The 129,302-nt window shown below is 44.7% G+C and overlaps 5 protein-coding genes across 8 annotated transcripts; 2 read left to right on the forward strand and 3 right to left on the reverse strand.

Moving 5' to 3' along the window:
• Positions 1–3,622: 3,622 nt before the first annotated feature.
• Positions 3,623–7,150, reverse strand: LOC146179425 (uncharacterized). 4 transcript variants are annotated; one of them, XM_084579059.1, is made up of 4 exons: positions 6,613–6,933; positions 6,468–6,524; positions 5,126–5,207; positions 3,623–4,731 (listed from the first exon to the last, which is right to left on the reverse strand). In XM_084579059.1, exons 1-4 carry the CDS (start codon positions 6,781–6,783, stop codon positions 4,700–4,702), a joined length of 342 nt encoding a protein of 113 aa, XP_084435185.1. In that variant the 5' UTR covers positions 6,784–6,933; the 3' UTR covers positions 3,623–4,699. The 4 variants fall into 4 exon arrangements, with proteins under 4 accessions (XP_084435185.1, XP_084435187.1, XP_084435189.1 ...); XM_084579061.1 differs by having other exon boundaries at positions 3,624–4,731; positions 6,468–6,497; XM_084579063.1 differs by lacking the exon at positions 6,468–6,524 and having other exon boundaries at positions 3,637–4,731.
• Positions 7,151–19,080: 11,930 nt separating this feature from the next.
• LOC146179426 (serine/threonine-protein kinase haspin-like) lies at positions 19,081–47,257 on the forward strand. The gene is made up of 10 exons (XM_084580191.1): positions 19,081–19,390; positions 19,555–19,688; positions 21,890–22,056; positions 24,901–25,053; positions 32,827–32,892; positions 34,674–34,780; positions 36,450–36,523; positions 38,776–39,007; positions 45,038–45,137; positions 46,791–47,257. Exons 1-10 carry the CDS (start codon positions 19,081–19,083, stop codon positions 47,083–47,085), a joined length of 1,638 nt encoding a protein of 545 aa, XP_084436317.1. The 3' UTR covers positions 47,086–47,257.
• A 2,708-nt stretch (positions 47,258–49,965) lies between these two features.
• Positions 49,966–53,291, reverse strand: LOC146179427 (uncharacterized). The gene is made up of 2 exons (XM_084579064.1): positions 51,206–53,291; positions 49,966–50,326 (listed from the first exon to the last, which is right to left on the reverse strand). The coding sequence occupies exons 1-2, from the start codon at positions 53,244–53,246 to the stop codon at positions 50,151–50,153; spliced, it is 2,217 nt and encodes a 738-aa protein (XP_084435190.1). The 5' UTR covers positions 53,247–53,291; the 3' UTR covers positions 49,966–50,150.
• A 2,942-nt stretch (positions 53,292–56,233) lies between these two features.
• Slob (Slowpoke binding protein) lies at positions 56,234–83,095 on the forward strand. Its single transcript, XM_084579065.1, has 14 exons — positions 56,234–56,607; positions 57,376–57,446; positions 59,732–59,829; positions 60,718–60,795; positions 62,859–63,052; positions 63,159–63,236; positions 63,764–63,945; positions 66,624–66,730; positions 70,277–70,377; positions 71,523–71,576; positions 72,102–72,164; positions 74,092–74,168; positions 75,779–75,850; positions 76,460–83,095. The coding sequence occupies exons 1-14, from the start codon at positions 56,566–56,568 to the stop codon at positions 76,986–76,988; spliced, it is 1,746 nt and encodes a 581-aa protein (XP_084435191.1). The 5' UTR covers positions 56,234–56,565; the 3' UTR covers positions 76,989–83,095.
• Positions 83,096–95,564: 12,469 nt separating this feature from the next.
• LOC146179429 (uncharacterized) lies at positions 95,565–106,962 on the reverse strand. The gene is made up of 7 exons (XM_084579066.1): positions 106,884–106,962; positions 106,314–106,481; positions 105,477–105,607; positions 103,069–103,155; positions 102,049–102,110; positions 100,516–100,642; positions 95,565–96,590 (listed from the first exon to the last, which is right to left on the reverse strand). Exons 1-7 carry the CDS (start codon positions 106,894–106,896, stop codon positions 95,601–95,603), a joined length of 1,578 nt encoding a protein of 525 aa, XP_084435192.1. The 5' UTR covers positions 106,897–106,962; the 3' UTR covers positions 95,565–95,600.
• Between the last annotated feature and the right edge of the window lie 22,340 nt (positions 106,963–129,302).

Consider the following 129,302-nt stretch of genomic DNA (forward strand, 5'->3'; position numbering starts at 1 on the left):
ACTCAGTCGACAGAATTGATGCACGATCTGACAAGCGCACTCTATAAAGGTCAATCCATCGATTGCATCTATTTAGAGTTTAAGAAAGCGTTCGATGTTGTTGCTTATGGGAATTTGATAACTTGCTTTAACAAATTACGTCCCAAATATTATCACTGCGAGAAATACAGTAATTCAAAAGAGATATCACTATAGAAGAGAGCCGTTCAATTATTTCGGCAATTTTTCTGTCCTTTGGGTTTTTTCCTTTACTGTAGTTGGCTATTTCTACATGTTTATATTTTATGCAGCGGTTATCGCAATTAATAATTTGCGAATTGACCTCTGATGTAGAGCAGTAAAAACAAAATATCAACCATATAGTAATGGGGGTTACTATTACCAGTTTTGAAGGACCCTCCAGGAATGCTTGCTTTTGTCCCACTTACAGCAAATCGTCGACTCGTTCGTGAACACAACTCGTTGCCACTGCTCAACTGTCCAACTGCTGTGCGTTCTGGCAAATTTTAGGCGCATAGCCTTGTAGGCTGGAGTGAGACTCAGCCTGGTGTTGCCATTCCAACAAGCCAAGCCAGCCTCTTGAAGCCGGAGTCGTATGACGTTCTCGCTGGCCTTCAAATTGAGCTCTCGCTTGATGTCTGCAGTGCTGAGGAATGGTTCATCAACCAGTGCCGCTACAATCATGAGGTCTTCGAAGTCTGTGGTCACTCGCGCTCGGCCCGAACGAAATGCGTCCCCAATGCGACCTTCTTCACGGTAAGCATGCACAATGCGCAGGGTTGAGGACCTTGTGCAGCCTACGATAGTGGAAATGGCACGATGAGAGTAGCCTTGCAAGTGAAGGCTGATGATCTGTCGTCTCCGTTCTTCACTAATGCGTGCCATGGTTGCCACCAACCACACAGCTATGAGCGATCTCAATGGCCAAGAGCCTCTGGTGGCAAAATGCTTAGCGTCACCGTTACACCCAACTACAGAGAACGGTACGAAGAAATAGTGACTGATGATAATCCATTTATCTGGTTGATAACGCAAGTCTCATTGGAGGTTCGGCTGGTCAAATTAGCATTTCAGGGCTTCTTGGAGTTCCTTTTGCGTGTCTTAACTGGTGCTGCATACTAGTCATGGCATAGGCAACCAGCCACTTGGGTAGCCAGAGCGGAGATTTCACATAGTGAGCCAGTCTGGAAAAACAAAAAATTGAAATCAATATCCACATCAGACGCTGCACAATAAACAAATAGTTTAAAGGCACCTCATAAAAAACATAATGGCAGTTAAACTGCAGTGCTACGTTGCAGTTTTCTTTCCCGCCATGCCATGACTTCAAAACATGCAGTGGTCCACCATCAAAAATCCTCCAGAGCCTTATGTGAAATTTTACATATTTTACTACCAGCAGTCGCTCACAGATAACATGTGCATTTCAGCAAATGAGATTCAACGGTGTGCATTAACGATGACATTCATATTTCCTGTTTCTTGCAAGCCATCTGCAGACACTCTTTAGCTTACGTTCCCTTCGCCGAAGCTTCTCAACAGCCATTCGTCTATCTGTCCGTGCGAGCTACCACATAGCAAATGAAATACAAAAGTCATGCCGAGGATTACGGCACCGGCAGCTCAGCTAGAAGTTCGCACGGAGCGGAGCGATACACAAGAGCGGCAGTTCACTGTCGGGATGTCAACTGCTACACAGCGAGAGCTTTGCAGAAAGCCCTGCCTGCGTTTTGAAAAGGCGTCAGCGGCATTTCAAAAGAAGAAATAGAACGCTGTTAAATACAATTAAAACAATAAAAGACTGTTTTAAACAACCGGTTAAGTGTCAAACTCCTGAAGCGTAGCGTTCGCGTAGTGCTGAAAAATGCATGATACTGTCCTTGGGACGCTTTTAACGCTTCATACATACAAAGTCCTCTGCAACATCTACTGTTGTTAAAGGCAATGTGAGTGAGCTTACTGTCATAAACAAAACCTAAATGTGGATAATTTACCCAGTTGTTACGTGTTCTGCGAGTTGGGTTTCGTAGCGCAGCTTTCATCTTGTCCGAAACAAAAGACTACAAACCTGAAACAGGAGCAAACTGCACCGAAACTACCGAATCTCACCAAACAATGGCGAAGACGACGCACCTGAATCGATAAAAAGTCTTGAAATGAGAAACACAACAAAGACGCTTCGAAAAATGCAACTCTAGACGGTGCTCTAGACAGCGCAGCTGATAAGCAAGAACAAACCCTGGCTGGCTGCCGGGATTACCAACATCCGGTCATATGAACCGAGTCGTTCCGGTTTTTGTGGCGGGCTTTTCGCATGACGGAAGTGAACTTCTTTCAGTGATTGCCCTTTGATATCAGTTATCCCTGGCGCCTCAAAAGTGTTAAGTGCCGAGACGAAGTCAACTTAAAAAAAAAAAAAAAAAAAAAAACACCGCGCGCGCAACACTTTCGCCTTTTTGCCCACAATTTTTTACCTTATGTGATGCAACCATCCAACTTGAAAGTTCATACAAGCTGAACGTAGCGCGCGCATTCGAACGTTGTGAAAATTATATCTGCTATCCTTATCACTCATCTAGTTTCTTTTAGCCCGCTCTCTGTCCCTTTATTTGCACTGGCCGCATCTCAGGTGCTTCATAATTCGATAGCAAATTCTGCGGCTGGCACAAGTCTTTTCCTCCCTTTCTGTGTTGTAAGTCAGGATATGCGAAGCTTAAATTTGCTTTTAGCACATCGTGGTCTGCGCTTGAGGGAGACAAGCATATGTCATTGACGCGGGACCACGACCAGCAAGCCCATAGCATGCCGTATGCATTTTCCGTCACATAGGTGTCACATAGGTGTCACATGCTTGCTCACCTATATACCTTCGCAGCTAGTAGTGTTTTTTCCCCTTAAATATAGACAGAAACTAGTTTCAAAATAACACACAAAACTGCTTCGTAGTGTCTCCAGAGCCTTGGTGAAGTCAAGCCACGCCAGCAGCTTATTCTGACAAGCATTTCGCCCCAGATAATGAATTAAATTGAATTGTGGTCAAATATTTTGACAATATATTCTCTCCCAGATGCGACAAGAAAACCACTGGCCTGGTATACTTGCATTATTACAATAATCTAAATGAACTATACTTACAGCACTGCCACAGCCATGGTACTAACTCTAGAAGGCTAGTACACTTCAAGCATCAATGCTCTGGAATTTACAGTGCAAGCATTTCGACATCACTTAAAGTATCTCTAGGTTGGGTGACCTTAATATGTTTTAGTCAGCTGAACTAAACTTGCAGGGACATGCGACAGGCATCTACAACAAATACCATCCTCGGAAGTTACAGCTGCGCATGCACTCATACCGACGACTCAGATTGAGTGTTACATACAGTGAATCCGTATGTAACACGGGCAATTCTTTTCAATTGTAATTAATTGTTGGAGGCAGCCATGGTTGATATTTTTAAAGCTATAGCTTCAGGCTCCTGTAGTAAAAAGAAAAGACATTTTACAGCAAACAGTAAGACATAACATCCCACCTAGTGGACACACTTTAAATGGCCTTCTCATTTCAGACGCTCTTCATTTTATGACCAAATGTATTTTGTAACCTCGTAAAGCGTAGAAAAAGATACTGCTTTCCCCTGGCTGATGTAGAGGAATGGGTGCCCTCTTGCCTTCGTGCGGAGAAATTTATCCCCAAATGAAACAGTGCAATGTTAATTCGTGCAAAACGAGCTACAGCATTAATGTAGAAACAAAAAGAGCTGGTGGCACATGCAGGTTTTATTTCGTTTTTATTTTCTTGCTTACCAGTTTCAAACGACTAGAGCACATCTTTATATGCTTTTTCATTTTCACCAATAATGGCAGAGTTTGGGCGAGTTGGTTAGTCATGTTAAACCTGGAAAGCGCATAAAAAAACACACGGACAACAGCAAGCTCGCGTGTCTGTCTCTTGCTGTTGTCCGTGTGTTTTTTATGCGCTTTCCAGGTTTAACATTTTCACCAGCCAAAAAGAACAAGACCATCACTAGTTCCATGAGACTACCATCATTCATCCTTGCATATTTCAATAGAATAGGACATAATACTTTCCACCTTCTGTTGTAAGGAAGTATTTTAAAAAAGAAAGGCATATCTGACTAACATTAAGATCATCATTGGGAGTTCTTTACTGCCGCTGGCTGCATACCATGAGGTATTTTATAGGCATAAGATAAAAAGAAGTTGGGCAGGTTTTGAATTAGCTGTTTTGGCTTCTCTCCATGACAGGCTTTAGTAAAAACTGTTGCCAGTAGCTTCTTGAAAGAACAGTGACACACTTAATGCAGCATCTACAGCTGGTGATCAAAATGTATACAATCAAGCCAAGCTCTTCAAATCACACATTTGAACTCTATAACTTCACAAGAGTCGAAAGCAGCAGCACGTAGACATCAGCACTTTAGGTTGAGTTTCCTTTTGAGGACAGTGCCCCCTTGGAATTGTTGTTCCCACTAGAGGCCTTCTTGGATGGTCTGGAAGTTGTACCAATGCGTTCCTCTGCAGCATGTTCCCGGATGATGCGAATCACTGTGGGCCTAGAGCAACCAATGTATTCTGCAATGAGTGCGTTGGAATGACCGTTTTTATGAAGCTTGATGATTTCCTGCTTTTCATCCACCATGAGGCGTGGCTTTTTCGAGCTTCTCCTGTGCTTTTTTTCACTGTTTGAGCCTTGAGCATGGTTCGAGTCCTGAAAAAAAAAGAAAAAAAAAGAAAACATATTGAGAACCTAAAGTATGTCATTTACTTACCATATGTCAGTACCACAAGAAGCTATTATATGTGAAGCTTGTGTAGAAAGCCTCTGTGATCAACACTGTGTGAATTTATGCAATTTCTCTTTCTTTTTTGGTAATATGATAACTGTTTCAAGGTAAACATTTATTTTTCTAAATGAACCTTATTTTTCCATGCCATTCCTTCAGCAACTTTTTTTGTATGCCACGTCTTTCTAGCACTAGTTCTTGGTGTGGCAAATAAAATAAATTCATATGAATTAATGTTGTCAGGCAGCAATATTGACAAGACGCGAGTCATAACTTTTCTATGTTCTTACTCAATTCTAGTTTCATAACATTTCTTACTTGATGAGGGTCGTTCATTGTGGTTCAGTGTGAAATGGGTCTTGCTTTTACAGATCTGCTTCTTGGTGCACCAAGTACAGAGCTGAAAATAAGATTGTTTTGCCATTTCAAAAGAAAATGCATATACTTGAAAAGACTTCAGTGCATACTCTATGCACCTGTCACTAGAGATGGACAAACTCTAACATCCCAGAGAGAGCACGATTGCATACATCAAGTAAAATTTCAAGATAACAAACAGTGACGATCCCAACTTGGCGCTTTCCTTCTGACACACTTTAAGACAGCAACTGCACAAGAGATACTTTCTAAGCACTCTTGTTTCTTCAAGAAAGTGAGATATAAACTAGCTAACTTTCAATAATGACCAGCAATAAGTAGGCTTTATGGAGTGATGAACCTGTACTAAAATGTGGCAGGAGCATAACTAATGCCATGTCTTTTAAAATGAATTCTCTGCTGCAGTTACAAAACTGACTTTACAAATCAGTGCTGCATGAAAAGTATTTACCATTTTAATCCCTATTATTCAGCATACAATTCAATAACATTGGTCTGTACTTTAAGGCAGGTATGCATTTATTAATTGCCATTATAACCCATCCATTGTCAGTGGAAATTAGTGCACCCGTTATTATTGGTGCAATGTTGTGGATGAAAACATTCCTGCATCTAGCCAGAGAGGTTTGGGTAATAGGATTTAATGCCCCAAAGTGACTCAGGCTATGAAAGACACCGCAATGGAGGTTTTCGGAAGTTTGAAACACCTGGTGTTGTTTAACGTGCACCAACATTGCACACTATATGGCCACCTTGCTTTCCGCTTCCATCAAAAAGCATCCGTTGTGGCTGAGATTGAACTTGTGTCCCTGGGATCAACAGTCAAGCGCTCTGTACCACCATAACAGGACTATATGAATAAGTCACAAATTATGCATAGGCCATGAAATATGTTGTCTGCATCTACACACAGCACCCATGGAATGTTCGTATTTTTTCCCACCAGCACTGAAGTGCGCAGTAATGAATATGGACCTTGACTTGAATTCAGCATATACAGAAGCAGTTCATGTGCACAGGCAGAGTAGACGACGGCTATGGCCATGTACTCCTGAAGTGAATCGTACCAATATCAAGTGCGCTGCACGAGGTGCACCTCCTACATGACTGATGACTGATGCAAAGCATTGAAAATCTTCCATGGCTGTGCGACCCCACCATGGGGTGGAAATCAGATGTCACAGCGCAACATGTGCACTTCTTTTCCATATGCAAGTTTTGAGGAATTTCTTATCAACATGATTGCTTAATTAAAACACATGACCCGCTCAGCTACACTCACTCGTGTCTGTCGGAAAGCTTCTTCCGGTGACTGAAAGGCAGCATGAAGAAACAACCTCTAGAAACAGTGCAAAAAAAAAAAAAAAAAAAAGGAAGAACTGAGAAATGGCACGTAGTACTGCATACTTAAGCTTCATAGTGGTTACCTGTATCACGTTGCAAGGGCGAGAGAAAGGTGGGGGACTGGAGGTGAAGAAAGAAAGAGGTGCCGAAGTGAAAGTGGCGAAAGACTCCGTAATAATTTCAACCACCTGGGGCAAGCGCAACGACATCGCAAAGCAGAAGCACGCGCGCACGGCCATACGTTTCGCCTCCATCGAAACGCGGCCGCGGCGCGGCCGGTGGGGTTAGAACCTCGGCGTTAAAGATTCACAGGCGGTCGAAGTTACTTTGAAGACGGCCTTCATCAATTCCATAAAACGCGGTTCACCACCGAGAAGTGACATTGCATCATTGCACCGTCAATGTCGTACCTCTGACGGACTCAATGTTGGATTTCAGCTATGTGAAGCGGCAAAGAACACACAAGGATCCTTTCACCACGGAATACACACGGCGAAACACCGGTACACCGAAGGAACAGTACTCCGCCACTTGCAATCGGCGCTGATTCGGTGGTGCGCGTTCAGCTTTTGGAAGGTGGTCTTTTGGCGGCGTTTTGGGTTTAGCATTTGCCGTGTTGTGTGTTTGCGCTGCTGTGTGGCAGCACGCGTCAAGGCTGAAAAGCGCGAAACTTGAAATTCTAAACATTACGCCCTGACGACCGCATTATATCAATGTTGAATACAACGCTTACCAGGAGGATTTTTCATGCAAGAACTGTTCAAAAACGGCGATTGAAAAACCCGTCGGCGCTTCAAAGGTTCTTTCTTTCCTGTTGTCACTCTTGCAATTTTGGTTTCAGGCGCCCTGAGCTGCTAGCGAAGCAAACCCGGAAATAGGTAAACATGCTCGGAAAAGAATCTGATTTCCATTAACATTACTGAAACACCCATTAACATTCCTGAAACACGTTCCTCCCAAAAATCGGGGAGCGCTTAACCGCCGTAAGATCAATTTTACGTCTATAAGTTAGCTTTCTCCTAGTACTTTGATCGCGGAGTACAGGATTTGCTGAGTTCTCGGTGGCACCTTCCGTGGCGATATACGAAAGATGTCGCTAACACAGTTGAATAACATGTTTTCTATGACACGATACCAGCGAAAATGACGTCATATTAAAGCGGGCAGAGAAAAAAAAATAGAGGACGGGCACCGAAAACTTTCAGAGCGAGACTTTAGATTTTCTGATACACGTGCGCGAGCGAAATGGCCTCTATTTTTAGCACCTGTATACTTACCGCAGTCACTTATTTTATAAACCTGAAAAGTTATTTTTCAAAAAAGGCCTCCTTCAGCCATTATGCTGAAAGAAGCAGCAGCACGTGATGCAAGAATATGCCATTGAAGCGTTTCACATAATCTATAAAAACCTAAGCCTATGAAAAACATTTTTTTTCTCCCAGTCTCTAACCGACAACATGCATATATAGTAGATAGGAGTAGACACAAACGTCTACAGCATATACAGAGGTCACACAAACAGAGATTAACTTTGTTAGATGCGTTATGCAAGCATATCTGCTGAAGCAGTAAACTAACAGGTCAGAAAAAAATTTTCTCCCAAGTTGCATTTGCAGCTGCCTCCAACAAATATGCACAAAAGCTGCAGTGATAAGCACTAGGAGCAAGTTGTCTTGCATTGAGACACAATGAATAAACAAGAGGTCTTTGTTGAAAGAAAATGTCTCATCATTGCTCAATATGGTATGATAGGTAGGGGTTAATGACCCGAAATGGCATATGGGTCATGAAGAATGCCATAGTGAAGGCCTCAAACAAATTTTGGAGCCCTTTATTACAGTGAAAGGTCAAAGCATGCTGGCTGTTATCAGTGCCACAGCCAAGGGGCACCAGTAGCAACAACCTTTGACTTCTCACTGCTGAAATTTGGCAAGAAATTTTTTTAGCCTCTGGGAGAACACTTCTTTTTCAACATTTTTAACCACAAAATAACATGAAGGGCACCTTACCTTTTGAGGTAAGACACTGTGCCTGTTGTACATTATGCAACAGCTGGAAATGCAGGTGAAAAATGTGTAGACTGCTAGTTTACTGCATCAGTAGATATGATGGCAATTACCTTAATTGCTTGTCATAATGAAGAGGTTTCATTCCAATTAAAACAGGTACCCCAACACAGTTCGAAAATGAAAAGTCAAAGCCTGTGGCTACTGTCAATGCTTCTTGTATAGCACAGACTAGAGTTACTGTATATGCTACCAAAGGTAGCAGAGTTGCGCGTAGGTCCACCATCTTGCCTGTTAAGCAACCAAAATCATCTGGCACATGAATATAGGCAAAGATAGTAATCATATACTTTTATCTGCTCCTGCATTGCTTTGTCCCAGATATAAGCAATATGACAGAAGCAGGTTTAGTAAACTAAGTGAAACCACTTCAGTCGTCCTGGGCTGTCGAAATATGCAAGGCACAAATTTGCAAAAACAATATTATGACAACTGCATTTGCCTAGCAAAGAACGCTTTTAATTTTGGAGCCCAGTAAATATGAGACATTTTATAAATGCAGGTACAAGGTGGTGCTGCTTTTGTATAAGCTTCAACAAAAGATTACTTCATATTCAGCATTACTTTAAGCAACTTTCAAAAGAAAGGTGGCTTTCACAAGACAAAGGCATCGCATGCAGACAATAACATAGCAGTTCACCTTGGAAGTAATTATGTTGTCGACTACCATGCATTTTCCGCAGCGTGAGTGAGCCTACCAAACTGCATTCTCACAATGGTAAGACTTCCACTTAAGCAAAAACTGTTCTTAACAGATTACAGGTGACAGCAGTGCACAACAACCTGCCAACCACTTTGAAGGACTAGACAAAAAAAATCTGCCTTGCAGTCTTTCAGGACACCTATCATATCAAACCGAGTCAGTAGAGAACAAGTTTAGAGGAATGAACTAGCTTTGATTCACCCATGTTTGCATTTCACTCACTGACTGCACTGTCACTACTAGCATTTTCCAGTTTGTCTTCCAGTGGGAGGTCCTTCTGTTCCTCTTTGTTCTGGCAGCTTTGCGACTTTCGTGACTGGCCATTGGTGAAGGGTTCACTCGTTAGAAGACTTCCCTTGTTGGCAACGACCTCCCTCATTTTGTCAGGAAGTGATGCCTAGAATGTGGACATTAAGTTTGGCATATCCACTAGTTTGTCCCACTCCTTCTTGATGAGGGCCCACAGGTTGTCGAGGGATCGATCATCAAGCCTCCGACGCCAGAGCCGCGCTTTGAGGAGCGCCCAGGCATTCCGGATAGGGTTGAGGTCCTCAAACTTGGGAGGCCAGGGCATCTGGACAATGCCGTGGGCTTCGAGGTGCCTGCGGATGCGAGATGAAGAGCATGTGGGCGTTGTGTCTTGCTGCAGCAAGAAGTTGCCGTCCCGAAATGGGCTGTTGAGAAGGAATGGCATGAGAACTTGGTCAACAACGTCAACATAGTCACTGTCAGGTGAGAGTGAGCCCTGCTTGACCCTGTGGATGGGGCCAATGCCTTGGTATGTGATGGCAGTCCACACATTGATGAACGGATGGCCGCTGGCCCCAAGCTGCCTCACGTATATTGGATCATTCCTGTGAAGTTTTAGAGGAATAAGCCGAGACATTCAACATGAGCATTTGTGGACACATGGCATAACTACACTGGCATGTGTAACCTAAACCCTTGAAAGTTAAACTGCTCCACTTTAATAAAACGAGTTAAACCCAATGAAAAGGTACCTATGCATATGTGCTACCTTTTGAGAAACTGCTCACACTGCAAGCCCACTCCTATTGGCCTCGAGATCGAGCAGAGTCGCCACCTTGCGGCTCAGCGGCGAAACCTACTCAGTGTGGATGCGTTTTCGCGTCGCGTGCCAGCCCGCAGTGATTTACGCGCGCGCATGCGGCGTGTGCAGGAGTGTTTTTGTTTGTTTCGCAGTTCCTGTGAGCTTTTGCTTACCTACATGCCTCTTCCAAAATAAATATGAACAGTCTATAACCCCACGCTTCATTAAAAAAATATATACTTGTCCGTATCGAGCATGTCATGCTTGGATAAGGACATCATCCATCTCGGTCTTCGGCGCTTGAGATCCTTTGACATGCAATGTCTCAAACGAAGTGGTACTATCGTTACCGCTGTGTCAAAGCAAAACAGGTCGTTGCCGTCAATAAAAGTTAATGCAAACGCTCATAAATCGCATATTCCCGTTTCTGTTTGGAATACCGCAGCTACTAAAACATGCCACCGCAGACTGCTTCATATAGCAGAATGCAGTTCGAACAGACCACTCTATGCCTACTATGCCGTATGTATGCACGATAGAGTTGGGTATTTTTTTTTTTTTTTTTTGCTTTTAAACCTCTGTCGCGGTGTCGCAATATTAAAGGCGCTCGACTGCTGATTTTGAGAACCGGGGATTCAATCACAACCGTTTCGAAAGGCGTTCCCCTGCTGTGGGATTTGACTGCACAGTAAACAATCCCACGTGGTAAATGTCGTATTAATAATGAAAAAAAAAAAAAAAAAAAACTACACTAAAACCAGCCTCTGCAATCATCCGTCACAGCCGATGCCGCTTAAATTTCATGCGTTAAACCGGGGCCAATATGCATTTCTTTTCTTTTTTTTGTTGCTGAAGGCTTCTGTGCATTCGTGTGAGCACATTTTGCTTTAGAGATATGCTCGAATGTTTGGGAAACATATTCCCTGCACCTAATTGTTACCCTAAATATTACATAATACACCTAGATCAATGTAATTTACTGGTAGCCTATTACAATCATTATAATCCCTTTTCGTCCAAGTGCTGTCTTCCGACAAAACTCGTCATTTCTGACAAGGGGAGTAAAACAGCTTCATGCCGGCTTAAATATCAGTGTTTAGTTCAGGAATAAATACATTTTTATAGTCGCATGATAAGATAACCTCCATTTCTTTCGGAATAGTTTTATATCCGGCATCTGTTTTGGAAGCAACCCTAATATTTTACTTCGCATAAGATTTAGTCACTGCTAAAAAATTAGTGATAAAAAAATTTTCAGCCTGTACAATTGCTTCCCAGAACATGAGTGCCTATGCGCAGTTTATAACGATGTCTTCGCAGCGAGTAATTCGTAGCTTGCACTTTAACGTTACTGAAAATTAATCGCTGATCATTGTAAATTCTGTGAAGTGTGTAAAGGTTCTCTCACACGGTGAAATTTACTCGCATTGCAAAACAAAATAATTACACTACTAATTTACCGTTATATATTGACATCACACACATCAGAAAACCCTTACACTTTCCTCGGTTTCAGGAAATCATTTACAGTTAGTGGCGCATGCATTAATACGCTATATCACATTCTATGACAGTGGCCGCCAAAAGCATCTCGGCAAATTCAATCCATTCAGCGCTGTACACGTGAACAATCAGCTTTCCTGTGGGGCGAGGTTTCCTGTATAGTGTCGGCGTGATCTCATTTTTGGGGAATACTTGTGCGTGGTTGTCTGGGTCAGAGTTGATGTGCACTCAGTCTAAAGCAACTCGCCATGCAGTGCGCTGCCAATGCTACATTTAACCTGCTTAATCCTCGAGTCAAGTACAATATAATGAACCAGGATTTCTCGATTCAATCTAAAGTATTGCAGGTATCTGCGTGGGCTTGACACTGAATTCGCCGGTCTCACTCGCATGAGACGCGCGAAAACTGTTTAAAAGTCGATAAGAAAAACAAAGCTGTCATTAGGCAGGCCCAAGCATTAGGCGCGTGAGCGCGGTACAGCGCAAGAAACGTGCAAAGTAAATCTGGAAGTCTGGTGGTTGCGGGCTTTGTTTTCCTAAAATCCCCCTCTTCTGCTGCATTGGTGAAATCCTTGGATCTTTTTCTGCAATATTGCAGAAATACTGCAGAAGACACGTTTCTTTGCCAACAAACCCGCCGTAAACTCGGAAGCAGACCTACGCAGCGTGCGTTTCTGCCAGCGCCGCCGGCTGCCAATCCACACTACCGGAGTGACGGTGGCGCCACCTCTAGGTCGATCTCGCGGCGAATATTACTTTCTGTCATACCTTTTATTGTGCTGTCGCTGCTATATCAATGCAGTAATATGCTGGCTTTAACTCAAGCAAGCTTACAATACTAAAAGCCCACACGTCTGTGGGCTCAGCAGAAGAGAATTTAATTAATTGATTCTGCTCCTGTACGAGTATGGCTGAAAGTTCTGTTCAGTAAATGTCATTGTAACCACAGAGCAGCCATAATGTGCACAAGTAAGTGTGTTTGATCACTAGCACAGAAACACATGGTAGTAATCATTACCAGTTCTGCAGCGGTCGCCATGAATGCTTGCTTTTGTCCCACTTGCAACATATCAAAGACTCATTAGTAGACACCACTCTTTGCCATTGGTCAACAGTCCAGCTGCTGTACTCGCTGGCGAAATTAAGCCGGACATCACGAACCTCTGCCGTCAGTGATCGCCTCGTGTTACCATTGATGCAGCTAAGGCCTGCTTCATGTAACCTGCAATATGAAGCACACAATTGCAAAACACTACAGTAAGCCACAGTTGCAAAGTGAACATTTAAAATGTTTGCAGCATATCTGTGCCAAGCAGACTGACAGTGATTAGCAAATGTGTTTTTTCACAATCAGCTTTCTCCAATTTTTTGCAAGGTACTGCAACACTGAGGTTACACACATTTAAAACTAGCAAAATTAAAACCTGAAGTGCAGGTAATGTACAGAAAACTGAGAAATGGCTTTTTTATAGCAACAATTAAACAACAGTACCATCCTTGAGTTACCTTGAAATCTAAAACACTATGCAAGTCGAAGCGCACTTCAGAAAGAAGAGCGCCATCCATGATCTTACACAGGAAGCAGAATTACAGGTCATGGAAGAAATGATCTCACGGCTATCAATATATATTTAGGGCACAGGGTGTAGTGCACGTTTAGTTTGCTGTCAAACGACGATAACAAGAATTTAATGCGAGTATTGTCGCTCATGTTTTTTTTTTCTTTTAAACAAACAGAACACAGTTTAAATGCCTAAACTGAAGGGTGCAACCCTAGAATTTCACTAGAAGACAGCGGCCTAAAGACGAACCCGACGCAGCACCACTGAGAAACATGAAGTAAGGAGTGTCCGAGGCAAAACCTTGCCTAAGGCGAATCGTGTGCTCGTTTGCCGGAATACCGAGTTCGCGTATGATTTCGCCCGCGCTGAGAAAGGGCTCATCGACCACGGCCGCTATGATCATCAGATCTTCCAACTCGCTGGTTGCACGGGGCCTGGCATTACGCGCCGCATCCCTGATGCGGCCTTCGTCGCGGAACGCGTGGATGACGCGCACAACGGTACTGACGGCGCAGCCGACTTCGGCGGCGATGGCGCGCACGGACTTGCCACTCTTGGACAACGCGACGATTCGGAGGCGATTATCTCGGCTGACGCGCGGTGGCATTTTTGTCTAGGCCACCAGCTGCCGCCTTCCGCACGGCGAGTGCGCTACCGTGGCGTACGAGAGGCCAGCAGCAGCAATTATAAGTTCATCTCCAAGACAAGAAACATACACGGCGCCGGTGGACGAAAACAGCTGGGAACAAGAAGCGGCATAAATCAAACGATGGCTACAAGGTGGATCGAGTCGACTTGATATTAAAATAATTACGCTTTTGCACATGCTTGCCAGTTTTCACCCTTTTTTTATGTTTCAGTGACCACGAGTGATCAAGAGTTGTCAAGAACACGTGATTCTCTTTTTTTTTTTTGAGTGGGATAACCCGCACTATCAAGCACACGTGGCAACGATAAAAAATTAAGCATAATTAAAAAGAAAGCAATCGCTAAAGCGTTTGGTTAATTAATAATAATAACAATAATAGTTGGTTCACAGGAAGAGAGAGACGCCGTATCTGTCACAATTGTTTCTGTGTACACCTGAACCGCGCCGTAATTAATAACTGGTTCACTGGAAGAGGCGCGCTGTAACTGTCTCACTCGTTTTCTGTGGACACCTGAACCGCGCCGTGAGGGAATGGAGGAAAGTGGGATTTAAAGTGGAAAGAGAGAAAGAGGAGCCGTAGTGGAGGGCTACGGAGTAATTTCGACCACCTGGGGATCTTTAACGTGCGCTGACATCGCACAGCACACGGACGCCACTTCGTTTCGCCTCCATCGAAACGCAGCCGCCGAGGTCGGGTTCGAACCCGGGAATTCCGGACTGTGGTCGGGCGTTACCACTGTGCCACCCCGGCGGGGCCGCCGTAAAAGAAGGGAGGGAGGTGAGAGTGAAAGTGGAAAGAGAAAGGGGGAGCCGTATTCTAGATGGCGCTGGCCGTAGCCGTAGTGGAGGGCTACGAAGTAATTTCGATCACCTGGGGACCTTTAGCGTGCGCAGATATCGCACAGACACCTGGCACAGACACCTCTTCGTTCCGCCTCTTTTGCGCCTTCGGAGCCGGGTACTCCATTCAGTAGCCAAGTGTCAACTACTCGCGTCTCCACGGGCGTTTTCATATTTCTGCCCGCCACGGTACATGGGGGGAGGAGGTGGTGAAGGGTGGCTGGTCGTGGACCTGATGGGACTGGGATAGGTAGGTCAGCGCCGCTTGCGGCGGGGCCTATAGCCTGCCACCGAATTTTTATCTGTTGTAAGCCGGCATTGCACCCCCCACCGGTTTGGTGGTGGACGGCGGCTGTTGCGACGCGCGTCTTTCTCTCCCTCTTCCTTTATTCTCTATTTTCGGAGTACCCGGGTTCGAACCCGACCTCGGCGGCTGCGTTTCGATGGAGGCGAAACGAAGAGGTGTCCGTGTGCTGTGCGATGTCAGCGCACGTTAAAGATCCCCAGGTGGTCGAAATTGCTCCGTAGCCCTCCACTACGGCTCCTCTTTCTCTCTTTCCACTTTCACTCCCACCTTCCTCCCTTCCCTTACGGCACGGTTGAGGTGTCCGCAGAAAACAAGTGAGACAGTTACCGCGCCTTTCCCTTCATATCTCTTCTGTCCGCACGAGGCAGAGGAGGTGGCTCAGCTTCAGAACCAGTAACAGGCCCGTGTGTTTTCTTTTCGTTCTGCCTACAACCACAGCCACAGCCACAGCAACAACCACGGTACATGCATCGGGGACAATGGGCGCGTTCAGATATATGTCGCGGCGGGCTGTTTCGCGTAACAAATGACGTATGTAGCCAACTTCTTAAGTCGAGCAATGTAGCCAAAAGACAGGACAGAGCTGAATAAACCCACTTCATGATTGCATCTACTCTCGATTAAGGTGTAATGCTTTTTAACAATAATAATAATTGGTTCACATGAAGGGTAAGGCGCAGTATCTGTAACACTTGTTTCTGTGGGCACCTGAACCACGCTGTAAGATAAGGGAGGAAGATGGGAGGTAAAGTGGAAAGAGAGAAGGAGGAGCCGTGGATGGAGGGCTACTGAATAATTTTCACCGCCTGGGGATCTTTAAAGGCCCACTGTCCACCCTCCGGTCGAAAACATTTTCTTCCCCGGTGACTGTGAGACTTCGCCCCTAGAACGCAAGGCCGCAAAATGTTTTTGAAAAGAGTAACTAATAACGCAGTTACAGCCACCGCAATCACCCGATTCTGTCATGCCTCTCTCCTTCCATTCCCTCGCAAAGGTTTTTCACTCTCCTGCCCGAGGTCGTCTAGCCTCCGCATACAAATTCCCCTTCCTCCTCCGCGTTTGGCGGGAGGTGGGGCGTGGCTCTCCGCGAGCGCGAAAAAAAAAAAGAAACGGTCGAGGGAGCGCGCGCCGCTGGATTCAGCCTGGCCGTGGCGAGGGAAAAGCGCGCTGCGAGCGGTAGACACCCATCCTTCTCCCGTCAGTCAGCGAGACGGACCAATTGACGTCGTTCCCGGTACGTACGTCATTATCGTGGCCCGTCGAGCCAGCGCAGGAAACGGGGAATCTGGCTTCCCGGAGGAGAGCATGAGATAGCTTTGAATTGTATTTTCGATGCTTTGCGGCGCGCGTGTCACTGTAGCATTTTGCACAGACTATCTCCGGTACCTAATCGAAACACTTGGCTCCTTTGCTTAAAAGGGCCTTCCCTGGACAGTGGCCCTTTAATGGCAGGGACGGGAGGTGGTGAAGGAAGGCTGTTCCTGGCCCTACGCGGCTGGGACGTCAGGTCAACGCCGCTTGCGGCGGGGCTAGCCAGCCACTGAATTTTTATCTGTTGTAGGCCGTCATTGCACCCGCCACTGCTTAGGTGGTGGACGATGGCTGTTGCGGCACGCGTCTTTGTCTCCCTCTTCTTTTTCTTTCTTCTCTACTTTCTCTCTTCTGTCCGCACGAGGTAGCGGATGTGGCTCAGCTACAAAGCCAGTAGCAAGCCCGTGCGTTTTCTTTTCCTTCTTCCTACAGCCACAACTACTTTTTTTTCATGCAAATATACTTCAAAAATTTTCTTTGCTACCCAATTCTTGGCTGATCCCCCCCTATGAGTACTATGTGCCATATGTTATTTGGTCAACAACAACATCGCACAGCACATGGAGACGCTTCCGTTTCGCCTCCATCGAAACACAGCCTACGCGGCGGTTGGGATCGAACCCGGGTACTCCGAGTCGGGCACCTTAACCACTGCACCACCACAGCGGGGTTGCGATGCTTTTCTTGATATGATTTTATGCATATTACGCGCCCATCACCGGACGCCTGACGGTGTCCGCCTGACGGACACCGGACGCGCACATTTCGTTCAGCACATTCCGAAAATGAGAATATTTGTGCAAACAGATTAAAGCACAATAAAATCCGCCCTTTCCCCTGCTCCATTTTGAGTTCCTTTCTATATAAGTTGTCTGTGAATCGAATAGAGATTGCTCCAGAGAATGGTTTAGTTTTTGTTTATGGGGTTCAACGCTCCAGAACGACTAAGGCTATGATGGACTGCGTAGGGGGGAGGGGGGATGTGGAAATGTTTAACACCTGGACTTCTTTAACATGCACTAACATCGCACAGCGTATGGGCGCACTGCTTTTCGCCTCCGTCGAAAATCGGCCGCCTTTAGCCAGGATTTGATCCCACATCCTCGAGGTCCGTAGCCCGACAATGCAGGCGATATTCTCTCGGGGGCGACAGCCATGTCTACTGCATACAATGCGGCAAGCTGCATTTTATTCATTTTAACGCGAGGTCGTTAAAAACTCCTGTCTGCAGAAAATCTAGCGTTTGCGTTGTCGGTGTTGTGGGCGAAAAGTACGGACATTGGTTTGAAATTCCAACTGAAAAAAAATTACCTTAATATTATGTTGGTCAAACGTTGACAGATATCCCGCAGATGGCCGACCTTAACCCAAGCTAGGTCAACAAGCTTGGAATTAATGATTGGCCTTACACCGGCTGACGTTCGGCTGCCAACATATGGCCAATGCCGGAGACCATCCTTCCACACACTGTTAATCCAAGGAAAACTTTAAGTCTCGAATTCAGTCCGTAACGAGCTGGAGTTGCTAATAGTGGGTTTTAGAATGGGGGACGCTGTCGCTTAGGGGGACAGGGGAATAGCGGGCTGCGAGTGCGCATGCCCGGAATGAAATCCCCATGCTCCCCTCGCCCTTTCAGCGTAGACTCCGACGCGTGCGCATCGCCCCGCAACAGGTATTAACCGACGTAATTGGTAGCCAACTAGGGTCCATCTTTGGGCCTGCATTGGTTGACCAGGAATACTGGCTGCCGAGCTCTTACCAGACGTTTACCGATGTTTACCGACGGTCTGTTGTAGTAAATTTCAGTTGGGATCGTGTGGTTTGCGACGGTATAGGACCATGTATGACATTTGGTAGACACTGCCAACTCCGGCTTCGCCTTTGAGAAGAGATGGTGAGATAGGAATCCAGCATTCCAGGACCAATCCCAAGTGGGAAGAACTGCCCTACGTCGGGTATACTTTTACAAAATGTTATGGCTTTTGGAGTATATGGGGGTAATACAAACACAAATTGAAAGATAAGTAATTAAGCTGGTAGTAAAGTGCATGTACCCGAAGGGGATCTAATGTATTCGCTCCTCAGAATTCCTAAGCTGTATGTTGTTACTATTTATTAGGCAATAAACATTGCAAAACAATTAAGCTAGCATGCATCATTGTGTGTGCTAGCAAGCAGACGATGAAGAAGAAGAAGCAATCACCGTGTTTTCTGTTAATTTCTCGTTGTTTATTTTTCTGTCCATAGATATTCTCCATGGGAAACTACATAAATTGAAACAACCTCATGACAAACGTATCAAGACTCAGTGTCGCATCACCTGTATCCAGCAGCCCAGGCAATTTCTGACGGTCATGGATGAGGTAAAGCATGCTCAAGATGAGGCGCGTATAGATTGATCTGGCACTCGATCAGCGCCCATAGAAAGTTTTCTGGTTAACCTCAGCCCAAGCGATAGTACTGATAGTGTTATAAATCCTTCACTACACTGACGCCTTATGTGATGCATGCTAGATATAGACTTTGTCCGTGTTGGAGCATAGTCACCACCAACGCATAATGCGGTACAATATTCTGTTCCAGAGTGCCATGCCGCTGCGAGAGTGGCTCAATGCCGACGAAACCATCGGAATCGCTGTCCTCGCATGCGGCTGCTTGGTGGTGTGGCTTCTGTGCAAGCTACTGTTCGCCATCATGTCGTACGCAAAAACGGCTGTGCATGTGCTGGCGACCTCGTTGCTGACGCAGCACTCTATGACTGCCAAAAGGCCGCTTGCTGTTAACTTCAAGAAATCTCTGAGTCTGCTGGGGATAAAGGACGCCAGTGATGAGGACAGTGATGATGGCGACAATGAACACTACGGTGAAGGTATGTGAAAATAGTTCTAAAACCGCTGCACGTGTGGATAACCTTCTTGGCAGGCAGGGATTGGCTTAGACTTAAGGCCTCGTCTTCGGCCTTGGCATACTTCTAACTAGACTGGTAAATTCGCAGATCACGAGAAATCACTGTAATGATCGCTTCTCTCGCAGTAATAAAAAACCTCAACGGCACGACGAAGTCGGGCTGCAGACGAAGCTCGCTAAGCAGGCCGGTGCACAAGGATGACGACAGCGAAGGGAGCGCCGAAGAAAGCATGGGGAGTGACGGCGAAGGGTCTGCATTAGTAAGTGGTTGCTCGTAATGGTCTGCCCAGTAACACGAGCGAGACTGCTTAACCAGGAATATAAGGTCCCCAGTTAGGACGGCGCGATATAACCAATATGACAATTCCGAATTACAATAATCACACTTAAGGAACACTGAGGAAAATCGCAGCCGGCCTATTTATGTTCTTCAAAAAAAAAAAAAAATCGTGGCTGATTCTTGTAATGCGGTTGTTTCGCCGACACCGAAAGAGGTCATTAATCGAGGAGAAATTTTGATTTGAATATTTCACATTTAAATTCTGCTCGCTCGTCATATCAAGACCAAAAATATGACTCTGTGATCAGCGACTGCAAGTAATTCGTGATTTAGCTTAGCATCACAAATTTTTGTGAAACAATCACAGGAGATCAATACGATTTATACGACACAGTATCCGTTAGCACACGTTTCCCCAAGGATGATACAGCTACTCCGATGTGGTGTCCAAACGACGTGCGAGCGGGTCGCGTGATCCAGTACACCAATCTGTGACATGTCTTACTTCCTCTCCTCCCTCCCCATCCCTCAACTACCTCGATACCTAGACTCCGGCTGGTGACTACGTTTTCCCTTTCGCCACACGTCACCTCCCACCCTCTCTTTCTCCATTTCTCTCCTACTTTCCGTTTTCCGCCCTCCTCTCACGTGAAAGTTTCAAGGGGGATTTGATTTGATTTGGTTTGTAGTGTTTAATGTCCCAGAATGATTTAGGCTATGAGATGCCGTAGTGGAGGACTGCGGAAAGTTTGACCGTGAAGCTGTCGTGCACAACGACATTACACACCACACGGGAACCTTGCTTGTCGCCTCCATCGAAAAGCGGCCGCCGCGACCGGGATTCGATCCCGCATCCTTGGGCCAAGCAGTCAAGCGCCCTTACCACTGCACCACCGTGGCTTGGCTAGCGAGGAGGATTTCTGTCTGGGCCGAAGCCGACATAATGGGCACCACACTATTCGCGTCCCGTTAGAGGCAGGAAACGTTCTCCGCGTGTTTTGCACGCTGGTCGACAGAACGGACTTTGCGTACCATTATTCCTCCGCCGCATCGAATTGGAGATGGAAGCGCCGTCATAAATCAAAGTGCTCAATGCTAAATGGCCAGTGGGCCTCACGCGGGCATTCGTCCCTTTGCAGAACAATTTTATTTCGCAAAGAATATATATCAGATACACGTACGGGTTTTTGCTGGAGCTGGCAAGGGGAATGCCCCTTCTTTCGTTATAAGCATTATTTTTTATAAACTGTTTTGTTTTAATGAGGTTAAAATATTTAATTTACTGGCGTTTTCTAGCTTATCAAATATCCGTTTTCAGTGATAGCAGCGCCTTTGTCATTAGAGGGTGGTAATATGTCCATGTGGGATAAGTTATATTTCTCATCAGTGACCATTTCAACCAGGTAGAAATAGTCTTCATTTGATACTGTTCTCTCTAATCTGGCATCAGAGCGCTTTTGAATCCAGCAGCCGTACCACTGCCCTCAGCTACAGATGTTTCATCTCGTTCCAAGCGGTTCCAAGTGAATGCTTTAACCCTGATTACTGAAAATATATAGAATGACAGAGTTCCAGAACTCTACTATACCTGGCTGACCTCTTGTTAGTCCCAAGTACGTTACTTATACTCTCTTCTACTACCGCATCACTATATATTCTACTATTTTGGTGCCAACATCAATGTAGGCTATAGGAAAACAAGCAAAAAAAAAAAAAGAAGAGTGAGAAGCTAGATATATTCCCTGCTAAAATATACACCTTATTTTAGATCCGAGCAAAAGCTGCTGTTACCTTGGTCCTCCTCTTTTTACCATTGTTGCCGATGCAGCTATGAACACTCTTATTTTAGAGCACTCCAACTCAGCACTGTCGCAGAAAAAAAAAACAAAAAGAACAACAACTAGTTTTTAGAGGAGGTACCTGGTTAATCGCAATGCTTCCGCTGCATGGAGCGATGATGCGCAGACGCAAATTCCACTGAACAGCACATCACTCAGCACATCAGCACATCAAGAGCATGCAAGTCTATGCACGCATGTTCGTGACCGTGCACATCATGAGCCCGACATCACTTCACCGTGTAGTAGTCAGCACACTCTGCCGCTTGCAACGTACTAGTGTGGAGTCTCCTGACTCGCGCAAGCTTCTCTTATTTGCATGTATGTGTATCTCTCTTTCGAGGATGCTCTGTCGTGCCTCGTGCGGGATGTTCTGGACACCTTCGCCGAGAACCTGCAGGCGTCCGACGAGGCGCTCGACATGCGAGGCATGTCGGAGCTGTTCGGCCAACTGCTAGATGCCTGCGACCAGAGATCGGCGGTCACGTTTTCCGACGTCATCGCACGCATGTGAGTGACGCGCGCGATGAGGGCAGAGGCAGCGATAGTTATCCAGGCGACTTCGCTGGAGGCAAATGGCGCTAGTATAGTAATATGCATGTCCCGGCCCAAAACACGACCTTTCCTCAATGACAAGGAAAAATTGAGCGCGCCTACAGCATCGCCATCCGTCGCTCGCACTTTCGTTTCAACGTGTTCACAGCAGTGTCATTCAGGATTCGCGCGCAGAAGTAGTTATCTCTCGCGGGTGCGACGGGTCACTCACGACAACCGGTACAAAGCAGCGCCACGTACAACTGCCACGATAGGGCAGAACGAGAGGGAGAAGATGGCTTACCAAGATACTTTGTTGGGCGAGTTGGTACTTAATCATTATTAGTATAAACAGCGCGAACACGAAGACAAAGGACAAGATAAAAGAAAGCCACAGTACAAGCGCTGACTCACAACTATGCCTAAGCCCTTTACTCCAAGGCCCAGAAAAAACAAACATGAAGAAAACGAAACAGTCGCGTGAAACAACCCCTGGGTTCACCTGCTGCACAAAAAATCACTTAAAAAAGACACCTCTTTGCTTGAAAGAGCAAGAGAAGTCTTGCTGACACACATATTGTCCGTTGAAATAAAATGATTCCACTATCTCTCTCGTCATCTCTTTGTAGCGATACAAAATCCTATCACTGTCAAACTTAGGAGTGCACTTCTTCTCCTTCTTCATTATTTCACATGAATGGCAATGTGATACCAGAAACGTTTTGTCCTTTCCACTTTCCAAGTTGTTCCGGTGTTCCTGCAGTCTCTTATTGTGGAGAAGATGGCTATACAGTATGAAAGAGTACTGAGCAAGGTTAAAGGGGGAGTCTGTGTTCGCAAGCCGAGGCAACGTTTCGACAAATGGACTTGCCTTCGTCTGGGCAACGCGATCATCATTGGCCGGGATTTAAATACGCATTTGCTTCCGAAGAAGAAAAGCTAGGAAAGAGGGGAAGGAGGAGGGTGGGGCATAAATAAGCAGGGCCAGGAGTGAAAAAATGTACCTTCGGCATGTATTTCTAAGCCTGGAACCGGTGATCCCCTGCCCTGAAAAAGAATATAAAAAGCGGCATCATTAGGAAAATCTACAATGCGGCGTGAACGATGAGTCAGCACCCACCTAAAGCAGGTTCGGTGCTGACAGAAGCACACGGCATTAATTTGCGAAATGCGCGACGTTATATATGTTGAATCTTTTCACGGGCCTATTCCTGGGGCCTAAGCCCAAGGCAGAAAGTCCGCGATCAGCGCAGGACAGCCACTTCAAGCCTGGCCCCGACCTGGACCTGATATCAATTTGTAGTCAAGAGCACAGGGCGCGAACTATAAGGAGGTTGAAAAATTTCGTATTATGATTGTTCTGATTTGATTGTCTATAGTGTATACTGTATTCTGATTGATTGTTCTGGTTTATAAACACGGGTGAATAGTCGCGTCACGCATGCTCTACCAGGAAAGAAGACAAATTTATAACAGTGAATATGTTGTATTCACCTCCGCGCAATGCAGTCGCTGAATCTCGCTTGCATGAATGAGTGCATGATTCGGCTAATTTTTTCACTGAAAATGAGAAGCAAGACCTAGCGAAAGGAAATTCCATGCGGAAATAAGGAAGACTTTAAAATAAGAATGATCTCACTGCTTTTAAACTGACATCACTTTCAACTAGCTGCAGGATTCTGTCTTTGGACTTATGTACATGAAACCTTATGTACATGAAATAACGGTGGCAGAAGGGAAAGCTGAAGAGAAAGCTCAAGAGGAAGCTTAAGAGAAAGGGGTTTGAAGGTTTAGTAAAATTGTACATGATTTAACGGCTTGGTTCTAGTTTGGTTTGTGGGGTTGAGCGTCCCCAAGCGACTCAGCCTATGAGCGACGCCGTAGTGGAGGGCTCCAGAAGTTTCGGCCACCTGGGGTTCTTTAACGTGCACTCACATCGCGGAGCACCCAGGCGCCTTGCTTTTCGCCTCCACCGAAAAGAGACTGCCAAGGTCAGGATTCTCAAGCGCAGCCTTAAAGGCGATAGCTCCTTTATCCATAGGCCTCTGTAGTGACGCTTTAACTGTCTTTTCATTCAGATATATATTTTAAAATATTTTTGTTTTAGTTGGTTTTGGGGGAAAGGAAAGCACAGTATCTCTCGATTGTAACGCGAAAGTTAGAAGCTCTGGTATATGCGGCGCACACTGGTAAATTTCGCTATCATACGGTGCTACCATAACAGATGGCGCGCAAGTGTTATGATCTTTAACGTCCCTGAATGACTCATCGTTTCTAAAGAAGAAACACGCGTCCGGAAGGCGTGTGCGATTGATGTTCACCTCTTAGCGACCATTAAGGTTTTGTTACCTTGTAACTGCTGATTTACTTTTGCGGGTACATTACTTTGTCAGTGCACGTTAAAGAACCCCAGGTGGTCGAAATTTCCGGAGCCTTCCACTACGGCGTCCTCATAGCCTGAGTTGCTTTGGGACGTTAAACCCCACAAACCAAACTAAACCAAACTTCTTTGGCTTTTCGTAAGGCTTCACTATACCTTGGTTTGTGTAAGCAAAGTTTGTTATGGTTCGGTGTTTTTCGTGAGTAAAATACTAATTAGGCTTGTCATATTACCGCCAGCTCACAGCCTCGCGTTGAGGCTGCACTACTGTACAGGTAAACAAGCAAGCGGACAAATGAATAAACAAGTAACAACGTGGGAGATCGAACGGAAGTGTAGTGGCAGCTCTAAACAACAGAGGGAAAAAGAGTGGTGCACAGTTGGTTTAGTTGGACTGTTTCGCATAGTGCTCTTCCCTCGTCTGCTGTACATTTACGCAGGGGTGCCAGTGCCTATGTGAAGACGGACGAAGGGAAGTACTCGGATGTGTTTCAAGCGAGCACGCCGAGCGGCACCAGCGTGCTCAAAGTAGTCTCCGTCGAGTACATCGCCCATTACACGAACCAACTCTGGAACCACCTCCTCGTTGCCAGGTACGAGTCCTACATATGCAACGTGTTTGCACGACTGCCACAGTTAATATTATAGTTTGGTCGGGTCATGTGGTTTAACGTCCCGAAGCGACTAGGGCTATGATGGACGCCTTAGTGGAGGGCTCCGAAAATTTCGACTGTATTTGGTTCTGGCACAGCTAGATAATCAGTGTTACGCGATAATTGTCCCGAGTCACAAAAATGTCGGCGTTGTCGGGGTGGTCGTGGATCTGCAAGGCATAAAAAGTCTTCCAGACCATCGGAGTTGAACTCGGCTTTATGCACGTCATTTTGTGTAAACGTGGCGGGGGTGGCAAGCAAGACTAAAACCTAGTCATACTAAAACTGCTAAAACCTAGTGACGCGAGCGAAAGCTCTGTTAAGCATGGTAGGACTTTGGTATGGTTTTGCATAGTTAACAAGGCTGTACACCGCATGAAGGTTTGAGTTCTCTATAGGGGGACGCTTAAAATTTATTTCCCTTAACAGTATCGTACACACACACACACATATTTATATACATCTGTGACAGGTATTACGCCTTCCTGTTCCTTTGAACCAATTATTATTATTATTAATGCGAAAGCATTATTTCGCTATGTTAACAGATTTCTGTCCGCAGACTGCGTTAGCAAAATCGCGTCCGCAGCGGTTGTACCAAAGGCTAAAATGGGTAAACAAGAATTGAATTAGGGGGCTTCCTAAATCGGTGGTTGGTACTTTCAAATTGCACGCCAATCCCTTCATGTGCCCTTTTCAACTCTACTTCCGGTTGCGTGACGTCACATCCTCTACGTCACATTACGTTACTTCTAAAAATACCAAAGACTAAAATGGGTAAACAAGAAGTGAATTAATGTGACGTAGATGATGTGACGTCACGCAACCGGAAGTAGAGCCGAAAAGGGCACATGAAGGGATTGGCGCGCAATTTGAAAGTACCAAAGACTAAAATGGGTAAACAAGAATATTGATGATTGATTGATTAAAGCTTTAATTTCTACCTATTTAGGAGGCCCCCTACTCACCGCTCCTGGCACGCAGGCCTGAGGAACAGAGGTTGGAACCTCCGCGACTAAGGACTGGCGAATATACATTGGTTATTCGCGGCCTCAGCCGCCAGGCGGACGGCTTTTTGCGGGTCAGCGGGGACGTACGTCGCTTCGCAGCAGGGTTACCCAAGCTTCTCTACTTTTGCTGTTGTCTCTAGCGCCCGGAGACTTAAGGTCTATTCACACTTGCGACTATAGATGAGGTCGCGCGACTGGTAGTCGCGCGACCAGAGGAGAGGAGCTATGTTCACACTTGCGACTGTCGCCTTCTCGAAAAACGAGTTGGGAGTAGGAAAGCTGCAGGGCGATGACAGCGAACGTCGGTAGCAGCCGCTTGCCAGACACTTCAGCGTTTTCAGGCGAGAACGCCGACGACGAATAGACGGTGTCAATATAAAATGTTGCGCCTGCGTGAAAAACCCATTTCTCAAAAGTTCATAGTACTTACCGGATAGTCCGAATATCTTTCCAATCTCCTCCCAGGCCATATCCTTCTCCCTGCCTTTGAATTTCGGATGTCGTTTGTTGAAAAGGTAGGGGTATCCTTTAATTGCATTGAGAAGGTGCTCGATTCAGTACTCCGGGACCTCGCTGATTGGTGAAATGGTTTGCGACTAGTAGTCGCGCGACTAGAAATTCGAGCAGTGCCCGATCGGCCCTGTTACGTTTGGTGTCGCGTGCTCAGCCCACCGCTGACGCCAGTTGTTACGTTTGAGGGTCGCGAGTGCCGGGTAGCGTACCGCTGCGGCGCGCGGCCTCTCGGTAGCGTTGGCCTGGCGGCTCCGTGGACGGCGGACGGCATCAAAGGTGCCAGCAAAGACGAGGCGTCTTTTAACGAAACAACCTTTACTGTAACATCAGGAAGAAACGGGCAGTGAAGCTGACCCGGAGAGATTACAGACACTCTCACACAGCTGGTGTCTAGCGTCGTACCAACGGCGCGTCAAAGTAGTCTCTCTCCCAGCGGAGTCGGCCGCTGCTTTTTATAGTTTTTCCAGTTCACAGGGAAAGGGTAAACCCTCACAGGAAAGGGAGAGCCAAACATGTTGGTTCACGACGAATGACTCAATCGCAGGTGTTCCGATCTCATCTCCTCCACCTCCTGCAGACAGGAGAGGGCGACGCACTTTCCCTCGATCTCCAGGCTTGGCCAGCTTGTGCACACACACGCACGCACAGGAACACGCTGAGACTTGTCGGCGGGAGGAAGCGTTGCGCGGCCGATGAACGGCGTCGAAATGGCCGATCCGCTCGCGGTTCTGCCTGTTGCTATGCGGTGGCCGCGTCAGCTGTCCCACTTCTCGGTGGAGAAACGTAACAGACTGCCCCGCCGGGGAAGGGAGATCCCGAAGGGCAGGGGACTGCATCCGCTGTCCGGAGGGATCGGGATGTTGCTGCTAGCCGGGGTCGTCCGACTCAGCTTCTCTTGAGCTCAAACGGCCTGAAGAAGTCCTTGGCGAGTCCGGGATTCCAAGGCACTCTGCAACTTTTCTTCAGGAGAGATTTCTGACAACCTACAGCATCACAACCACGTTAAAAACTCAACCGTTCAGCCAGCAAGCACGGCACAAACTTCACTAAGTTTTGCCAGACTATTTCCCTCTTATGCCCCCATCTACATTAAAGGGCAGCTCAGCAGCACTTGGAACGCGTCCACAAATTTGAAAATCGCGCTTTCAAAAACGTCATTCTCAAACAAAAATAATACAATGCAATCTGTTTAAAATCCTAGGCCAGGAAGAAAAACACCAACTAGTGAATAAAGGCTTCTTCTCAAGTTATGGGCTTCGACTTAAGCCATCGGCATTACCGTTGAGATCACCCTTTTCACTAAAGCTTCGGCTGTCCGTTTCACGGAACAACCGTACCTTCCTGTTTCTGTGCAAAGAAACGCATGAGCATAAGTCACTAGCTTTGCTAAACAACCTATCCCTCTCCTTACGCTTGGCGCACCAGTCACGCATTTTCTGGGCACGGGCGCATTTCTGCCTTTGGGATAGTCGCTTTCTCTTTCGCGATAGCTTCAACTTGTTCCATTCTTTCTCGCGCCTGCCTTTCCGCTTTTTTCTGCGGCAGTACTGGAACACACGCTTTCTGCTTTCTTTTTGCAGTCTTTGGAGTTTGCTCTCCTTACGATTGTAGCATTCTTCCTCGCGCCTGCCTTTCCGCGTTTTTCGTCGGCAGCACTGGAATACTAGCCTTCTGCTTTCTTTCTGCAATCGTTTGAGTTTGCTCTCCTTACGATGGCAGCATTCTTTCTCGCGCCTGCCTTTCCGCGTTTTTCGGTGGCAGGACTTGAATACTCTAGTCCTACTTTCTTTCGGCGCGAGCTCTGGCAAGCTAGCGGTAACCGTTCTAGCGGTAACCGGAGCTAGTAGGGTACCGGTGTCGTCTGAGTGGTCAAAGTGCGGCGCCGCGTCTGCATCGCGGCCAGCAGCGCATGACTCACTTTCCGTCAAGTCCGAACGACAACTGCTCACGCCAGCCCTCAAGCTAGGCATTTCCTCTGGCGGCGCCGCGGCTGCATCGCATGACTCACTTTCAGTCAAATCCGAACAACCGCTTATGCCAGCCCTCAAGCTAGGCATTTCCACTGGCTCGCCACTCACGTTACACGGGTCCTCCGATGAGCCGCATCGCTCAGCGTTAACCGGCGCACGATCAAGCTCTTTCGACAGCTGGGGCGCTTCGGATTGCGTGAGGGTCATGTATGCCACGTCCGCGTTCGCACTGGGGTTGCTTTCGCGAATACAACCTAGCGTAGTATCAGGGCACGAACGATTCTGACTCTGCTCTGGTCGCTCGCTGTCGCCTTCGCAAGTCTCGCTCTCTACAGCGGACGCGCACTCCTCGTCGGTCTGCCCTGGGTGATCGCAACTCGCGGGCTGCGCAGTTTCCCTGATCGGCACTTCGTTTTTCGGTGTGCCCTGCTCTACGACACAGCTGATTTCGGAAACCGAAATTGTCTCATTTCCTAGCTGATTTCCATCTCCGCCACGCTCTAGACCAGCTTCTGCATTTAACTCGAGAGGCGGTTCAGCTATTACCAGTTCCCCACACTCATTTGATGGAACTGTATCTCCTACAGCTACTTGGGTCGGCATGCAGTTCACCTCGCTTAACGGCGTCACTTCGGACTTCTCGCCGATTAAGCATGTGCTAACCGTCTCAGCTAGTGGCTCGACCAAGGTAACAGGATACTCTTCTGTTCGAGGCTCGGTCGGCTCGCTACTGCGGTCACATTGCTCGGCCGTTTCCCCAAGCTGTTTCTCACACTCCGGTGCAAGTTCGATTTGCTCCGGAACTTCCGCACTGTCTAGCCATTTGCTTACAGCGGCTTTCAACTGATAGGCCAAATCAAAGTATGCCTCGTTACAATGTTTCTCGCTCTCATATCTCTTCCGAAGATCCTGAGGCGTTATCTGATATCGTATCAGCAATGACTCTTTTAGTTCATCGTAATTTTTCAAGCGGTCGCCAACCAATCGCTTGATTTCTTCCGACGCTTCAGCGGAGAGAAGAGCTACCAACATCTGCGCCCAACTATCTCGCTCGAAACGTTTACTTCTGCAGACATTCTCGAAGTCTGCCAAATACTCGGCCACATCCTCGGCAATGAGGAACGGTGGCGGACCATCTCGCGGTATTGAACCGTTACACTGAATGGCATTGCAAGCTTTAATCCTTTCCACGCTCATTCTATGTGCTGATATCTCCAGCTGCATCAGTTTCCTTACGCGGGCGTCCTCTTTCTCGAAACGTTCCCTACGTTCACGCATCTCTTTCTCGTGACGTTCTCTACGTTCACGCATCTCTTTCTCGTGACGTTCTCTACGTTCACGTTCCTCTTTCTCGTGACGTTCTCTACGTTCACGTTCCTCTTGACGTTCGTCAATGATCTCAAGGCATTCCAAAAGCTCGTCATCTTCAGCTTCCAACTCAAGAATAGCCTTTAACACTTCTAGTTTTCTGAGTTTGTCTGACAAATTCAGACCCAACTCCTCCGCAAGCTCCAGCAATTTCGGTTTGCGCAACGACTTCAAATCCAAATTCATGGCTGTTCCGAGTGCTGCCTTCTCTACTGCCCACTATTGCCTTGCTGCAATTAACCCAGCAACAACGACAACACAATTACCAGCTCTGTTCTCTACTTAACAAAAGCCTGGCAAAACTCAGTAGAAGAAAGTCCCGCACTCACCAAACCTCGCAGCCAAGAATCCAACGCAGTCGTTCCGCTGCAGGCAACCAGTCATCACACAGGGCTCGTTGCACTGCTCCCGCCTTTTCCGCTGAGCTGCTTTGATTCACGAGTCACGCCTCGGACATCTCCGCTCTTCCCACCAGATGTTGCACTTCGGTCAGGCCTGGCTCGTTTCACCGACCACGGTCACTGCTTGGTCGTCCTCGTCTCTCCGCTTTCCGCTGTTCACCAGTTGTTGGACGACGGTATCGCCTGGCTCGTCCCTCCAACCACGGTTACGGTTTGGTCGTCGTCGTCCCACCGCTGTTCACCAGTTGTTGGACGACGGTATCGCCTGGCTCGTCCCTCCAACCACGGTTACGGTTTGGTCGTCGTCGTCCCACCGCTGTTCACCAATTGTTACGTTTGGTGTCGCGTGCTCAGCCCACCGCTGACGCCAGTTGTTACGTTTGAGGGTCGCGAGTGCCGGGTAGCGTACCGCTGCGGCGCGCGGCCTCTCGGTAGCGTTGGCCTGGCGGCTCCGTGGACGGCGGACGGCATCAAAGGTGCCAGCAAAGACGAGGCGTCTTTTAACGAAACAACCTTTACTGTAACATCAGGAAGAAACGGGCAGTGAAGCTGACCCGGAGAGATTACAGACACTCTCACACAGCTGGTGTCTAGCGTCGTACCAACGGCGCGTCAAAGTAGTCTCTCTCCCAGCGGAGTCGGCCGCTGCTTTTTATAGTTTTTCCAGTTCACAGGGAAAGGGTAAACCCTCACAGGAAAGGGAGAGCCAAACATGTTGGTTCACGACGAATGACTCAATCGCAGGTGTTCCGATCTCATCTCCTCCACCTCCTGCAGACAGGAGAGGGCGACGCACTTTCCCTCGATCTCCAGGCTTGGCCAGCTTGTGCACACACACGCACGCACAGGAACACGCTGAGACTTGTCGGCGGGAGGAAGCGTTGCGCGGCCGATGAACGGCGTCGAAATGGCCGATCCGCTCGCGGTTCTGCCTGTTGCTATGCGGTGGCCGCGTCAGCTGTCCCACTTCTCGGTGGAGAAACGTAACAGCCCGCGGCAGTCGCTTTTCGACCGATTCGACCATTTGCGACTGTCGCTTTTCGACCAAAACGGTCGCGCGACCGCTGCTAGTCGCAAGTGTGAACGGGCCTTTAGGGCATTCCCAAAGTATATGGTCGAGGGTCCCCTCGCCTCGCAGGCTTTACATTTATCATTTTTCCTCTCATCTATCTGGGTGTGAAACAACCAGACAGGGTTCGGGAAATTTCCGGCTTGTAATCGCCGCCAGGCTATGGCCTCTTTATTATTTAAGCTAGGATCCGGTGGCGGCATCAGACGTCTTCCTAGTCTATAATTTTCGATTATTTCTTTATAAGTTTGCAAACGTTCGTCCATTGCCTGGCAGTCGGGCGGCTCCGCGTTTGCCCGGAAGTAGTGAATTAATGTGATGTAGAGGATGTGACGTCCCGCACCATGAAGTGGAGCCAAAAATGGGCATTATGAATGAATTGGTGCGCAATTTGAAAGTACCAAAGACTAAAATGGGTAAACAAGAAGTGAATTAGGCAACTAGAAGCAACCAGAAGCAACCAACAGCAGCAGCATCCGTGCTTTCGCATTACTCCAATGCAGATTCTGCAGCACACTTTAATTTTTTATTAAAGACGCTATCGCTTGAGCGTCCTCATAATTTTGTTATCAGCAAGAGTTTATTCTGTGGCTCTTTCTTCGTATAGTACGTTGATTAACCTTGTACGGCCAACGCCCTTTCTATAGAGGGCGTGCTTGCACGGCAGTAGAAGGTGCATGTAGTATACTGGCGAGAAAATTAGATTTAAGAAATTTTCCGCCAGTCTATCAAAACAAAACAAAAAGTTTGCCACTATTACAAAGTGCGTGGCCTCTATAAAATCAATCTAAGTTTTCGGCGAGAGTTTTATCTGCTTGAAGACAATGCCCTGTCGATGAAGCCAGACTCAGTTTGTCAACGATGTTCCTTTATATAGAAAATATCAGAGGGGATGCTGCCATATCAATTTTTGTTTTGTTTAGAGAAGAGCGATTTTCGTACAATTAAGGGTTTTTATGGAGGCAGGATGGCGTTCCAGCAGCAAAGAGCCCATTGATTGCTATTGATATCTTTTTTTTTTTAATATGGATTATTTTTTATAATCCACCACTCGATTCAATCTTAATTATTTCGTATAAGCAATGAAAATTACTCGATTATAACAGTTTGAAGTGAATATCTGTGTAGCCTATATGTAATAAAATATCTGCATAAAAAAATCTACATCGACGTTGCCGCAATGCGCTTGTGAAAACCCCGATGTTGGTAGAGCCTGTAGCCTGTAGCCCTTTATTTTCGCCTTTTTAATATATTACGATCGCTACTTTATTAGTAACTGTAGCCGCGCCTATTAAAACGTGGTAATGCATCGTTACAAGTCAATTTGAATTTGTCTCCGGTCTTAATTTTATTGAAATACTGCCTTTTTCTTCCCCACGCAGAACTCTCGAGCGTCTCGCCGACAAAAGAGCGTCCAATTATACCACAGGATTTATTTTGAACCGAAGGTACGGCCCTATTTTTCCATCTAAATAACAAAGAAAATCACAAGCTTGATATGTCTGGTAGTGTCTAGTAGCGCTTGAAATTCTACAGTCGCAATCAGGGAAAAAAAGTTGAAGAACTTACTCAATTTCCCAATGCTGAGCTGGGTGAGCGACCTTATCAATTAAAAACCGAGCTGATTCCTTTTTCAGTTGAAATATTAAAAATAAATGTACATGACGCAAAGCCTGTGAAAATGGGAAGGCAAAATTAGGATGTTAATTATTTAAGAACGTTGCCCACCGTCTTACGACAGTCCTTACAGATAGGATAATGCAGAAAATTATAATGGCAGAAAACAGCATTATTCACAACGTTAATTATACATCAACATAAAATGATCTGCGCGCGAAATCATCATGGCAGTTTGTTTGAATTCAGACAGATCATTTTGTTCCGCAGAAAACATCGGCAATTGTATTCCATATTTCGGTCAATGGCTTAGGTGAATGAGAAATTACTTGTGAATTACTGATTATAAAGTCGACAATCGTAGGTACGAGCGCTGCAGCGTTTCGGCTTCGGCGAATCTCGCTTGATCTTCGCCAGTGTGTACATACTACTGCCGCAAGGCGATCAGAGAAACGGTAATAGAGTGAAGTCGCCGAATTGCCCCACGACACTGAAAATTTGTTTCCAAGCCCCGCCAGCAGATTTTGACATGTTTAAACAATCTTTATTAAGCTCATTGTTTTGTAGAAAGCTTTAAAGGAACTGCGGATAACTATGGACTCATGTGCTTGGCAGTAGGCAATCTCTATTAAGCTCATTGTTTTTGTAGACAGCTTTAAAGGAACTGCGGATACCTATGGACTAATGTGCTTGGCAGTAGACAATCTCTTTAAAGTTCATTGTTTTTGTAGACAGCTTTAAAGGAACTGCGGATACCTATGGACTAATGTGCTTGGCAGTAGACAATCTCTTTTAAGTTCATTGTTTTTGTAGACAGCTTTAAAGGAACTGCGGATAACTATGGACTAATATGCTTGGCAGACAATCTCTTTTAAGTTCATTGTTTTTGTAGACAGCTTTAAAGGAACTGCGGATATGGACTAATGTGCTTGGCAGTAGACAATCTCTTTTAAGTTCATTGTTTTTGTAGACAGCTTTAAAGGAACTGCGGATAACTATGGACTAATGTGCTTGGCAGTAGCAGAGTACATGGTGGGCCTCGCATGTGCTTCGGTGCTTCTAGACTTTTTTTCTCCTCCTCCTCCTCCTCCTACGTATGTTTTTACTGTGTCTGTAGAGATCAAAAAGATGTAAAACGTTAAAGACCCTCAAAATATGTAGGTATGACGCATTTGGTGTGGTTAGCTGGTCACAGTGGAGCTACAGTGTCAGGGTTAACTGTATAGATGCGGAACAGGCTTTTGGCCCAACAATATCCGTAATCAAGTCGATAATGACGATTATTATTTAAAAACAGGCTGTGTACAGCCTTTTACGAAAGTCGAGAGGCCACGCGCGGTCTGGTTCTATGCCGTGTAGTAGGGCCGCTATTACGTGGTGGACTCCCTAGGTTTCGTAGAACGACAGTTTCTAACACCTTAGAGAAAACTCGTAACTATAGTACATAGTGTGGGAGCGAACACTTGCTTTTGGTGAAGACTATGCTCAACTGCACAGGGCGCAATGCTGTTGAGATGAGCGAATAAGAGAAATATTGGCACTGGATCGCGTAACCCCTTGGTTCTGTGTTAATGTGTTCAGTATTGTGCGTTTCCCGTTTTGACGCGTACAGTGCCACGTGCGTCTGGGACGGGTATCCGCCGGAGCTGAGCTCTGCCTACCACTCATTTGCCGTCGTCCGGCGTGGAACTGACCGAAAAAGCGCCGACATCGCCTGCGGTGAGCTGGACGCGCAAAATCACAATGGCAAGTGGTTTGGCCTGCGCGTAAACAAAGAGAGGGGGGGGGGGGGGGGGGGTCGTACGCGATGGCACGTTGACTGGATCTCGAGGCTCTTCCACAGCCGCTGTGTGATGACTAGTGACCGAAATTTAGGTATTTACCGAAAAGTGACTTTAAATGCGTAAAGGGTAGATGCTGTTTGCACTTATCTGCCTTTCTTCCTACTTTTTTTTTTAGAAAATGCTAACCATTGCACCTGGCTCCATTTTAAACTAGCAAAAATGCACAACATGGAGAAAAGAAAACGAGACGAGAGTCACCCTTTCTCTTCAGCTTCGTTAGCGCTGTCGTGTGCGCATGTGCCCGGCTGTTTTCCCCAAATGGATTCGTTATAGTGCCCAGCACAATGACTTAAATCCCCGTCAAGAACGTATGCTTTCCGCGCTACAGCACCTGACGTTTTGTGTTGCTGCCAAAGCGTGTCTTGATTCTGTGGGGGAAACGGAAAAACACATGCAATATTACGGAAACAGTGAAAACGCCGTAAAAGACTGGACTCAATAAATGGTTCAGTTTAGAAGGTTCAGTGTTCCGAAACTACTCAGGCAACGAGGGACGGCGTAGTAGAGGGCTCCGGAAATATCGACCACCTGTGTTTTTTTTTAACGTGCGACATCGCACAGCACACGGCCGCCTTGATTTTCGCCTCCATCGAAGAGCGGCCGCCGCGGCCGGAATTCGATCCCGCATCCTTCACTCAGTACAGCATTCCAGCACCCTAACCTCTGCGCTACCGCCGCGGGGTCATTAGATGAATCCCTGAACCCAGTTGAAGTACGAGCAGCCTTTTGATGACTGGAAGGAAAGGCTGCTACATCTTCTTCGAAGGCGTAACAACTATTAGAAAAAAAAAAAAAGAGGCCTTAAAACTATTTCCGAATTCAGAGAGCTATACGCGGAAACGATACGGCCACATCACCTAAAGGCCTGAGCTCCTATGAACTCTCATGTTTTAGGTTTGCGCCACTAATATAAAACGTGGAAAGAAGATTTTCCACGTGCAGAGCAACCGAAAGGAGCAAGAGCTTGAAGTCTGACAACTTCAGAATGTGCTTTGTTGTATACGTGCCTTAAGAACTGCGTACGCTTCGCGCTTGGCTGGTCAACCACGTCCTGTTCTTTCGTGCTAAAGACCTAAGCAGGCCGAACGCATCGCATTTTTTTTTATTAATACCCTTTCGTTAGTGGACAGAAATCATGTTTTATTCAAGTTGTGTTGGTAAATAAGTATATTAATCAAAATATCGGTTTTCGCTTTATCGCCTATATCAGTACCTTTATAGCCTGAATGCCTGCCTATATATTTAGAGGTTTTTTTATGCCTAATTTCTGGGCCCTAGTGATGACGCTTAGTGGTGGGCGGCGATTATCAACTGAACAAGAATTTACATTTTATTTACAATCTACTTACAATCTATTTACAATCTATACTCCATCGTCAAAAGGAGGTGTAAGAATTAAATGCACTGCGGGAAATGCGCAGGATGCGCCCTGTCTTATCTAATATTTTGAACTTTCCGGCAAAAACGTCAATGCCGTCAACAAATGCTACTATGTGCGACCAAATCAAAAGCAAGCGCATGTTTACATATAATTTCGTTTCCAGCATTCCGTCAGGTCCCACAGCCTTACCTGGTATTGCAGATGGACTACGCAGGTGTTCCACTGTCATCGATCCTGGTACGTTAATCTGATCGCGAACGGTGCTTTCCCGGTGACCTTTGCCTTCTGGCTGCCCATAACAAAGACTGAGGTCGACGAAATGCGCGCAATAATTTGCATAATAGGCATGTTGACAACTAAACCTTGTTCCTACAGGCATGTACTGAACACGCACCCCTACCTCTGCAAAGCTGAAGAACTGTGTAAGCGCGTAGTTCTTTCTTAACAGTGCATGAGTGCCAGTACGTTACCAAACTGCCACGGGGTAAGCGTAAAGCTAGAAAGGAGCCCTTCTAGTCTTCTCCAACAGTTTGGCAGCTTAATTCACGTTGGTGAGTTTGTGCTTGGCTAAGTCACAGGTCTGTCGCTTAGCGAATTTCCTCTGAGGCATGGGGGGGGGGGGGGGGGGGCTCCCAAATACTGAAGTATCGTGATGCCTGCGTATCTGAGGCAGAGACGGCGTTCCTGGCCTAGGGAAGGAAATGTAGGGCAGTGCTGTGGCTGTGGCTTATTGTGATATTAAAGCGAAAGCCTTTAATGGTTCATGCTGTCGTGGACAAAGTGTGTCCCACTTTTGCGGCATTTTGATTGGCCGAGGCGGGATGCGTCCCCGCCATCTATATACAATGCCACACTTGAACGCGCGCCAAGGAACGCCACGCAACAGGAGCGATGGTGTACCGTCCAAACTCACATTTGCCGGAAAAAGTGTGATAGATACTGTGCCTTACCTTTCCTGTAAACCAATTACTATATGTACCATTGCAACGAATGCCGAAAAGAGGCTAACGATGGGAGGCAAATGATAGGAGAAGAAGGGTAGGCTTTGAGACAGCTAACAGGCCGTCTATTGCGATGGCTGTTTGTTGTACAGGGGTTGTACAGGGAGGAGGAGGAGGTAAACTTTATTTAAAGAAGAGGTCGTAGGCGCGGGGTGGGTTGACGTTCCCGTCCCCGCGGTGGGCTCCTCTTCTAGGCCGGACGCCAGGTGGCTGACCGACGATGTCGTTCGGCAACCTCTTCAGCCCGCTCCGTGACTCGGAGTTGAACCTCCGGGTCGGAGCTGAGCAGCGCGGCCTCCCACTGAGATTGGGTAGAGAGCTGCAGACTCTGTGATGGCTTGTCTTGATTACATGAGTATAGGATGTGTGGTGTGTCTGCCTTTTGATGTCCACAGAGAGAACAGACAGGACTGAACTACTCTGGGAACCATATGGAGTACATGTACGGATTAAAGAAAGTGTCTGTGTTAAGGTGCCGCCAGGTGACTTGTGTTTTACTTAGAGATCGATGTGGTTCTGGGAAGATTTGTCTTTCTTTCTTGAAGTGGGTAGTAATTTCTTTGTAGGTTGTCATCCGCTCCCTGGCCGACCTGAGCTCAGGGCAGCGCACCTCCCGGTTAACTACGAATCCTCGGGCAAATTGGTGCGCTGCCTCGTTCCCAGGATGGTCCGAATGGGCAGGGACCCAGATCAATGTGATAAGGCGGGTATGGGAGATTTTTTGTAAGATTTTGATGGCTGCGGAGTGGTCCCTTCCTTTTGCAAAATTTCGAATTGCGGTTTTAGAGTCGCTAAGGATGTATTTGGCAGTGGTGGAGGTAATGGCTAAAGCTATGGCAGCCTCTTCGGCCTCCTCCGGAAATTTTGTTTTATTGATTGTCGCCGGTGCGAGGGGAGAACCTCGATGATCGACAACTGCCAGGGAGAAGGCATCTCTGTCCGCATGTTCTGCCACGTCCACGTGCGCCGTGTCTTGGGTTATATCGCTTGTCTCGTAATTCAATTTTGCCTCCTTGTTGGCACTGTCACAGCATGCACCTTGTTGTCGTTGTTGTTGTTGTTGCTGTTGTGGCTGTAGGAAGAAGGAAAAGAAAATGCACGGCCTGCTACTGGCTCTGCAGCTTAGCCACTTTCGCTGCCCCGTGCAGACAGCAGAGAAAATAGAAAAGAAAGAAAAGGAAGAGGGATAAAAAAAAGCGCGCCGCAACAGCCGTCGTCCACCACCGAAGCGGTGGCGGGTGCAATGACGGCCTACAACAGATAAAAATTCGGTGGCAGGCAAGCCCCCGCCGCAAGCGGCGGTGACCTACCTGTTCCAGCCCCATCATTTGGCTGCGCACCAAAGTGCTGCGGCAAGTAGAGGCAAGGAGTGTTCATGGTTTTGCAGGATTGGCTCTCGACCATACAAAGCCTATTCCGCCTATTTTTAATCTGCTGTCTTGTGCAAGGAATGCTCTAATCGGTGACTTACCGTTTGCTCTTGTGCAGCCACTCAGTGCCGGGCAAGCATTGAGCGTCTTCAAGCAAGTTATTCTGACGTTGGCTGTGGCCGAGATAGGCATCAAATTCGAGCATCGGCACCTCAACCTCGACAATGTGTTCGTCAAGCGAACGGAAGAGCAAGTCATCGAGTGGAAACTCTCCGGACGAGCGTTCCACATAGAGACCCTCGGAGTCATTACGTATATAGGAAATTTCGGTGCCGCTCGCGCTGATACAGGTATTTCTGGCATCTTTTTTTTTCGTGTTATTTTTCTCGTCCCATTCATTTCTCACCCGACTTCGGTGACTCAGCTGCTTTAGCTTTCGGTTGCTAGGCCCAAGGTCTCGGGACTGAACTGTATAGCAACAGCTGTGCAGGAGATTTTGTGTGATACTGTGGGGGAATTAGCCCTGTGGTGGAGCTTAATCCGAAGCGCTTCACTACAGCGTCTTTCACAAACCGTGGGTAGCATTGGCACGCTAATCCACGCACGCCATGTTCCTTTCCTCTTGTATGCCATGGTTCAGGTAACGCTTCCGATGGTTCTTAGTGCTCGGCTCTTCTTGGGCAGAATATACAGCATTGTATCAATTTAAAATAAATTTCAAGACGATCAAAAGCCTCAAATTTCTTTGTCTCTATAGGTTTGCGTAGTCAGGTACAGAAAAAATTTTTTGAAAGTAAAAAAAAAAACGAAAATTGACTGAACAGGATCCACGTCAAGATTCGAATAACTATCCTTCCATGCCCCAGCCGAGCACGCTAACCAGTACTCTACGCAGACTTCCATAGAACGAGTCGATATTTTTTCTTATCTGGCTTAAGTTTTTCCGTCGTATGATTCCATTCAGTTGTACGTTGTAGCTCTGTCCTGTCCTCTTCTTCCTAGTCCTGTCTTAACGCTACGTTTTTCGTTGAACTAAGTGCGCGGCTTCGCATACTGTATTAAGGCAAGAGACAGATTGTGGCTGTAGGAAGGAGAAGAAAATGCACGGACGTGCTACTGGCTCTGTATCTGAGCCCCCTCCTCTGCCTCGTGCGGACAGATTTTTTGGATTGGAAAACATTTATTTCGTCGCTCAAGCAGGTCGATGGAGAGACGTACTAGATGGCCGCTAGTCCATGGCTGGCGGCGACCTTATTAGCCCGCTCGATGGCCCGTAGTTGAATCTGCGGGTCCGAGCTGACCAGCACGGCTTCCCACTGCTCGGGAGAAGGGAGCTGTATTAATTCCACCGCAGGTGGATCATTTGCGCAGTTCCAGAGAATATGATCGTATGTCGCTCTTTCGCCGCATTTACTGCAGGTTGGATTGTACTGGCCTGGGTACATCAGGGCAAGCACCGCCGGATTTAGGAGAGAGCGTGTTTGTAGTCGGCGCCAGGTAACTTCCTGTGCCTTTGTTAAAGATTTGTGGGGGGGGGGGGGGGATATGTGCGCCTTTCCAGCCTGAAGTGATGGGTAATGTCATGAAAAGAAATTAACCCGTCCTTCGTGAAATTCGGGTCGGAGGGCGCGCTCACTGCCCGGTCGACGAAACCTCGGGCTTGCGCGTGAGCCGCCTCGTTCCTCGGATTAGACGAGTGGGCCGGGACCCAGATTAGTTCAATTTCCCTAACCGGAGTAGGGGTGCTTTGGGGGATGCGGAGGGAGGTAGACGTGATGCGACCCCTCACGAAATTGCGAATGGCTGTTTTAGAATCACTGAATATAATATCGGCGGACGTGTTTGCAATAGCTAAGGCTATGGCCGCTTCCTCCGCCGTCTCGGAGGAGGTGGATGCGATTGATGCGGCCGCCAACGGAGAACCGTTCCCATTCACAGCGGCCAGTGCGAACGCTTGTATCTGGGTGTGCCGATATTCCGCCGCGTCCACGTATGCTGCATTGACGTGTTGGCCGTACTTGGCATGTAGGGCGCGAGCCCTCGCCATACGTCGGCCTTCGTGGTGCGCGGGGTGCATATTCTTGGGCAAGGGTTTAATTAATAGAGCTGTCCTAATGTGTGTAGGTAAGTGTGTTTTCGCGTCCTTCTCTGGAAGTTGTTCGCACATGTGTAGTCTGTACAGGATGGACCTTCCCGCGTTCGTGCGAGTGAGTCGTCCGAGCTGGGAGACAAGGTGTGCCTCGCACAGCTCCGAAAGTGTGTTGTGAACCCCAAGGGCCACTAACCTTTCCGTAGACGTGCTGTGCGGGAGCCCAAGGGCAGCCTTGTAGGCCTGTCGGATTAGGCTCTCGACCTTCATTCTTTCCGCAAATTGCAGTTTCAGGTACGGGAGAGAGTAGACAATTTTTCTCAGTACGAAAGCCTGGACTAATCGACAGAGATCTTTTTCTTTCATTCCTTTTCTTTTGTTGGCGATTCGTCTGATAAGTCGTACAGTCTGATTCATCGTGGCAGTGAGTCTGTTGATTGTTTCGGTGTTTTTGCGATTGTTTTGTATGTACATGCCCAGTATGCGCATGGTTTGAACCTCCCTGACCGGTTGGCCTCTCAAACATACGTTCAGGGCGATCGGGGGTGCCTGGTTTGCATTTCTTCCTCGCGGCTTGGCCCTGAAAACCAGCAGTTCTGATTTTGCGTGCGAGCATTCAAGGCCCGCTCCCGACGCGTAGGTTTCGATTATGTCGACTGCCTGCTGCAGCGTATCCTCTATTTGGCCGTCATTCCCCGTGGTTACCCACAGGGTGATGTCGTCCGCGTAGAGGGTGTGCTGCAGCCCCGGCAGGGCAGCGAGCTTGGGGGGAAGTGTAATGAGTGCAAGATTAAATAAGAAAGGCGAGAGCACCGAGCCTTGTGGTGTGCCCCGGCTTCCCAGAGGAATGGAATCTGATTTAAGGCTACCTAGAGTGAGCTCTGCTGTCCGCTCTGATAGGAATGATCGGACATAATTAAATATCCGTTCACCAGGGTCCAATTGAGAGAGATTCGTGAGGATTGTCTCCTGCGAGACGTTGTTGAAGGCTCTGCTCAGGTCTAGCCCGAGTACCGCCTTCGTCCCAGTTCCACATGGAGGGTCCAGCACATCCTTCTTAAGCTGTAGCATCACGTCCTGCGTGGACAAGTTTGCCCTAAAGCCAATCATTGTTGGAGGAAGTAAGTCGCGGTCTTCCGCGTAATTTTGCAGTCGGTTAAGGATGACATGTTCCATTAGCTTTCCGATGCAAGACGTGAGGGAGATGGGGCGCAAATTTTCGATCGAGAGTTTCTTGCCTGGTTTTGGGATGAAGGTGACCCGCGCGTGCCTCCATTCCTGAGGTATCTCGCCTTCCCTTCAGTAGGTGTTCATTAGTTCCGTCAGGGCCGCGACAGAAGTGTGGTCTAGGTTTCGGAGCGTTTTGTTTGACACCCCGTCAGGTCCAGCCGCGGTGGTGGTACGGAGCTGGCTGAGAGCAAACCAGACCTCGGCATCTGCTATGTCGGCGTCCAGGGTGTCGTTGGGGAGACCCTCATACGCGGGTAGAGGGTCTGTGTTGGATGTGCTCAGGTAGCGTGTTCGCAGTTCGGCAAGTAGCTCAGCGTCCGTACCCTGGTATTGGTGAATTAATTTCGTGAGTCGGTCTCGCTGTGTGCATTTTGTCTGTGTGGGGTCGAGCAAGTGTCGGAGGAAGAACCATGTCTTTTTGTTTCCAAGCTGCCCGTTCATATTATCACAAATTTGGCCTGATTGTTTTTCCTGCAGCTCTACAGTGTACGTTTCGATATGGCGCTCGAGTTGCGCTATACGCTTGCGTAGATTTCTATTGTGTCTCTGTCTCTTCCAACGTTTTAGTAGGCTGGCATGCGCTTCCCACATGTGGAGGAGTTTGGAGTCAGTCGTCTGGTGCGGCTCCTCAGTCGGCGTCTCGACCGTGGTGGTCTTGACGTCCTCTTTAAGTGCAGCAATCCACTCCGTTAGGTTGTTTATCTGACTGGGGGCAGTTTGCTCTCGTAAGCGTCTGAACCTATCCCAATCGGTGATGCGTGTGCGCATGTGGTGTAGTTTGTGAAATGTTGTGTCAAATGTTGTAGCTATTATGTAATGATCGCTCCCTAGTGTGTTTCTGGTGTTGGACCAGCAGGCGTCGCTAATGTTTTTGGTTAGTGTGAGATCGGGCGAGGTATCTGCGCTAATGCTGTTGCCGACCCGCGTGATTTCTTGGGGATCGTTAAGAATTGTGAGGCCCAGGTTCTGGATAGATTGCCACAGCTTTGTACCCTTGGGGTTGTTCTTCCGATAACCCCAAGCCGAATGGTGGGCATTAAAATCGCCCACCACAAGGAGCTGCGTTCCTGCGGCGAGTCGAGTTACTTTACACAGTAGGTCGGGAATTCCTGACCCTCTGTCTTTCGGTGGACTGTATAGGTTGAGTATAAAAAGATTTGCCTCACCCTTTTTTCTGGGCACAATTTCAAGTAGCGTGTACTGTTCGCTAGAACTGTCTATCGTGTGTTGTATAGCAGTAATGTTGCGTTGAACAAATGTCGCTGTGAATGGGATGGTCGCCGTCGTCCCTGCGTTCAAGGGGGGAGTAAACGCTTTATAGCCCGGTAATTTCGCCGGACCGCTAGCTTCTTGAAGGGCTATTACGTCCGGTTGTTTAGGTAAGCTTTGGATGTGAAACAACAGGTTACTCCGTTTGTTGCGGAATCCCCTGCAGTTCCACTGCCATACCTCAATTTGCTGGCGAGGGGCCATTTTGAGACATGGGAGGAATAATTACGGGCACGGTCGCGGATGCCGGCATTACGTTACGGCTTGCCTCCAGGGCCGCGAGACGCTGCACTACTTGCTGAAAAAAAACAGCGATGTTTGAACCCAGCTCAGTTACTTCGCGCGTGAGAACGTTAACTTTTTCCTCGAGACCGCTAAATTTATTCTCGAGTGCGCTCAATTCTGCTCTTAGCTTGTCTGCTGACTTAGATTTGGTAGTGGGTTGCGGGTTGTCATCTTTAGACGCTTCTGCAGCGCGTTTCGATCCGGAACCCTCGTCGGAAGGAGCCGGTCTTTTCAGGTTAATGCGGCTGTCCGTCTCCATTGCATTACTGGTGGAGGGTATGGCGCTTAGCGTGGTGGATGAAGGCGCACGGGGTACTGGCGTAGGTTTTACGGGTGGTTGCAAAGATTGAAATAGACTTTTCATTTCTGTTATTTCCCGTTGCATTTGCGCAATGGTTGCGTCTCTGGACTGTATTTTAGCTAAGAGCTCCTTCTCCCGAGCGGTGTAATTCTGGGAAGCCGTATCCGGCCAGCTCACCTGCTTTGAGCTGCTTCTGCTCCTGCTCGAACGCTGCCGTAAGTAGAGAAAGAAAGGAAAAGAAGAGGCAAAGAAAGACGCGCGCCGCAACAGCCGTCGTCCACCACCTAAGCGGTGGCGGGTGCAATGACGGTCTACAAGAGATGCGAATTCGGTGGCTGGCTAGCCCCCGCCGCAAGCGGCGTTGACCTACCGCCCCAGCCCCGTAGGGCCAAGAACTGCCATCCTTCACCACCACTCCTCCAAGAGACAGATCTGTATTTCAAGGTCACGTCGTGAGGTACAGAAATGGATTGAGCCGGGAAGGAGAAACAGTAGAGCCGGATGAGGGTTCTGAGAAAGGGACGCGGAGCGCAGTCGGAGAGTTGAGAGTGGTTGAGAGACATGTCAGCAGCGAAACGGAAGGGCATTGATGGAAAGGGAAACAGCGGCGCTGCGGAGGAGAGAGACGTCAGCGGTAACATGGCATGTTTCAATACTTGAGGGAAATGTTAACGGCGACGCTTGTAGAAAGTGCTAGAAACGGCAGCAGCACGCTCGCAGCGCACTCGCCTGCTTTGCATACGACCCCTCATGGGCTTAGAGATTCGTTGTACATCGCTATGGGTTACGAGTCTTGCGAAGCACCAGGGCCTATTCGCAGGCGCGGAAGGTCGAGAAAGTGCGCCACGTCAGAAGACTCTAGAGCAGCTCGAAATGCCGCTCATTTTGGCCGCCGTCGGTGTGTGGCTGTAGAAGATACATGCTGTGGTGATTGAAGTGCGTACTCAGAAATTTGGATGTCATAGAGTGCGAACAAAAGATGTAAGAATATTAACAGAACTACCAATTAGGCCTCAAATTCATAGAAAGTCCTAGGCATCGCCCATATTCTTTCTCGTATATTGTCTTCGGTGCCCCTTTAATGTTGCACCTGTCGTTTCCTTTTCATAGCCCGCTATGTGTCAACACCAATCGTGTCAGCGTTTTTGGGGCAGATATGCAATTATTATTCACACTTAATGCGCATGCACTCTCTGGACTGCGCAGATGGTGACGTGCAGTTTGCAGATCCCCGACCGCTATGGGAAGATTGCCAAAAAGACAGCGCCCTGAATGACATTCACAAGAGGATCAGAGAAGAGCTCAAGTAGGTTTTAGCTAGGCGCAATATGCTACGATAGGCATTGCCAAGATTTTTCGACTTGAACTGCTTCGGTTTACTTTCGCGAAAGTAAAAAGTTGTAAGGGACGGCAAAACCCCTTTCCTAACCCCTGGATTTATCTACGTTCAGTGCATGAAGGAAGGAAGCCAACAGTCGGCGAGGCCAAGGAAAGCGTTGGGGATGGTACTTTATGTCTTTTTCTTTTAGTTACACAAACGCCTCGAGAGTATTTGAGGAACAAGATGAGTCATTAACAAATTACTTTGTAATTCAGAAGTGCAATATGCCGGGCTAGTGCTGCATAATGAAATAAAACAGCGCAAGGGACGGGACGAAACGCGAAGGGAAGGAAACATAGACACGGGCGCTGACTAACAACTGAAATTTTATTCCGATGCGGTACACATATATAAGGTACAAAGAGGGGAAGTGTGGCCAAGGCGATCCTGCACAATCACCGAAACAGTCTAGTCACGTCCAAGAGTGGAAAACGATAAAAAGGTGAAAGGCCGAAAAAACTGAAAGCGATAAAAACCATGTTGTAAGAGGCCGGGACGGAAAGTAAAACCGTAAAAACAGATATACACATACCCAAAAAAAAGGCAAGTGAAAGCGTTAAAATATAACGGTAGAAACACGGGACTAAAATCGCGGCACAAAGTGATTAACAAAAGTGGCATTTATGAAAAAGATTAAAAATTTACCCTGCCTATGAAAAATTCCAATTCTTTTTGCGACAAGCACAGGGAGGGTGTACTCACACATTGATCCTTTGCGCTGTGGATTTCGAACGCTTCTGCGATTTCCCTGGATATCCTATCCCGTCCTCTAGCAACAATTGTGCAGCGATTGAAATCTGGGTAACAGGTGCGCGTCTTTCTCTCCCTCTTTCTTTCTTTCTTTCTTTCTTTCTTTCTTTCTTTCTTTCTTTCTTTCTTTCTTTCTTTCTTTCTTTCTTTCTTTCTTTCTTTTCTATTTTCTCTTCTGTCTGCATGAGGCAGCGGAGGTGGCTCAGCTACAGAGCCAGTAGCAGGACCGTGCACTTTCTTTTCCTTCTTCCTACAGCCACAACAACAACAATAGTTACACTGCTTTAATTCCGAAAGCTCACATGTATACTGGTAATGTGTCAGTTTAGCTTTAAATCTCCTTAAGACCAGAATCTACTTGAAGGCTGACCTTGTTCTCCCTGCTATTTATGCTCTCACATACACGTATACCTTCATATTCTTCCATAACATATTCATGTTGTATTCTCTAGACAATTCCATGCTCTCTACGTACACAGAACACGTATTAGTAAGAAACAGGGTTATAATTGAATAAGGTTAACGGAAAGTTAATTTGGAAGGCTTTTGTCCTGTAGTCAGCGTAGTAGGAGTATCATGATAATTATGATAATAATTATGACTCAGGGTATCTCAGCTGATCCCTGATCTGCTGTCGCTGCACTCCTGCAGTCACCGTATTTGAAATATCGTGATGACTATGATGATAATTATGACTCAGGGTATCTCAGCTGATCTCTGATCTCCTGTCGCTGCACTCCTGCAGTCGGCGTATTTGGGATATCGTGATGATTATGATGATAATTATTTCACAAAGCATCTCAGCTGCTCTCTGATCTGTCGTTGCAGCGACGACTGGAGCTCCTACTGTCCGAGAACGAACGTTCTCTTCGCCTACCACGTGGCCCGCGAGCTGGGCCACATCCGCATCGCGCCGGAAGATCCGCGCCGTGCACGGGACTGGGACACGTTCGAGGCGTGGAAGTTCCGGCTTCCCTGGTTCCCCAGCGTCGCCGAGTTCGCGCAGAGCGTCTTCACCGAGATGGATAGCAATGACGTGTCGCGGAAGATCTCTTCAGCTGTCTCAGTGCTAGGAAAGCTCATTTCGAAACCCCTCTCTCCATTCTTGAGCGGCAGCAATTAACGTGCGTTAGAATGCGGCACGAACTGGGCGCAGATTGGAGCAGTTAGACGTAGTGTCCGATTACATATAGTTAAGCGTATCTGGTTCCTGGAAGAATGACTTATGAATAACATATAATTACAATGTGCACGCCACGCCGGTAATGGTCAAATGAAGGGCGAGGTGTTTTTCTAGCCCCATGAATTGTTTCTCATCTCTCTATCGAATTTCTTAACACTGAAATAGCTACTTGAGCTTATGGCAGAGGAAAGTTGCGTAGTGTCCAGGCGTCTGATTTTCTGCGCTCAAGACGCTTGCCGTTTCGAAACTTTTCGGTGCTGTATCGTTTACGGTCATTTGAGAACAATTAAAAATGTCAGACGATTTATATATACTCTCTTGCTTTTATTGTTATGGCTGGAATGCGAACTCACCTCGCGTGTTTTTGGTGCCGATGTCACCCCAGGACTGCCTTCGGCTACGGCCGTCACTACAAATTGGCGGCTGGGTGGCATACATTGCAATGGTGTGCACCAGTGCAGCTCCTCCTTCATGCGCAAAACAAAACGAACGTGCTTCACGAAGGCAGAAGTGGTAATGCCACAAACTGTGAGAAGTGCAGTTTGAGCAAAATAAAAAGTGCTGCTGTCGCATCTCTGTAGGTGATTCCCCCGTGTGGCTGATGTGCGGCTATCTCGTTCAAAGCTGTAGCTATAATAGCATTATTAGGGAGGCTGGCATATGCGGAGCAAACGCTGACATTGTTATCGCGAAGATTTCATTTTCACCTTACCATATTCAATGCCTTCAAAACCTCAGGAAAGTGCGGCTAGCGCAATTAAGGCGATGGTGTAATTGTTGAGCCTCGAGACGGGCCTTTGTCCGACAGGGGACCCAATTAATCCAGCTGATATGAGCAAAAGCGGCAAGAAAGCTCATATCACCAGCAATAAGACAACAAAAAGCCAAAACCATTGACGACATGCTACAGAAAATAAAGTCTTCGCGACGCCTTATTTGAAGTTGGGCGCGTCGGAAAAAGGCAAGGTGGAGGCTACGATTAGGCAGGCGTATAAAGCGGCTCTTGGGTTGCCTCACAATGCGTCTACCGAAAGGCTGCTGGGATTAGGGGTGCACAACACCCTAGAAGAACTACGGGAGGCGCAATTGGTGATGCAGCTCGGTAGGCTTTCAAAAACAAAAGCAGGAAGGGACATATTGGAAAGGATCGGCATTGGAGTTGACGCTCCAGCTGGTGACACTAAAATTCAGATTAGGCGGGAAATGCACAAGGGCTTGTACATAAAACCCTTGCCCAAGAACATGCATCCAATACATCACGAGGACCGCAGGAAGGCAAGAGCCAAAGCTTTACATGCTAAGTACATGCTAACATGCTAATAAGTACATGCTAACGCATTTGCAATTGCGGTGGTGGACGGGCGGGGACGCTTGATCGCCTTCGGATCAGTCAAAACCCGCTCCCCAGAAACTGCAGAGGAAGCGGCGATAGCACTAGCTATTACTAGTAGTAATGCTGACTTCATCTTCAGCGATTCCAGAACAGCCATCCGAAATTTGGCGAGGGGCAGAATATCTGTCACAGCGGCGCGATTGCTGAATCGGGCCACGGGGCGAGGGAATACGGAGGCGGAAATTGTCTGGGTACCAGCACACTCTGGGAATCCTGGGAACGAGACGGTTCACATGAATACTCGAGGTTTCGTCAGCAGAGTAGGTGAGCCGGACGTTCCGGGAAGGCCCACGAGAGATGGGCTGGTATCCTTTCATGACATTACTAATCTTTTCAAACTTGAGCGGAGGATTTACCTACCCCCGGACAAGCAATTGGTGAAGGCGCAGGAATGCGTCTGGCGACGATTGCAGACTAGATGTTTCTTCAACCCATACGTGTTGAGCAAAATCTACCCGGATATTCAGCCGGAGTGCAAATGGTGTCAGGAATTGGAAACCCATGACCACATATTATGGAGCTGCAGCATAGCACCGCCACCGGCGGATATTATGAGTGATCCATCCCTCGAGCAGTGGGAGGCCGTGTTGGCCAGCTCAGACCCGGTCGTCCAGACCAGGGCCGTGGAGTGGGCCACCCAGGTCGCCGTCAGCCATGGGTTGATGGCCATCTAACACGGAATCGTCCACACATGCTCTCTGACGAAAATAAAGTTTTTCCATCCATCCATCGTTCACAAATTGACATTTGCACGTAACAGCCAACAAAACCAGTTCAGCACGGGCACAGACAAATAATGCGCAAGAGATAAAAGAACCCAGGAATTGGCACAAAGGTGATAAGCGCCTCAGAAATATTAAGTTAACTGTGTTCGATATGCGACAAGTCGAACAGCAGTCACCTGTGCCCTTATCAAATTTTGTGCACTATGCGCATAGGTTAACAGTCTAGCAGAAACCAAATCTTAAAATTAGCCGAGGATGATTACGTAGGACAAGAAATGATGCGAGTGGGACGCAACACTAACAACTGGACTTTTATTGAAATGTCCCTCTTGTGCAGTAACTACTATTTAAGGTTAGAGTTCGGTCAATGAGAATTATTCACTAGCGCTATGTTTGATCCATCTTAAACTAGAAGGGATAGCCGCCACCGTCGCTCATATTGGCAAAGTAAGAACTAGCGAATTCTTTCCGTCTACATATATATAGAAAATTACGAAAGCAATTTAATGGAAAATTCGTGCGAGCTCTCAAGGACTTTCGGGCTTAATATTTTTATTCACTTGTGCTACTGAAGCCAAATTTACCGCGTCTGTCTTTGGGCATTACAGTTACTATAGTGAGTGGGAGAATGCACTGCGTTGGTCGAAGTTGAGAGCGGTTGCACTAGCTGGAAAACGAAACGAATACAGCAGACAGAGTATATAGTTAAAACGGTTTAATTCTCTAAACGGGTAAAAAGATCGCGAAAAAAGCGTGCGGGAAAGGGAGCGCAAATGCAATTAGCTGCTTTAACTTAAGATCAGTGCTCAGACGAGACGAGTTCATGTAGACCGGCACACGCTTTTCGAAGAGCTGCGTATGTGTACAGGAGCCACTCGTGTTGTCGTCTAGGGCCGAGGCGTCCAGTGGTGGGACTGAGACACCCCGAGGATGCAGCGGCGGGAGCAGCCGACCAGGCAACAGAGGTGATTGGCGCCGTCACAGTCGGCAGTGTGCCGGCACTGGTCGACTTCATGCTTGAAGGGTGGCATGCAGGGGGCGTTGATCCGGGGACAAGAGAGCTCTGTAGGAAAATCATGCAAACAGCGATACATATAGAACACGTTAATGTGTGCTGGAACAAATTCTACCTACGCCTAACACATCTGCGCACCTGGGCGAAGGTCGCTAGCATATTTTATTGGGCTGTGAAATGTACAGAAACAGGACTGAGTGCAGTTCGGCGAAATTTAAAAGCGCAGTTGCCCCAAGGGACAGGTTGAGACGCATGGGTGAAAACAGATTTTGTCCGCCTTGAGCGAGGCATTTGGCAAATACGTATAGAAGGGTATAACTGTTAAAAAAAAAAAAAAAAAAAACGAAGCGAAAGAAACGAGAAGGTTACGCAGTTCTTACTGAGTCTTACGCACTTTATACCACCAGACCCTTTTCATCTTCGCAATCAACACCATGAAAGATAAGGCTCAGCGACAAGCAAAGGTACGCGCTACAGCCTTTTACAAAGGTTTTTAGCCGGTTCTGGACCTGGACGTCAAGTTGACTGGAAGGGATGCGGTGGAAATTAATATTTAGGAAAAAGAGCGCTAGATCGAGAGTTCCGAGACAAGGCATAGAAGCCCCCCCCCCCCCCTCCACCCCTTTGTTATTTCGCCTCCAGCGCTATTTTTTTAAGGGGGTGGGGTCGCACAGAAAATTGGACGACGCGAAAGACAAATTAAATTACCGCCGATTGTACTAGCGCGCCATGCTGAGAGTTCCTTGAACCACCGTATACCCCTACGTAGCCTTGAACCTGTGCTTAGTCCACCAGCATGGTGGCCGAGGCGTTACGTGCTAGTAATCTACGACGTCCCAAGTTTCTGGCCGCCAATAAATCGGTACGGATGGATGGACATACTGATAAAACGTGTATACCAAACGCGATTATAAGGGGTAGACATACCTGTGTTTTCTGCCTCGCAGCTGTGGTGCAGGAAACACTTCTGGACACAGCTGTGAAGCTTGCGCTGGCACTTTCCACACTGGCCCAAGCGCTGGTTCTCGAACTCCCCCATGTGGCCGGGCAGGTGCACGGTGTAATAGTCTTCGATGTCCTTGTGATCAGGCACGAACTGGTCCGTGCTGTACTGAGTTATCGGCTTGACGTAAGCGTCATGCAAAGTCGTGGGCCTGGCTGTGGAGGTTGGCAGAAGCACAGGACGCGAAGGCGGGCGGGTCTGCTGCAAGAAAATGCTGTTTGTCGAAGAAACGTCAAGAGATGTAGCTGTCCGCTCCCAAGTTTCGGAAAGGGGTTTCTCGTTCAGCCTTAGCGTTGTGCTTCCAGTTACAGCCTGTCGAACCGACTCGGTTGGTACAGAGTTAAGTACTGGACGGGATGAGTTAGCCTCTCTTTGCTTTTCAGTTGCAGTGGGGGTAAGAGGGCTGGCGGTCCTTGTGGGCGTCAAACCCGGAGTGGTGGCTGCGTGGAGAGTTTGTGTGGTAGTCTCGTTTAGGAAAGACCTTTGGGGCACTTCTGAAAACTGCACAGCCGAAGCAGGTCCGAGGTCCGAAGGGAGGGCCGAGGACTGTTTTCCGAATGCAAGCTGCCTGCTTGTTGTCGAATCACTGCTTGCGATTTTAGGGCTAGGTGTTGTGATCTCCGTATGCAGTCTCGAAAGCACAGTCACGGTCGTGAGGTTGGAAGGGTCGGTTCCTGGGGTTGAATTTAGAGGAGCATTTTTTAAAGCCTGCGTAGGCAGCGCGAGGGGATTAGAACTTTCCTCACGTCGAACGGTCACGGATGACTGTATGGAAGGTGTGGGTTTGACGGTACGGTCGGTGTCATTAAATGCAGGCATCGGTCGTCGTGTGGTCAAGCCCCTGGTCTGCCCAGAAGGAACTACTTCAGTTGCATTTTCTTGCAGACCCTGGCGCGGCAGAACCTCGATGGTTGCAATAGGCGGCACACTTGGCGGTAATGTGAAGTTGTTGAATGGGGCGGTTGATGAAGCCGAACCTTGTGTGGAATGGGCCGCTTCCACGCCTTCAGAAGTAGGAGTCGTGGACAAGAGCAGCGTGCTTTTGGAGCCATTCTCAGCCAGAGTAGTGGCGGCCGTTGAAGCAAAGACTTCTGAAGGAATGGTTCGAGGAGCCAGGTTTCTCCCTCGTGGCATGTCAGGCGAACTGGGCGGTATTGGAGGGCTCTTCGAGACTTCTGTACCTATTGTCGCTGCATGAGTAAGAGTGCTAGCTCTTTGACGTAGACCTTCTGTAGTAGCAGTCTGAACCAGGTGGAGATTATCAACAGGGGGTGGGCCTCGGGTACTGGGAGTGGACACAGTGATGTGGTGTACTGTAGCGTCGGTCACTGTCTTTGGTGGCTTCGTGCCGTTTCGCAGAGCTCCTTCCGTAGTGTGTTCGGCAAGCTCTTGTCCAGTAGATGTCGGAAGCCTTAGTTTGTCAGCGAGGGAGGTGTTGCTATCTTCCGAAGGCCCGCTGGTGAAAGAGCCAGTAGCTTTTGTCGTAACACTTACGGAAGGCAAGAAACTTTCTGGAACGTCGTCGGGGCAACCTCCGAAGAACTTGCAGCCGAAGAACGAGTGGGTAGGGTGGAATTGTGTGGGGCGGATGGTGTGTTTGACAGGCTGACTCGATGGCTCACCAAAGGGAGGGTTTGCTAACTGTGCCGCAGCTTCTGCGTGTAATGGTGGATGGTCTTCAGAGTTCGACACAGGATGATTGCTTTTGCCCACCATATCCTCAGCGGGGTAGGCTGGGCGTTGAATGTTGGCCGAACCACCATGATCTCCGGGCGCGTTTGGCGAGCCATACTGAAGGGGCCCCAGGGCTGGGGAGCTTTCAAATTTTTCGACGCTTCCATGGCTCGCTGGAACTTTCACCGCCTCGGCTTCTCCAGGCGCAGCTCCTATGCGTCGAACGCCGTGACCACTGACGGAATCTGAAAGAAGCATAACCAAAATAACACATAAAAGCGGCCCACCCATCGCTATTCCCGCGCCCGCCAACTGTCGACGCGGCAACTTTTGCGATTATAATGAGCGACGTTTCATCTTCGCCGTGTTCATATAAATGGTCTTGAAGGCGAGGGGGAAAGTTTAATGTCGCCTCATTTCTCTCTGCTCGTTTCGCGTGGTTTGCGTGTATGACGTTTACGTGAGCGCAATGTGGTTGTCATTCTGGTAATCCGATTTACACGTGCTCTCTTCGTTTCGGTGCCTTTGCCACGAGATGCAGGATATCAGATGCTCAGACGGGACGCGCACGTAATGTACGCGCTTTTTTTTTTTTTCATTTCTATTTTCCAACTGCCTCTCTCTTTCCCTTGTGTGCTGGAGCATCTACGTATACACTTTTATGTTACTATTTTAATCCAAACACTCTTCTTGCGCCGTGTATAGATTAGTGCAGACAACCTGTAAGTATTAAGATGGTCATCAGAAATAGAAACAGTTCACTGCGATGTTCCAAAATTTTTATGAATGAATGTCACCCGTTAATAATTTTAATTTATTAACGATGCGCCACTATTAGAGCGCACACTCCCGGAGAGTGTTTGGGGGTAGCTTTTCCGGTCTCAATGGAGATGCCCTCGACTTGCGTGGCAAGCTCAGCCGGAAGTCAGCCACCTGTAGTAACAGAAGGGAGTGGCCGTTTGGTGCCCAGCTTTCGCCGGTTCAGGCCAGAGAAAGCGTCGGAGTCAAAATTAATAAACACACAAACTTTATGCACAGCATGAGACGATACAGAGGAATTCACAACACTTAAAACACACGGACAAGCGGTTCACAGAAAGGCAATGCAAGGCATGCAGTTAAAGAGGCTTTCGGTAAACACGGAGGCTTTACAACACAATACACGAGAGAGTCAGAGCAAATAAACGCCAAATTGTTCACCAGGCGCTCTCGCAGACCGATGTCTGGAGAGTCACGATGTAGCCGCTCTTCAAACACTGAACCTCAGCCAGCTCCTTCAGAAGAATATCTTTCTCTTTTAAATATTGTCTTTCTTTCTTTAACATACGTTTGCTCCATTCTCCCTCTTTTTATCTCGTGGTCTGTCTTTCTCTTTCATTCTTTCTCTATTTCTTCTCGTTGTTTCTGTCTCTGCTTGCTTCCTCCACCATTCTCTCTCTCTTTTCGTTGCCTTTTTCTTTCTTCTTTAACCTCTCTTTCTTTCCGGTCCCCCCATTCTTGCAGTTCAGCTTCTTTTAGACCCTTCCTTAGGTCCAACTCAATAATCTCCCTGAGATTCATTCCGATTCTGAACTGCCCAAATGCTAACACATAGCACTGACCGGTAAACCCCGCACAACCGCTTCCACGCGGTACCTCTCGCTATCATTCTGCTCCTATGCAGTTTAAGACCTGTTCGTAAACACTTCCGGCTCGTTCTCTGTGCTTGAGTGCACCCAACATCCTGTCGCAGACGCCAGAATAATTGTCACCCGTTAATAATCATAATTTATTAACGATGCGCCACTATTGGTGCGCACACTCCCAGACGCCTTTAAAACGTGTGGGGCTAGCTGCGCCGATACCATAATAGATGCCCTCTACTTGCGTGGCAAGCACAGCCGGAAGTCAGCTACCGGTAGGGACAGAAGGGGGCGGCCGTTTGGTGCCCAGCTTTCGCCGGTTCAAGCCAGACTAAAGGACGGAGTTGGAATTAACAAGCAAAACAAACTATACAGCAAGAGACGATACAGAGGTATTCACACTAAGATTTAAACTACACAGACGAGACGTTCAGAGAAAGACAATGCAAAATATGGAACTAAAGAGGTTTTAGAGTAACACAGAGGCTTCACATCAATGAAAAATGCACGAGAGTGTCAGAGCAAATAAACCCCAAATTTTCCACCGGACACAGTTGCAGACCGACGTTTGGAGAGTCACGATGTGGCCACCCTGTAGACGTGCGCCGCTCCCTCGGCTATCAGTGGGCTTGCCAACAGCGGGTTGACCTCGGGAGCCGATCAGTAGCCATTGATCCCCATCAACACTCACTGCAACATTGGATTTGACACTGGCTGCTACACTGACTGGTTTGCCGAAGCGACGTGACCTAGATAATTAGGACTCGCCATGTCTGTCTGTTACAACGCGCCAAGGCGGGCGCGCACATACACGTAACTTCCACTGTTCAAGCGTTCTCTCCTCTCCCCATTGCGATGCGCGTACGTCATCACTGGTCAGCTCCGGCCGAAACTTCTGGAGACATCCATTTGCTTACTCCGGCTGGGTGAGTTACCGTCGCCACCAAGTGATGAGGTGGGGGTGACGCTACACGCTCTCCTCGCGCGGAAAAGGAGACAAACCAGAATCGACCCACCTCAAAGGAGAAACCCGCGATTGCAGTACCTGTCATATAGTTTCGTAACGTCGCACAACTCGCCGACCAATCAGTACCCATCCATGTCTCCTGCCAACTACCTCCTGCCAAAGCCGTGTCCGTGATTTTTCGGCCATAATGCCAACACCGACAACGCTACACTTTCTACAAAACAGGGCTTTTGAACACGGTATTAATTGTTCCGCTTCGCGTGAAAATAAAGCCTCGTGACGTGATTTTTTCCTCCGAGCTATTTGCGGTACTCGACAGGACACATCTACCTTCTACTCGGCGGATAAAAACAAATTATAAATGAGTTTTGATTATTGTGTAAGAAATAAAGTTACGCAACGCAGCAGCACGAACACGGATTGAGCAGAGTTACGACAAATGGACTTTTTGTTCATTATCAGATAGTGCGGCGTCAAAAATGCGCGCCCAAAGCTTTTCAAACTCTTTGTGAGAATGTTTATTCCTAAACTTCCTAAAGTTCGACTAAACAAATATAACGTAATTACCTAATTTTCAGTTAAAGTTTTGGGCAAAATTTTGTTACAAACTAACTTTTTTTTTTACTAAAACTAAAATATTTTAAGTTGGTTGTAATAACGCCCAGTAGAGGGACAGAGTCGACGTCATGGAGACGGAGACGCCGCTTTGAAAACAAGTGTGCGCCTGCGAGCGGTGCTTGCGCGATGAGGCGCTTTTCTCTTCAATGCCTAAGTTCTAGATGAAGATGACTTGCGCAATCGTTTCTAGACTCCCGTTATGTTGTGTAGAGCACAAGTTGCCCCGCCCCGGCGCCCGGTAGTTATGGAGGACGGCTAGGGCGGCAGCTCTCCCTCGCTTCCGGACAGACGCTTGAGTTTCGTTTTTGCGTGGCCCGTACCCGAACATCGCTCGATGTGAGGCTGTAGGCATTTTCGCGACGCATCCTTGCAGCGTGTTTGTGAGCTCTCATAAATTTGCGGCATGGCGTTTAAGTGGGACGACTTCGCCAGGGAATACTACTGGGTAAGCTGTCTGATTCTGAAACGAATGGCATCCTCGAATGCATGCGATATCCACTGCACTGCACGAACACACAGCCGAACTGCATGCGTCGCATCACGCTGACCACACTTAGAATCAATGCACAATTGAGAATGTCGCGTTTTAGATTAGCAACAAATTTGCGTTAAGTTGCAGTGAACCGAATGTCCGTAGTAGATTTGGCAATCGGGAAGAAAGGGTCCGCTGCAAATTAATCACGGATAGGATCGACTCTTAGCGTATAGCTGCGTTGTCTCACTGCTGCAATCGTGAAACACAGATGTAGATAATTCTGTCAGACTTATCGAGATTTCATTCGACATCAACAAAGCAGGCAAGTCATGAAAGCGACTCTAATTCTGTCCGTATTCCTTTTTAACGGCCGTTTGCGCGCGTGCTGAACGGCATGCATGCAATACATCGAATGCGGTCGTAACAAGTTAGGCGCAGCGGTCCAGTTCTAGTTCTTTTTTTTTTCTTTTTTTTTCATCTGTTTGATTTCAGATATGTTTATGAAACTTCTCGTGTGTTGTTTTCTGACTATGAAATCTGTGTTAAGAACCAGCTGTGTAAAGAATCTACGCGTTTAGTGTAGCCAGGCTTGCATGTAACCTGTTGCATTCACTGGCGTATACGGAAAATCAACTAAACGAATTTGCATTGTAACAGCTAGATATCAAACCTGTTATTTCTGCTCTTTGCGCAGTGGAGTCATTTGTTTCCCCCCCCCCCCCCCCCCCCTCGGAACAGGTCATTCTGCTTGCAATATTTGCCGTGATGGCCCTCGCTGCCATAGCAATTTGGGCAATTCTGCGATGCAGGTAGGTCAGCTATTGCATCAACACATCAATATACATGTACAGCATAGCAGAACACATATTTATCAAGAACTCTGAAAGTGTACATTCTGGGCTATTAAAATGGCTACCAAAGATGGAGTGGTATTCGTGTGCCGTGCGATGTCAGCGCATGTTGAACAACCCCAGGTAGTCGAAATTTCCAGAGTCCTCTAATACGGCGTCTCTCATAGCCTGAGTCGCTCACGTTATACCCCAAAAACCAACCAACCTTTTCAATCCATTGAGTTGCTAGTTGTGTGCTTTTATGGGGCCGAATGCTTGAATGATTTGTCTAATTTAAACTGGGTGTGTCAAGGGCCTGTGTGCAGGCACAGACTTACTTCGATGCCTCTTTGTGTACCCTGGCAAAACTTAATCTGTTTTTACGGTTTGTAGGCTTTCAGTACTTATTGTGGAGCCAGCCCCGCCTTTGTAACTTTACTTTTGAGAAAAACCAGCATCTAAAAAAACAAAACAACTATATTGCCATTGACATGACGTAGGAATTGCGGAAATAGGTTATTAAACATAGTTTTCAATATTGACCAGGTTCCTGTGATTGGCTTAGGAGGTGCGAGGCTACAGCTACTAAAACTGATGGTCTTTGAATCACTGCTCACAATTTGCTTGAAAAGCATTTTCATTTTCTTTTTCATCCAGATAGTTTGTGTAGGCCTCAAGAAATCCAATAGGTTTGTAACGCAAAAGGTCACTCGTATTGCTATAGGCGTATACAAAAATGTGTACCGAAGCTTACGAAATCTTGAAATTATAGCACTGAAATGTCAGGATCTGACAGATTAGTGCTCGAAGGGTTGGGAGGTCACATATTTTATTTTAAAGGTCCACATGCGAGCAGCGCCACAGAAAAAAAAAAAAAAAAAAAAGAAAACCAATAATATTGTGGGTGGCAAAGGTCTGTCTGCATGGGATGTAGAAGAATGTGCTGCATGGTTCATTGTTGCAAGAAGTATTATTTATTGTGCTAGCAGGAAAACATGGAGAACCACACTGTTGTGGTATGAAGAGTGCTACATTCATCAGAAGAAAGTGATAGCTGCCAGCTGTAGCGCACTTCTAGAAAAGCCACACAAGCTGCAATTTACGCGATTGTGTACTAATTTGCGAAGAACATTAAAGGGCAGAAATTTTTTGAAAATTAGCTTATAAATGCAGAAAATACAAAAAACAAATTAGGACAATTAAGCTCCAGCTTAAGGACATGGCACGGTAGCATTAATGGGTCCCTTTATCAGCCTAGGGTTATCTTTGAATGTTGCTTTGTGGACACAGAAACTGTTCCTTTTTTATTTACCACAGTGCGCAAGGCCTCTTTTTAACAATGTCAAATGAAGTGCCTCAATTGCTTAGGTACAGCTTGTTTGATTGCAGCCCGACAGTCCCGGGTTTAATCCCCATCTCACCTCAATTTTCCTTTCGACACAGTGTAATTTACTTTTCATTCTTAAATGTCATCATCACATTTGAGTCACGTTGCCACCTTGTAATCACAATTTATCTGGTGTTGTAATCACTTTCATTTCTGCGTGATATGGTCACAATTGTGCGTGACCGTAATTCAGACTTTCATGACATGCCACCAACAGCACCAGGCTCTTTGCTGAATCGGAGCCTAAAGCTGTCATGTAAAAATAGTTGTGATAATATTTTTACCATTTAAGTCTTGTCTAATAGATGAATAGGAATAGCATGACTGCTTAGCCATGTCACTTGTATGTAGTTCTTTCATGCTACAATGTCATGATGAGGTGGTTCTGTTTGGTTAGCTGTTTATGACACTTTGAGTGTGCTCAGAGTAAAACCAGAGTAAAACTAGTCATTATGGCATGGAAAGGGTTTCATCAGCTGCTAAGTCTTGAATCGTTCAAAACTGCTTCTCATGGATGTGCCTTCTTTGTGGCTGTGCAGGTATGTGTTAGATGAGGAGAAAGCTTCTCTGGCCGTGAAGCTCGTCATCGTTTCATTGATTAGTTAATTATTTCATTAAGTGGCTAGGGGAAAAAGTATCAAAAATGATTTATTTTCACTTCCTTGGCCTCCTCCTTGTTTTATCTTTGTACCTTGCTTCTTGAGTCTTTCTCTCTCATCACAATTTAACCAGGCCAGAATTTCTTGTCAGTATACGAGCAGCACAGTTTAACGAGACACACGAGAAAGGAGGCACACACACATGGGCGCTGCTGAGATTTAGATGATAATTTAGTGAAAGAATGAGCCAGTTCTCTGACATTGCAGTTGATATGCAGGTATCCTCGGCATGAATATCTGGCGCTCGACAACGAAAGCAGCTTCATCTCGGATAGGCTCGAACTAAGTCGGAAGCTACGGGGTGACATCGATCGCAGTGAGTCTTTGTCACAGAAAACCATGGCTGTGACGTTCTTGTTGTAGTGGAGTGGCGTTCGGTTGTTTCTCACTGGAAGAAATGATTTGACAAAAAGTTTTTTTTGGCGTTAGCACTGTCATAGTATAAACAATTCGGGCCTCCATCTTTTCTTTTCTCAAGCAAATTGAACACACCAAAAATACACTGTATTTATTTAGTGAGTTTTGAGGAATAAAATAGAAAGAGCGAACAGCTTTGTGCAAGAACTTTTCTTGAAGTGCTGAAGTGGTGAAATATAGGCATCGGTGTATTCTATCAAAGTAAAGGGTGGGCAGGAATTATCACTGAAACAGTTTGTATTCTGGTTTTTAAGCACAGCAATCACGCAAGCACTTCATTTTCCTCAATCTCTTCCACTGTTGCACTGCAAACTCCAGCTATAAAGCCCTACTGCCAGTATCCATTTCTCATTACCATTCTGCGGTCGAATTTTTTCTTTTTAAATTTTCATTATCATCAAGTTTTGAGTTGTGCATATGTGTGTGTGCGTGCGTGCATGTGTGTGCGCACGCGCAGGTGTTTTTTTCTACCTTTTTGTTTTTCTTTACTGTGCGTCAAGCCTACCAGGCTATCCTGGCAAACTAACCGCATCTGCTTCCTGTTTTCGGTACAAGATAACTACAGCATCTCTACTAATTTGCCAAATAATTGATTTTCTTTCTGAAATCTAGAGTTACTTGTTTCAAAAGCAACTGCAGTGCAATGTTGTTTGTTTCATTATGCACTTATTTTCTAATGTGACCTAACTGCTTTCCAAGGGTAACCTAACCATCACTCAAATACGCATATGCATTCTGTTTATCAGGCACCTTCCTGAGTGTTTACTCGAGTTTTTCCACTTCGCAGACGAAGCTTTAATCAACTGCCAGTACTACTTGCGGGGCTCAACCAGATACTTCCTTCGTTACCAGCTTTGCAACATAGGTGAGTTGACAGTGCTCCAAGAGACATGGCAAGAGTACAGGTGGAACATAAGTAAACGGAGCACGCTTTTTCATTCAAGTTAAAACCACACTTCCTGCGCTGGTGATACGAAACAGTGCTTGTCCAAGTGAAAGGGCACTGGCATCTACTACCAGTTCACACATACCACGACTGCCACTTTAAATTATGCAACAGGTGAAAAGTTTAGAAGGAAATTGCGTGCTTCGTTTACTTTTGTCTACATCGGTACATGACAGCACAGATATTAATATACACGGCATCTCTTGCTACCTGAACTGAAGGCTTAACTTACTTATATTTTTATTACCCACAGTACCTTTGTAAGGCATTACAATGGGATTACTGAGCCCCGCCGGGGTGGCGCAGTGGTTACGGCGCTCGACTACTGTTCCCAAGGATGCGGGATCGAATTCCGGCCTCGGCGGCATGCTTTTCGATGGAGGCGAAAAGCAAGGCGCCCGTGTGCTGTGCGATGTCAGTGCACGTTAAAGAACCCCTGGTGGTCGAAATTTCCGGAGTCCTCCACTACGGCGTCTCTCATAGCCTTAGTTGCTTTGGGACGTTAAACCCTACAAACCAAACCAAACCAGTCTACTCTTAATAAATTGCAGGTATATTGCATATGAAGCATGCATTAAAAAAAATTACTAGGGTTCAACTTTGCTGAACCAAATATTGAGCGAATTAGCTGTGGTTGACCTAGCGTTTTTCTTCTTCCTCAGCCCACATATAAAGCCCCGCTTTAACCAAGCCGTATGGACGGGCCTTAGTGGCCTATAGGGGTAACGTGAATGCCAGAGTCCTAGCAGGCTGATTCTGACATAACCGTCCCATGTGAAACGAGAGACCCAAGCTGGCAGCTCCTGCCAGCCCGCACCCTAGTGTCACGTGGGGTGTGACGTTTAAAAAGAACCAACACAAGTTGAGAATTTGAGCTGACTTTGCTGAAATCACTGTAGAGCAAGTGGGAGTGTGATTTCATTAATTTTGCTATGTAGCTTAAACTTAGTATATCAAGTTTTTGTTTCAGTGGAAACGTGCAAAAACTTTCAGGTAAAAATACTGAAGAATAGGAAACAACAGGTAGTGTAATTTCTAGAAAAGTAGCCTTATTCTGAATGTTTGCTTCACACTGTCTTAGAAATGTATGAAATGCCAGAGGTAGCCACTTTTACAGTTGATACTGTTACAAAAACTGTATGGTTATAGGTTTCTAAAGAACACTCTGCTACCTCTTGATTGACAGAGCTTTTCCGTGGAACCATGGCAACAAAGAGATTAATTAGCTGTGACTTATTAGTCAGATTAATGTGACAGTAGAAATGATTGGCTTTGCTCATGGTTGTTAGCAGCACTGCAATTTTCTAGTGATGTTCTGGCTTTTTTCTAACCCTTGGTTTATATTAAATGCATTAGACTCGTGGTAGTCCGAGCTCATATGGTACTGAAAACTTTTTAGAATTGTCAAGTTGAAATTAAGGAAGGCTTTTTTTAATTGACTCATAGTTGGTGGGGCCAGCATATCACCTCACAATCAGTATATCATTTTTTTTATTTAGGGATACTATCAGCCTGAACAGGACCCAAACAGAAGTGGTGTCATAGAGCTTAATGGGAGAACAGGACAATTTCAGAGTCACAATGTTCACAGGAAAAATGAATTCTTCAAGAAAATGAAATGCTGTACTTTTTGATATTCCTAGAATATTTTTTACGTTACATGTGACGCAGTTTCATTAACATATTTGGGTTTGTCTACAGATATTTTGGTACTTACAATATTAAACCAGATTTAACTTTCTTATTTTTCTTATTTTTCTTCATGCTTCGTAGAAGGATAGGTCAGCTCTACCTTAAAGGGAGCAAATTTGTGCCAGCCTTTTCAAACTTGAGAGAGAAAAAAATATAAATATGAAATAAAATTTATAAGCATGTGTACATAATTAGGCGCTCTAATATGTAAGCCAGTGGTTTGAGTGAAGTGAGCTGTGATTGGCGATAGTACGCTGCAAAATTCCTGGCATGCACGCGCTCTTTTTTAGGCAGTCGCATGGACCGGCACTGGTTTGTGGTGAGGGACAGTGCAACTCGCACGGAGCGGCTCCTGACAGTGACGGCTCTGCCGGATGCCTGTCCGCTACGCCACTCGCCCTGTCAGGTGCGGCCTGGTTTGCAAGAGATCTTCCTTGACCTCCAGCACCCGTACGTCCACCCGGTGCTCGACATCGACATCAAGGTGCGTCTCCCTCGCGTGCAGCCTTGGCGGCGTTGCATCCATACGCTTCTTACTGAATAGTGTGCATTGCCTCGATTTCGTGTGAAAGTGTTGTTCTGCTTTGCAGGTCTTGGCTGAGCGGCCGCATGTCGTGGTGGTGTCTCCCCTCAATGATGTCGGATCACTCAAAGACCTCATCTACCATGTGAGCCCACTTCCTGCCATTCTTAGTACTTGGGGAGTCTTGTTGGCAAAAATAGTGAATGGGATATTCGTTGCTTAGTTGCAGAGTCATTATATAGGTCCAGTACATAGGCAGTGTGCATGATTGAATTGAAGCAGTGGTCAGGTCCCAGTCAGCTTGTTTTCTCAGTGCAAAAGCTGATTCGAATTGCTAACTGTGCTGATGTTATTCATGTAGTAGTGCCCCGAAAAAGCAGCAGCAGGTTAGGATGCCTAGGAACAGTGTCAGCTATAGCTGTTGTTTTGAACATGCCTTGATTTGCTCAGTTGCTAAATGATTGGTTATGGCAATGTCACTGCTTTTTATTGCGAGTGAGCAGTGCGTGTGTCCGAGCTATGCATTCATGGTAGAGTGGCGCCATCCGCATTGCATCTCAGCAGTCAGCTGACTGCTGCTGTCCTCTTTGTGCATTCGGAGCAAACATCTTTTTTTTTTTTTTTTTTTTTTTGTAACAATTGGTCGGCGCTTGATGCTCTTTCACCGTGCAGAGCAAGTACAACGAGGACTGGCAGGAGAAATACCGGCCGCAGGGTGTGGGCCTGCCCCAGGATCAGGTGCAGCGGCTGGCCAAGCAGATTGTTGAGGGCCTTCTCTTCCTGCACGAGAAGGACTTTCCGGCCTTCTACAACCTCCACCTGGGTAACGTCATTCTCCAGAACGGCGTTGCCAGGTGGGTGCTGCCACCTGTTGGAGAGTATTTGTAGCTGGTTTCGGGCAGTAAGTACAGAAGCGAGACCAGCTGTGGCAAGGCCGTCGCCATGTAATGAATAGGGGGCTTATTCCTTAAATCGTGGTATCTGCATAGTATCACTGTTTATAGGCAAGGGTTTGTTAATGCGGCTTGTAATCAGGCTAAAAATGAGGTGGTGCTTAAATGAGGGTCTTGAAAACAATTTTCATTTTTATTTTTCAACATATCTTGTTGAAACGTGGCATTCAAGTGCAAAATAGATTGCTCATTTCAAATATGCATTTAGATTTTAAATGTCTCATCAGGAAGAGAAGACAAGACAAAACGGGCCATTATGGTAACTTTTTATTAAAATAAACCACCTTTAGGAGCTTCAACACATTTCAAAAGATCCTTCACTCATGCTTAAGTAGGAAATTTCTATAATGTCATTTTCATGATACTAACTAAATAAATAAATACCGAAAATAAAAAAAATGCATGTGGCAGTAATTAGCCAAAATTTATTCTGATTACTAATAAAAAGAAAGCTTTAGGATTTGTGGGGGACCTTTTGAAATGCCTGTATGTTCCTAAAAGAGGTCCTTTTCAACGAGAAATTATATAACGGGCTGTAAGAACCAAACTAATTAGGACAGTTGTTTTGCCATACCTTTTCACAGTCAGACATTTGAAATCTAAATGCATATTTGAATTCAACAATCTATTCTGCACTTACACGCTAAGTTTCAACAAGATATGTTGAAAAATGAAAGACTCGTTTTTAAAACCCTCGTACATTCTAAGAATTTTAACTTTTTCTGCTCAAATCAGTGTAATAACTGAATACAAGTGAAAGCCTATGTAGAAATTGTGCTGTTGTTGGTTAGAGGATTTCAATGTTATAGTGCTTATGCCCAGAAGATTTGCTGCAGCAAATTACTTGAATATTGGTGCTATAGTTGCCTATTGGCAGCATTTCTACAACCTGTAGCTGTCTGAATCTTCAAGTTGGAGTGTGGCCTGAGCTAAGTTTTTCAGCCTGCTAGCAGGGCATTGAGTGAGGGTAGATTCTTGGGTCAAAGCAAATTTGTGGAATGCTGAAGACACCAGATTCGTAAGTATATTGAGTTTATGAGTTTAGTTTCAGAGATGCTCATTGTGTTTTTGTTTATTAGGGGTGCTGACATACAGGACTATATGGATTGGTTGCTTGCAAAATATAGTTTATGCTTACTGGTTTTATTTAATGAAATTCCTGTCGTGATGTACAGTATTCAATCAAGAAACTGCTGTACAAGACATTCTTCAAATTTTGTTTGGTATGAAACTACACGACTGCTTGACTCTATTTACCAGCTGAAAACTTAAGGCCTTGCTATCAGCATGGTTAAATGATACATCAGGAATATTGTTACTTCTTGAGTGCACTCAACAGAACAATATGCCCTCTTTATTTAGAGAAATGACTTGTATTTTAAGTCCATATGAACACATGCTAAAGTTGTTTGGCTTGCATTTAGAGGATAATTTGGATATGTACTCAACTCCGGGTGCTCAAAATGGGGTTTATGAGCCAAACAAGATAAAATGGACTGTGGGAACTATGGATAACAGGGAACTGTTTCCTTAATATTTTGGCAAATATATGTAATTCTTTCTGTATATATCAACTGCAGTTGGGCATAAATGGATGTATAGAATTGCAGAGTGCCTAGCTTTGCCTGCTTGGATGATAACAGACGTTGTCTTATTACATGAATGACTGCTGGGAACATGGAAAGTGTTCATGCAATGGTTCACACTTTATTTTGCACTGGCCAGAGGACCATCTTCAGCTGGCGACGCTGTACAGGGCAGCCAGCTTAACTGCCATTTGATGCTTAGTTTTTCTGCACTCTCCACATTCAACTTGAGTGGCTTCAGAATGGCGCTAAAACTTTGGAAAAGGTCTCTCTTGGTTGCTTTTCTTTTTTCTTTTTTTTTCACTGACCGAACTTTGCTTCGCCTACCCGAGTTTTCAGTGAAATTCTTGGTTACAAATTTAAGCTGTATTGAACTATGTATTTGACGATTTTTTACCTGCTGGCTACCACAAAATTTGAGTACACTGTGCCTTTCTACAAGGTGCTCATGTTTTCGATGTCTATCCTTCGAACTTGCCCCCAGGCAGTCACGTTAGTCTATGCCCTGAGAAACTGGGGTAATTCCATACCGTATGCAAGCAACACAAGCTGGGTACTGAGTTAAATTTTGTACTTCTCTTATATGTTTGTATATTTTATTTAAGTCTTTTGCACCATTGCAGCACCCATATCTTATTGAGGTCTTAGGGTGCCTTTAATGAAGGATAGCTTTTGAGAGCTTCGTTTATGTCCTCAATTAACGTGTCATATAAGATGCCGGAAGTAGCGTTTGCAGTTTTTTGGAGGCGAAATGCAAAAATGTCTGATTTGCTGCGTGATATCGGTAGACGTTAAAGAACCCCATGGGTTGTAATTAATCTAGAGCTGTTCATTGTGGCTTTTTTCATTACCCATGTGAAGCTTTGTGAAGCTGCGCACCTCGTAGCACCTAACGTCTCGTGCATTTTTCTGCGCAGTTTCTTTTGACCGACAACGGTGGTAGTGTACGTAAAGTGATACGGATTTGTTTGGACGTTGCTGTTTGCATTACAGGCTCACAGGCTTGGAAAATGTCCTGCTGGGCTACGTGCCCAGGGTCTCGGCATTCATCCGCAAACGCATTTGCGAAGACAAGGAGGTCGTCGACGCCGTCTGCTTTGGTGAGCATCTCAGTAGGTCCCCCCCCCCCTCTCCCCACCTCGAGATCGGACCAAATCAGTCAACGCGAAGGTCGTTGCAAGAAATATGGTTCATCTCACTGCACAATTGTGCCGAATGATGATGCTTTCTAACAGGGTCAGAAGTTTTGTATTTTCACTTCATTCAGTTTGTGCAGCATCCTTCTTGATTGTTGCAGCCAGCTTTTGTTCTGTAGTCCTTCTTCATATGAAACAGTGGGTGTAGCATTTACTATGTATTTAGCGGGGCTTAAATAGTATAGTAAAGGATGAACATCTTGATTCATCCTGCTGTATTTTACCGTCGCAAAATGCAAAAACACTTGTGCTATAATAAGATCTTTATGTACTATCACTTGGTCCCACCAAGAGGTCGAAATCAACGCGAACCCTATTATGCAGCGTCTCTTAGAGCCATGTGTAGATTAGTGTATAGCAGGTCGTCAATTTTCAAATTATAGTTTTGCGTCATGCTAACCATCGCTTCTTTATTTTGATAAGTAACAAATGCAATTGACTCTTGGTATTTCGGACCTTATTGTGACTGAGAATTTTTGGGATGTGCAAATATTTGGACTTTTCAATGATTTAAATCAGTTAGATTTGTTGAACAACTCATGTAGTGGAGGTTCAGAATGATCTGTTCGTGAGTTCTGAAACAGTTTTCAAGTAGTTGGCACGAATTTCAAATAAGTAGTGTAGTAGCTATCATCAATGTCTGTTCAAGTAAAAAATTGGAAACACTTAAGCTCCGCCTTAAAGGGCATGATGCAACAGCATTAATGATCCCCTCTGTCGCTTCCCTCATGAATCTCTGTTTGGGTACTGGCACTTTGCTATTCGCTTAATCACTAACCTCTTAATTTGTGCCTCTGTTATCTCGCACATATTTATTAGCATACAGTCGTAAGTTATTCAGTTATATGAAAGACCATCTGACATAAATATAAAGCTCTGCTTTAGCCAGGCCGTAAGAATGTGCCTGCGTGACCTAGTTGCAGCATGTCTGACTCGAGATCTTGTCCCGGAAGGTTTGATACCCATCTCACCCTCCCATCTTTTCTCATCTCACCTTTCATTTGACTCTCCTTTCAGTGACTTACTCATTAAGGACCCATGTATGTTCTACAAATATCTTGTTCATTTCTCGAGTAACGTCTGCTGGTCCATTCGCGTGCGTAATGTAAGAGCTAAACCGCATGCCTTAGTGCATCTAAACCATAATGTAAGTTCAGCTATCAAAAATTTTTTTCACCCTCAACTCAAGTACACATCTACCATCAGCCTTGTTTAATGAATTCCCCTGAATTGGTTCAAAACCTTCAGAACTGCAACTGTCACTTGAGTGTAACCAACATCAATAATTATCGCTTTTTCTTTCTACTTTGCTGTCACAGAGATAATCGCTCCAACCTGCTTATTTCACAAGGTAGATTATAGTGCAACCCTGCCTTACTCTAACTCTAACTTGTACAACCCTACCGCACCTCACGTAACAACCCTTTAAGTTTCCAACATGTTTCTGGTAGAACCGTCACATTCAATTCATCCACTCTGCCACTGGCCGTCATTCAGTGGGATGGTCTTCTGGAATATATTGTGAGCATCCATGATCCAGCTCCTTTTAGGGTTCAAGTAATGTCCATTTTTTCTTACTATAGTACTAACACATTAACTATTGTATAATTATTTTCTTACTTTTCATTGACTTATACAAGACCAACGGTCAATAATCTTTGTATATAATCATGTTACTCATGCTCCTGACCTTATCCCTATAAATGTAATCCCCGTCTCACGGAATTCTTCAATTCTTGGAGCCTGTGAGGCGACTGAATAAATGAATAAGCCCGAATTTAGCCATGATATATGATCTCATCGTCATCAGCTGGACTATACCCACTGCAGAGTGAAGGCCTCTTCCATATTACTCCAACTAACCCGGTCCTGTGCTAGCTGCACCTACTTGACCCCTGTGAACTTTACCTCATCCGCCTACCTGTCTTTCTGCCACACCCTGCTACGCGTTCCTTCCTTTGGAACTCAATTTGTTACTCCAACTAACCTTGTCCTGTGCTAGCTGCATCCACTTGACCCCTGCGAACTCCTTTACCTCATCTGCCTACCTGACTTCCTGCCACCCGTGCTGCGTGTTTCTTTCTTTGGAACCCAATTTGTTACTCCAACTAACCCGGTTTTGTGCTAGCTGCATCCACTTGACCCCTGCGAACTTCTTTACCTCATCCGTCTACCTGACTTTCTGTCACCACCTGCTACGCTTTCCTTCCTTTGGAACCCAATTTGTTATCCTAAATGACCATCGGTTGTCCTCTCTTTGCACTACATGTCCTGCCCACACTCATTTTTTTTTCTTGATTAACTCGAGCTATTTCTCTGAACCACTTTGCATGCTTTCCATCTCTTAATGTTACACCCGCCATTTTCCATTTATATTTACATTTCAGTTTGTATGTGATCTCATAAGGTCACACAATCCACCGCATGCTATCGCTATCAGACTATGCAGGATGGAGAATCTAGCACAGCAGTGTGGTTCCTTCTTGTCACAGTGTTCATTATGCACAGAAATGGCCTCTGAGATTGGTAGCAGCATTCAGCCAGATCTACGAAGTCCTGACCTGATGCTAGATCTGCGAGGCCATAGCCTGTATCTTCTTATTAGCCGTTGCTATTTGTACCAAGAGATAATTTCCCTCTGCATATGAGACTATGGTTATCCGGGGTTTCACCTACCTACTTCGTGATGCACCTCTCTAATCAGTGATTTGTATCTGTTAACGAGTATAACTACGGGTATTATATGGGTATAAGGGGTTAACGGGTATAATTATGGGTATTATATGGGTACAACGAGTTAACGGGTATAACGGGTAGCGCGTTGTGCCACATCGTCACCACTATCATTTTGCAAAAACGTTTGTTTTGGCACGCTTGCATCCTGGTTCATGCGAGCTAGCTAATGCATCAAAAGCAGTGGCTTTGCCAATGTGATCCCACTCTTCCATGTAGAGCTACGACTGTTTCAAATTACAACAGCTACATTTGATTTCAGTGAAGTGTTCTTTGAGTGTGTAAAGAATTTTTTTCCAAAGAAATGTATATTTCAGTTTATATTAGTTTTTTTTTTCTTTTTTTTTTTGCCATGGTTAATTGTGCCTTTTTGCAGTATATTTGTGAAATGTTAATTTTCTGCAGCAAAAATGATGATGATGATGATGATGATAACACTGCATAAAAGGCTTATACCCCCTGCTCATATGTCTGTCAAACTGGTCTCTCTTGTAAACGTTTCATTAATTTTGCATAAACGTTTTTCTTTAATAGCTTCAATGCTTTCAGTTAAAGTTTCCTCGTGAGTTTCTGGTTCTTTACTTGACTGCATTATGACAATGCTGGTAAACAAAGGTGTTAAATCCGTAGAGCTGAAATAAAATCTGTTCTAAGCTGGAAAAAAGCTTCTTTTTTTTTAAATACTGATAGCTATACTTATTTTCTGTTTCAACACAGGTCATACTCTGTTTGAAATGGCTGCTGGGTATGAAATGTCCACGACCAAGCCAACGGACAAAAATTATGCCGACGTTGAACACTGCCCCGAAGTGTACCAGGTCTGTGAGACATTTGTTTCTTTTTTTAAAACTTCTTTGCTTTAATTATGCTGGTAAGCTGTGGGGTGGTACAGTTGTGGTGACAGTTTGAGCTTGTTATGCAGAAGCAGCCTGATCACAGAAAAAAGTAGTGATCATCTGTGCGACAGCGGACCTGTTCAGTGCGTATTATGAGGACAAGGCATTCTTCCGAATGCTTCTTAAGCCTTTGACTGTCGAAACTCGCCTCCTGTGTCGAATTTTTTTTAACGCTATGCGTTTAGCACAGTACCCGTACGGCAAAAACGCCGCAGGACGGAATGCGGCTGCAGTACCCGTACGGCAAAAACAGTCAAAGGGTTAATCGTAGCTTCCAGCTGATGTTCATCGCTGAAGCAGTGAGGTGGTTAGTCCTTGTTTTTGTTCAAACCGATGCACAAGAAAACTGTATATTAAAAGGCGTTGAGGTTGTAGCTTATAAATTTTATGAATGCCTCCGATGTGTCGTCCAGGGAATCGTACCTTTCTTAGGAAATTTGAGCTGTAAAATTTTGATGAAAAGTGAGTTTTAAAAAAAAGTTTCTGTGGATTTTAGGAACCGAAGTTTTCTCTCTTTTTCCAAAATGCTAAATATTTCAAGTTTCTGTGGGGGAAAAAGGCCAGGAAGGAGAAATTTCGGGTATAATTTTCGCTCGCAGTATGGAATCTTACTGATGGATGCGAGAATCAACTGTAAGACAGTCATATTTTACTTAGGGCCATGTTATCCTTATAACATGGATTTATATATCATGCTCTAGAGAGTACTGGCCGAATTGGCAACTCAGTTTGTGGTTATTGCATGGCTCTGAAGGCAGTACACGTCTTTGAGGTTACTGTTGCGAGCATGTAACGTAACATTGACTTGTACGCTTTCTCAAAATTGAATTAATCCATTCAGTATTAAACCATGCCCACTTTTATGAGAAATGGTAATTGCGAGAAACAGGTTTCCATGCAGTAGGTGGGAAAGCGTGACTAGTTGTGTTCTTGGCTTCTTGCTGGTTTTTTTTGTTGTGTTTTCTGTCTCTAACTTTGTGCGTCGCATTGATGTGTAGAAATATACATTTTCTCAGACTGCCTTATAGTGTCATGGTGTCTGTTGTCTCACCTTTACCTGAATGCAGGTTCTAAGATTCATCTTTGAAAACGAGAACCACCATTATCCAACTTTAGAAGAGGTGAGTTTCGATTATTTTTAATTGAGAAATTCATTGTTTATATGATCATGTTGTGTTGTAGTATTTACTTTTGTAATAGATTTGCTTTCAAATTAAATAGTCCAATTACTTCGCCTATGAAATAAATATAAAGATGTAAGATTTTACCACACCCTTTCTAACAAACACAGCTTTCAAACTTTCATGATTTTTATTTTTTATGTGTGCCTGGACGAAAGAAGGGTCATTCTGCAAACAAACGTGGAATTTTCAGTCGTGCGTGAATGTTTCTAATGAAAAATTATGTCGCACAATATTTTGGCAGCCATCGAGCAGAGAGTAATACATGGCCAGGAAATTAAGAGTGAAGAATTATGCGCATTCATGAAGCGTTCTCTGAGAGATATAGACCATCAGTATGCCCGTTTGTGATTCACGTCGCGCCTCATGTTTAGACAGAAAACCTGCATCCTGTTTGATCCTGTTCTGCATTGCATCAAAGACGTTGGTTTAGTGTTCGTTCTCTTTCTTTTTTAACCTCTGCAGGTCGCCATGCTGGATTTCTTCCGCAACATCGATTTGCGCGAGCTCACCACACACACCGTGCCTGTGAGTAGTTGGGGTGTTTTTGAGCATTGCCTTCTCGCTTATTTATGCGCTGAACTAAAGTCTGTTGAAGTGCTTGCGGAAGTTAAATTGTTCTTGACTACCAGAAAGAAAAAAAAGAGAGAGGAAACGTCTATTGCTTGGCCTTGATGTGGGATAAATTTGGATGCATTTCAAAGCTGCTCTGCTTACATGAATTGATTGCTATGAATTTATTGATATATGTATAGCCAGATTGATGGTGCGAGGTCCCTTTTTCTGCTTTAAAGCTGGTTTTACGCTGTGTGAAATTTGCATGGCCTAATCCCTTTCTAAAGAGGAGGCCGGCATGAATTGGAATGCAAAAGTTATGGAAAACCTTGGAAACGCACAAGAGAGCAATGTTTGTTTTGTGTATGTTTTGTGAGAAAAAAATACTATGGCTTTCATTCACCCGCTAAGTGCCAGATTTTAATATAACTACCCTTGATTGGGCATTATGCTTAGAGATTGTACTTTTTTAACTTAAATTGAATAGTATCGATTAAAGTACACACTGAATTAAGCTATTGGGTACTGCCTACAGTGGGTCAAAGGAAAATGTTGAGAGAGTGCTGGAACTAGGAACACACTGAGACAAAGGTATCATTGAAAATGAGTACCACGGTTATTCATTGAGACTTCATCCACAAACCCCACTTCCTAGCTAAGGACTGTGAGCTAGCTTATAGCAGCGTGTGCCCTAGCTTATCGCTGGCCTATTGCTGTTACTTGGTTAAGTAGGTTATTTTGGTGGCATTAAAGGACTGGCAACTTTTGGAACCAAAGAAGCGGCTGTCAATGGGGAGTGTTGAATAAAGGGTATGAAATTGCAACGTTATAGCTTCTGCGGCCGTTGAGCGGCAGTTCTATTGCCGCCGTCAAATTATGCTCAGCCAGGATACGGCGACAAATTTTCTGAACGTTTAACATCCACACACATCTCTGTTTCACAGCCCAGTCATTTAACTTCGAAAATTGTACTTTTTGTTACAACTCAACTTCTCTCTGCAAGGATAGCTTATAAATGACAATTTCTCTGTTAATTGCTGAGTTAGCTGAGGATTATAAAAAAAGAGCCAAGAAACACCGTTACCTTTGATCACTCACTGTTTCACTTGAAAAACAAAACAAAAAAAAAACAGTGAAATTTGTATTCTCTAATAAGCATGGAAAAAATCTTCAAGATTTAAAAAGTTATAAAAACCTAAAAGTCTTAATTTCGTTATGCTCATACGAGGAGCACGCCCTCTTAATTTAATTAATTTCAGAATTGCATTTACTCCCAGCAGCTTCGGCTGAATGAGGGTTTCAGGCAATCACGTTTACTTCTTGTGTATATCATGATGTATTTGTCTTTCATGCTGGTTTCAGAAAGCCTGTCGCGTATACAGCCTGAGTAGTTCTTAGAAATTCATTGCTTCCTGTGCTCCAAAATAAATCACCTTTTCAGGAACGTTTTAGGAATAATGTGCTCCGAGTGCTCTTCTAAGTTGGCTACTTTGCCTAAGCCAGCTTTCTGCTGTGAATAGATCACTACTATTAGTAAATAATTGGTCAGTTCTTCATGCGTTTCGCTGTGCTTTGGATACATACATTTATTCTCCTGCGCATGTATACAAGTATGTGTGCATCACGAGACATCAAGGCATGTTTTTAAAATCCTGGACACAGCACAAATCACATATAGATGCCATAGCAAAAGTCCTGTAACATAATCTCTGGCTGAAAAATTTTCTGTCTGCGTTCAGGCTGTTATATACTGAGAATGAAACGAATATGTCTTGACTGACGCTAACAGGTGAAAATTTTGTTCAGGTCCTAAGGGAGTGTAGGCATTTTGATATCTGCACCTCTACAGTCGGTAGTTTAGCTTGGTAGTACAGTAACATTCTTGACGACCGCATTTCAGCCCATCCTGAAGACCAACTTGAGCTCTACTGCCAAACACCTCCTCCGGGATGTTCAGAGGTTCTACCGCAATAAGGGGTAAGTGCTCAGTTGGTACATTGACCACAGTTGGTACACTGCCCACAGTTGGTGCACTGCTCACAGTTGGTGCAAGGTGACTGCAATTGTGGAAAAGTGTTGAGGACAGGAAGCGACGGGGAATGAAGAGCCTGTAGTGGGAAGCCAGTAGAATCTCACCATTCGCAACTTTTATTGCGAATTTTCTTTGATCTCTCAAGCCATGCAAGGGCATGGCTTGAGAGATCAAAGAAAATTACTTGAATGTACCTCTCTGTTGCTTGAGGCTATGAATTGGTGTTGTTTGAGTGCTGCTTCTACGATCTTTGTAGACTATATTGTCTTAGATGTCTACTTCCAGGAGAGCAAGTTAGTTTCTAATGCAATTGTTCTGCTGGCCTAAGGTGGGAGAGCTCTTCACACGCCTAAATTACTGATAAAGCGGAGGGGGGGCACTTTTTCAGAATGGGAGTGAAATTTAATATCACAACAAATATCCCACCCCCCCAGAAAATTGAACTCAGTGCACATCAATTTCAAATTTTATTTATCTCTGATCGTGGCGATCAGGCTGAGAAGTGTGCTGTTTGTCGAGACGTCGGCAAGGTGCTATGCAGAGTGCTCTCGCTGTGCCATCACTGCCGATGCAAACTGATCGGCGCCCACCGCTGACGTCTTTTCTCGGCTTGCTTCTTAAACACGTTAGCAATTGTCTTTTTTCATTTCGTCACCAGCTCCCACCTAGACAGTAGCCATCTGCTTTTTGGCAGCGGCCAGCGGCTGTCTGGGTGAGGTGCATGCCAAGGGTAGGGAATGGGGAGGTGTGGTGTTGAAGAGAAGGGGCGATTTCCCGGAACGGCGCGGAAATGTGAAATTAGCAGTAAAGTTAGGGGGCGTGCTTGCACGAAGGGGGGTGGTCTCTTGCTCAGAATTTTAAGGTATGGGTGGGGTCGATTGCTCAGAATCTTAGGTTATGAAGGGCTGAAATGTGGGGTCTAGAAAAGCCTCTTTGCTATCATTAGTTTTGAAATTAACTACAATGAGTTACTGGGCTGCATTTGCAAGTACAGCTGTGCAGCAGGTAAGAATCATTTCATTGCATTTTCCTTTGTCAAACGGCTCTGCCTGTCGCAGTTGAACGAATGGAAATCGCACAGTTATGAGCGCCCTTTTTCCTGAAGTTCTACTCGGCTGCAAATGTTTACTGCTTCCCTTCCCTAATGCAAAGTAGCAGGAGGTATTCAACTTTCCGGCTGACCTCTCTGCCTTTCCATGCAACAAACTCTATTTGTTGGCTACCGGCTGGTGGACAGTTAAACAGAAGTTTACAGGCCGCAAAACTTTTCCTTGCTAATGGAGGTGATATGCATACACTTCGTGAATTTGTAGAATATATTTTTACATAAGTTTGTGCAAGTTGTATTTTCTTCCAGTTCTGATATTTATCTCTCATTTTGTGCAAATCCAGCCTATGAAGTTTGCGTGACACTTTGAAAACTAAACGACAAGTGAAATGTGGAATAGGCTTGAAACTGAGTAATATTGTGCCTTGTTGAAGTGTGCTACATTCCTGATGCTCTTTCATTATTATGTTGTTGTTCTTTTTTCTTTTTTACTTTTCTCTCCCCTAGAAAACTCAAGACATCACGGTCTATATCAGAATCTTCATGTGATGGCGGAGAGTCTTCTGAAAGTGAAAAAGTGTACGTGTACACTGCTTTCTCTTCCATTCCTCACTTTTACACCATGATCTAAAAAATGTAGTTATTAAACATTTAATTAGTTAGCCTTATTTTGTTCACCTTGACCCGCTGGGAAACTGTTGAGTGAACTATGTCATGCATGCTTTCAGTTGTTCGCCATTTTGGTGTAGTATAGTTCGCTTTGGCAATAAGTGTTAACCTGCCATTGTAATAACACAGGTTTGCATCCCCATTATATCCTTGAAATAGCCTTGTTTCAGAAAAGGAGCACCGAGAGTCGTTTCAAGAGTGCGTAGAGTTTGTCCATGGAGCCCACCATATTAATTTCTAAGCAGTTATGAGCTCAGTTTTATGAGACACCATCATGAACAAAAAGCAAGTGCCTCTTGCACAGTGTTCTGGCGCACTTTCATAATTGCCTGACATACAAATGTATTGATTTTATACATGCACTGCAAAATTCACTTGTGAAGGACTTTATAGTCTCATAGGCGAACGATCCGCTTTGTCATGATAGCACTTGTGTACTCAGATTTTATCTCGAATGACCAAGTGGCCAATTTTTTTTATTTTTATCATCCCTGCATACATTTATTGCATCTGTTGCAGAGGCTTGCTGCCTCGTGGAATCCGTACCAAGCGGCGGCCACCCCTTAGTCCCAGCCAGGCACCGTTGACACTCAAGAAGCCATGCCCGCCGCCGCCGTGTTCCTCTGAGTTGCTGACACCACCCGCCGGCTCGTCCTCCTCTCCACCTCCAGAGTTCTCCTCCTCTCCTCCACAAGCAGAGAGCCCACCTCCGGAAGGCACGTCTACCTGCGCCCACTCGAAAACCTCCGACACATCTCCCACTGACCCCGAAGCCGCGCCCTCGCTCGACACTGCAGCCACCACCATCCCTCTCGAGCCCCTGGTGGCCACCCCCAGTTCGAGCGATGCAGCCAATGATGTCACGGCAGAAGCCACCTTTGTGACGCCACTCATCGAGACCCCACCTCCAAGGGTACCGCCCCGCCCGCCTGTGTGGGTCCAGTCGCAGTCCAGTGTGAGCACCTGCGGCTCGGTCGAATTCTGCACGCCGCCGTCCAGTCCGCGCATCGATGATGCTGAGTTGTGCAGCTCGGACTGCGTCACATGATCCGTTGTGCCGTGGTTATGTACCAGTTACTTCAAGGTACCGCCTGAAATTTCCTTGCGTGTTGAGGCCTTGTCTACGAACAGCAGTTCCTGAGGAAGCTTGTGGACTTTACTGTAGTTGGCAGGGGGCTAGCATAGGAGCTCTTTGATCATACCAGTTGCAAATTCCTGTTTCGAAAGCTGGCTGTTCCCCACGGTCACTTTGCAGTGACTAGCGTAAAGTGGCACCACCTATGAGCATGCTGGCTAAGGTGCTGCTCAAAGTATTTTATCTCAATGGTGTTAAAGACCCCATTTTCTAGAAAATCCGGCATCGGTATTGTGAGCAAAATGTCAAAGGCATGGCTCTTGGCAGGTGGTTGGTAGTTGGCAGGTGACACGGCCATACACTGTCTGGTCGTCAGGCGGTGTGACGTAACGAGGCAACGTGACATGGCCCAATTGGCAGATGCTGCCAAATCTGACTTCGCCTTTGAAATGGAAGGGTGTGATCGGAATCCAGCTTTGTGGGACCCTTCGATCAATAGCTAGACACACTGGCCGCTGTGGACTGTAGGCACGTTCATATGGCGTGGTTTAAGCAGGGCTTTCCATCTTGTAGGGTGGTTTTCGACATGATAGGGTCGTTATGAGCGTATGCTAATAAATGTATGAGGTGTAATTGAGGCACAAATAAAGGACGACTGATCAAGTCGGCAGTAGAGAGAATCGACACAGACAAGGATCTGCAAAGGGAGCTGGCAAATGGAAGCCATAAACGCTGTTGTGTCATAAGGTGGAGCTTAAAAGCCCGTTTACACTTGCTACTCGTTGAGCCACTGTTTTAGTCTAAAAGTGGTCAGATTGGTTGAAAGGCGACAGTCGCAGGGTGTTCGAGCACTGCTTGATTTTCCAGCCTTGCGGCTGCTGATCGCAAACCGGTAACTAATCAGCAGCGCAGTTGTAGTAAACCGAAGTTAGTTTTACATCCTGCTTCTCGTTGCTTGTGAACATTCTAGGTCGACAAGTGTCATTCCAAACGAGACCAATTCAGGAAAGCCGCCCGTGGGTCGTCTTTGCAAGTGAATGTCGATAGAGCTGGATGCAGCCTTTGTGACTCACAGGTGTGAATGGGCCTCAAGTGTACCCCCCCCCCACCTCAATATTTTTCCTTTTTCCACTATGCATATATTGAACAGCTGTGAGCGGTTAGTCTGAAAGTCACCGGGGGTGTGAGAGTCTGTTAACCACAAGAATGTGACACAGTCAGCCTGTCAGGAAGGGAGGTTTTGATACACAAGCTGTGTGAAGACTTTTGCAACTGGTGTGATAAAAGAGCCCTGGGGTAGCATCACATCCAGCAGAATTCAGGGTTGATCCTGATCCCGAATTTTGTTGAGGTTTACACGTGTTAATTCTAGGAATAGATCAGTTGTGACGGCTGAAGACGACCCACGTGGCCGTGCAGTTCGTTCCAGTCAGAGCTGGCATGCACTACCCTCCACGGCTCTCTGCTGCCCGATTTTCGCGGACAGTTTTGCAACGTCACCCTGAGTTGGTGTAGTTGCTTGGGGAATTAGGGAGTGCCTTGAGCGAATGTAAAAGCAGCAATACTGTGTTAAAGAGAAAAAGATGAGGTGTACACTTTGCATCGCACTAGAGTTTTATTTTATTTGTATAAATTTTTCAGGTTAATGTCGGTGCTTAATTGGCAGCCTGTTGATGCTACGGCTCTGTAGGCATATTGCTCAGCTTTTAGTTTTCGGTGCATGTCCATGGGCTTCAAAGGCCAGGGTGCAAACAGGTAGATCAGTGGCAAAGCAAATTTTCTGGGGGCCTTCCCTCATGAAGAATGAAGAATAGACATCTTTTCTTCTTTTCTTATTGTGTTATAACTGTAAATGGTGGCATTAGGGTCTTTACTTCCTTTATCAACACTGGTAGGTGTCGTATGGACTTCCGACTTGTTATTTGCTTTTATGGTCTCTTGTGACTCATTAAGGTTAATTTGTGTAAGCATCCTTTGAGTGGAAGAAAAATTCATCGCAATTCATCGTACCACTATGTGCAGTACACTAATGGTGTAAGCAATATTTTTGTGATTGTGCATGATTGCGAAATAGTTGCAGGCTGCTGGTTTTCTCTGCATGTTTTTTTTTTTTTTTTCAACAGCATTTGAGCAGTATATGGGACATGCAAAGCTATATTATTTGTATACGAAGGAAATCTAATAGGAGGCAGCTGCAGATTTGATGAGCAGATTTTTTTTAACACATACCAAAATCACAGTCGTCTTTTTTTCAATTTTACGTAAGCCTAATCGTGCCCACTGGGCTAGGTGTCAGACGAGCCCCACAGTAATAGCCATAGCCATGGCCATAGCATAGCAGCTGCATCGAGCCTGAGCCAGGAGGATGGGCGGGGCAATTTTCTAAGTATAGAAGCAGGACGACACACAACTAAGAGAGACAGGATAGGGCACGTTGTACAACAATCTTTTGATGTACTACTTACTCCTGTATGGACACTGAAGGCATATTTTTATTACCGTGTTCTACCAGCGAACAGTTTAATGTCATTGAAGAGCGAGCTTTTGTAAGCTGGAGAAAAATTATATAAAAATGAAAAGCAGGCCTTGCTGCTACCGCCTGTTATCACGCGGATATCTGCAGATTGCTAAGGTTGGAACACTGCCATCCGCATACAGCTAGTGATTGCGAATTGCCTATTGCTAGTACCGACATGTTCACATCACCTACAGCTTCGTGAGCTTGAATTGAATGGCAGGAAAAAGGATTTCATTTTCAGTCCTAGAATTTTGAGCAATAAATACGAATGTTAATAAAGCCGCAGCAAGCCAAACACCCGATTTTTGTTCAGACAAAAATTGAATGAAATTGTCCTTGCTACTATCTGATTAGTCAGTGCAACTGCACAATCAGCACATGCAAATTGTTAACGATAACCAGCTAGGAACAAGTACCATTATGCTACTTTGGCACTTGTGAAGCACGTGTAGACAGGACTTATGGTTGTGCACGTCAGGGTTACCTGCACCTCTTCTTCCTAGCGATATTGCAGCCCATGTGGATGACAGTTAATAAAACTAATTGTCGTTTTAGTTTTGCATTCATGTTACATGCCTGAATGAGAGCACTGATACGACAAAGGCTACTTGGTTGTACATGATTGAAAGCGGACTTGTTATTTGGGGAGTGCAGCTTGAAAACAAGGGGAAAACGAAGCGAAATAATGCCAACCCTATGTTCAGAATGCTGCAGGGGACAAATTGAAGTCGGCATGAGTCAATATATTAATGCATTTCTCTGATAGAGAGGCTACTCTCCCCGGAAAAGGTGGTTTTATTGGCTAAAAAGGGTAAAACCGAAGTACTGGTACTACTGTTGCCACTGGTTGTTTTTACGAGCTAGCTGCGATGATGTCAAGACAGTAATGTGGATATATATGAGATCAAGCCCTTAAAAGGACGCTGAGGAAGCCTGTATGGATAGAGTATGGCATTCTAACCATAAAGAGTGTCATCAGTTCTCACCGACAGCAGAGCGTTTGTAAGCTAGAAAAGACCGGTAACTGGAATAATAAGTGGTGCTGTTGGTCGCCAGTAGATATACAAATGGTGCCATCAGTGGCCATCTCGACAAGTAAACTGCATGCATTGACATCATACTTTCTACGCTGATTCCAGAGGCTACGTTGCACTGCTATTCACTTCAGTACGCCAGAAACCTGTTATTCCCAGTATGGACATTGCAAATTGGCAGGAAAATTCGAGTTCACTTTTCTTAGTCATAGATGGGTTTGTCGTTGCTGAAAAATATGTTAAGATACTTGGAAAGGTGCAATTTTTAGTGAGAGGATATACAAAGCTGTCCTCAGTGTCATTTTAAGCTCCCAAATAAAGCTTGCGTCCTTGACTGCTTTGCCTGGAAGAGTTGTTAGCGCAGAGGGTTGCCAATCTGGCAAAGTTTAGCTTATGTATGCACCCACCTTATCTTACAGTGACATGCTTACTCGAGTTCTCACTAGGGAGGCAGCATATAGTTACGTGCCAAAAACAAAGGAAACATTGTGCGAGTTCATTCACTGTTTGCACTGCGAAAGAAACAGGCACGCCGTAATTGAGGGATCCTACCACCGCTTAGCATAAACTCGTAGCATTGCTTAACAGCATGATGCTGCCACATTACTTGTCTGGGCATTTTTAAATATTTGGCTTGTAGTAGCCAACGAAAGTTATTTCTAGACCACGGCACGTGCAATTGCAGTTTCAAAACGCATCATTTCACTCGCTTGCATTTCGTGAAAATCATTAAGGTAACGAATTGCATGGGGCTCAATACTGTGCCCGAACAAAGTTAACACTAAGCCCCAAGAAGGGAGCGGGCAGCAGAAATAAATGGCTGAAGCAGTGCTCCAGTTTGATGGAAGTGCGATGAAGTTTGTGCATTGATTTGATTTTAGTGGAGCTATTCCATTCATGGTGCGGCATAATGAAAAGTGTTTTAAAAGTGAGAATCTGGGTTGAGATGGTAGCACAGACCCAGTGGATTGTTGTGGAACTTTCTGAGTAATGAAGTGCTGGTGATAGTTCAAAAGCATTGACTAATCCTACTTCGACAGCACCCTTTTTGTATGCTCTAAGGGAAACCTAAATAACCAACATGTATGCTTGCAGAAGATACTGAGCATTGCACAGACCAGCACAAAAGCTGTGGACAAGGATGAATGAAATACAGGTGAGGACTGGCAGCGGCACCAGCTGTAGTGGTGACCTGTAGAAAAGATGGTTACAAGTGCGTGGCAGTCTCCCCGGCTGATGCTGATGCTATTGTTTTTTATTTCTTTTAGTTCTTCAAGTGCGACCACTTCATTAGTAACAGTGCTGTTGCACCTGTATACGTTTAGAGTATTGACTGCTTTGTATTTGTCATGAAAATGGTCAGAGTTGTGCATGTTGTGAGGTCACTTAGTATGTTACTCTTAATTGGGTATTGCACAGTGCTGCTCCATAGGGGTCAGCAGAAGCAAAAGCAAGGGAGCGATAGGGAGATGAGGGAGAGGGGAGGGGGTGCATAAATTGCTTGAAACCTTGTAGAGATGAATCTGACAGATAATACATGGTACTTAATATGGCTGCTGCAGTAGTTGATGTTTTTTTTTTTTTTTTTTTGATGTTACTGAATGTTCAGTTATTGTTTGGCCTTTTTTGGCATCGCTTTGGCCTTTTTGCTTTGGACAGGTGACCATTTTGTAGCTTATTCTTGGCAAGGAAATGCCATTGTTGGAAGACTACTCGTCCATGTCTGTTACTTAGTCAGCCTTGTCCTCTGTTTCTGTACTGGTCTTTAGTTGCCATGGCAAGCCGGCTTTAACCAAGCAGCACACTTGGCATGAAAATCCATCTAGACAAAATATGCTGCCTGCAAAAGATTGTGACCCTTAAAGGGCGCAGGGCAAATATGCAACACTTGGCATCATCATCCAACTTCTCGTGTAATCACCTTTCTAAGCTGTTTACTGCATTGTTTCGTTATTTTCACCGTAGTGGGCGAGTACCAGGTTGTTCAGGTGTCAGAATACCCTGGTATGTGATCTCTTTTTCTAAGAAAATTTGGTGCTGAACTTTGAAGCTGAGATTGCCTAAACTGCACTGCCTGAAAAGGGATCTCACATTGAGTTTCAAGAGAATTAAGCAAGCTAGCAGTGTCACCTGTAGTGACGTTGCACTACTTCAGTGCACCAAAGCAGTTTTTAGGCATGTTGAGCTGATGCGGTGGGTAGAACAGGATCAACTAGCTTTGCATCTAAATGAAAAAAAAAATTGATTGGATTATAGGAAAAGAACGACTCGGTACTCGTCACACTTCTTGGCGGACACTTGAACTGTGTCCCAAGGGAAGGGAGGTACATCTTGCTAGTATGACATTGGCAACCACCCCATTTTTGATGAGACTCGAAGCTCATGAAACAAAAGGACGACACAGAGTGCATGTCTTGTCCACTTTGTTTCGTTCTTGTGTTTCAAAAATCCTACAAGTTTCATCGTAAGCAACTAACTTGCGCAAGCAGTTACTACTCCGACCCTGTTTTTTTTTTTTTTTTTTTTTTTTGTACATGCACATAACCTGTAGCATTCTCTCTAAGCACAGATATTTACAACTTCTTTTTTAAAGCTCATTTTATCTCCAAGGGAGAAAAAAGCACCCTTTGCTTCCTCCATAAGCACAGGAAACATTTTATACTCACAAGCAGCAACACCAGAGCCAGTTGGTGAGGGAGGTGATAGAGCTTACCGAGCATTCTTTAGTGTGGGTTCAGTGTTCCTGCCTCCCCCACCACCTGACTTCCTGCTTCACATACATCTCTTCTGTAACCTAAGACCTCGCATTCCCATAAAATGTATTGCTACCACAGTGTTGTAGTGGGCAATTTTACATTGATGACACCTACAGAACATGAAAGCATGCATGGATTAGAGATGCTAGGCATCATTTTGGTTTTCATAGATGAGCAATTTTAAAAATAAAAACAGGCCGGTGCAGATTGCACTCGCCGGTTCCATTCTGCAGAGAAATTCAAGAAAGGGCATAGAGTGAGTACTTTTTCAGCACGTGAACAGCAAAAAACAAAACAAAAAAGATTACTGAGAAAGATTTCATATGCCCTCCGAGCTGCCATTTTGTTATCACAAAGACTCTAGTTGTCTTGCCATCCACAAACGAAAAACATTGGACACTGGGGTCTGACATGAAAAGTAAACGTAAGTTTTCAGCACAGCAAAATGAATGACTTTGGGAGCAACTGATTTGAAATTTTGGTGACCTAGAAAGGAGATCAGTGTGGTGCTGTTCTTGAAAATGTTTGACTTTTTTAGAGCAGAAATCAACAACACTGCTGTCATTGTGTACAGATTGTAGCAGCCTTAGCTGCCTTTTGTGTGGCGCAGGAAAAGATAATCTGTTACAGCGATGGCGTGGTATTTGTGAATACAGTGTGTGAGGAAGAAAGCTTTCATTTTTATAATGTCCACCAATTTAGCAGCTCGTGTTACAGCATTTCAATGCCACAAGTTATGGCTTGACACAAATTTATCCATCAGTTATGCATTGATGTTGCGTTGCATACTGAATGGTGCTTAGAGCACATTCATATCTCATTTATTTGCATTCCATTTTTGTACCAACTTAGTGTCAACTGCTTGTAATTATTGCCGATATACTATGGGATCTGGCATTTACATGTGCAGTGAACGAAGCTCAGCACAGCATTTGCGCTTTTGTATAAGCATTGAGTGTTTGTTCTCTGCAGGTTTTGTTGCAGATTCTCGCAAACATATGTAGCAGTTGTTAGCTGTTCTGATTTTGCTGTGAATACTGAAGCAAAGGTGAGCAGAAGATATTCTATATACAGTCATTTGCTACCAAGGTGCAACTGTTGGCGGAGACAACTGTTGGTCATGGAGCATGAATATATGGGAATATGAACTCCATGCTGTGGTTTTGCCTGATAATGTCACAGGTGGCTTGAAGCCCCTTACACACTGGTGACATCTGGTGGTTGGATAGGCAACCATTCAAGTCTTGTTTTTCCCTCTCAAAAATGCTAATTTTTAGCATAGGGCAGTTAGATACGGCTTTTATTTGATATTGAGGTGTTTTCGAGGGAACCGAGTTACCTGTTTTACACTTAGCAATGCACAGAGCAAGAAGTCTGCATACCGTTCCTCCAGGTGTCACCACTTGTGTGTGCCTCTGCCATTGCTTTGGGTCATGCAGTGCTATCTGATCTTCTGCTCGCGCTCTAGTCAATGGGTTAGTTGTGCAGTCCTGTATGTTTTTGCTCTTTGCTGATAGGGGAGCACATTTGCCTTTTACACAAATGAGCTTTTTTATGCCTTGCAGTAGAATACCATTACATTCCTCATGTTAGGCACTTTACCCTTATGCCTTTTAGTACATTCCGTTGGCTCTCAGTACGGCTGTGATATTGTGACCACTTAACTGAGAAGCTGCACTGCTGATGAAATGGTGTAGAGACTTTTTATCAGTGCTGGACCAACATTAGCAAGGGCCTGTCCTCAGGCATACTTATCGTGCCCACTCCTGCATTAAGGTCCTGCTCTGAAACATTCGTTACATAGCAGTAGTCATAGTCTCGTGTCGGTCTTAATTTTCTTTCAATGGCACTTTGAGAGTGCTCACATTCTTTCAACAGCAGTACAGAGATGCAATGCAATAGAGAAGAAATGTGCTTATAAATGGAAACTCGAGGGTAGTTCACCCAAGAATGGTGGAGCTTATCAACGTTCTACAGGAGTGCACCAGTGTAGATTGAAAGATAGGGGGGAAAAAACATGCCCAAAGTTAACTTTCCGAATGCGAATCCTGTCTCTGAGTTACCTATTATTTTCAGACTATTGCATTAGCTCATATGCACGAAAATTAGAAATGCTCGAGGCCAAAGCTAGTCAAGTCCGCTCACCACATGAAGCACAGCTTTTTTCTTCTCTGAAGTTCGCACTTCTTAACCTGCTTGTACCAACTGATATCGATTACATTTAAGGAAGACAGAAATGTGAGGTTACACCAAAATGAGTGTGTCATTATCATTAAACAATAGTCATCAGTGATCATAAGCTTTTACTTTATGCGATACTTACTGAAATGTGACACTGTATGGTAGTGATACAAAACTATCGATATTACTTTTGCTAGTGTGCTACAATAGCTTTATAAATTCTGTAAAACCAACTGCGCGCACACTTACTGCATTCCAATATGGTGTCCCTCTTAGACTGATTCACTTTTAGACATTAAGCCTTATTAAACCATGATACCGATCAGTTATTGCAAGTGTATTGGCAATATTGCTTGCCTACACAGCATAATTATCAATAGTCTTACTATCGATTGCCGATTTACCAATAGTTTTGCATCAGTGCGGTACACTATTCAACGAAAAAAACTATTTCCACTAAGTGTCCTGTGGCAAAAATCCGCCCATTTTGGTGTAACATTATCCAGACTATAGGTTGCTGTGCCTGTCTGCGTCTCCTCATAGCATCCATACATGCAGTGCTTTCAACGGAGATTGCCCGTCCACGAACCGATGTAACTTGCATTTTATCGAGTTGTTTCCTGTCACTTGGAACAGCAGTACAACACCACTTACAACACCTTATTAGTGTGTTCTCTCTGCAGCCTTTTTGCATTGTACAACCATACTTTTCTTCGCTCTAGAGGCTCACTTTTGCCCAAGTCATGCTAGTCATGTTTTTCCACCTCTTGTACAAGTTCTTTCCTTGTTTTTGGTAATAAAATCTCAACGAATATTTCTACCTGTGTTTGTGCAACTCACTTCAGAAATTGGAAATTTTTGTAAACTATTCTATGCGCATGTGGCAACTCATCCAGATTAAACACTTCAGGAAGTTCCTTCGAAGGCTGAGGACTGTACCTCGGCACCTGTCTGGCTAATTGAAGCCGTCTATAGCATTTGGTATAATGATGGATGACCATTGTGACACACTACTTTTATCCAAAAGTACAGGACAAGGGAAAAGGGAATTTAAAGTGTACATCGGTCTATTTTTTTTAACAGTGACTCTTCTGCAAGTGTGGCAATATATATGTGCATGCATTTTTAGCAAAGGTCATTTTGTGTGTCTGTTTTCAAATTTAAGATGGTTGCCTGATTCAGAATGATGCAGTCTTCTAATAAACGTAACTGCGTGTACTGAAGTGGACTGGAAAACATATTGCTCATACCTCAATGTGACAGTGCATCTATGTTTTCACATTTCAGTCTTTGATACGATGCTGCAGTAACTACAGTAGAAAGAAGAAATCACCAAGCATTAGCCTTTATGGCATTGTGTAGTTCATTGGTGGCTGAGATAGTAACACAAGTTGGAGTAAATATATTTACTGTTCTGCAGCTTTATCGGAACCGTCTTGAAAAATCCTCTCACCTCAATTGGAGGCATGTTTGCGGTGAAACCGCACAGGAAAGTTGTGCTTTATTGATCCTTTTGTTGCGTAGTAAGTCTTACATTGGTGCTTACCTGGTCTGGCTCCGCATGATGAGAAACCAGAACTGTTTGTGATGAGATGGAGCGAAAGACTCGAACGCAAATTTTATGGCAAAGGGCAGTGGTAGCGCCGTCTAGCATCATTAGAAAAAGGTACTACACTTGCCTGGGTACTTTAGAACCAATGTGCTTTCCTCCAGCGACGCCAGATGGCGCTACAGCTGCCGTTTTCTGGAAACTCTGCGTTGGCATTTCTTGTTCCTCAATCTTGTTGTTGACGGTTTTAGTTTTTAATCATGCGTGGCCAAACCAGGTAACCTAGGCAACAAAAGGCTCAGCAACGTGCAAGCATTGCGCATGGTTTCAGTGCAAATGAACTTTTGGTTGAGGCAGGAGAATTTTTTTTAAATGGTTTTGATAAAGTTACAGAACATAGTAGAAACTCTGTTTAGGGATTTAGAATATTGACTAAATTCATGTTGCTACAGATAAGCTCCAGGGAATGGTTTTTTCAGAGTGTGTTGGAGTGTCTGGGTGCAGTAAGCAGTCCTGGGGCATGAAGGGTAGGCATGGCACGATGTGTTGGCTCTCAGGCCTCATCCATAGACAGGTGAGATTATTCCAACCGATTATTGCTGCAGCAGCACCTCGAATCTCTCTACACTTTATTCCCGCCCCTCTTCATGTTATGACATCACATAAACAGGAAGCGTAGTCTTAACAACTGCTGCTGCACTGATGAACAGGTTCGTTGAGCGCACAGAAAATGTGTACTGTGCCCTTCAGTTCATAATCGATAACATAATGGGTAACTGGGGTGCTGTATTGGATGCAGTTACATATGGGTTAGTGAAAAGGAAGTTTGCATGAAGGCACGACAGCAGGCTGTAATTATTTTTGTTTGCTTAAATATAGAACCATATTGAAGGGTCGTAAAGACAGTGTTGAACAGGATATAAAATTGACAAGGGTTATCTCTGTTAAACCAATTATATATATAGTAAGAAAGCATGGGCCTTTTTTTGTCTTACTTCTGTAATTGTTGGATACTTAACCGATACAAACTTTCTGTGTCTATATCCCTAATGTGTTGCTGTTTCAGCTGTACATGTGGCGCCATCTGGGAGCCACTGTGTCAAATGCCAGATGTTTAACCCTACTTAACCTGGTTATAACAAGTGAAAGCACCCGCAGCCGTGGCTCAGTGGTTTAGATGCCTGGCTACTGAACCTGAGTTACCTGGTTTGAATCCACACAAATGCTTTTTGTTTTGTGTGTAAAAGCAAGGCACAAACAAATGAAAGATCGGACAAGATTCTTGGTCAGTGGTAGTGAGTGAGTGCTTTCACATTAATAATGTGATTTTATTGGCACATCATCAGGCACACTGCTGCCCCTGAATCAGTGACCTTGAATGCACATGCCAATGATTTTTCTTCCTGCGCTAGACAGCATGCACAGGGGTGGAAGCAGGCTCGAGCATTTTGGAGCAGCTTTGGGAGCAGAAGTAAAGCCATTTTGGAGCAGCTTCGGAGCAACGAAACAAGAGTTTTGGAGCATTTGAATTATATTTTCGAGCACGTTGAAAATTGCAGTTTTGATGACTGCAGCACAACCTCGATCGTCTTGTCCATTTGTAGATATGGTGGGGGTCTACAAGGATGAAAGCAGGATCGGGCATTTTGGAGCAGCTTTGGGATATAGAGAGATGGCTTTGAGGGGTAGCCTTTCCCATCCTACACCTTACTTCACTGCCTCCTGCCAATAGTTCATCATTCTTTGCTTCAGTAATGCTGGAGCTCATTTTTAATACTTTGGCGATAAACCTCGTATGCCTTTCCAACAATCTTGAGAAGCTTCCCAGTGATTCACAGCTTTGCCGTACCAACCCATAACGCTTTCAAGTATGGCTTTGTCTGCCGTAGGCCTGGCAAGCTTGTCACTGAAGAGGCTCGATGGTGAAGTACCTGCTTGTTTTCACAGCAGAACCATTAGATAACTCATGCAGATTTTGCAACGGGACAAGTTTTCTTCCTAATGGCCCACAGTGGTTGGTGCTATCGCTTCGTTTGCTGCTCTTGCTTCTCTCCACCGGCGATTCAAAAGGCTGAGAGGGGGTGCTACGTCACATGCACAGTGCATTTTTTTTGCAATTATTTCCAATAGCCAGTGGCTCATACTAAATTTACTTGCAAACAAATATTTATTACGCTCTATGCTTCCTTCCCTTGCAAAAATTTCATTTGTATTAAGCCCAGTGCAAGATGCGTTATAGTATTTTTGCCTCCAGTGCTGTGACATTGTTCCTATGTTCGGCTAAATTTGGTGGCAGAACATCAAAACAGCCAGTTTGGAGCAGTATTGGAGCAATATTGCATTTTGGAGCAGGATGAAGCAGGAAAAGTGGTTTGGAGCAGAATGGAGCAATTGGAGCAGCACTTCCACCCCTGCATGCAGTCATTTTTATTTGACACGACTCCAAATAAATTTTCTGGAAATGAATGCTGCATGTCCGTAATGTGCATGTAATGTGTGTCCATTTTATCGACTTGTGCCCTAGTACTAGAGTTAAGTCCTGCAATTTCTGCACTTTTTGTGACCATTACAAAAGCGAAAATTCCACAAATGCTGTATCAATGTATGTTGCATGTTTTTGAGAACTTTGGAATACACAATTTGCTCGTATTACATCCTGCCAATTTCAGAAATCTTTTATTGTGGTTTTGAAGTTGTACCTCCTGAAAACCAGGGAAAAGTTTCCCAATCTTTATCGGGTACAGTGGAAGAAACAATAAAATATAATCGACTCAGCATGTTATGAAAAAAACAAACAATTTTTCTACCCCACTTACCACTCTGTAACAAATTACAAACACAGATTTTAGTGGTAGGTACAGTGGAAGAAACAATAAAATATAATCGACTCAGCATGTTATGAAAAAAAAAAAAACAAAACAATTTTCCTATTCCACTTACCACTCGGTCACAAATTATAGGCACAGCTTTTAGTGGTGGTTGTGGCACAAATGACAGACAGTGTAGTACAATATTTGGGATTTAGAATGTTGAACCTATATATCGGCTACAAGTTGGTTACAAGGTTGGTGAAAATGCGGCGCCTAATGATCCACTGCAGTTTGCGGCAGGAACAAAGTGTGCTGAAGGTAAACAACCGCAGAGCCATAGAAGTTACCAAAATGGTGAAGGATTTTGAGTGATTGAGCAGTACATTGGGCAGCACGATGACCTCTCTCTGTGTAAAGTATTTGTCAACGATCCCGGCGAAAGATTTTACATTGGGGGACTCTTCACATTGCCTTCATCTATAAATATTTTGAATTTTTGCTACAAGCTGTTCTGGTGTTAACAGGAATCACATATGACAATATCACAACCTTACATTCTTCTCATGAGCTAGAAAACTGAATGCTTCAGCTATTCAGCTTGTGCATTAAGAAGTCAGCTAAATCCAGGTGTCTTCACAAAATTCAAATGCTACAGACAACCAACGTGGTCACCCTATGCATTATATCTAGACTACCAGCACATTTGGAAAAAGAGCCGAGCTGCGATTTTGCAATGCACTTTTTAAGAATACATGATGCATAAGAGGACTTAGAGACATGGTTTATATCACTGTATGTTACATTGATACAAATGGCTCAAGCACTACATACAAGCTGGCGTGTATGGTGAGCATATAGTGGGGCATTTAAAACTTGAGCCAAGTGAAGGAATGAGCGCACGTATGTGTGCATTTCAATCCCTAGCTTAATCGCTATCCAGAGTTTTGGTTATAAAGCAGCCAAATAGCCATGCTGTGTTCAACAGACAGTAAGTGAAATCTCACCCAAGAGCACAAGATGATGCTTCATTTAATGTAGAACCCCTGTCAAAAGTGTTCAACCATTGCCAAAAAAGTAGTAAAGTGATGCTAAGCTTTAGGTACAACGTGCAAGACTGTGCACTAAGTTAATCCAGGAATGCTGTATGTTCTGCGGAAAGGACCAAGCAGAGGCTGTAATGTCACACTTCAATATGCTTAGTATAGTTTACGGCAGCATGTTGTATCGGTGTGAAGCATATTGTTTAATTCAGTCATAACCGTTATAGTAAGCAAGGAAGTGCAGTTGCACAGACTGCAGGAATGTTAGAGCACTTGAGTGGAGCACTTGGGCTGTTAGCAATTGCTGTGAAAAGTTCATGACTGCCACTAAAGTAAATGAAACTGCAGACGATAAGATAAAATTGATTCTCAGAGTGTATTTTACCTATTCACCAACAGAGTTCACCACAAGGCTATGCTGAGCATACAGATGGGCATTGACTGGTGTACACTCAAGTGTCCCAGTTGCAATGAAGATGGAACACTGCGGATGGTACAGATAGCTTTGAGAGATGCTACCCAAGCCTGCCACACCAAGGCAGCATTCTAGCATATGAAAGGTCATTCCATTATCATGAGAGTAATTAGAAGCGAAGCTGAAAGTGACAGACTGCCTTGAAAGGAAACTCTGATGTAACAACTCTTTTTATCAATGACAACCACTGGGCGCTCTGAATGTAGTTGGGTTTTACAGCTGCTCAAGTGACTTAAGTAATTGACTTTGTAAAGACATTTAATACATATGTGGCCTTCAGCTCAATCGACATAAGAAAATAGTTTGGTTTGGTTTATGGAGTTTAACGTCCCAAGGCAACTCGGGCTATGAGAGAGGCTGTAATGGAGGGCTCTGGAAATTTCGATCACCCGCGATTCTTTAATGTGCACTGACATCGCGCAGAACATGAGTGCTTTGCTTTTCGCCTCCATCCAAAAGTGGTCACCGTGGCCAGGATTCGATCCCGCATCCTTAAGAACAGCAGCCCTAACCACTGCACTGTGGCGGGAGCATGGAAACATGGTGCTTCAAGCTGAGCAAAGGTGAAGTCACTTCTACTAAAATGCTTCAGATTGGTTACTAGAGGCATATGCTCCCCAAACAACATCATGCTACAATTAAAGGATATGAATTAGGTGATTTTGCTTTGATTACAACAGCAGATCCCCAAAATTTAACGTCTTCACAACCAGGTACAGTTGTAATTTTGTAACCAACAAAATCGTCATAAAGACACTAATTAAGGCAAAAGTTTTGAGTGCAAACTGTTTGAGGAAGCCATGATGAGCTAACGTTTATTGAAAGGGATAGTTTTAAGGCATGGCTGGGAACAGGAGGTACTGCGAGGGTCTTAATAAGGCTGCGGACTTGAGCAGCTTTTACACTATCCCTTCTTGACTGAGTGGAAAAGAGTGAACTCGGTCAATATTAGGTTGCACAAGGCGACGAGCTTTCACTTCAGTTCTCATTATTGCAATTAAATGTCCCCAAATGGTCAAAATTAATCCGCAGCCTTGGGACATTAACTCCTAAATTCCAACACAACGCTTCAAAACGGAGTTACAAACACTGAATACATCTGATTCACTCATTGAAATCTAAATGTTATGTGCCTGGAGTACAAAAATGTCTTTGAAATATAAAATAGCAATAGCAGGGTCTTTTGATAACAAACTTTCTAGTGGTCATGAAACTTTTGTGTCATGTCACGAGTAACATTGTCTGTTTATCGAAAGCAGGACAATGCAGTCATTTCTCTTAATGCAAAAGTATCTTCACAACAAAAAGATAGCTATGTGACATTTGGTAGTTGACCAGTAGATGTTATCAAAGGACCCTGGTCATAGTTCACCAAGGAAAAATTACATACCCTGAAACAAATTTAAACACAGGTCATGTTCTACAATGAAAAAGCCTGTGTAAAAATTTTCAAGTCCCTATTTAACAAAACTAAGCAGACTAAATGGATCAAAAACTTTAGAAGGCTGCGCACTTCCATGCTCACAAAACTTCAGGCATATTTCGGAAAATATTCATGCCCAATTATTTTCTTTGCCATCCGAAGCAGCTTTTTGCACTGAGGAACCAGCTTACAGAGACCTTTAGTAAAACGGAGCGTTTCATGAGTGAAGAAAAATGTTGCAGCACTTTCTTGGTGATGTCTATCTTTATTTCTTGCTTTTCAAGCGCGGCTGTTTTCTAGACACAAAAATGGCCATATCATTCATCCAGAAGGAATTTCCACTGTAGCAGGCATCACTCAAAAACAGCTCTAGGTGTTAAAAAAAAAAATTAAAAAGTTGTAAGCAGAGTCAAGGATGCCGCATTGCAAATAGACGTGTTTACAGGTAGATGCCAATGAATAAATGCTCCCTTATTAAGTGTTCACAGATTTACAGTTTAAGTTTAGTTACACTTTAGTGGCGCTGTAAGAGTCAGCATTAACTGCGCATTAGAGGCATCAATAATGAGTGAAAAATCATGGTTTTATACATGTGACAGCTAACAGCTGTGTATGCTTATGACAGGCACAAATTAAAAATAAATGCAATTAGACAGGCAACAGATTAGCAATTAAGCATTCTGATTCCTAAGATTAGATCAGCAAGGGCTGCCAGCAAAGGGGAGCCTTTAATGCTGTCACATCATACCTTTAAACGTGTACGATGTGAGAGTCGAAATTTCCGGAGCCCTCCATTATGGCGGCCTTCAAAGACTGATTCGCTTTGGAACGTTAAATCCCATAAACCACACAAACTAAACCAGAGCTTAGTTGCTCCGAATTTTGCTTTCTCATCATTCTGAACAACCCAAGAAATACTCAACTTAAAGGAGATATCAGCTTAACAAAGATTATCTTGAAGGAATGATCAGTTTTCCATGAAGTTGACAGCACTTTCATTCCATGATGCTGAAAGGTTAAATGTTGCAACCATGCTTGTTTAAAGACATGAACTCAGAATCGGTTCCCCGGAACCATTTCTGCACTATATCAATAATATAAAATAATATATTATAATATAGTATTATAATATATGTGCAGAAAGGCAAGGAGACAAGATCTCTTCAGTACTATTCACCATCTTCTTAGAGGAAGTATTCTCAGCGAGCTGGATTGCAAAGAGTTAGGGATAACAATCAATAAAAAATACCTCAACAACCTAAGATCCTCTAATGACATTGCCTTGCAGAGTAGCTCAGATTACGAATATCCCACAAAATGATTGCTTATCACAGCAAGAAACTGGTTCATAGCATTTTACAGCCCTTTAGTATTTTACAATTAGTCTAATATCAAATTAAAAGGGCAATATTAATGCAATATCAATTATTGCCTCATGCGTCTTGCGACCTAAGGATGATTAATGGCAGACAGGCAAAAAAGAATGATAGGCCTAAACAATAATGTGCAGAAGACCAAAGTAATGATCACCCTTTGGCTATGGGTCTAAACAGTCTTGGACACATTTTTTATTATGTTTTCAAAGATGAATAACACATTTGAATCAGTCCTGGAAAGGAACAGCAGTTTGCGATAGGCAGCGACATGCTGGAAGTGGTAAGGGAGTAAGTCCAGGACTTTATATCACTAAAGTGAAATTATTACAATAATTTTAAGCTGAACTGCATTCGGCAAGTATTAGTACTATCAGATCATGAATGGCATGTTACCAATATCCCTCAAGAGGAAAGTATACTTAACCGTACCTTACCAGTTATCACCTATGGGGCAGAAACGTGGAGGCTAACAAAGAGAGAACAACTTAAATTAATACATGGAGCTATGGAATAAAAAGTGGTGCTAAAAGAGAAGGGTCAAGCAACAGACGAGAGTTGGTATTCTAGTAGAAATCGAGAAGAAATGGACATGGGCTTGGCACGTAACGCGAAGGCAATATAATTGGTCTCTAAGGGTGACTGACCGGATTCGAAGGGATACCACGGGCTTCATGTGACTGCTGGTACAACATAAAATCAAACATCTACTGAAAATCTGGCTATTATATGTTCACTGCAGGACCACTTCTTGATAAAGACATAACGATCAATAAAATATATTTTGCAAACAAAACCTGTCCAGATGATCCCATCATGAATACAAGAATCATAATGAGCACACACTTTTCTGTTAGACTCCTCTATACTGTGTCCACTTCTGTGTTTCAAGCACAGTCTAGCGCTCCAGATAAATATTCAGTAAAATCAAAGGTCCCATTCAGAACATTACAAAAGGACGATACGAACCTCTCACAGGCTCAATGCATGAAGTTGGGTGAAATCGAATGAACGTTTGCTGGATGAAAGATGGCTTTTTTTTTTCTTGCGTGCAAGAATAGTGGGCACCATTTAAATGAAATCGCGACGCTAGGTACAATCTTAGGCAACGCATAATAAAAATGTCAGAGCCAGCATTGAGACAGAAGCACGGGCACAAATGAGCAGCCATGGTCAGTCGAAGCGCGCCCTTTCCCACGCCTCCCTACCTAGACACAATCTCGCTGCGTCAAGGTCACAGTGGCTACGTCACCGGAAGTTCTGTTTCTTGCGTTAAGGTACTATCACTGACATCTAACCGCGGTTTCAGCCGACGTTCAAGACTGTGCAGCCCACTCGCACTAGTAGACGTGAGCACTGCTTTGGCAAGAACACACCACCAGTGACAAGATTCCGCACACAACGATACACACAACTTTTAATGAGGTCACTGACTGTAGTAGGGAAACTGTGGGGGGTCTCCACATGTCCGTGGCTGCATCATGGCCCCAGGGGGTGTTGTCGGAGGTGGGCCAGTGATGGGCCTCGGGGGCATGACTGCTGTCCTCGGCGGTGGCATGCTGGTCGTGCCACTCCAGTGGAACGTGGGCGGGTGGCTGGGCTCCTCGTAGGGAATGCCGGTTGCGAAGCGCGGCGGCGGTGGCTGCGGAGGTGGCGGGTGCGCAAACTGGGGTGGCGGCTGGTGCACAAACTGCGGCGGGAGAGGGCGGGCTGGGGGTGGTGGAGGGGGCGGGGCCGACGCATTGTAGGTGGCAGGCGGGGGCAAGCCCTGGGTGTAGGGCGGCTGGGATGGGTTGTAGGCCAGGGGCGGGGCCGTGGGCGGGGCCTGCGGGGGCGGGTATGATTGTTGGGGAGGGGGCGGCTGGCTCATGTGCGGCGGCTGTGGGGCGTACTGGGGTGGAGGCGGCGGCATCTGTGGTGGCGGCATGGTCGTCGTGGCGGCAGTGGCGTTCACTGCGGCCACCGCCACTGCTGCCCTCTTGTGGCTATCATCCTGGATCTGAACAGTGATGAGGTTGGGTCGACTGACAGCCGGGTTCTGTTGGTTCTGGTAGGCACGAGGCGGGGCCACCATCTGTTGGGGTGGCTGCTGGCTGGGCATCACGGGTGGTGGCAAGTCCCGATACTCCGGGGGCAGGGTCTTCTGGGGTGGCGGTGGAGGGGCCTGCTGCGACTGCTGTGGCGGCGGTTGCTGCTGCAAGACGCTGGGGCGAGACACCTCGAGGGGAGATGGGTGCTGTGACACGGGTGGTGGATGCTGCCGGGGGTCACGGACCATCAAGTGGTGTGGCGGTGGTGGGTGGCCAGCCACCACCGCCATCTGCTGCGAGGGCTGGCCATGAGACACCGCTGCGGATGACTGCGAGGCTGCCACTGAGGCTGCCGCTCCTTTGAGGTGGCGGTGCGTGATGTGTGCCTGCGATCAGAAGCCCCAGATATGCATTAAATTTAGTTGTGCCATCCAATATGTGCATGCAAAACCACTAGCTCTGTTGAAGAAGACAAGCAGACAGCGTGCTGTCATCTAACAGCTACAAAAGTTAATTGGATACATGAAATTGCAAGGCATTGCTTCACATTCCTGCCATCAAGAGCAGACATCCAGCATACATTTAAATGAATACAGAGGAATCTCGTTGATAAGTTTCGAATTGAAAATTAAAACGTGTTATCCAAAACAGGCCCCAAAAGGTCGTAGGTGAAACATACTTCGCGCAGAGCTTACTTTTATTACCAGGCTTTAAATAACCTGTCACAATGTTTCTCAATGCCCAGAAACAACCTTTTATGAAGCTTGTAGAAACGAGTAGCATTTCATCGCTTAGCTCTGCACCTGGGACGAAGCTATGTAGAGCATCTAGAATTTGGAGCTCTGCCAATTTCGCTAAGAGCATCACTCCCACAGGAGATCCGGTCAAAAGGTAAACACTCTGAGATGTTATCAGCGCCCAGCATCTTGGCTGTGAGCTACAACAGCAAGGGCACAAAACTGAGGCACTCATTATGAAAATTACGATCCAAATATTGCATTTCTTGATGCTTTTCGACTCTTTTACGGCTTTTTAGCCAAGTGAATGCAAAAGGCTGTTTTGTTATACAGTCGAGCCCGGATATATCAAACCCGGATATATCGAATTTTGGTTATATCGAACTCACGAAATAACCCCTTGAAAATCTCATGTAAAAATATAGGAAAGCCGCGTCATATATCGAACTCAATTTCCCCGGTCGTTCGATATATCGAACACCGCACCACGCACTGGAAAGAGTGCCTTTCCCAAAGACGATCGCATCACCCTGAGCCGTTTGCCGCGCGACGTTTTCAAGCCACGCGCGGAAGGAATGAGAGGGGACAGTTGGGCTAGGGCAGCGCTGCGCCCATTCCCCAAAGGCACGCGCATCTGCGGTTATCGTTTCTCGCGCGCCAACACGTGACGTTTGCAAGCCATGTGCGCGAATGAACCAGAAAGAACCGGTGGGAACAAGAGGGGAAAAACGCGATACAGCGAAGCGCTAGGTGCCCATTCTTTTGCCGAGCTATCTCTCTCCTTCCTCTTTCCTGGCCTTAGTTCGCAGTAGCACGTGCTACGCATGCGCCAAGCCAGCTCAGCTCGTTTTCAGACAGAACGTCGGATGATTTCTCCAGCGTGTTGCGAACCCTCTGCGCGCGGCAGCTGACGTGACTATGGCACCTGCGGATGTTAAGCGGGAAACGCATGTGAGCGAAAAAGTGAGCGAAGCGACAAGGCGGCGCGGCGTAAGCGATCATGGTTCGCTCCGTCGCCTACTGGGGAAGACGCATGCACGCGACAGCGCGAACCGAGCGAAACGGCGACAACGCTCTGTGTAGGTTGTGTGGCTGGCATTTGGCTGGCATAGTGGCTTAGTACACCGCAAAACTATTGCCAAATCCAACAACAGTCATAACGATTGCAAGAATTAAAGTTATTTTGCGACAACATGGCAAAGTAAAATGTATTTACAGCAAACCGTATCGAATGTGTGTGAACTTGCACTGTAATCGGCACGAATAGTCACGTGACCCCTTGTTTCTATTGTTGTTTCGGTTGCGATTAGACGTTCTTTGAATCCTTGGCTATCCACCATTGTTCGTACAAAGCGAAATGTTTACGCGGTAATGCACAATCACAATGCAACACAGCAAAATGAAGAAAGCGTGCAAAATGAGCGGCAGTGACGTACGCTCACTTCCGGGCGAACGAGCGAAATTTTCTATTTCGGCAGATCCGAGCGACGAGCCAAGCGACACATGCTTTTCTGTCCGCGCGAAGGCTTCGCGCGACGCGTGCCGCCGTCACGTTCGCGTGAGTTTTCGCGTGCACGCGATTCAGCCTTTAAGAAACGGCAGATTTTTTTTTCTTTTTAAGATTTGTCTATTCTTATCGTGCTGTATGCGCGGCGTAGCATAAGATATGCCGTTACGAAGAGGTGTTTTTTTTTTTTTGCGGGAGTTGTTTATCCTGGCATGTATGAACCAATGAAAGCGCGCGGCCAGCTGCGATCATAACACCGGATTTTACCATTTTTCGCTTCAAGCAGCATTTGCAGCTACTTTATCACGCTTTCCAATGATTTTGTGGCAGTGGACCACGCCCGCCCCAAGCGCGGCGTGATAAATCGAACCAGGCTTGTGCAATCAAGCCATCACGGGCAGTCTGCCAAGTTCGCTCCCCGCCACCGCAGGAGCTACCAACACACCGTGACGTTATCGCTGCGCATCTTGGCACGCTGCCAAGAAATGAGCTGTGGATGAGACGGCCGAAACGGAGTGACGCGCGCCATCGTCATGCAAGCAAAAACGCTCGCGATTTCTGCCGCGGCGACACAGAAACCTTGTTTTGAGCTGCCGCGGTGGCTCGAACGGCAGAGGGATGCAGTTCCAACAAGTTGGTCATTTTTTGCTCTGTCACTGCCGCTCGTCGCTGAGATCGCTTAATCACTTGCATGTGAGCGAGCTGGCCTTAACGCATTTTATGCGAAGCATACTAGCCGCACAACCGAGCTCTTCCTTGGTGCGCCGCACGCGACCTACATCGGCGCACCACGTGATATGACGTCACAACAGCTGTGAAATCTGGGGCTCAACTCGTGCCACGCTTGCGGACGCGCAGCCTCCGCCGGTGGCCTAACTCCCGCTCCTACCGCTAGGAGATACTGACGTCACGCAATTGTATAAAAGGCGACGCACTCGTTGAGTCAGTTGAGCAGCGAGATGTCGGCCAGGGAGAGGGCGGCTCGCCAGACCGCAAAGCGCAAGTTACAAACAGCCACGGAAATGGGAGAAGAACGAGAAGTACGGCTTGGCAAGCAACGTGCACAGTATGCACCTAGACGGCAGCGTTCGACAACCGATGCCGAGGTGAAGGATGAAGCTTCGAGTACTGAAATGGCTAGCCAGGTATAGCCAGGTAATGTTTAATTTTTTAGACTAGTATGCTTCGCATCCTAGGCTTAACCATAAGCTAAGCCAGACCAATTTTTTTTTTCTTCCAAATTCGCGAGTGCAAAAGTGGAGGGTGGGTTCATTATGCGAGTGAGCTGATTACGCGACAAATACAGTATCATTTTTTTGCATCGTAAGTGCCGTCCCAAGCCGATTTCTGTATATCGAATTATCTATATATCGAACTATTTCGCGATCCCCTTCGAGTTCGATATATCCGGGTTCGACTGTAATTGCTCGAATGCCAAATTTTGAATTTTTTGTTTCACTTTCTAGACAGAATTCTGATAAATCAACTGTGGATTAACCAAATGGTTTTACTTCGTTTTATCCGATAATTCACAACATTCATGTTCATTATAACGAGTGTTGACTGTAACTGTTACAGTAACCAAAGAAAATAGCGAGTAAATATCAAAGAATTTATTGCAAACTTTCAACACTTGTGCAACAAGTGTTGCACAAGTGTTGAACAAGTTACAGTTGAACAAGTTACAGTAATAAACAGCCGTCGTCATTTAAATCAAAACGCTGCTTTGGTGTGATTGGTTTGGGGTTTATGTCCCAAAGCGAGACGCCGTAGTGGACGGATCCAGAAATTTTGACCTTCTGCGGTTCTTCAACGTGTATTGACGTTGCACAGCACACGGGTGCCATGCTGGCGACGTCAGTGCACGTTCACCAGGTGGTCGAAATTTCTAACAATGGTGCTACAACTTGTGTCTCAGTGTTCATTCCCTTTTTTTTTCCTCTCAAAGTTTATTCAGAAATAAATAAATCATTTGAGTATTTGAGTATTCTACCCGATTTCAGAAGAAGCATCACGGCACACAACAATGAGTGCGCATGTATAACTGTGAGTGAGTATAAGAATTACCTGCAGGTCCCGCTGGCTCAGGTACGTCCGTCGACAGGAATCCTTGCCCTGGCGACCCCCACCAAAGGTGCACATGAACACTGTCCCCAGGTTGCTCTGCTCCAGGCGCTGCACCTTATCGTTGCACCTGCAAGGACCCCACTCTCAGAGCTTATGTAGTGCACATTCCGGTGGCTGTAGTGGAGGGCTCCGGAAATTTTCACCACCTGGGGTTCTTTAACGTGCACTGGCTTCAAGGAAAATAAAAAGTGAATCTGCAAAATTACCACGTAACAAACAGCATGGAGGCAGCAGGAACGGAGATGTGGACACTCAAGACAAACACGTGTGCAAAACCTAACACGTAATTCTTCACAAGCACCGAACTGAAATATCTAGACCTTCCTTGCGATTCAGTGCGTGTGGTTCGCATGGTTGAACTCTCCTCAGGTCTATAAGTGCAAGAAAATTTACTACTATAACTTCTACAAAAGCAAGTAGAAAGAGGATCGCGGAGGCGCAATCCTAGGACAGCAGCGGGTGCCCACGAACTGCATGGTGGAAGATGCAGGATGTGCTGTGTGGCAATAAGACTGTATTTAGTGGGATAACAGTATCAAAAGGTTTTATTTTTTCCCTCCCACCAGTGCCTACAAGTACCACCAGAAAAGATGACAAAAGATATAGTACAAGCAGCTATGACTGGCGAACAATTCATAAAATGCACTTTTGTAATTCTATGCATTTGCTGCAAGTTTCTTCCCATTGCCCTCACAAAGCTTATTTTAGGTCGGTACTCACAAGCTAGCTTATGAATGAGAATCAATAAAATAGTAACTTTCTTGTGGTGTGAACACAATCACAGAACAAACAAACTATAAAAAAAAAGGTGTTAGGCTGTTGTCTTTTAATGCTACCTGCACAACCCCCCCTCCCCCTCCGCCAGTCCTGAAAGTGATACATAGGCTATGAGAGATATTATAACGAAGGGTTCCGGATTGACCAGGGCATTCTTCACTGTGTGTTTGACACCGCACGGCATACACACATTTTTTGCGTGTCACTTCATTAAACAGGGGCGTCGCTGGTGGCATTGATACTACCCCCATAAATTGGCTCTCGAATTTACCAAAATTAATCAGATTATGCTATGAAAATTAATTCGAGATGTACCCATGTACATTGAAACAACTGCAAAACGTCACCCTTTAAAAATCTGCCTGTCAATAAGTAGAACACGCAAGCATATATTAACGGATCTATGGTTCCCCACATGCATCAATGCACTGCTTTGCAGTTAGGAAGAAAACAATCTGTTGGACAAAATTAATGCCCCCCCCCCCCCCCCCCTCCTTCAAAGAAATGTATGAATACTGCTCGACATATTATGCAAACATTTTTTTCCCCTTCTCAGCCCTACTAGATGTCCAAGATGTATTTCAAGAAGGCCAAGTTCCCGCTGAAATCTGAATTTTCACAGTTAAGCTGAATACCCTGCCTGGCTTGCACTTCGATACCTGCAGATATCCACATTCGACAGCCAGATTGCCTTACTTGTAGCACGTCTTGTCAGCCTTTTTGGCGCAATCGTAGCAGAACACGTGCTTGCACGGGATCTGAAACAGCAAAGACACGCAATCAAGCACAGTCCAATTTCAAGGCTGTTGTCATCTGATCCATAGTATGTGTACTTTAGAACGGGGAAAAAAAAAGAAAAAAGAAAGGCACAAAACACACCTGGCATCCAATATTTGGCCTCGCTGCAAGCTTGAGGCCAACATGGCGCCTTACAGAATCTCAACAAGTGTGGAGGGTGATGGAATAGTTTTGACAGTCACATGCAATCTAGTCTAGATTTTGTGCTGGAATGTGCAAGTCCCCCACATTGCCTGAATGTCAGAACAGCGTTATTGAGAGGCAAATTTTGTTTTGACACTTCCACTTATGAGTTTGCAACTCAGATAACATTACAAGGACATGAAGAAAAAACACAGGTGAGATGATTGAATCAGAATTGAAAACCTTTCTATAGTTGGTGCATACAGACACATGCGCAAAACATCTGGCCCTCAGCCAACAGCCATAGTGCTCAATGTACATGCCACATGAGCATGAAACATAGTACGAAGAGCTGTATTCCCAGATCTACCATCCAATGAAAATGCAAGGTCATCTGCGTTACCCCATCTCTCTTGGAAGTAAGACAAAAGACACACTGCATTACAATTATTGAATCTCCCAGAGTTGTTTCCACGCTAAGAAGCAGGGACATTTCTGCATGTATGCAGCTACAGAAAGCCACAGTAGTAAATGAGGCTAACAATGGCACACCCCCCTCCCCCCTCCCCCCAAGATTCACTATTCACTTACTGCTTGTGCTGGTGACTACAATACACTTCATACAATTATCTGCAGTTATTTACAAGGAGCAGTGCTACCTAATTCACAAGCATGCACAGACTGCCTTTCCGAACGCCTTTGTTTGTTGCAACTCCCCCCTTCCCCATTCGTAGACTCCTCAGAACTCGACATGCCCACATGTTTCGCGCAAAATCTGATCCGAGACACGCTCACCATTCTGCCATAAGTCAAGATGGGCAGGCTGCACTTGTCGCAGCAGTGGATCATGGGATTGATCAGCTTCTCCCCAATCAGATTTACCTGCAAGGAACCAAAGTGATAACAGACATACAAAATACAGGCAATAATGTCCTGGGGAGTTTAAAAAGCAACCCGAGAAGCCCTAAACACACACAACTTGGTCTAACATCGAGTCATCTGAATGGTGTAAACACCGGAACCTGACGCCAGTTCGGCTTCTTATTCTGGAGTTTTCACCAACACGTCAGAAACTAAGAAGAAAAACTCTCAGCACAGTTTCCACTGTGAATAAGAGATTCAGCAGCAGCTCCTTGTGGTGGTGTATGATATCTTTAGTTATTATTTGTCTCTTCTGAGAAAGTGTACGATGTCACTATATTTACGGATCACTCAGTATATGTGGCACATTGTGGTTGAGGTTGTGGTGTTAACCAATCAGTACGGCGTATTATATAAACACTACAGCAATGGGAAACATGCTGGCAACAGCTGATGCTGCTATGCTGTATTGCATTGCTTTGAGCTTTCCCTAGTAACTTCCAGCATGCAAGCAATCATATAAGGAGAGAAAAAGTGGCACAGGCAAATATAGGGGATATTCACATAACGTCAAAGCTGATGTCAGTGCGCAGCCAACGCCATCTCTGTGTCCTGTTCTGACTGATGCGGTCGGCGGCTCAGCTGCTCTCGTGCGTCCGTTTTCTCCGTCACTCGACCTCATGTGAGCACTGATGTAACGAAAACTAAATTGGAATCATGAGTGAGAGTTCGAACTATATGGAAAGTCTATGCGATGCAGAGAGAGACAGGTGCATAGAAAAATGGAACTGTGTGGCACCGACCCGCGTTTTCAGTCAATGTACGCGACTGCACAGAAAGCTCCGACTTGTGGCCGCCCGTGCATAAATATGTGCACCATTCATGATTCCTTGTGCTCCGGGTTGACTTCTTCATAAAAAAACAACAACTAAAAGCTGGAAGATTAGTCGAAGGTCACAGTTCATTACAAGTGACTGGTTTAAAGATTCATGGCTGAAGCAGACGAACCATCGCGTTGCGCAATTACACGAGCGCCGTAAAATGCTTCTCCTAGCTACACTGCTGAATCCTTGCAGCTTAAGTTTCGCATAGAAATGGCACTTTGATTTTTTATGCAAAACTTGTTTGGGGTGCTTGCCTGATTCGATCAGAAGTCGAATGTTTGCATCGTCTGAGGTGGCAACGAAGCAAAAGAAGCTGCCGTTACAGCGACAACAAGGTTGTCGCCACCTTGTTGCATTGCGAACTCGAAATTATATTTTGCGGTGCATAAATAAAACTTTTCAAATTTAGTGAAATTTAGTGTAGTTTTGGCCAACTAAGATTCGCTTAGCGTTTATATATAGCATTTATAAAGTGTTTATAGAGCTCTTCAAACCTATCACAAAACAACTCTGCCAGTCTATGTCTCTTCCCCGAATCCGTACATTCTTGTTCCTGTAAACAGCATGAGATGGCGCCACAGGTGCCATCGCTGGGACTGCTAGCGGCCTGCTTTGCTTCACAGCTGAAACAAATATCCAACGTCTTCTGATCAAATGAGGCAAGTACCCCAAACAAATTTGGTATGAAGACGTTTTGACTACCAGATGCCATTTCTGCATGAAATTTGAGCTACAAGGATTCAGCGGTTCTGCTGAGAGAAGCACATGCGTTATTACGGATTAGTTAGTCACTGCTAATTAACTTTATTGCACACGCAAGTCAATTTCCCTCGGCTTTTGTCAAGCCCTCCTTTCAAGGTTTCGATTGCTGCAAAACACGACGAGGTGTTAGCGGTGCACTGCAGTGCATGGCTATGGAAACGATGAGGCATATTGTCAGGCATACGTTGCCCCACTGCTCTTGTACCTGGAATATGACGTACAAATGCGTGAAGAACAGTCTTGCACAGATCGTGGCAACAGCTGGCTGCCAGGACACATCCGGAAGATTTCAGCTCAGCCCAATGTTGACACAGATTTAATTACCATCTGCCGCGATACCCGCACGGTTGAGCCGTGCCACATACGTGACTTCGCATCTCTGACGGTTGTGTCGTTCGGCCGGAATTGTCGTGTGCACTTTTGGAACCTTACAAAGGACAAGGTCTTTCACGCGGCTCTTCAACCTCCGTTTCTTGCTCCATATACGGTTATTACAGTCTGAGACAATGCAATAACCCATAGATATGGATGCCATTGCTTATGGAACCCCACGACAGTATTTGATATGTATGTTCGCCCCTGTTCTTTCAGTGGACATAAAAATGGCTGACTGCGACACAATTACTCACAATGCACCGCTCAAAACGGGTCAGTAACAAAAGGTGGTTCAAAGCCAATTTAAGAGGTCACACATACCTTGTGGTCCCATCTCAGCTTCTTGTTCTGATGAAGTGGCTCTGGAGGACCAGTCCGACCCAGAGGCGAAAACGACGGTGGCTCGATCGTGTCGGTCAGCAAGGCCCGTTCTTCCTCCTCATCCTCGAACTCTGGGGAACCAGTTTCATTTAAATGAGTGAGTGAGACTAAGGCCATGCAGCTGTACTCTTCACGAGTTTAACAGGGCTTTTTCAAACGCTTGTATTAACCGGAAGAAGATCCTGAGGACGCGCAGTACCATTTGCGAGGCTCTGCAAGTAGGCAAACTGGTAGCACGAACGCGCACATGAACAAACAAAAATAAATTACTGACCTCGCAGACAAGGCCGGTTGTCGTTGTTGTTCGCCTCTAATTCGATGGCACATATTAGAGGAGGAGGCCGGTATTTGAACCGACGAGGCGGCGGGATACGGTATATCATTTCCATTTTCTACTCCCGCACCCGCTGTGTCCTCGGGCAGTATCGAAAATGCGTCCAACTCCCCGGCACGAAGCGGCGTTCTACGGATCGTGTGACGCGGCGTTCGAAAGTCGCACGTGAGGAATCATCGCAGAAAGGAAGACGAATAAGAAAAGGCAGGGAATATAACAGCACGTTTACGAAGACGAAGTAGATACGGATACTCTAGGAAAGCGCCTTTCGGCACGCGCAGATCGGGCATGAACGCAAGCCGATGGTCACGTTCGGGGACTCGGCGGGAAGTTGGGCGCAGGGCCATTGGCCAGGCAAACGCGCACACCTAACGCCTGCGTACCGTGCAAGCGATCGGGGCAGGCTCGATGCAACAGCAGCTCGGTTAGCAAATGTTGCTTGCCTTTTGCGTTGGCCTCGGCATCATCCTCGGCGGCCGACAGATGCTCTTCTTCCTCCTCTTCGATGGCGGCGGTGGTCTTCTTGCCCGCAGTGGCAGCCTTGCGGCCTCGCGCACTCTTGCGACCGCGCCCGCGGCCCTTGGCCTTGCTCGTCTTCTTGGCCGTCGTGGCTGAAATCGACCAAACCACGGCGAAAAGAGCGCCGGTCGGTTATAAGGCGCACGGCGACCGATCGACTCTCCCACAGGTGTTGCCAGCGACTACGTCCACAGGACAAAACGCAACACTTGGGGCGGAGACTTGGGAAAGAAAGCGCTTTGTTTTGACAGCTGCTGTTCACATAAGAGAGCAGTAAGCTCGCAATGGTCTGGAAATATGTCGCAGTTATCCGGTAGGCACTGTGAGTACGTCCAAAAGTGGTATTCCAGTTAGTCGTTGAAAAACATTACGCATAAAAAGCGGGCAAGGCCACAAGCTCCTTGGAAGGTCCTATAATACCATCGTCTGTAAATAGATGATGTAAAAACAGCAAAGAAACAAGCAATTTCGGCACATGTTCGCTGTTTGTGTACCTGCGTCCGCCATCTTGTCCCGGTCACAGACGGCGTGAGAAAGGCGATTTCATTGGACGATATAAAAGATTGTTTAAACCGCTGTTGTCATTGGTTAACAATGACCACGTGAGTGCGTCGTTTTGTTTGTTTTATTGATGGCAGGAACGCGTTTTTTTTTTTTTTTTTCGTTGTTGGCCAATTTACTGCGGCTGCGAAGTTTGAGCTGCGCTAATCGTAGGATGCATTGCAATGGCATGGCCGTGGCAATGGGCTTGGAAATAACCCACTTGCTTGTATGTCTTTTGGCTACAACCACCATAATGCATAGGAGCGCGCACGGTTTTGATATGGCCATCATAGTTTTAGTGGTTTTATTGGCCACTGTGTGTTGCCACTGTACGATAGTGCGGGTCGCGGGTACATTTGTTGCCGCGATGGCTTTTTTCCGATACTGAATACTGTCATAATGATTTTTCGGATCGAAAAGAGAGAGAGAGAGAGAAAAAAAAAAGGGGGGGGGGAGGAAATGAACCCATTAAGTTAATATACAAACCAGTGGAGGATCTCGGTAGCTACCACCAATAAACTAAGGTCATTTACCTTCGTGACTTATCTTGTGTTTACTTTACAGTAATTTGACTGTGTGTAACGTTGAATATAACGTAAAACGGGTAGCACGGTAGTACAGTCTAGGTAGGCCTTCTGTTGCGTCCAATTTGTTTTTGGCGGAGACTGGTGACACGCACCGTGGCATCAGTAAAACGCTGCTGCCACGCACAAAATACGTCACCTACGTCATCATATACTAAGCAAAAGAAAAAAATGTGCGCAACAGCAAGTGAAACCTTTATAATACTAATTTATAACTTAAAATTGTGGCTTAAAATAAGTTATTGTTCATTTTCTTAATAATTTTAACTTATGTGTATCGGCGGCGTTGGCATGGCGTTGGCGCGTTGGTCCGTTGATCATGGCGTTGGTCGCGCACTTGAACTCATGTCTTATTTCCATGCCTATTTCACTCGAAGCGTTTCGCGTACTCATATATCAAATAGTCCTTGCTAATCTTCTTGCTAATCTTAGCAAGGAGGATTTGAGAAATCCGCGCTTGGTTGCTACAATCAAGCGCGGAGTTTGGACGCGCTTGATTGTGACGTACAGTTGCAGACGAAGTTTTTCTCGTGTAGTGCAATTTCTAGCTTCGCTGTGGGCTTCGGGTTCGGCTGTGCATTGTGCGCTTCATTCGACGCAAGGGAATTAGGCTCTCCGTGGACTGCTTATCTCGTTGTTCTGCCGAAGGTATTCCGCCTTCAAATACGCAGTTGGTGTAGTGTTCTGTTCCATAGCTCTAAGGCTGTACATTATGGCACTGCATTTATTTACCTCCGAATTCCTTTTTGCGGTCAGCTAGGCTACGCGTTCGCAATTAATAATTCAGTGTTTAATGTATCTGATAGAGACAGGAAATACAGGCTGTATGGCCGGTTAATATCGCTTGTCAAAAAGAAATTGCAGGCAGCAACAGCTGGTGAATATTCGAGGTTGCTTTGGTTGCCTTTGGTACTTATATGAAACTATATATGTATGACCGCAAACCGGGTTTGCATTATGGCTCAGCAGTGTGGCTGATCAATCTGTAAGTCAGAAAAAACGGTACATAATGCAAACTCCTGTTTTTGGAAGGTTCAGTTGTACTGAGTGTGCCCTGTATCTGAATTAACTCAGCAGTTTTCGTGGAGCCTCCCCGCCCATACTTCTATAGTTTCCATCTTTCAGAGATTTGTTCAAGTCAGTGCAGTGGCATCGTCTTTTGACTTGTTATTATGTGAAAGTTGCGATATGGGCAGTATGGTATGTTTTTCATCGAGACACTGGCCCAGTCAAGAAAAAAAATTATGATTTTCAGTTGAGGTTTGCAGTTGCAAAATTTCTAAATATGCTTTTGGCACAGACTCGAAGCACCAGTTTGAATAAATTGAACATTCCAATTGGGCAGTTCAGCTAAGGCTTCCAGTTTTGATGCTTATTTTGCTGGCACTGACCTGAAATGGCAGCTTCAAGCGGGCGACAGGCAAGCATGCATTCATATGACACATCGACCATAGGAACACTATATATGCCCGAAGAGTTGACACGATCTTTTCTTTGTTGGGGCTTAGCCTCGCACATTGGACCCTCCTCTTGCATTCAGTGGCAGATCTTCAGGAGTCAGAGTTCCTTCGTTTAATCACAACTTATGTGGTTATAGAAATTATGCAAACTACACAGCAGTTTAAGTTGTAACATTTTTTTATTGAATGTTCAACAGGGCCTTCCAATTGAATGTTCCGAAGTAAGTGCCAATCAGAAGTAGATAAACCATTTGAGCTACCTGATTACATTCACAAATCTAGCTGGCATGTCTTAATCTATTTCATTCTTAATAGACACTTGGTGTCTTTTATCCTGGGGTAAATTGGCAGCACACTTGGCAAAGTTACTGTTCAAAAGCAATTAAATTACATTACCAATTACTTGCTAAGCCTTAAAAATATAATGAAATTGCTAAATACTGCTCCCAAAAAGTAATAACATTACAATTACTTCCGCAGAGCAAATTCCTTCTCATTAATTACTGTCTGGATTTCATTTGTATATAAACTAAGTAAAGCTTGTGAACAAAACCTCTCCAAACACTAGAGCACATTCTTTCATCTTCCTGCCAAATTCTATCCAGTAAGACTATTCCCTCCGCTTTTCCTACAGAACAGGCTATTAAAAATATAAGACAATGGCAACAAAAACAATCGTGGTCAAACACGCCGTGAACATTTCCGCCTGTCTCTTCCCCCAAACCCCTTGTTTGCCCGTGATGGCAAGTGTAACCAGGCGCCACTGTGCCTATAGCCAGTATGCAACAGTGAGTGCTACTGCACACTTTCAACTAGTTTTGACCTTCTACCATTTTGCACCATCTGTCACTTCGATGGGCCCTCAACGCCTTACATGTATACCTTCTGCTTAGAGAATGGTTGTGATCCGGAGACACAGGGCAGGTCTGAGGCCTTGAACATGTAGTTCTACTCAATTCTGTCTTTTTTTGCTTATCCATCACTGTGGGACAGGCTTGCTGCATGTCATTACTGTTTTCTTGGCATCGTACCGGGAGTACATAGTATGAAGTATAGAAACAGCAGTGAGTCACTTTAGTAAAAGTAATTTTGAAATGAATGACTTACTTTCAGTGCTTAAAGTCTGGCTCTATCAGAGAGACTCTAGAAATTTGAGCGCAATTGTTGAGGAGGAACTAAGAGGGTGAGAGAAAGGGCTGGCGGCCTTTGCGCATGTTTCTATTTAAATGGGAGAAATTATATATATATATATATATATATATATATATATATATATATATATATATTTTTTAAGGAGGTTTTGTGATCATTTTATGACATGCACCTGAAAAAATGATCCCTGCACTCTGCCAGCATGATCGATGATCTGTGATGTAAAGCAGCTTATAGTGAAACAACAAAGTGTCAGCACTTGTAACATATGCAATATTTCTTTAAAGCACTTTATATAGAAAGTACAATCTTAATTGCACATTAAATGTAAAATCAACTAAGTAAACAATATATATGCTATAATTTTTACACTTCAAGTGAGCGCAATGAAAATTAGCAAAAAATATTGTAAGAGCTACCAGCTTGGTTTGTCTGGTGACAAGTACATCATCTGAATAATATTGCGTGAGCATATTGACAATTTGCTCAGCTAGTACCAAAACACAGTGCGAACCGGCAAAACCGAAGAGATGGCATGTGAAAATACCTTAATTAGTTCCAGCCTCTGTGTAAAGGACTAACTTTTGTTTTCTTCATCACAGGTTTTAGAAAATTCTAATTCTTACTAAAATTAAGTAATAATTCTTACAAAAACTTGCTGCAAAATTTTCTAACAATCATAAGTATTCTCTGATTGCCACTGAAAAGAATAAAATTCGAGGACACTTTGGCGACTAAAGTGATGAAAGGCGAAAGCCTGAGTGCTGCATTCTGCTACGCGACTGTTGCGCATGTAGCGATGAGTGCTGCTACAAGTAAAGCGAGTGACTACTCTTTCACATTCTGCAAGTGCATTTATTCAGTGCATTCTGCATGGCAGCGCAGTGACAAGATCGCGCTCCTTGTATCTTTGCAGTTGTTCTACATTTACTGTTGTGTGGTTGATTTTACCAGGTGTGTGGCATTAATTAGTAATTATGAATGAATTAGGCATTAATGTGTAATTAGTAATGAAATAAATAAGTCATTTATTTGCAGTTAGCCATTAATTGATTAGTAAACAGTCATTGATTGCCATATGGCCATATAAGCCACGCATTCGCGCATACTGTGGTGGTGCTCTGCGATTGGTGGAGACCTCCATGACGTCATCCTGTTTCGACCGATCAGAGCTGCCGCAAAAGTGTGATACTTTGGCTGACGACAACGATGAGGCAGTATAAAGGCCTTTGCCAAACGGATGCACCTGCTTCATATTCGTGCAGTGCTGGACACCGGATATTTTCAAGTGCGGGGGGTCTCAGACCTCTCGTAAAAACTGATGAGGGTTCTCAGACACAATGACACCCCCCTGACTTTAAGTGATAATCTTTTCATGTATCTAAAATAATAATGTGGGCTATTGTGAATTGCACCTTTATTGTAATGCTAGTGTAGTGCATCTGGCAAGTATATTCCCACTGAAATCAGGGCTAGCAGCTGGTAATCGATATGCCTGCAAGAGTATATGATACCTATATGATACCTTGCTTGTGACCATTGATGAGATAGAAACTTCAAAAAGGCTTGAAATTGAATCTAAGACAGCAGCAAAGGTAGGAAGAGAGCCTAGTGGATTAGTGAACCAGCAGGAGCTCAAAGGCAAGATATCCAACAGTTAGTTGTAAAGAAATGAATTCCAGGAAAAGATATATGTAACAAGGGGACCCAGATAGCCAGGTGGGCTGGTGAAGTAGATGGCTTGTAGGGATAAAGCAGTTTACACTGGAGAGGGTTAGTTGCAGAAAAACTATAGATGCCTTTGTCCTAGCTGTATAGTGAATGCGCTTATGCTAATGATATGTAACTTGAAACTTACATGCCCTGGAGAGGCATGTTGAACATTTGCATGCCTAAGAGAAACTGAGATATTTAATGTTTAAAACATCTGCATTGTACCGTCATATATTTAATACAAGCTGTTTTCATAGGCAGCTGAATTTGACACACATTTAAGGTGGCGCACATATCAAGCACATTAATTTGAGTGTACTGAAATTGCCCTTAGTAACTAGGTCTAGGTCGGTTATCCCCCATGAAAATAGACACCTAGTAGACTTTGTTCAAACGTACCCATTTCAGCTGGAAAAGCACATTTCCAGCTGAATTTCTAGCTGGACGGCCATATTTTCCAGCTGGAAAAAAAATGATATTCCAGATAGAGGCTTGACTGGAGGTGTAAATTTTCCAGCTGGAAATCTCAAAATTTCAGCTGAGCATGCATGATTTCTGGTTCCATAATCTAGCAGGAAATAGATGTCAGTCCAGCTGGAATTGCTTTTTCCCAGCCGGAAATCGCAGTTTTCCAGTTGGATAATTTCGGTACACGGTTCCATAATCCAGCAGGAAATGAGTGTTTTTTTTCGTCTGGGATGAGCTTTAACATCCTAGAGCGGCTCAAGTTATGCGACATGCTGTAGTGGAGGGCTTCATAAATTTTTACCACTTGTGCACTGACATCCCATAGCACATGGGCACCTCCAAGCAGTCTCCACAGCCGTGAATCGATCCCATATTCTTCAATAGAGCAGTCGAGCACCCAATCACTGAGCCATCAGGTTGCAGCGCTATTTAAATACTTATACTTACTATGTGGATTGTATATAGACATACGCACATCAAATGAAAAAAAAAAAAAAAAACTGAAGTTATCTATAGGCGGCAAAATGGAACTGCAGTTTCACTTCACTAGCTGTACCGTGCATGTTCTGCAGCATACAGTTTTACTGATTCTGACAGAATGTATATGATAATATCGATAGTATTAATTGGTAACTCATGGATGCATTTAGAAACACTGAGCTTTGTTCACCACTTGATGCAGCATATAACTACAGTAGAACCCCGTTGTAATAAACTCGGATATAGTAAAGTGAAACTAAAGTCCCAGTCCATCTTCCATAGACAGCTGTACTTTTTCCCCCCTTTATGTAAAGATAATTTTGGTAAAAATCGGTTACAGTAAAGTGGGCCTGGCCGCGGCGACGACTCCCAAGATATGACATCGCCGCCCGCGTACTACCTAAAATCACGGGGAAAAGATATATATATATATATATATATATATATATATATTTGTATTTCGAGACAAAAATAACACCGAGTGTCCTTTTAAGTGACTTTACCATCAGACTTAGCAGTATTCAGAAGAAGCCTACTTTACAAAGGCCTTGTAGCCGTGAGGGAAAGCACGCAGCGCGTAGGATAAAAAAGGAAAAAGCTGTCTACAAATATGGAAAGGAAGCGGCGCGGTCCGTTCAGGGAGTAAAGGAGAGTAAAAGTGTACCAAGAAATAGTTAAGGGGAAGAAACGGGCGAACATTCCCAGCACTGTGCAGCAGAAAGCATGAGGCAGCGGTGGCAAGAAGTGAAGGTGCAGCGTGTGTAGTTTTGCAGCGTTTTATATGTTCTGTATGCTGATGATAAAAGCTTTTTCTTACTGATTCGTCCATATATAAGTAACCTATTAAAAAGAGGAAACATTGTTCTTCAATCACGGTTAAGATCAAATGGATTTGTTAAAATTGTCAATAGTAAGGCATCTCTTTTGACTTTTAAACTTTAAAGCAACTTTATCAATGCCCATTTTATTTACCTTAAAAATTAATAACAGAATAGAAATTAAAGCAACTTTATCAATGCCCATTTTATTTACCTTAAAAATTAATAACAGAATAGAAATTATCTACAGCTTTAAATCGTTGGGCATCATTTTTGATGCACATACGGAAGGAACAGAACAGATTACATACATTGCAAAGAGAGTGCCACAGTCTGTTGGCGTCCTTTGCAGATGTCTCAGAATTTTCTCCAAATCTAAAGTTGATAATCTACAACACAATATTTGAATCTTATCTTAACTATTGCCATTTGGTCTGGGCCACTACATCAAGCACTAACATTAATAAGTTACTAATGCTTCAAAAGAAAGTAATTAGATTAATTGTCGGGGACAGTTATACAGCTCATAACAGCAGATTTGTCTTCTTATATATAAGATTATTTGCATTAATGTCCTCTCTAAATACCAGCTAGTATATTATCTGAGGTTCTCTTCTCCCACAGCAGCTGCTTTTCTTGTGTCCCTCGCTGAATTAAAACCAAAAGAGAAATATATCTTCACCCGATGCACTGGTTCTGCCACCCTTAAGAATAAATTTTGCAAGACACTGCAGGCACTAAAGTAGTTCTCATTGCCTCATTTAATTGGTAAATAAATATACTTCCAGGGTAAATGATTTCTTTTCCCCACCTCTGAGGGCACTGAAGTTGCATTTTGTCGTGAGTATGGTTGATGTACACCAACATTATTATTCCATTATATATATATATATATATATATATATATATATATATATATATATATATATATATATATATATACATATTGCCGTGTAATTCGTTAGCTTTGTTTGCAAGCTCCCTTGTATGCCATTTTATTGTTTATGTTGCTTTTGCACTGGGTCACTCACTTTCAAGCTACAGAGTGGTGGCTTTTTCGTCTGCGGTCGCTGAGTCACAGCCATTCTCCGAGCAGAATTTAAGGTATGTGTGGCGTCGAGGGTCCGTCGAAGGGACAGATGGTGCAAGGTGGTTGAAATTCAAAACTAGTTGAAAGTGCTCAGCAGCACTCACTGTTGTGTCAGCTATAGGCACAGTGGTGCCTTACACTTGCCGTCACGGGCGAAAAGGGGGGGAGGGGGAGGAGAGACAGGTGGAAATGTTTATGGCGTGAACATTACTAACTGCAAGCTGCTATGGTCAAGTGTAAAATATATAATGTTCATTCATTCATTCATTCATTCATTCATTCATTCATTCATTCATTCATTCATTCATTCATTCATTCATTCATTCATTCATTTTATGGATAAGGAGACATGAAGCAGTAATCTACTGCTTTTGAGTACTGCAATTCCTTTATTTATATTTGCAGTCTTCTGAAAGTGAAGCTTCCAGTACAGCACTTGGAAAATATTATTTAAAATATAAGACTGTTGGGACTTTGGTTGCTTCAAGTACCAGTGAAGAGAAACAAGCCATATATATCTCCTGTTTGCTAACTTCACCTTGAAAATAAACTGACATTTGATGTACAGACCAAATGGCTAGCCAATTGAACTGAATTGAGCATAGAACTTGCTACAGCAAACAGCTCACGGTTACATTTAATGAAAACTCAAGTCCCAGTTCGTCTTCTGCAGACAACTGTAAATTTTTCACTTTTATAGTAAATACATATTTGACAAAAATTTGAAGTGCATCTGGCCGCGCCGACGTACTTCCCATGAATTAAAATATACCTATAGAAACGCAAAAGCAAAAAGCAAAGTTTTTAGCAAAAAGCAAAGTTTTTTAAACTCTTTACCACTAGGCTCAGCAGCTCTGATAAGCAGATATAGTAAAGAAATTTGCTGGTCCGAGTGACTTTACTATAAAGGGGTTCTAGTATCTAGCACTCATTCAACCTGAATTAATGCTTTCAGGGCCTGCATTATACGAGCTCAGTCAAAAAAGACCAATTGGATATTTTCAACTGTAACCATTTAATTTTCCAACTGGAACCAATGGTGTTTTTTGACACTTAACCCATTGCAGCCAATAGGTGAGACCAATTGCACTCAGTGGGTCCAATGGGATGTGCCAATGGTACGTATATACAATGGGTCACACTCATTGCATACAATGGGTCCAACAGAACATACCGAATGGGACAAAAGGTAGACTGACTTACAATTTGCATGGAAAGATGCTTGATGGATATCAAGGAGTACAGGCAAGCATACGTCTCGCATAAGAAATGCAATACTGTACAGTTTCACAGATGCATTATATAACACAAGATTCCATAGACCCAGCAAACATACTTCTTAATTCCTACTCTCATGCTGGGGTCAGTCTTGCCATTCGAGTGTAGCTATTTCATTTAATTTTGTAGGTGCAGCGATAGTAAGAGGAAGAATTGTATTTTACAGGTTAAGCTACTGATAGTCATATATCCAAACCAACTCGTCCAGTTTTCTGTCTTCCAGAAGTTAACTGCTGATTGTTGTTATTTTGAATATTGTGTTTGTTTTCTTTGTGAAATATGGAAATGTTCCCATGGATACACCCAGTGCACTTGGCTAGACCAATTGGACTCAGATGGTAATTGTCTCACTGTGTGCAATGGGTTTGATAAAGTGGGCTAACCAGTTGGTAAAGATTCATTTAACCGAGTAATCATTTGGAACATATATGATCTGATTAATACTATAGTTATGCACAGATGGCACTCTATAGACTACTTTGTACAAGTAGTTGCAGGATCCAAGTGACCTATCAAATTGGAACCTACTGGAATGAGATTTTCAAATGGAATCGAGTGTTCCAAGTAGGCTTTCCAGTGGGTTCCTATGAATTCCAACTGGAACCCATTGAGCCCAATTGGGCTGCCTACTTGAAAGGAAAATTCCAATTGGAAAAAAATTGAGTGCATCAGTACGATTGACAGTCCAGGGGTTCCAATGTTTTTTTTTTTGTTTTTATTTTTACTGGGGCCACTTTAACTCCCTCTTTGCCATCGCACAGATGAATCGTAAGTGTATCATACTTTCTTGTGGTACACTAGCTTCGACGTTAACATTTGTTAGCACTACATGTTTACAGAATTTTCAACCTCTAGTTGCTATTTCATCTGGAAGTTTTCTAAATGACATGAAATAAGGAAAAGTTTTGGTCATATATAAAAGACGAAAGAATATTTTCCAAGGGCCTTGAAAAGGTTATTCTAAGCCACCTCGACATAGTCAAGCACAATATTTTATCAAAATCTTGGCATGGCTTTCGAAAGGGCAGGTCGATCCGCCCTTCTATGGTTACAACATTAAGGCTGACTTATTCACTTTTGGTATTTTTGTTTTATTTATTATGCCATGTGACTCTTAATAAATTAGACTAGTGTCCATGCTCTTTTGCAATCATATCTAACCGGCTGAACTCGGTACATTCACATCAATGGCTATCATTCTAATTTGCTATGCCAGGTGAAAACCTTAACTGGTCTAACTGGTTTAAGGAACAAATTTCCAGTTAATCGCAGTTGAATTACAGTTGGGGATCCATTGTTATCCAACTGGGATGAACTAGAAATTTGTTCCTTAAGCCAGTTAGAGGGATTTGCACCTATGTTCCACAAGTCAGCATTCTTGGGCTGTTCTTAAATCTAATTTATACATAAATGATCTCATGCATCAACTTAAGTTTGTTTTTTAGCTCAACTAATAAACTTGATATGTTTGAAATGGCTAACGGCTAGTGCACTGTAAAAACTACTTGAACTACCAAATAAACAGCCTAAAAATTGATGAAACTAAAATCGAAGGAATTTTATTTGCTCCTAAAAACAAACATGTTTCCCCAAGCCTCAGTTTAAAATTAAGAAGTCATGAAATAAACGTTGTGATACAGCATAAAATCCTAGGTGTATATTCTCAAGTCAGCTGACATGGGATAGTCATATTGAGCAGGTATCCAAAAAACTCCTGTTGTAGGTATGCCCTCTTTCAGACCCATAATCAAGTTTACCATCTCATATTCTGTTCCCACCTTAACTATTGCATGCTGGTATGGAAGGCAACTACTAAAAAAAAAGACATCAGTGCACTTCTGCCTCTAGAAAAAAAAAAAAAGCCGTTTGTTTCATAAACAATTACTGTCAAGCTTCAACAGAGCTAACCATTCAGCATCAAATTGTCCATCTATATTATTTCTTTATAATTTATTATTACCATCTTTTTATCATTTGCACTTTGATGATGAAAAATGTCAGCAATTTAATAACCCAATCAGGGGCAACATTGTTTTAATATTTTGTACCTGTGAAAAAGGGATGATAATTGACATTGCCAAACTAATTACCTACTTCAGTCTTTTAACTTGTACAGTGCTAGTTCTACTAAATAAACTGTATTTTTCCAATATCAACCTTGTGTCGGACAAAGTTTTGTGTTTAATATTTCTAGAGGGGCCTGTGTTTTCTATTTTACTGTGCATTGATGGTACCTTGTTCACTGAACCTATAAATGTGAATTTCGTGTGCATTTTGCTATGTTATTTTAGGAATAGTAATGTTGCATATTGTCGGTACTTTGGTTCATCTTTCATTAAATGCATGCACTCAGAAAAGGCTGAATTTCTTCATTAGAAACTTCTTGTTCAAACTTTTGATAATTCTGTCACTGCAGCCTCCCTTACCTCGTCCTAAACTGTCTCTGCAGTTTTTTGTCCGAGAGTTCATAAATGAAATGTTCAGCATAAATTAGATGAATTGAATTGAAATAATTTGAATTACAGCTGGGCTTTTGAACGGGAAATCACTTCTTTCCAGCTGGAAACCATATATATTCCTGCCAGAATGACAGTTTTCAGGCTGGATTATTGAACTACCTATCCATCTGAAAAGTATTTTTGTTTCCAGATGGAAAATTTACATCTCCAGTCAAACAGCTAAACAATTTTTAGCTAGAGTGACTCCAACAAGTCATATAGTGACATATATATGATCCTGCACAACACTAAACAACATATATAACTCGGTGCACTCGCGTCGATCTCATGCATGGAGCCAAGCATATAATAACCAGGCCATAATTAAGAGGTGCTATATAGTACTTGGTTTTATATGCTAGTGTACTGACTGTGTTTGTGTGATATTATGTAGATATGTTAACGTAATGCTTAATGTCAGACCAGGTGATTCATATGAGTGGGTGAAAATGAGTAGCCAGAGCCTTCTGCTTTATTGTTTATGTAAATAGAAAAAAAAAAGGGTGCCCCACGGGGTAGTGATGAATGGGTAGTAAGCAAACCTTTCTAACAAAATACTATATCTGTGCATGCGCTCTGTTGCAGGCAGAATTTAAGAGATTTAGTTGCAAAGTACTGTTAGTTAAAGATGTCTTCGCGGTAAGAGACAGGGAGAAAATTCTGCAACCCACTGCTTCAAGTATATTTTTATTATGTTGTTTTACAGTTATTATTGAAAAAGTGCATAACGATGTAGAGAAGACTATATCAAAGGGATTTTGCTTTGTAATGTTAAATAATGTTTATAATACAACATAATGATATTCTTTGATAATTTATAACAACATAATAATTATAACATTGAAAAGATCAGATAATTACTTATGTAACACAAACAATAATACAACTTACACAATAGTTTTATTATTCTAATGTTGCTGCCAGCTGAAGAATTATTTGGCAATTGCTGATTTGCTTCTTGTTCATTGTTTATTGGCATAGATGAAGCATGTATCTATGAGCGGAAACAGGTCTTGTCATCACCTTTGCATGCGGTTCACTCTGCGGGCAAGCAATTTACATTAACATGACCAATATATGTGCAGCAATCCCATCCTTTGAGCTAAATTGTAGAATATATTTGTAGCAAAAGTTATAAATTTTCAACATGGATGTTTTTTATTACATTAACCAATTCCTATCACTGCTTTGCCGGCTTCCGCCCACGATGCAGCATCACAGCCAGTGAAGAGGATATCGGGTACTTTTTTGTAAAAAAATATCATAATGGGTGGGCTTTACAGCAACATAAGTTGACATGCAGAGAAGCCCCCTGTTTGTATACTGAAGACGTCCTTGCATTCCATCATTCTACAGTGTTCCTTTTTCTTTTCTCTTTCAAAAACAGCGTACCTGGAAAATCATTGAGAAGGGGCAGTAAGTAAATATTTTCCAGCGCTGAAAAATTCGGCAGATATATGTGCCGCGTGACTATAGTTCAACCCGCATGCATTAAATAAAGATTTTAGTTTTTTATTATTATTTTGCATGATCACTACAGCTCGTTTCGTAATATATTCAACCAGCTGTTACGCCCAAATGCGAGCACCCTGTTCTTTCAGTGGTACATATGTCTCACTTGTAATATATGTGGCACATATGATAACAGGCCGCGCGCACTACCGCGACCCTAGTGTGATTCGCATATTCATATAACCTAGAATTGCTTACACGGAAGCTCTACTGATAATATATAGCTACGCTTCGGCGTCGTTAGGTCGGATGTCCTGTTCACTGCAATTCTCTGAGACACTCGAAGTTGTATACTATCATGGTGTTCTCGTGCCTCCCAGGCCGCGTCGTCTGCCATCTCAGCTGCAGCCATGGATGGTATAACAGAATTGACAGGCGAAAACTAAAACACACCATCTATGCGGACCTTTATAGAGCCTGAAACTTAATTTTTATTGTTGTTGTTGTTGTTGTCCAAATAACTTATGGCACATACCCACAGAGGGGGATCGGCCAAGAATTGGGTAGCAAAGATTTTTTTTTTTTTTTAATATATTTGCATAAAAAAAAATGATTTGAGGGGTAGAGCAAAGGAAACAAAACGGGAGATAAGTGAAATATAAAATGAAAAGTGGTAACATTCACGGGAGATTGACACTACAATTTTAGAGCAAGTGATGTTTAAATATTTAGCAAGGCAAACGATTTGAGTCCAGTAAAAAATTTTGCATGGCAGTTAACACAGACCTGTGACTGTGCCCAAGGATTGTGGCGCCAAATGATAACAATGTCGGGCTGCTTAAACTAAGGCCAAGCTGTTGCAATGGCCTTTCCATCAACTGCTTTCTCAGCGTAGTAAAGCGGCGGCAAAACAATAAAAAGTGATCTAATGTTTCTTGTTCACCGCAAAATGCGCAGACGGGAGACAGTGCCAAACCAGACCTGTAAAGATAGAAATTTAAAGGTGGGATACGGCATCGCAGCCTTGTTAGTGAAATCTCAAGTTGCCGTGAATGACATAATTTTCTATTCCAAGAATAATTTAGATGCAGGTAGTCATCAGATCTTAAAAGATGTCCATTTTTCATATTTAATAGGACGTTTCTTCGAAACCTCGCTGCGGTGATGTACGCGGTCGCCGGAAGGATAGATAATACGGGGCCATTAAGGGACTCTTTTGCCAAATTGCACTTAATTTTTAAGTGCAATATTTCATTTGCGGTTGCTTTCTTTTTCTTTTTTTGTCAACAAATGGTACAGTGCGGCACTGCTGCAAGCTACTTTCACTGCGGGACGTATTACAAATGGCGGCGCACTGTAGTTATAGGATATTCTAGGCACTATATAGAGGCTAGTCAAATGTGCTAGCCTCTATAGTGTCATGTCTCTTTCCAGGGACCATTACCACATTGAGAACACTTCCCGCATTGACTGTTTTGGTAAGGCTCTCTTAGCATTACTGAAAGTTATATAAAAAGAATTCACAGTGGATTTATTGCATCAGTCATTTATCGTAAAATTTGCGCGTAGATACTTCAATCATTTGTGCTCCCGGTTTCTTCACGTCGTTGGGATACAAGCGGGACAGTGTGTGTACTTGCGAGGTTTGTGTACAGTGCGAGTTGATAAGCCCCTTCGGTCACGTCTTCTCCAAGTGTGCAGTGCTGTACTTAGTAGTACGTAGTACATGCTAATTTGGTGCGGTAGCTACCCGTATAGCTACTCGCTGTTGCAGTATCTTTTTTTTTTATGTTGCTTTCCCGAGAACTGGCCTTCATATGTAAGTGCATCGTTGTTGCTTTCAGCTGTCTTAGGCACAGCCTGCCTGTATGCTAGCACACCGTTTGTTGTGAGAGCTACTCGCTGTTGCAGTATCTTTTTTTTTTTTATGTTGCTTTCCCGAGAACTGGCCTTCATATGTAAGTGCATCGTTGTTGCTTTCAGCTGTCTTATAGGCACAGCCTGCCTGTATGCTAGCACACCGTTTGTTGTGTATGCTTCGCCCCTCTGTACTTGTGCACTGCAGAGAAGCACCAGGGCAGATGATCATCACTGTATTTTAGTTCATGTCATGGGCTGCCGGGACTTCATGTACTGCCTTGTTGTACATGCTTACATTTTAGTTAACTGTTAATTCGTAAAATATAAACAAAGGTTAACTTTTCTCATATAGCTGTAAATATATCGTCATACTGTCTAGGATGCCAAATGAGTTGTTGAAATGTCAGGATGATGCTAGAAATAGATTGATCCTTGTTTACCCTTTTGTGCTGTGCTACTACCACAAATTCTGAACAGAACCAGTCAATTCATATTCTATTGCTGTCCAAAAGAACTTCAGTATACTTTCTTCATCAGTTTAAAAGCACTTCTGCTTGTGTTGCCTCATATATATTCTGTTTTCACCCAGAACACCTCCACCTTCCCCAGTACTTCAAGAAATAAAAGTACTCACTGAGCCGAGCTTAATTGTCCTTTGCTACTTTCACTAGAAAAACATGACCCTGCTCGTCCATGTCATGGGCACGGTTAATGCAGACTTTGCAGAGCATTCTTTTCTTGTCTGCAATATTTGGGCATTTTCAAAACATATTCATCATTGCTCGTAGCAGGCATGCCCATGTGGACTAAAATACTGACTCTTCTAGAAATGAGCCCCACCTTGGCTTATGTGTCATGACATCAACTGTAGTTGATGTTGGGACTTGAGTCACAGGTGCTGACTCTGTAACTACAAAAGGCCTCAATTCAACCGGGAAGGGCATTCTTACACATCTCTTGACTGTGGACCAGTGCACTTGTGCTATTTCGAAAACATGAAAAAATACAGATCAAAACAGGATTGGTGTGCTGGGTGTTTAAATGTACAGCAGTGGACAGTAGGTGCAGCAATTTCACAAGAGTCCATGTGCCTGGTACGTTGTCACAAGAATGCACACAAAGAGACATATATATTACTTTGGTTGTTTTTATTCTAAAAGTCTTGTGAGCTTGAAAAATTCCTTTATGCCGACAAAAGTATGTTCTCTGTGCGAGTTCAAAGTGTTGTGGTGGTGCCTGCTGGCCACAAGGTCAAAAGACATGCACAGAGAGAGAGAGAGACCCTTTAATGAAGAACAGAGATTTTAACCGTTTAAATTTCTCTGACATGCTACTCTGTGTAGGAAGGGGAATTCGGGAGGTAACGATGGAAAAAGAATCCTGAGGAGATTAAAAGAAATGAAGAGGGAGATAAAATGCAGCCATTAAGTGCGTTCTAAGGTGCATCGTGGAGTCATGGTATAAAATGAAATGATGAAATGCATAGTCCGATAAATGTGCTTATAGAGTTCACAGCGTGAAAAATGCCACAGTGTGACATTCAAGGTGAACTTAGTTTGTCTAAAAGTCCAATGTCTTTCAAATACGTAAATAAAAAGTTTGTTGCGAGTCTCTATTGCCTAGGGCAGGCTGAGAGACCTAAAACAATGCCCATTGTTAAAGGCACTGGGGAGAGCTTTTCTATGCTATGTTCGTAGTATGCACGCTCGTCAGCATATGCAGGACACTCAAAAGACATGCACATGTTTATTCAAAGCTTTAGGCACTAAAAAAAAATTATTTCTGCTTAGAAGTGTGCTTCCTGTCATAGCAGTATGTGGACACATGCATGTCCTTTTAAGAACCAGCTGGCAGTAAATTTACTACCAGTAGATTATTATACCTACAGCTGTATGCGCTCACATTTTCTGTGATTTCTTTTCAGCCGTATAATGTGCTACTCCTGTGTGGGTAAAGAAAGATCACTTGAGGTTTACTTCTTTAGTTAATGGGTTTAACGTCTCAAAGCATAGTAGAATGGTCCAGAAATTTCAACCACCTGGGTTTTATAACGTGCACTGACATCGCACAACCCAAGGGCGCCTTGGTTTACCCATCACAAAAGGGGTCGCCGCGGCATGGAACTTAGGGTCTACCTCAGTCTTTTTGTGAGCCCAAGTATTCAATGTAAGTGTAGTTAATGCAAAAGTGATCATACTTAGATCTGTACTGTAACGAAGAAATGCTGCTCTTTTGCTGTTATATACACCTGAAAAAAATTTTTAATGTGGGAAATTTAATAAAGCAAGCAAGAACACTAGTTTGGCGTAGTTTATTTTGATATACGTGATATAAGGTGTATGTAGATGACTTTGTATCTTCTTGCCTGCTGTTCCTTGTATCGCTTAGCGCAAGTTTCTCGGCATTTGACAACTGCCACAAAGGACCAGGCCTGCTATTTTAAAGCAGATTGAAGATCAGGACAGTTTACATGGTTAAACCACATGAGAACATATGTCGCTGCTGATGTCACACGCACATTTAATGCAAGCAAACACAAAGGCAGGTAAATTTAAGACAGATGATGTCACAGAAACAGCCGAAAAGTGGCCAGCCATGCCACCTGCCAGAAGCATGCTGTGAGGTGGGCCGTAATGTGTGCTGCTCAAGCTGCCGGGAGTGACATAGATATAAAGCCCAACTTTAACCAAGCCATATGAATGTGCTTGTGTGACCTAGGGTAGCATGTCTAGCCTGGGACTCAAAAGGCGATTCTGATCTCACCCTCCCATCTCAATGGCGAAGCTAAAGTTGGCAGCACTTGCCGATTCCACCGTGACGTGCGGTCTTGTGACGTCACAGGAGTCACCTGTTCATGTCACCTGCCAACTGCAAGAGGCATCCTCAAATAGTTGAAGACAAAGGCCACGGCATCAGACATACCTCACATCTTTATTTACCCCATGCTTTTGCAGTAAATTTGAATTCGGCATAATTTTTTTGCTTTATCTTGGTTATTGAAAAGTCCTACCTTTGTTAAGAAACGAAGGTGCCATTTAAAAGCACTTTATGAAGAAGAATGTATATATTAGGTCACAATCTTTTGACTCTTTTATGAGGCACAAATAGCCCAAAGCTCAAGATGTATGTAAGGTGAGGATGGTCTTGTCTGCTTCCCTGAGAAACTTTGGCAGCTTCACAAGTTCCCCATTGTGCAGCTTAACTGCACACCCCAAGGCATGGGGTCCTTTGACCAACCATGCAGGTAACCTGCATGCAACAAGTGTGCTACGAAAGCTTTAGTAAAAGTTCACGAGGAATCTGTGCTTGGCTTACTGACTACTGCTGTCAAACCTTATAGGCCACAATGTCATGCAAAAGGTGCTGTCACAGATACAAAAGCCAAGGGAGTAAGTAGACGGGGCATTGCGACAAAAGCAAGCATTTCTGAAGAGTAACAAAATCATAGGAAGTGCCAGGCAACTCTACTCTTTGTTCTTGCAGAGAATCAGGGTCTGCCATTATGGTACTCTCGGTGGAGTGGCACAAAGAAAAAAATGGGGGAGAGTACTGCTCTTCATAAACATAATTCAAAAGAAAAAAAAAAACAATTGTAACAATGAGAGCTTCACATGCTTACCAGGAAGGAGGCATTATATGAAAGTGTTCTTTCTGTCAGGACCCGAAAAGGGCTATCGGATAGCTTTGTAGATGGTGCCCGCCTGCCACCGTCTCTCGCCTTCCTTCGCCATAGTCATTGCATACAGTGCATTAGGAGTGCACAGTAACTGTTCAAGCTTTGCAACCTGTCACCAAAGTTGCAAGATCACTTGACTGGGTGGCAGCAGTGCCCTCAGCACTGCATGGGCTAAGATGACCTTAGAGCTTGGGTTTAAAGTTGCGGCTCCATACGCAGAATTCTATATGGGGTTTTATGGCGCATAAGCAACTGTGGCTATCACAAATGTCTTGGCTTTTGATTCATTATTGTCAAGTGAAGTAAACTTAGGGTGTTACAGCAGAGACATGGATGAAATAAACTATGATGTGTGCAAAGAAAAAAGTCAAGGCTTATATACCTATTTTTTTACTTTTACCCCGCCACAGTGGCTCGGTGGTTAAGATGGTCAACCACTGAACCAGGGTACAGTGGTTTGAGCCGTGGCAGCCGTGTTTGAATTGATGCAGAAAGCATAGCACCCGTGTACTGTGCACAGTCAGTACCTGTTAAAGAAGTTAAAGGTGATCGAAATGATCCAGAGCCCTCCCCTACAGCGTCTTCATAGCCCAAGTTGGTCTGGAATGTATACAGCTGTTGTGCTTTTCGTCCGGTTCGGTCATGAATTCATCCCATAAAGCTATTGATTAAAAAATGTAATTCCACTGGCTGCAAGGATGTTTTAATATTTAGACATAGTAGGTCAAAAAATATGACTGAATAAACATGTTTACTAAATGCTAAGTAATTTAACTGCATGTGTATGCAATATTCCCCATTTAGGCTCTTGGAACGTCCGATCACTGTTAAAAAGGGAGCTGATCAGTGTAGCGCCTTAACAAAGGAGCACTATTTAATTATTTTCATGGAAACCTGAAGTAAAAGCAGATAACCTTATTGGTGGAAAGTAGTCCTAATAAATAGCGTCGCAGGACAGTTCCAGCCCAAAATGGGGAGACTCGACTATCCCTCCAGTAGGTGCGCTGAATAGAGCGCCTCTGCAACTCCAGCCAAGGAACATGGTTCCCTCACCACCTTGGATACACAATGCAGTGCCTGCCTATAACGATCGTTTGTGTGTAGAAGTTGAGTGGTCTGGCTTACATTAGCTGTGTACTTGTTCTGGTCTCACAGGAGAATGGCAAAGAAAGCGATTTACGCCAAAGGCTCGCTCTCGACAATGGCGTAAGCTAACCGGTCAAGTGAATTGGTAAATGAGAACATAGATGTCATTTGCCCCGTACAAACATCTTCAGCTATTTCTGTCTGCTCGTACAAAATCGTGACTGCGACATGATGAAAAATATTGGTCAACGTAATTCACTGTCCTAGTCACCATGCAGCCACCACACGACACTATTTGAAGGTTAACAAAAGTAAGGAACATCCCTTTATCTTGCGCGCGACAATATGCACAAAAGGCCAGAAGGGCTATGTAATATATGCAAGAGACTAGCTCATTCCTACCAAATGCCTATACCTGAATTGAGCAACACTTTACATAACCAACTACTGTTCTGAAGTTCCCGGGTTCGAACCAAAGAAACATAATGCAACTTGTAGCGTAGACAAGACAGCAATGCAGCAATTGACTACTCTCCAGCCATTCTATATTTCACTTCCTAGTTTTCTTGCATACACATGTGCAACAACACCGTCTTCATCACATTTCCACCGCACTTAAAAAAAACCAAAAAAACCTTGCTGGCAAATGGCTAAATATCCTCTAATACATCACAGTCTTTTAAACCTTACGGGAAGCTTCTTTTCACATTTACTTCTGCGGGGAGAAGGAAGAGGAGTAGTAGTTGCTGCTGTTGAGGCACACTTTGGTTGAGGGAGGTCTGTCAGTTCTGTGTCGGGCAAAGCCAGGAATGAGGAAGTTCCCGGGCTAACACCTGCGTTATTGGGGTTATGCGAGGTTGGACTCTGGTCTGCGTTTCTGGTAGTGGACTGGTCGACACTCGGGTGCAGACAGTGGGCAACAAAATGTTAGCGGGGAGAGCCATCAGAGCTGAGGGCGGAGGTTGGCGCTGAACAACTGCTTTTCTAACAGCTCATAATTTGGACGAGTGCCACACTCGCCCATCATCCAGCAGGTGTGTGACTGGTCCAATTCGCTCAACAACTCTTCGAGGCTCTGAAACCGAGCAGCCAGCTTGCCTCACACAATCGGCTTGCAAACTCGCACATAGTCGCCAATCTGAAAGTCATAGTGCTTGGTTCCACTTCGCTGGTCTGCATAAAGCTTATATTTGGCTTGCTTCTGCTCTAGCCACTGGCAATAGAGCTTCAGCGCTCTTGTACGATCAGTCGAGAAGCACTGATCCGGGCAGGCACACAACGTTAAGTCTTATGCGAGGCATCTGGCCATGAACTAGGATGGCTAGTGCGATTCCTGTCGTGGAATGTGGCGCACAGTGGTAGACACAGTTATAATAGCGGTACGTAGGTCACGTCGCTCGCAAAGAGCCATCTGAGCATATGCCCTGAAAACCCTATTAAACTGTCCTACAAGTCCATTGGCTTAAGGGTCATAAACTGAGGAGTAGCAGTTACGTATACCCCGAGGATGAAAATTGTGGTCCGTGATCCGACACTATTTATTCAGGGTAATCCTCGTGAACAAATGTACCTAGAAGCAATTCTTGAACTGTGGTAGTTGTGAAAGAAGCCTCCGGCCATTTACTGTAATAGTCAATAAGTGTTATTGCAAAGCGACAGTTACTAGGAGCTTGGTCGAAACGGCCCACGATGTCAATAGCAGGCTTATCCCAAAGCTTGCCTGGCAAAGCAACAGGTTGCAGAGGAACAGTAGAGACCTGAATAATAGCAGCACTGCTGGAAGAATCATCTTCGACTTTCTGCACTTCACTAGAACGATCAGACGACTTGCAGACAGATGCCAAATAGCCCACTTCGCCGCACCGACGACACTTTCGTTTGCGAGCTTGCCATGTGGAGTCGTTCGCCAAGTGGGCAGGAGAACCGCAGCGATAGCACGAACACTCCGGAAGTGCAGATGAAGATTTACATAGGTGGCAACTGCATTTGATGCAAGGGACCTGAAGGACCCGTTCTGATGTGCACTCGCATCCCACGCGCTCTACTGGAGCGACCTCTTCTGACAGCTCCTTTGCTTCACAGGAAGCTTGCTGGCACTGTCTAGCGCGACAGAGTCAAGAAGGAGATGGCGGTTACTGAAATAGTGACTAATGGTCTTCACCAGCTGGTCCCTGATGATGTCCGCGAAGCTCCCAAAACCGCAGTCGCCGACAAGGCTGCGAAGGGCAGCGATGTACTCATATGCTATCTCTCCGGCAGTTTGTACTCGGCAGTGAAAACGGTGGCGTGCGGCGATCACATTTACGGAAGATTTGTAATGCGTCGCCAGTATAAAGATAGCATCGTCACCGGAGTGTGAGGCAGCAGCGGTAGGCGCTGAAGTGTGGAGGTATCTAATGGAGGCACCAGACGCCAGTTGTGGAACGCCAGCCACCATTACTCCCACGGAAGGGCGGAGGCGGCTGAAGACCTGAAACGCTCATATTAGACGGCCAGCAGTCCACGCCGAGGTCCTGGTTTAAGCTAACATCCTCGTCGCCAAAATATGTAGTATCTTACACGAGACAGGAACGCAGCAATTGACTGTTCTTCTCGCTGCGCGCCTGCAACACTTCGCCTTTAACGCACAACTCACAACACAAAATAGCTCATGCGTGCCAATAGCAATAATTAACACCGCCGCAACAAAATTAACACCTTTAAAGCTATGACGAGCAAATATCACACAGATGAAACGCTACTCGGCTGAACACTT

Source organism: Amblyomma maculatum, chromosome 9, assembly GCF_055883805.1.
Source record: "Amblyomma maculatum isolate TAMU_Amacu chromosome 9, ASM5588380v1, whole genome shotgun sequence".
Classification (NCBI taxonomy): Eukaryota; Metazoa; Arthropoda; class Arachnida; order Ixodida; family Ixodidae; genus Amblyomma; species Amblyomma maculatum.

Bases quoted from the DNA above. Each gene is read 5' to 3' on its own strand.
- LOC146179427 (XM_084579064.1), bottom strand. From the start codon at position 53,246: ATGGGTGGGCCGCTTTTATGTGTTATTTTGGTTATGCTTCTTTCAGAT. The intron at 50,327-51,205 runs GTATGTCTACCC...ATTTTCCTACAG, and splicing joins CTGCGAGGCAGAAAACACAG to AGCTCTCTTGTCCCCGGATC.
- LOC146179429 (XM_084579066.1), bottom strand. The intron at 105,608-106,313 runs GCAAGCAACATT...CTGGTTCCCCAG, and splicing joins TGCCGAGGCCAACGCAAAAG to AGTTCGAGGATGAGGAGGAA. The intron at 100,643-102,048 runs GTAAGGCAATCT...GGGTCCTTGCAG, and splicing joins GCTGACAAGACGTGCTACAA to GTGCAACGATAAGGTGCAGC.
- Slob (XM_084579065.1), top strand. From the start codon at position 56,566: ATGGCGTTTAAGTGGGACGACTTCGCCAGGGAATACTACTGG. The intron at 60,796-62,858 runs GTGAGTTGACAG...GCTCTTTTTTAG, and splicing joins TTACCAGCTTTGCAACATAG to GCAGTCGCATGGACCGGCAC. The intron at 75,851-76,459 runs GTACGTGTACAC...CATCTGTTGCAG, and splicing joins TCTTCTGAAAGTGAAAAAGT to AGGCTTGCTGCCTCGTGGAA.
- LOC146179426 (XM_084580191.1), top strand. From the start codon at position 19,081: ATGCGGTACAATATTCTGTTCCAGAGTGCCATGCCGCTGCGAGAGTGG. The intron at 39,008-45,037 runs GTATTTCTGGCA...TGGACTGCGCAG, and splicing joins TGCCGCTCGCGCTGATACAG to ATGGTGACGTGCAGTTTGCA. The intron at 45,138-46,790 runs GTAGGTTTTAGC...CTGTCGTTGCAG, and splicing joins AGGATCAGAGAAGAGCTCAA to CGACGACTGGAGCTCCTACT.
- LOC146179425 (XM_084579059.1), bottom strand. From the start codon at position 6,783: ATGGAGGCGAAACGTATGGCCGTGCGCGCGTGCTTCTGCTTTGCGATG. The intron at 5,208-6,467 runs GTGAGTGTAGCT...TCTTATTTTCAG, and splicing joins AAGCTTTCCGACAGACACGA to CTCTGTACTTGGTGCACCAA. The intron at 4,732-5,125 runs GTAAGAAATGTT...TTTTTTTTTCAG, and splicing joins CAATGAACGACCCTCATCAA to GACTCGAACCATGCTCAAGG.